The sequence below is a fragment of the Corvus cornix genome, chromosome 23 (assembly GCF_000738735.6).
Source record: "Corvus cornix cornix isolate S_Up_H32 chromosome 23, ASM73873v5, whole genome shotgun sequence".
In the NCBI taxonomy this organism is placed as follows: domain Eukaryota; kingdom Metazoa; phylum Chordata; class Aves; order Passeriformes; family Corvidae; genus Corvus; species Corvus cornix.
Genome location: NC_046352.1, coordinates 6,668,628 through 6,810,381, shown reverse-complemented (window position 1 = coordinate 6,810,381; position 141,754 = coordinate 6,668,628). Strand labels below are relative to the sequence as shown.

At 50.8% G+C, this 141,754-nt stretch overlaps 2 protein-coding genes across 9 annotated transcripts; one reads left to right on the top strand and one right to left on the bottom strand.

Annotated features, from left to right (window-relative positions):
* Positions 1–44,625: 44,625 nt before the first annotated feature.
* On the top strand, positions 44,626–62,375 carry CTPS1 (CTP synthase 1). 2 transcript variants are annotated; one of them, XM_039564493.1, is made up of 19 exons: positions 44,626–44,694; positions 45,004–45,180; positions 45,551–45,721; positions 46,348–46,448; positions 48,104–48,220; positions 48,868–48,951; positions 49,199–49,279; positions 50,896–51,047; positions 52,548–52,680; positions 54,084–54,172; positions 55,064–55,158; positions 55,698–55,760; positions 56,525–56,568; positions 57,309–57,405; positions 57,638–57,693; positions 57,778–57,874; positions 58,159–58,303; positions 59,305–59,395; positions 60,768–62,375. In XM_039564493.1, exons 2-18 carry the CDS (start codon positions 45,015–45,017, stop codon positions 59,387–59,389), a joined length of 1,776 nt encoding a protein of 591 aa, XP_039420427.1. In that variant the 5' UTR covers positions 44,626–44,694; positions 45,004–45,014; the 3' UTR covers positions 59,390–59,395; positions 60,768–62,375. The 2 variants fall into 2 exon arrangements, with proteins under 2 accessions (XP_039420427.1, XP_039420428.1); XM_039564494.1 differs by having other exon boundaries at positions 44,674–44,694; positions 44,965–45,180.
* A 2,088-nt stretch (positions 62,376–64,463) lies between these two features.
* On the bottom strand, positions 64,464–135,901 carry SCMH1 (Scm polycomb group protein homolog 1). Of its 7 annotated transcripts, XM_039564485.1 has the most exons (16): positions 135,797–135,901; positions 120,318–120,424; positions 116,400–116,484; positions 113,665–113,733; positions 108,218–108,288; positions 106,535–106,769; positions 103,809–103,897; positions 103,003–103,246; positions 84,312–84,544; positions 83,630–83,756; positions 82,407–82,607; positions 81,576–81,761; positions 75,530–75,661; positions 69,468–69,671; positions 68,307–68,449; positions 64,464–66,430 (listed from the first exon to the last, which is right to left on the bottom strand). In XM_039564485.1, exons 3-16 carry the CDS (start codon positions 116,422–116,424, stop codon positions 66,305–66,307), a joined length of 2,085 nt encoding a protein of 694 aa, XP_039420419.1. In that variant the 5' UTR covers positions 116,425–116,484; positions 120,318–120,424; positions 135,797–135,901; the 3' UTR covers positions 64,464–66,304. The 7 variants fall into 7 exon arrangements, with proteins under 7 accessions (XP_039420419.1, XP_039420423.1, XP_039420422.1 ...); XM_039564489.1 differs by lacking the exon at positions 69,468–69,671; XM_039564488.1 differs by lacking the exon at positions 75,530–75,661.
* Between the last annotated feature and the right edge of the window lie 5,853 nt (positions 135,902–141,754).

Here is a 141,754-nt window from a genome sequence, read left to right as displayed (position 1 = left end):
TGTTGATAGGTGAAGGAGAAAGGTGCAGCAGGCAGGGAGGTGGCTGTGACCCAGCTGGGTCTCTACCTGGGAGCCCTTGGCCATCTCTCCCCCTTAACACTTGGAAAAGTCACAAGGGTGGAATAGGACTCAGGCTCCCACCTCTCTGGGCAGACAAATACATTTCCTCAGCCATCTGGAGCTTATCCAGAGATACTGGACACACCTGAGGCTGCAAAGGAATGGTGTCATCAGCCAGGTCCTCAGGGAGCCAAGTGCCAAGGCAGAAAGATTTCGGAGATTTCATTGATCAAATACTGCCAGCAATGAGCACCTTCTGTCCTGCTCGTGCAGTGTCTGCCAGGCCAGGCACATGTAAGTCACAGAGGTGACACACCCTGCCAGGTCAGGTGAAGTGGCAGTGCCAAAGCAAGGCTTTGCAACTAAAACTTTGCAACAAGATGGCACAATAATCCTTCTGACTTCTGGCCCAATAATCAGAATCACAGAATAACGAGGTTGGAAGAGACCTCCAAGATCATCGAGTCCAACCCATGCTCTAACACCTCAACTAGACTATGGCACCAAGTGCCATGTCCAGTCTTTTTTTAAACACATCCAGAGATGGTGACTCTACCACCTCCCTGGGCAGACCATTCCAGTACTTTATTATTCTTTCTGTGAAAAACTTTTTCCTAATATCCAACCTATGCCTTCCTTGACGTAGCTTGAGACAGTGTCCTCTTGTTCTGTTATCCTTGTGGCTTCCAACACTCCTGGTTGTAGGGAAGTGGGTCAGGCAGAATAAGCCCAGAAGAACTGGTGAGGATCTGATCCACTTCTGCATCAAGGCAAGGATGAGCCACCTGAACACCCACCTGTGGCTATGGTCAGACCATTGGGACAAACCATCTTGGGGCTCCTGAGCCTGAGAGGGAGCAAATAGGTTTTGTTTAAAGGTGAAGTCTCCTGCTGGAATATGGCTCTGCTCAGTACCTGTGGCTTCTGTGCAGATCTGGAACACCCAGGTGAAATACTTTCTCCAATATATATTTAATTTCCTATATACTTGAAACAAATTAAATACTGTTTTTCAATGTCTTGCTAAAGTGTGTGCCACGTGCTCTGGGTGGACTCTGCTTGAGCAAAGGAAGTAGGACCAGATGACCCTCTGTGGTCCCTTCCAACCTGAACCAGACTGTGATTCTTTCTGCTGTTATCTACTGCTGGTTTCTGGCCATGAGGATGGAGGATTTCAGACCCCAGCTATATTTTTGGGTATGCTTGTGGTTTTTAGAGTAGGCAGCGGAAGGTGTGAGTGGAGCAAGGACATGTGTACAGGGATCCATGCATCCATGTTGGCCATCTCCAGGTGAAAGCCAAGCCCTAAGCTTTGTGGATTGTTTTTCTTTCAGCACTGGAGGAGAAAAGAAGGTCAGGACTTACATCTGCAGTCCTGCCAAGTCTTCAGAGCTGGATTTCAGTTACAGGCACATATTTAGACCTAAGATATTAAAAGTTTTTCCCTGAAATCAGATAATGCCCAGGTGAATCACAGATGGAGGCAGAGATGTGATGTGTAGTGATGATGTGATTAGGCTGTACAAGTATAATGTAGAAGCCAAGGGGGCAAATGAAGCTTGAACAACTTTTCAGTCGGCATCTCTGCACTTTATCTGCTTGACTTTGCAGCCTTGTTGTTCTCAGCACAAACTTAATTTCTTAATTTGGACTCCACAGTGTAGGCATAAGATGCATAGGTCCCAAGGAAGGATTCGGCATATGAAGGTGAGAATTTGTAAAGGTGCTCACAAGAACGATCCTGCCGTGGGAGGTGTTCCAGTTACTGCGTCCCCAGATTTCTCTTGGCAAGTGCTCCTTTGGAAATCCTACCATTGAAGTTACTCCTGACTTGCAAGGTGACTTATTAAAGGCATCGGCAAACTCCTCAGAGAGCCTTGGGGGAAATCACAAGCAGCAGTTCACTTCCTCACACCTGGAAATACCTCCAGAGCTCAGCAAACCTGCAGCTCAGCAGGACTGGATTTGATGTTGGTTTTGGGAGGGGCAGCCTGGGGGCACCTCTGCATGATGGAAGCTTGTAGCTCTCTCTTTAATTGGAGGTGAATTTAATTTCAGTAATGAGCCTGGCACATTCCAGTTCCTGATTAGATTTGCACAGTGATTAACCCAGCAGATATTCACTTGGCAAACTGCCCAGTCCATTCCAGTTGCAGTGGACTGAAACCACTTCTGCTGCTACTCTCACACTGGGAAGCAAGGTCACCTGAAGGTCACTGTAGCAAAAGAGATGGCAGGGCTCAAACCTATGGTTTTCTAACATTCTCCTTGGGAGGGGCCTGTCCAGCTCCTCCTGTTGGATCCCACTTAGACTGTGATCCACAGTGGGCAATTTCTGGTGCTCCCTGGGACAGAAGCAGCTTCTTGGAGAAGGTTCCCAAAGAGATAGTTGGGTTTGCCCAAGCTCCTGGGGATGCTGAGCATCTCTCAGAAAGTGCTGCCAAGCTCTTCCATCTCTGTGTCCTTCAGGTGTGCAGGAAGATTCCTGTTGTTTTCTTGCCTCAAGTAACTGTCCTTGCTTGAGAAGAGATGGAGCTATGGGTACCTCCAAGGACGTTCACACCTCTGTGCTGACCTGGGCTCCTGGCCTTGGAGCAGAGCTGTATGGAGAAAACAGGTGAGTTATCCAGCAAGTTTTGCATGCAAAGAATCTCATCACTAATTGACTCTCAGAAGAAGAATAAACCAGAAGCTACTTTAAATGTAAAAGTCATCTGTTAGTTGATCAGAGCTTCCAAGTGATTTCCACATTCTCCTGAAGAGCACTCACCACTGCCCCAGAGCAGCACAAGGTGGTGGTCAGTGCCCTCTCTGTGGTCACTGCCCTGTCCCTCTTGGACAGCAGGTCCAGCTCTGGGCAGGTGGGACCATGTCATAGAGCAAACTGAGAAGCACACACAAAACATCAAAGGATTTCCTCTGTTGTGATTCCATTTACTGGTTACTGGGTGTCTTCACTATGATTATTACCAGGACAGAGAGTGAAAATGGCCATAAACACTGAATGTATTGCAAAAATCCATAGTTGGCTCAGGAGAGACACTGGATGATGGTACCACCCTCCCTCCCACGTGGTTTATAATTTTATTATGCTGACAAAAGACATTTTTTTCCTTCTTCCATGGACTGTCTGAAAGGGAAATAAGCCAGAATCAAGAGATTAGCATGTGTGGTTCATGTTTATAATTTGGCATTGATGGGGTATTATAATACAGTCCAGATGCCTGGGAAGATGTTTAATGTAAGCCAGAATGATTGACATCTCTCCATACAGGATCTGAAGGCTGTCAGATCTCAGGTTATTGAGTGCCCCACTTACTGACAAATATACACACCAGCTAAGTAGGGCACAGATCTCCAGTTCACCCTGCTGAGCTCAGGCCATTCTCCTGGAGCTGTTTTCAGATGAACCATGAAGTGCTGATGGCATTAGCAGAGGATATTGGCAATTCCTAAAACCCTTAATAGCCCCAGACCTACAACTTCCTGTTGTGTAAAGGAGGTTTGCTTTGCAAAGGGCATCGAGTCAAGTAAACTTCAGGAACTCCCATTAATCCGTGACCTTGGGCTGCAGGAACAGCACAAGGACTTTGCCTTTCTGGCAGAGGTCTTGGCACAGAAGCCAAGCTCCTCGGGAAGGGGCAGCAGGGGTGACAGCAGGCACAGGTCACGCCAGGCTGCCTCCATCTCCCCTGGCCTTCAGGCGTGTCGTGTTGGCCAGGCTTTGCTCTCATTTGGGGAGGCCACTGGAGTGGATCGCCTGCGATTTCTGCCCTGGGGAGCTGCTCCAGGTGGCTCAGGAGAGCAGTGGAGCTGGCACAGAGGGAGGGGAGCTGCAGCACCCACTGACCCTTGAATGACAGGGGCAAGGGGGACCAGGAGGGAACAGTGACACCTCAGCTACCTGGGAGCTTCTCAGGTGCATCAAGACTGTGATGCTTTGGGAATATTTCTGCACCAGGACAATATACTGCACTCAGGCATAGAAACATCTGTTAGCATTCACTCACTTTACTTTGCGCTATTCAGGCCAAACTCTGGGAGTTACATTGCCATAGGGACACTTTTCCTGCATCAGCAAAGCTTTTCCAGGCCCATCTGAGCAGCTGCATAGCAGGAGCAGTGAATCCAAAGAGCCAGGATGGATTCTGCTCCCTTTGAATCCAACCAGATATTTGGGCAAGAGACACCAAAACAGATTTGAGAGCCATGTCCCGAAGTCGAGCTGAGACATGATTAATTGACCAGGGCTTGGTGGCTTTAACAATTATTTCCAGGTTGACTTTGCCTTGCTGCAGCTCCCACTCAGTGGGTCCTGTTATGATTCTACTACTGGTTAACAACCCAGCAGAAATCAATTTACAATTTATCCACCTACATTTGTTATGAGCGGTATCTCTCTCATTTCTTTATTAAAATGATTTGGTTGAGCAACTGAAGCCTCACTGTAAGTGAGCTTTGCTGGGCCTTGAATCACTTTAGAAAACCTTATTTGGACACTTTCCATTTGGAGCTGCTATCTGATAAGACTTCTGTGAATACCATCAGAGTCAAAAATGACAGATATTCCCCTTCTTGAAATGCCAGCATGGGGATGTCAGTTCCCCTACTGCTGCCAGTAGTAGTCCCACAGACCCCAGCTTTGATCTCTCCTTTGGAGCCTCTTCCTCAGCCCTATCCAAACCACTTGCTGAAACATCTCTGGACCAGATTAGTCCTCAGTTTGTCCTCAGGTCAGGGTCTCCCATTCCTTCTCAACTTCCAGTTGCAGGACCCATGCTGAACTTTCTTTGCATCCTCCAGGACCTCATATCACTGCTAAGAGCTCTTTATAATTGCTGGAGTAACCTGCTGTGGTTGTGCCCTTACTCAGCAGCTTCAGCTGAGGGTGGAGTTCCTCCTCTGCATGCTCAGGAGCTCCTGCAGTGGCTGGGAAGGCAGCAATGGGAGGTGGAGTGTGGCTCTTGAGGGGAAGACCAGGAGAAGTCAATGATGGAATCACACTGTCTTAAGAGGTCAAACCCACTGCACCAGTATTTGGTAATTCTGGCATTACTTTGGGTTTTTAAAGGCCCCAGAGAACTGAGGAACAGCTCCCACAGACACCTGGACAGTGTCAGCTTTGATCTGCTCTCAAAAGCCAACCTACATGACTCAGAAATCCACAGTGGTAGAGGGCTCGTGAGATTGTTAAATCCTGAACAAAGACCCTTTCATGCTTCTCCCGATCACATTGAAAGAGGAAAGAAATATATGTGGAAAGGACCTCTTGCATATGGAAGAGGGTGGAATCAGCACAGCAGAACCCAGCTGATTCCCTGACACTGCATTCGAGCCCTCAGAAGGGAAGGTGAGAGCGCGACCATGCTGGAACCAGCTCCACCAGCTCCTTCAGCACAGCGCTGTGCCATGAGCGTCAACCGTGCTCCCACAGGGAGTGGAGAAGCATGTCAAGAAGGTGTGGAATCAAGGCAGGCTCTTACGTGGAACAAAAGACTTGAGCAGCATCCTTGCTGTCAGTCTCCTGGGTTTGCCCTGTCCTTTGGATCCAACTTAATGGGCTCAGGCAGCATTAACTGGGAACGGCATCCTGGGGATAATGAACAGGTGTCAGCCCAGACTCAGGGTCTCGTGTTGAGCAAGGATTATTTTATTATATTTAATATTCTTATTCCTTATATTGTTAATTACTGGCAGAAGCTCAGTGCTTTGGGGAGCCTGCAGTAATGCCTCCATCCGTGCTCCAGATGATCCTGCAGACTTGGAGAGACCTTGTCAGAGCTCATCAGGTTTTGCAGATGACTGGCTACTACATAGCAACCAGAGGTGAGTGGAAATATTACAGACACACAGGGAAATCTTCTTTCAGACTAATCCCCATGAATAATTTTGTTTGCATTCATGACCTCCTTTATATATGAATATTTGGTAGAAAAACACTTCCTTCTAAATAAGCATTTGTGAAAAACAAACATGTCCTAATTACTCGTGCAAATATTCTCATTTGAGTATTTATGCAAATACACTTGCTCATGTGAGCTGGTATATCAAACTACTATGAATGTGTATTTTCTTGAAAAAACACAAGTTGAAAAAACCTTCTTGTCCAACTTCCCTAAAATTCACTTCAATATGACAACGCTTTTGTTGTTAGCATCCAACAATGAATTTAGTATTGATAAACCACAGAGTAAATTATGATTATGTGAGTATATATCTGTTTAAATGATTGTGCAACTGCAAAGGGCTAACAGGGACATGCCAGGGAAAGATCATAGTACCTTTTAGCCAGAGTTTGTCCAGATTGTGCAGTTAGAAACCTTTTTGGAAGAAAGAATTCCTTTTCTTGTACAGGCCTGCTGGCATAGCTGAAATGCACTGTACCATGCTGATCCCAGCCAAATGGCCCCGTCTGCCCCGGAAATGAGAGTTTCTGCCCTGGGTTGGCTGAATCAGTTTCCTGACCCACTTCTCATGAAACCTCTCCAGACCCAGTGGACTTCAGTGAATCATTTAGGTTGGAAAAGACTGTTAAGACCACCAAGTTCAACCCTAAACCTAAGACTGCCAAGTCCCACAAAACCACGTCCCTGGGTTACACATCTACACATCTTTTCAGTCCCTCTGGGGATGGTGGCTCCACCACTGCCCTGGGCAGTGTGTACCAGGGCTTGACCACCCTTTCCATGAATTTTCCTTAATATACAATCTAAACATCCCCTGCTGCAACTTCAGGTCATTTCTTCTTGTTCTATTGTTCTTCATCTGTGAGAAGAGACCAACCCCCACCTGGGTACAACCTCTTTTCAGGGAGTTCTAGGGAGAGAGAAGGTTCCTCCTTCCATCTCTTGCTGTAGATGGGCGCCACATTTGCAAACCTAAAGTCAACTGGGACCTGCACAATGAGTCAGGAGTGCTGCTACATGATGGAAAGTGGCTCAGTGAGCACCGCTGCCAGCTCCCTCAGCGGCCTTGCCTGGATCCCATCTGGCCCCAGAGAGTTCTGTGTGTCTAAGTGGTGTAGCAGGTCCCTGACACTTCCCCTTGGGTTATGGGATTTATTCTGCTCCCCATCCCTGGGTACCCTAAGAACAACTACTCTTACATGAAGCTAGGACATCCTTTCCTATTCTGTTTTGGGTTTGGGTGGAAGATCAATGATACCCATAATATTTCCTAACCTCAGAAGAATCTGCTGTCATTTTTTAACCTTCTCCTAGCTCTTTTCTCATCTCTTCTTAGTACTCAGAGGTATCCACTACACAACAGTTCCTCACAAAATGAACATGTTCCCATGAATAATAGCCATATTTCAACTTCTGGATGAATTTTGCTAGTGGAAAACAGTAGAAAATGATTAATTAACTGTTGTTTCAGAAATTTAAAGTGTTAATGAATGTTTGTTTGATATGTAGCCTTTACTGGAGGAAAACTGGTGGATACTCGCCTCCTGCAGATACAAATTTTCCTGTAGGAATTTCATATTTTGGACTTTGACTTCTCTGTGTAATGTGATCCATGTTAGCCAAAACTGCCAAATGTTATTATATGAAGAAAGACAAGAGGCAGACAGTTGGGAGGAAAAGGTTAGATCTGGAAGATTTGGTGAGGAGAAGGAGAAGGAGGAGAAGGTGAGCTCAAGCTGACCTTGCAGCTAAGAATGCTAAAAATGTGTGGGAGAACTCCATCTATTGTGCCTGGTGTTGTTCATTCTCTGCCTGTTTTGAGTAGAATTCCTGTGTAGAGATAACACACTCTCACAAGCACCTGTGTCCCGGTGTCTCTCGCTGCTGGAATGAGCTGAGCCTGATGGAGCAGTGTCCCTGTGTGTGCATTTTCCCCTGGGTGTGCAGTGTCCCTGTGCGTGTGCAGTGTCCCCTGTGTCTGCAGTGTCCCCTGTGTCTGCAGAGTCCCGGTGTCTGCAGAGTCCCTGCGTGTGCATTTTCCCCTGGGTGTGCAGTGTCCCTGGGTGTGTGCAGTGTCCCTGGGTGTGTGCAGTGTCCCCTGTGTGTGCAGTGTCCCCGTGTGTGCAGTGTCCCCTGGGTGTGTGCAGTGTCCCCGTGTGTGCAGTGTCCCTGTGTGTGCAGACTCCCCTGTGTGTGTAGTGTCCCCTGTGTGTGCAGTGTCGCTGTGTGTGTGCAGTGTCCCCTGTGTGTGCAGTGTCCCTGTGTGTGCAGTGTCCCCTGTGTGTGCAGTGTCGCTGTGTGTGTGCAGTGTCCCTGGGTGTGCAGTGTCCCTGTGTGTGCAGTGTCCCCTGTGTGTGCAGAGTCCCCTGTGTGTGTAGTGTCCCCTGTGTGTGCAGTGTCCCTGTGTGTGTGCAGTGTCCCCTGTGTGTGCAGTGTCCCTGTGTGTGCAGTGTCCCTGTGCGTGTGCAGTGTCCCCTGTGTGTGCAGTGTCCCCTGTGTGTGCAGTGTCCCTGTGTGTGCAGAGTCCCCTGTGTGTGTAGTGTCCCCTGTGTGTGCAGTGTCCCTGTGTGTGCAGTGTTCCTGTGCGTGTGCAGTGTCCCCTGTGTGTGCAGTGTCCCCTGTGTGTGTAGTGTCCCTGTGTGTGCAGTGTCCCTGGGTGTGTGCAGTGTCCCCTGTGTGTGTAGTGTCCCCTGTGTGTGCAGTGTCCCTGTGTGTGCAGTGTTCCTGTGCGTGTGCAGTGTCCCCTGTGTGTGCAGTGTCCCCTGGGTGTGTGCAGTGTCCCCTGTGTGTGCAGTGTCCCTGTGTGTGTGCAGTGTCCCTGGGTGTGTGCGGTGTCCCTGTGTGTGCGGTGTCCCTGTGTGTGCAGTGTCCCCTGGGTGTGCAGTGTCCCCTGGGTGTGTGCAGTGTCCCCTGTGTGTGTGCAGTGTCCCTGTGTGTGCGGTGTCCCTCTGTGTGCAGTGTCCCCTGGGTGTGCAGTGTCCCTGTGTGTGCAGTGTCCCTGTGTGTGTGCAGTGTCCCCGTGTGTGCAGTGTCCCCTGGGTGTGCAGTGTCCCCTGGGTGTGCAGTGTCCCTGTGTGTGCAGTGTCCCCTGTGTGTGCAGTGTCCCTGGGTGTGTGCAGTGTCCCCTGGGTGTGCAGTGTCCCCTGTGTGTGCAGTGTCCCTGGGTGTGTGCAGTGTCCCCTGTGTGTGCAGTGTCCCTGTGTGTGCTGTGTCCCCTGTGTGTGCAGTGTCCCTGTGTGTGCAGTGTCCCTGTATGTGCAGTGTCCCTGGGTGTGTGCAGTGTCCCTGTGTGTGCAGTGTCCCTGTGTGTGTGCAGTGTCCCTGGGTGTGTGCAGTGTCCCCTGTGTGTGTGCAGTGTCCCTGTGTGTGTGCAGTGTCCCCTGTGTGTGCAGTGTCCCTGTGTGTGTGCAGTGTCCCTGTGTGTGTGCAGTGTCCCTGTGTGTGCAGTGTCCCCTGTGTGTGCAGTGTCCCCTGGGTGTGTGCAGTGTCCCTGGGTGTGTGCAGTGTCCCTGGGTGTGCAGTGTCCCTGGGTGTGTGCAGTGTCCCCTGGGTGTGCAGTGTCCCCTGTGTGTGTGCAGTGTCCCCGTGTGTGTGCAGTGTCCCTGGGTGTGTGCAGTGTCCCTGGGTGTGCAGTGTCCCTGTGCGTGTGCAGTGTCCCTGTGTGTGCAGTGTCCCCTGTGTGTGCAGAGTCCCCTGTGTGTGTGCGGTGTCCCCTGTGTGTGCAGTGTCCCCTGTGTGTGTAGTGTCCCCTGTGTGTGCAGTGTCCCTGTGTGTGTGCAGTGTCCCCTGTGTGTGCAGTGTCCCTGTGTGTGCAGTGTCCCTGTGCGTGTGCAGTGTCCCCTGTGTGTGCAGTGTCCCCTGTGTGTGCAGTGTCCCTGTGTGTGCAGTGTCCCCTGTGTGTGTAGTGTCCCCTGTGTGTGCAGTGTCCCTGTGTGTGCAGTGTTCCTGTGCGTGTGCAGTGTCCCCTGTGTGTGTAGTGTCCCCTGGGTGTGTGCAGTGTCCCCTGTGTGTGCAGTGTCCCTGTGTGTGTGCAGTGTCCCTGGGTGTGTGCGGTGTCCCTGTGTGTGCGGTGTCCCTGTGTGTGCAGTGTCCCCTGGGTGTGCAGTGTCCCCTGGGTGTGTGCAGTGTCCCTGTGTGTGCGGTGTCCCTCTGTGTGCAGTGTCCCCTGGATGTGCAGTGTCCCTGTGTGTGCAGTGTCCCTGTGTGTGCAGTGTTCCTGTGCGTGTGCAGTGTCCCCTGTGTGTGTAGTGTCCCCTGGGTGTGTGCAGTGTCCCCTGTGTGTGCAGTGTCCCTGTGTGTGTGCAGTGTCCCCTGGGTGTGTGCAGTGTCCCTGTGTGTGCGGTGTCCCTCTGTGTGCAGTGTCCCCTGGATGTGCAGTGTCCCTGTGTGTGCAGTGTCCCTGGGTGTGTGCAGTGTCCCCTGTGTGTGCAGTGTCCCTGGGTGTGTGCAGTGTCCCCTGTGTGTGCAGTGTCCCCTGTGTGTGCAGTGTCCCTGTGTGTGTGCAGTGTCCCTGGGTGTGTGCAGTGTCCCCTGTGTGTGTGCAGTGTCCCTGTGTGTGTGCAGTGTCCCCTGTGTGTGCAGTGTCCCCGTGTGTGTGCAGTGTCCCTGTGTGTGTGCAGTGTCCCTGTGTGTGCAGTGTCCCCTGTGTGTGTGCAGTGTCCCCGTGTGTGTGCAGTGTCCCTGGGTGTGCAGTGTCCCCTGGGTGTGCAGTGTCCCCTGTGTGTGTGCAGTGTCCCTGTGTGTGTGCAGTGTCCCCTGTGTGTGCAGTGTCCCCGTGTGTGTGCAGTGTCCCTGTGCGTGTGCAGTGTCCCTGTGTGTGTGCAGTGTCCCTGTGTGTGCAGTGTCCCTGTGTGTGTGTAGTGTCCCCGTGTGTGTGCAGAGTCCCCGTGTGTGCAGTGTCCCTGTGTGCCTCTGCCACCCAGGGTTGTTAGCAAGGTAATGAAATAAATCTACTCTTTGCATTTCAGCCGTGGCTTGGTGGTTGCCGAGGTCGGTTCACATGCAGATGCAGAACACCCCTGCAGGAAATCATCTCCTTGGTACACTGGGCTTCAAATTTTTTAAATATGAACATGGCAAAAATAAGGCATATCCACAAATAATTTGTGTTGCCAAGTCTGTACTTTCTTTCTAAAAGTTCCAACACAACATTTTGCCAAGCTGAAGAACCAAGGAGGTGTTGACATCTCTGACCTGACCACAACTGCTATACCACAAAGTAATTCCCTCCGAGCTCCTGGGGGTCCTTGGGGTGCTGTCCCCACACTGCAGCCCACTCAGACCTTCCTGCTTACTTGAAGTTACTGGGTTTGGCACCAAAAGGAGGAAACAAGCTGGAGTGCTTTGATTTTCTCCTCTTGACTATGAATCACATTATGCACTGAGCCATTTTTCCAATATATCAGACTGGGGGGTATTTTCCAAGTCCTGTGACGAGAATGGCTTTAAAAAGCACACAAATGACGTCTCTGAAGATTGGCTGTGGATAAAGCATGAACAAGGAGTCATTCAGCACCCCTGAATGATAACACAGTAGTGATCAGAGCTCCTGAAGAGGCAGCAAATGGTGACTCTTTAATGACAAGCATAAATTCAATTTGATTGCTAGGAATAATTGACTGTTACAGCCCTCCACTCATTGCAGTGGATGTGAGCAAACCTAATTGAAAGGGACATGTGCTTTTCCCTGAGAACTCCCTCTGCAGTTGCTGATTAACCTCCCAGCTGCAGCATTTGAACGTGGTGCCAGCTCTGGGGGAGGACAGACACACTGATCCAGCGATGACAGAGCTCTTTGTCCCGGAGAGCTCACGGGATGCAGCACACCGGGCTCCGGGCACAGCAACGGAGGGAGGAGAGGCTGTGAGTTTGTGCTGAGCCTCACCTGCCCAGGAGAAAAGGTGTGGATTATTCCTGTCAGCCCGATGCATTATTTCATTCTGAAGATTTTTATCAGAGGTGTCACTGGCTGCTCCAGCTTCGTCTCCTCCCGTTGTTGCTGACAGAGGGGTTGCTGCTGACAGACCACGCAGTGCTGCTGAGTGCTGCTGCTGACCAGCAGCAATGGCAGCACCACCCCCACGCTGAGATGTCCCCATGTAACCCAGACATCCCAGTGGGAATGTGCATCCTGGAACAGTGTCTAAAGAATCACAGAATTGTTAAGTTGGAAAAGATCCTTAAGATCATGGAGTACAACCATCAAGCCAGCACCACCACCATGGTGACCACTAAACCATGTCCTTAAGTGCCACCCTCACACATTTTTTGAACAATTCCAGGGATGAGCACTCCACTCCTGCCCCGGGGAACCTGTTCTAATGGTTGAAAACCCTTTCCATGACGAAATTTTCCCTACCTTCCAACCTAAACCTTCACTGGTGCAACTTGCCATTTCCTCTCCTCCTGTCCCTGTTCCCTGCCAGCAGAGCCCGACCCCCCGGCTGCCCCCTCCTGTCAGGGACTTGTGCAGAGCCACAAGGGCCCCCCTGAGCCTCCTTTGCTCCAGGCTGAGCCCCTTCCCAGCTCCCTCAGCTGCTCCTGGGGCTCCAGGCCCTTCCCCAGCTCTGCTCCCTTTTCTGGACACGCTCTAGTGCCTCAATGTCTTTCTTGTAGTGAGGAAAATACAGAAAAAAAAATATAAAAAATCTATAGAAAAGCTATGGAATAAGGCTATAGAAAACCTCTAGGTTTTTAGAAGAGAGCCATGGGGACTAGAGATGGGCTGGGAGTTGAGGAGAGCAGGCTTGAGCCACATTAGGTTCTGTGCTGCTCTCCCTGGTCCTCTGCCCTATCCAGACACTTCTTCCTCCTCCTGATGTGCACAGCCAAAAGCTTTTTCTGTTCAGCTGATGGGCGGAATCGAGGCCCGCACCAGCAAGACAGTGCTTGTTGCCATCTGCACTAACTTTGGGAGAAGCATTCCCAAAGCCGCCTGAGGGACTGATGCTTGCCTGGCACCTGCAAAGGTGACTCAGGCACCTTGGAGCTTAAAACTGGGCAAAACTGTAACCATGGCCATGGCAAAGCCAGTGCCTTTAAATCACACCTGCACAGAGGGGGAGGAGAAGAAATCTCGCTCAAGGTCGGAGAAATCACACGAGGGATACTGGGGATGAGCGAGGGCCACCACCAGCACTGCTCTCTCCTCTTTCCCCCTCCCCTCTTCGGCAGATTGGAGAGGAGAATTGGAGGCGCAAACTTTAAAGATCACAAGTTGAGATTAGAACAATTTAATGTAAACAGCAATGAGCTAACAAAAGAACAGTGACAGCAACAACAATAATGACAGAGGGTACAAGGAAAGAAACAATTCACATGAAAATATTCCCCGGACAATAACAATACCCGTGTCTCCCCCGGCGTTTTCTTGCCTGGAAGGAGCCCATTCTCCTTGGAAGAGCCTCCCATCCCCCGCCCCCGGCAATGAGCTGAAGTGGTACAGCATAACCTCAGGTCCTGACGGTGCCTCCTCCCGGCTACCGCAGAAATTAATCCAGTCCTGGACGGAACTAGCCCAGTGCCGAAGGACCGAGATCCTCTGGAAGAGCTGGAAGTGTTTAATGAGTCATTGAGCATGATGAGCTTATTCAGCACGACCTCTTCTTAGGGTACACGGTTCTGCCATTTCTTTCATTGCTTCTGGCCCAGGAGAAAGATTCTGATCCATTAACAAAGGACCCTTTGATCCCTACAAAGACCATTAAAGGACGGGATCAGCTTTGCCAGCAGCATTTCACTGCTTTGACAGGAATTTCTGCAGGTGTTGTGCACAGAGACTCCCTCTGCCAGACACAACGGTCTTGTGGAAATAAAATCTAGTGTTTTCTTGGATAAACTCTGGTGCCAAGCAGGGCAGAAAGGAGTAACTATAAGCCAGGTATACCTCAATGTCTCTGTGCCCCTGCAAAGGGTGGCTGGGCAAGAAACCCCTTCTGGAGCAGTCCTGACATCTCCATGCCTGAAGCAGAGCTGGCATTTATAAACAAGCCTTGAGCTCCTCAGTTTCTCTGCTTGGTGAGGAACATACCAGAAGTAAAAGATTTGCTGAAAAATCAAGGTATCTTTCAGTAACCCTTGGAAATAAGTGACAATTTCAAAGAGGGTAAGTGCTGCCTCTTCTTCCACAAGATATTGCAGAAGAGCAAAAATCCCTCATGCAGCACATGGTTTTCTCTCAACTATGTATTGCCACTGGACTGGAATACAATTAAATTATGTCAAGCTTCGATGTATTCCTGTAAATGTATCCCAATGTCAGTTTGTTACATTTCCGAGAACTTATTTTTCAGCTAATTCATAAAACTCCAAGCTGCAGTGGGTTTGTGTCTGATTCCTATTTTGGTGTTAGTTGAATCACCCTGAGCAGGTTTGCATTCCTGACAAGGGAGTGTCATTTCCACCCTTCCTTGAGATGAGAATGAACACAAGAAGGTCCCTGTGTAAAAAGAAAGGGGAAGACCAGAGGTTTGAAGTGGAACATACACAAAGGAATCTAAATTGCTCCCTGTAAACCAAACTCCATCATTCTCATCTTTGTCACCCTTTAAATAAAACAGCAAAACCATGACTAGGCAAGACTCGGTGAATATAAAACAATGCTGTGATAGTGAGAAACTTATTTAAAAGCTTTTCAGTGTCATAGTCTGGAAAAAGCTAATGGCTGTGGTCATTTGGACAGTGTTGGACAAGCACTGGGCAACGCTCTCAGGCACGGGCACAGGGTGGGATTGTCGGGGTGTCCTGCACAGGGACAGGAGTGGGACTTGATGATCCCGATGGGGCCCTTCCAGCTCAGCCTATTTTATGATTCTATGATTTCCATGTGCTGAAGTCTGAAAAATTAAATCTGTAAAATTAAATGTAAGTCTGTAAAAATCTAAATCTGTAACAGTAAATTCTGGAAGTTTGAAGAACTTGGGAAAATAAGAAAAGCAGATGAAAAATTGGCATAACAAAACGTTGGAAATCAAATGGTAACTTTTTTGTGTGTTTTGCAGTGCCTATGCACAATGTGAAGCCAATATTCATTCCCGTTTTCCAGTAATTACTGGATAGAGCTTCTCCAATGGCAGTGATCACATCCCCAGTTGCAAATTTTATATTTTTTAAGCAGAAGACATTTTCCTGGAATTTTCATCCTGAATTTTCCAAGCATACACCCCTCCATTGCTATTTGGAAAATAAGCAGCAAATGATGGGTCACCTTTTCTTTTAACTGTGCAGTAACATTTTCAAATATTTTGATACTTCTGTGGTTTGGGGAATCATTGGCTACAAGTAAAATCATAGCCTTTATAATGAAATCATCATTTTGTCAATGGAAAAATAAGCAATACATTGCTGAGCACAAGGCTGTGCTGCCTCTGTGTCAGACACACAGACATTCAGCTCCATAAACCTGCTGAAAATCCCTGAGCTGTGGGAAGCCTTGTTGGGAGTGATGCCAGCACTTCCCCACCTCCATCTCCTCCTCCTTGGTGCCAAAACCTATGTGAGGAAAATAAGCTGCAGATGCTTCTTAATGAAACATCCAAGGTGTCTTCCTGACTGCCCTGGAGCCTCTCCAACAAAACCCAAGTCACAAATAATGTCCCCTGTGGTGGAACCTGCCTGGCTGGTGACTTACCAGGGATAGTGAAGCCACATTCCTTGGTACAACTTGTCCTGCAGTGATGGATCCGTGTGCCCATGGCATGGCAGTGCAGAGGACTCAAAGTGGAAAAAAAATTTCTTAAAGGGACATCACATCAAGGGGTGAGATGTCAAGTGGTCTGAAGGGCTGAGTTATGGGTCTGAGTCAATGCAGCTGAGACATCAGCCCCATCCAGTTACTCATGGAGCAACGCTGAGCTCTCAGGTCAGGGTTTGCCTCAGAGGGGCCCATGGCCAGGGTGGGCATGGCTGTGACTCAGCTGTGTCGTGATTCAGTCTGGGCACAAGGGTCAGACCCCAGTTTGAAGGCAGCTCCCGAGGAAAGGGGTTCAGCCATTGTTGAAGGCTCCAGCTTTCTTCCCAAGAGCTTTCTTCAAGGTCGTCATCCATGCTCTAGCCACGCTGGCCCAGGGAGCCAAACCTCCAAGGCACTGACAGTTGCTTCTCCATGGTTTGTGGCCCTTTGGCCACATGTGCCTCTCTTTTCCTGTGTCTCTTCCACTGCAGGACAACACAACTGGGACACAAATCCTGTGTGTCATGGGAGCCTGGCCCCAGTGAGATGGGGCAGCCAAGAGCCTGTGTGTGATCCAGCACGTCCCTGGGATTAACTGAAGAAATTGCATAGATTGCCCAGAGGAAAGCTGGTCATCAAACTGGCTTCTATGCCAGTGCTCCTGAACAGAAAGTCACTAACATTTGTAATCTTGAAGTGGCTAAAGTGTCCCAGCTTAACTTGTCTGGAAGCCAAACAGCAGCTAAGACAGTCCAAGGGGAGGGACACTCAGCTGTCCCATCTGGGCCTCACTGCAAAAGGGAACAGTGGCAAGAGACTTCCAGTTAACCAATTGCTCACTGCCAAATTCTTCCCCTGGATGCTCTGGTTATCACCACAGCTCCAGTCCTGACTCCAGCAGTGCTTTCACTTGTCCAAGGCTTTTTTTTTCTGCTCTTCCAGTGGTGGACATGTGGTGGCTTTGTGGTGGCAGAGAACATGAGTGTTAGAGACAGCAGTTATCCTGGGAATTAAGTCCCACTGAGCCTTGTGAAGCTAAGGGGGAATTATTCACCCCCTTGTGCTGGAGTATCTGGGTCTGAGTGTCTGAAGGTGACATGTTTCAGTTAAAGCATCTGTGTCTTTTAGGTGTTTTTCAAAATGTGAGGACACATTTTGAAAAATGAGGACCGTGCACACTTCAGTACCCATTGAGTTCCTTCACCAAAGGTTCATCCTCCTGCTTTTGACTGAAACCCGCTGTCCATTTACAAAAGGATCTGCTGTGAATTTCTCATTCAAGGATTTTTTTCAAGCCCAGGTATTTGGCAGAGAATCCAAGGAAATTTTACAATAGATGGGGAAACCCAGCATTATGATCTCCCCAGTTTCCAGCAGCACAGCTGTCACTCATTTCCCACCTTGCACACAGATCTGGGACAAATGACCAAAAGGCAATGACAGACTCTGTTTTGGGAGTGCTTGTCTCCAGCACCTCCACAGGGACCCCATGGAGCTTCTCATCCATGCCTTGAAACAGGTTGGCTGCAAAAGTAAAGGCAAATTAAGTGAATATTTGAAAGGAAAAACCTACAAGTGAGAGACAAGAAGAAAAAAATGTGTTTAAATGCAGCTGTGTGTTCATAAAAATCAGAGGGTATTGTCAGCACCCTGCAACCATCACGCAGAGACTCAGCATGTGCAGGGCATGGTCAAGGGAACAGAAATTCCATTCTGTGAAGGGTTGTCCCAGGGGCAGCTGGAGAAGAGAATCAGAAGGGTAAAGGGGTGAAAACTGATTGAGGTACAGTTTAACAGGTAAAGCAAAAGCTGCAGGTGCAGGCCAAGCCAGACAGTCACTGCTCCCCCCCGCAGGCGGGTGCTCAGCATCCCCAGGAGAGCCGGGTCCATCCCATGGGCTGGGGACTGGGAAGACAAACACCCTGGCTCCATCCTCCCTTCTCCCTCCTTCCCCAGCTCTACATGCAGGGCATGGAGCTGTAGGGTCTGGGGCATCCCTGGGGCAGTGGGGTCTCAGCTGTGCCCCCTCCCAGCTCCCTGTGCCCCCCAGCCCAATGCTGGCCATGGGAACAGAGCAGAGCTGGGCTCTGTGCAGGCCCAGCCCAGCCCAGCTGACCCGTGGGGTGCTGTCAGCCCTGCCTGGGGCACAAACCCCAGCACAGCAGCACCCGAGCTGCTACTGCAGAAGGAGAACTCCAGCCCAGCCAAACCCAGTGCACATACCTGGGGTGACTGATTTGGCCAGTGTGGGAGAGAGGACAACAAGTTTGTTTGTTTGTTTGTGTGTGCATTAACAGGAGTATGTTCACAAAGGTCAGGCTGATGGTGAAGCAAACACTTTCCTGTGTTTGCCCTACGGCTGGGAGAAGGGGTCTGGGCCAGATGAAAAAGCCATCAGCCCATCCCTTGAGGGATGTGCAGAGTGGTCAGTGCTGTGAAACACTCCACATGAATCCCATGGATGCTGATGTCTATGGGTGAGGTTTTCCAGTGGGTTTCTGTGTTGTCAGTGTGGCCAGATGTGTGACCACATCTGCCTGCAGCAGCTGCCTGAGAGGGGAGGCCACGACACCCGCAGAGCTCTGATGTTTTGTGATGGTGGCACCTTGCTCTGCAGTCAGGACATTTTGCAGACTCACAAAGACTCACACACCTCCTGCACCATGGCCTCACCTCTCTGTCTTGCAGTGATGTTCTGTGGACACTTTCTGAGCTCAAAGATGGGCTGGAGCTCTTCCTGAGGATCAACATCAGAGGTTTGCACACCTGAAGCCCCTAAAGCAGAAGAGTCCTACAGCAGCTGGAGGCTGCTGGCTCTGACACACCACCACGGGTGACTTTGCCCTTCCAAGGGGAAGGACGCACCTTAGAAATGCAGGATTTCATTGCTACACAGGTCTCCTCAGACAGGCCCACTGAGGGGCTGGCTTTCTGCAACGGGACCTGCTGGGTGACACGGGCATCTCCCTGTGCATGATTGCATCACAGAGTGTGCCAGCATCCCCCTGCAGGTATCTGCCACCCAGTCTTGATAGTTCACTTAGTCAGATGCCCATTCACAAGCCTCCTGCCCTCACTCTGACACATGAACATGCTCCAGAAGCATTTAGGAGCATCATGTCCTGCAGAGGCCTGGAGGGTTTATCATCAGCTTGCCAACGAAAGGATGCACCCTTTGCAAACAGCCTGGGGAGGAAGAGCTGAGTCACCTCCCATTCGTGTGCATCCAAATACCAAAATGGCTATGAAACAACAGCAACAGATAAACACTTTGATGGGAGCAAAGCTGGAGTGTTGGAGGCATTTATCCCACCTAACTTGTGGTCATGTTTGGAGTTTAGGTCCTTTCCAGAGCCTATGAGGAGAGAGACAGGCCCTATGCCTGCTGTGGGATGGACTGGTGATGGTGCAATTGCACCCTGTGCTGCTGCCTTCCAAGTGGGCAGCTCTCACACTCCCCTTCTTCTGCCAGGGCAGAAGACCCACAAAGCAACAGCACAGTGTGGACTTCAAAGCTGAGTCATTATGAGCTGGTAGGAAAGAAGATGAAAGCTATTCCATGCCAAAAATATCAGTGTTGCAGCAGCACCTCCTCCTCAAGCATCATGAGAAAGTGAGACACTTTTACATCTTCCAGCTAAGTGTGGTTTGCACCCAGTGCCCCCTCCAGAAGCTGATCTTACCTGGCTGTGCTTCAGGGGTTGAGGCTGCAGGAATGTCTCAGAGCTGGGGCCAGTGCTCCCTGCTCAGCTCTGTTCACCACTGGCCGTGGGTCTCTGTGCCCCTTCCAGCAGCTTTGGGTGGCAGAGCTACCATGGACAAGGGTAGCCACAGCCCCACAGAGGCTCACATCAGCGTGGTGGCCATGGAAAGCAGACCTGCAGGATCTCTGATCCTCTCTGATACTCTCAACCTGAAAGGGTCAATAGGGTTCTTCAACCCTCAGGGAAGCAGGGGGACTAAAACGAACATGGAGCCAGTGCTGCTGAGACCAGTTTCAAGTCAGCAGGCAGCCCTGGGGTGCCCGATGTGCCCACTGGGGGCCTGGGCTTGCCTGTGAGGCAGCTGAACACAAGCTGAACACAGGCTAACAGGGCCTTGGTGGCCTTCTCAGCATCTCCAACCTCTGGAGGAAGGACCAAAGGCTGCCAGAGGCGCTGACTGCTGGTCAGGCTCCTCAGGTGAGGAGCAAACCCACCTCCAACTGCAGTGGCAGGGGAGTCCCAGTGACTGGGAGGAGAGAAGATGCCCTGAGGTAAAGAGGACACAGCTCAGAGGTGAAGATGTGTCTGGCAAGGACACAGAGATGTCCTCCAAGGTGGGAATAGCCTGTGCATTTCCACTCCTGCATCTGCAGGTCTGTTCCCAGCTCACTTTGCCTATGCTCTGCTCTGTGGACACTGCTGCTGCCAGGCTTCTCAAACAGCCTGAACTTGTGTCCAGGAACAGCATCTGCTGTGTGGGCATGTCACAGGACACAGCCAGTGCCCAGCATCCTGGACACAACCCCTGGAAATGGTCTGTGGATTTACAGAGGGAAACCCTGACCCACTGAGTGCAGCAGCCCTGCCAGGACACTTCTGCCAGGGGCGCATTCAGGAGCACTGGAGCAATCCTGGCTGGATCAAAAGGCTTCATTACCTGCACCCTGGGCCAGGACTCAGCCTGGAAACAGCTTACATGGCCACAGAGGAGAGCACACCCACCTGAGCAAACAGGTGTGCTGGGGGATCCAAAGCCCCAGCGATGATTCCCCCACCCTGCAAGAGCATGAGGATGTTGTTACTGACTCAGGGAAGGCTTTTCCTTATGATAACCTGTCACCAGAGAGATGTGATGTATGATTTGGCCTCCTGCATTGCTTCTGCAGCCTGCAGGATTTCCTTGGTTGGTTGTGTACTGACAGAGGTAAGAACAGGCACAAAACACCACGAGAAAGAGACTCAGTGGCCTCAGTGACCTCTGAGCAAGTCACTGGGGGAAGATGTAGCTGAATGGCTTTTGGGATGAGCAAAAAGAGTCCAAGGTGTAAAAGTCCCTTGTGAATTCCTGTCAGGAGTGTGAGGCTCAGATCTCAGGCAAGCACCATGACACAAATCTTAGACTATTTTGCAGAATATAAAAGATGCAAGAAGAGCAAAGCTGAGAACCAGTACAGAGTGCCAGGCCTTCAGCAACTGTGCACCAGTGGGTCAGGCTTGGTTGTACCACTGCTGGATGTGGCCCTCAGTCCTGAAGCTACAGGAGAGAATATAAATGAACAGAAAGAAAACTAGATCTGAAATAAATGAGGTGAGAAGTGAATATGAGTACATGCAAGCAATTAGAGCAACCTTTGCTTTTCACGTTGCATGTGATACACAAAAATGTCTAAGAAGGGTAGAGGCTGGTGGGGGTTCCATTAACCAAGTAATTCAAGTAGAAGAAAAAGGGAAGAGAGAGAGCAATGGAAAGTTTTGAAAGACAAGGAAACTGAATAGCAGCAGAGAGCAAGAGCCCTTCCTTTAAAAGCTGGTTCAACCCTGAAAGCGAACACCCAGCAAAATGTACCCTGAGGTGAATTCAGAGAGGAACTGAGGCTGAATTTATCCAGGAACTTCTGCAGCTCAAAACCAAGGAGCACCAGGAAAACGTGAGACCCCATGTGCCAGTTTGGCCAAATTTAGAGATACATCCTCTGAGAGAAGGCAGGTCACAACCACCCCTCCCCCACCAGGTTCGGGAAAATTGAATTTTCCTCCAAGGAAAGTGAAAGAGATAAAAACTATTTATTTAACAAACACACAGGAAAAGGATAATGATGCTAAATAGTGAAACCTCTCGCTGTGGAGAGAAAAACCTGGGAAAATTTCAGAGTCCTTCCATAGATCTCTCTCCCCCTCCTTGGAGCTGGGATGAGGAGGTGGGCCCACCTCCAGGGCCAAGGCCTTGGTGGAAGGTCCTCCCAATGTATTCTGATGTTGAAACTGTCCAGCAGAGAGAAAGGGAAAAAATCGGAGTCCCAGGAAAACAAAAGTTCAACTCTCTGGAGAAAAAAGAGCTGAAAAACTGGCCTAAAGCTGGCTGGAAAGCAAGAAGGCTGCTTCCCCACCCTCGCTCTGCAGAAGCAGACAGGTTTTATCTCTGCGACCTCGGAACATGAAAACAAACTGCTTTGAAAAAGTACACTTTTCTCTCTCACCTCTCAGGCTCAGTTTAAAGGCATAGAAAGGCATATATAGTAATTTCTGGCCATAGTGCAGTGATAGGGAATACAACATCAAGTCACCCCAAGACACCCCAGCTGAGCTGTGTCGTTGCTCTTTGTGCATTTGATGCCTTGCTGATCTGGATCCTGACGATATCTGAAATCAGAAAAAAGAGAGAGGCATCAGCTGGGATCACACAAGTCATGCAATTGTGCAGGAGTGGTCAGACCCCACGGACACAATCTCAGTGACAGCATGGCCTTGCACTTGGGTAAAGTGGCACCTTATGGCTTCCCTCACTCCCAAACAGACTTCACAATGAAGATATCCTTCCTGAGAATCACCTACTGTCCCTCTCCCTCAATTCACTCCTTAGCCACACTCAGAGGGACTGGCTTTTCTCATCCTTTGTCTTGCTTTTAATTTACTGAAGCTGACATTAATTTCACTCACACCAGCTCAATATAAATACAGTTCCACCAGCTGTGATGGGTTTGCTTTAGATTTACAACAAGGCAAAAGGTATCAGGATCTGGTTGTTTGCTTAATTGCCATTTTTTTTTCTTTCTCCAGTTTGAATTGTCTCTCACTGATTAAGAAAGAAGAGGAAAATTTTGTCATTCCATCTGGCCAAAATTAACCCAAACTCCAGCCCCCTCCAGTTTCCTCATTATCAACCAGTGCTGGAGGAATGGACCTCTGCCCATGCTCTAACAACACACCAGCTCTGCTGTGGAGCACAGATCAGCTGAAAACTGGAAGCCCATTAAGTGCATTTTGTGGGTGTGCATTCCTGGAGTGAACACCTTGCCTTTTCCTGGCAGCACAATGTGGCAGCAGCGGTGCCCAGACCAGTGCCCTGTCCAGAGCGTGGGCCAAGGGACCTGGCACGAGGCCTGCCCAAGGACAGTGTGCAGCCCTGCCTTGTCACCTGCAGGAGTCGGTCCAAGGGAAATGTGGAGCTGAGGGAAGATGGTTAACTGGCGAATATCAGCCTTGGAAGTTCAGGTTATCCTGCACAGCACATCCATGCCTTGGATGCAGCTGAGGCACACCAAGCCCCTGCCCACACAAGCCCCAGCTGGCCCTTTGGGCAGGCAGCACAGCCCACTCTGCAGATCCCCACGTGGAGCACTTTGTCTCCTGCACACCCCTGTGCCACACCTGGCACTGACCTGCGCAGGGGGACAGCCTGGTACGAGCTCAAACATCAGCCTTGCTAAACTAAGCTCCTGCTCCCTCAGTTTGCTCCCCCCTCCACGAGTCTCTGAGAGCACCTCCCTCCTCTCCCCGCTCCGAGGAGCGCGTTCCTGCAGATTGCTTTGTGGTAATTAGCTCATCGGTGGGGCTGGGAGTGCAGAGCGGGGAAGTGGAACAGGAGGAGAAGCTAACGAGGTCAGAAGACAGCATGTGGCATCCCCGCGAGGAGAGGGAAGAGGATTCAAAACCTGCTGCAATCAAAGATGCACCTGCCTGGGATGAATCCCCGGGGCCAGGAGAGCAAAAGGAGAGGGAGAGGATTTCATTCTGTAACATACGGCAGCAAGTCTTTCTCTCCTGTTTGTTTCAGAGACTAATTAGGTCAACGTTGCCCTTGTAGATTCAGCCTGCAAACCTGAGGTCTGCCTGCACTGCAGATTGCAGGGCCTGGCAGGCAGGAAGGGACAGGCTGGACCGCAGGATGGGACAGCTGGTTCTGTATGGGGGCCCTGTGGTACTTGCTTAAGATGCTTTCCACCCCCAATAACATCCCTGCTTCCTCAGCCCCACACAGGCAGATTTACTGAGAGGCAAAACAGATCTGGCTTCAAACCCACATTGCAGCCATTCACAAGGGCACCTAACGCTGCTGTTCCCACCTCGCTGCCAGCCCTGTGGGAGCTCACAGCCTGCTTTAGCCACAGCTTCGCTCACCTGCTCCATTTTTCTTTCATATCACAGATATTCTGGCAGAGTTCTTAGGGATCATCTCTAGAAACCTGAATTTTGGAGCATTTTGCTTCTGTGTTAGCTCTCGGTGGAAGAATGATGAGCTGCACAGTACCACAGTGGGTCGAGGAATGCAGCAAAACCAGGACAGGTCAGAAATGATCAGCATGGAAGAGAGAGCCAAAAGATCCATCACCACCCACCACACTGATCCCAGGACTTTTGCAGAAAGAAGGTAAAATCAAGATGTTACATACTCTGAACATGTTTCACATTTTGTTTGACAGCAATATACAAAGATAAACCCTAAATCCCTGGGTATGAAGGTATGAAGCAGCTGCAGAGGGAGGAAAAGAGGAAATTCTTTCTTACGGAGGTTATTACTGCCCAGAGAAGTTGCTGATGCCCCATCCCAGGAAGTGTCCAAGGCCAGGTTGGACGGGGCTTGGAGCACCTTGGTCCAGTGGAAGGTGTCCCTGCCCATGGTGGGGAGTGGAACAGAATGAGCTTTAAGGTCCTTTCCAACCCAAAGCATTCTGTGATTCTATGAGTCCATTACCCACCACAATGAAATCCTTCCTGGCTCCTCCAGAGCGCAGTGGAGAGCAGAACTGGTCCTTCACTGGACACAGCTTTGATAAAACATGTTGGTTCCTAGGTCCATAATAGCATCATATCAACCTGTTGGGATGGCACCAGCTCCCAGATCTGTGTTGGTGAGGGTCAGGTTCAGCACAGACAGGCAGCTCCCAGCAGTCCCATTCAGAAGGGCATTCAACCAGGAGGTGACAACCCCTTGGGCAAGTGTAGCACAGCCACACCTCATGGGGAAAAAGGAACTGAATGCTGATACCCCCCAGCTAAACCACCACAGAGATTGAATCCTGGTCACCTCTCCTCCCTGTGCCTCTCTTGTACACACACGTGCATATGTGCACACACCCCCATCCTCTCCTCCCATTTCAGCAGGTGCTGGTAAAGCCTTGTGGCACCTGACATGCCCTGTGTGACACTTGTTCCTGTGTCCTTCAGCACCCCCCATGCTCCGCTTGGGCTGTGCTGTCATTCCCTCCTGCATTATCAGCTCAGCCTCTGTGGCCTCCCAGCTGGGCACTGAGGGAGGTTGGTTCCTGCAGGAGGCTCACCCTGGGCCTGCCCACAGCGACTCCATGCAAATGACTTCCTGGGAAGCTGGCAGCACCCCTTTGACTTTTCCAGACCAAAGGTGCCTGGTCTGGAAACCAGAAGCAAGTTTTCTTCCCAGCCAGCTTGGCTGGTTGGCTGTTGGTGAGAAACACAGCCCAGGTGCTAGAAAAACCTGCAGGGTCCAGGCAGGAGCCCTTTGGCTCCCTCCCAGCCAGGTTGGCTCAGCCCCTGGGCAGGTGATGGCTGCTTGGGCAGCAGTGCATGTCCCCTTGTCATCACTGTCACCCTGAAGTGATGGCAGGTGGCATCAGAATGCAAGGCCTTCTCTGCCATCCCTCTCCTCCAGGGCAATTTCCTGCACACTTCTGCTCCTCTCTTTCTGCCACGTTGCACATCACCCCAGGGCTGGTGGCAACAGCAACTCACTGCTTCCATGTAAGGGGAGTGAGGGAAGGCAGGACTTCCCCTTCAACAGAGAGCCCCTTCTTCATCGCGCTCTTAATTTTTACTCCCTTTCTCTCTGGACTTTTGAATCCTGAATCCTTCCTCTCTGGCTGACAGTGGGGACTGGTGAAGGGAAGGCAGATTCCTCCCTCGCCACCTTACTGCCCTGCCCCAACATGCAGGACAGCCCTGAGACTCAGCTCCTGGGTGAGGAGAGTGTCCCTGCTTGGAGCAGGATGCCTGTGGGAAAGGTCTTGCTCATATGGTTCTGGAGAACAGACTTTTCTGCTGTCTCACATTTCCAGGAGCTCTAATAAGAAATCTTACACACTCCTGGCCCAGGCTGTGCCCTCGATCTTGTGTTCCAGGTGCCAGTAACAGTCAGGTCACCCCATTCCAGGAGGTGTCACACTCCGCAGAGCTCAGTGACTTCTGTGCCAGACTCACTCCTGTATTTAGCTGTGCCATGGCTGAGGACAGGGATGGAAGGGAACAACACATCAAGAACTACAAACATCACCTTCTGCAGCTGCCAGCTGGGAGCCCAGGTCTCCTCTGTGCTGCTGTTGCGTGGAGTTCACTCCTCCATGACTGTTGCCCTCTGCCCGGGCAGCTGAGGCGGCATTTCCAGGGATAGTTTGTATCTCCAGGTAAACAGACACACATGGTGGGGGCAAAGCAGAGCAGCTGCTTTGAAGCTGCTATGACCAAGCTCCCTGGAGCACTGCCTGGCTCAGTGAGCCTGAGGGAGGGGGAGGCTCTTTGCCATCCCTGCTGGGTTCAAGCTCATGTGCTCACATGGGGCCCATCTCATGTGAACCCTCCTGCCCGCTCCAGCACTCGGGCTGAGATCCAACCCTCCCAGCTAACTACCTCTCCATTTCACAAGCCCTGAAACCCCTCCAGGGCACAGACTCAGGACTCCAATACAGTTTCAAATCCCATCCACTCAGCCATGCTGCTTTTCTTCTGGCGATGGTTTGTTTAGCCTGTCCCTAGCAAGTGACCCATGAGGAGCCTGGCAATGTTTATGCTACTGCTGATTAGCAAATAGCCGTGTGACCCGCTGGGAAAATCCCAGTCAAGTCCTTGTCTAGCTGCTGACCCATGTAAACACCAAGAATTACTCCTGCGGCTGCAGTGGTACAGGTCTGGGGTCAGGGGATTAAGCTACAGGGAGCGAGTGCTGCTTTGCTGCTCAGTGACAGCATCTGCACAGAGGTTTGGTGCCTCACACTGACAGGCACCACCTTCCCCACTCTGCCTAACTCAGCTCTCCCAATGCTTGGGAGACAAGCCCAGAGCACCCATCTGTTTGATCTGCTCTCCTCATGGGTCTGGGAAACCAGCAAGGGGTGCAAAGAAAACAAAAAGAGGTCAGAGAAGAAGCAGAGAGAGAAAACAAACACAAAGGAATGAGGGTCCCCAGATGCCAGGCATGGGACATCACTGCTTTTCATGGATGCCACTTTGAAAGCAATCCAAAGGGAAGAGGGCATTTCCCACCCCCAGTGCCTGTCCTGCAGCAGCTCTAGTCACCAGATCAGGAGTGAGCACGGTGGGGTCACTGGGGCAGAGAGACGGTGCAAAAGCAGCACGAGCTGGTGTGATGGACTCTGTGTGACAATCCTGCCACCCCTGCACAGCTGAGGCCACAAATGCTGACTCCACTCAGGGTTTCTGCTCAGATCTCTTGAACACTTACTTCCAACAAGTTTTGAGCCATGCCTCTGGCTGTGCCTTCCATCCTTTGCATGCTTGGAAGCAATTATTCCAGCCAAGTGGCATTTGTGGTTATTCACAGAGCCCAGGCAAATACTGGAGCTGCGCATGTGAACTGGCAGCTCTCAGAGGGGATGCTGCACCAGGGACACAAGAAGAAAGAGTCTCTGCTCCTCCTGTGCCTGCTCCAGTTATTCCACATGAGAGGCACAGAAGGAAGGAGAGCAGCTCCTCTGATGTTTGTCAGCAGAAGGGTGAATGGGGGCATGTGAAGGGCCAGGGTGACCCAAACTCCAGGGATACAGAACAGGAAGAAAGGGACAGCAGGCAAAGCCCTGGGCCATGTCTGGACTGATAGCAGGGGTACACTCTTGGATCCATTGGATCTTTGTTGGATCCAGTGAGGCTGTGGTGTCCCTGCTGGTCTCCATCCCTTTGTCCAGAGGGTGATGGTGTCTGGTGCCTCACACAGAGACAGTTTGGTAACACTGAACTTTAACCTACCCAGGAGAGGTGACAGTGTGGTTTAGGCTCATCTGTATTTCTGGGGCTACATAAAATGGGAGAAAGGAACACAAAACATGGGCTTATCAGCTGAAATTCATGATTGCTGGAGAAATTTCCTCACTTCCACTTGACTGTACCAGGATTTGCAGGGGAGCCAGCTGCTGTGACACGGCTGCTCCTGGCACAGTGCCTCAGACAAAGAGGATGGATTACTCCGACCTGGGTGACATTAATAAAAGATGGTTGTCCTGAAAAGGCAGTTTTGTCTCTATCTCCAGCATCCATACAAAGAGAATTCTCCCTTCCCAGGCAGTGTGTAACCACATGTGTCCATAACAGGGCTGGGAACAGCACACACTGTCCTGTGCACCAGCCCTGGGTCCCACTCGTGGTGGCTCTGCCACACACCAGTTGTGCTGTCCTGGGTCCTTTGCCTTCTCACTTGCAATTCCAACCTCTCCCCATATCCAGGGGAAAATTAGTAATACACGTTTTCCTTCATCTTCATTGTAAACTGATAACCCACCAGTGTCTCTTACAGTGGAAACCCATCCTTCCCCTGCCCCACGGGCTTATCTGATACCTGCTGCTCACCTTGGCTCAGCACAGGACCTCCAGCAGGACAATTCAAGGAGATGGTTTCCGGGTTTTTGCTGATCTGGGTCACTCATAAATTTAAATTTGAGTTAAAAGCTGTCAGCTGTTTTGCCTGATAAATGCACGCACATGGGATTTGTTTCAGTTCGAGAGAAAGTAGCAATTTCTTTGACTAAAAGTTGCTTGGAAAAACTGTGGTTTACAGAAATCAGTCTTGCAACACTCCCAGCCTGGAGACCTGCTTTCTGCCCTGGTATCGCATCGCTTTGTTATTCACCTCAGCACTCCGGAGTTAATTGCAGAGCTCACACTTTCTCTTGGCTCGTTCGCTTCCTGCTGTTTCATGATTCATTACTTGTAAATGAGTCCCTGCGGTTCCCACAAAGCTGATTCCCAGCCTCACAAAACCCTCAGATCTGTCCTTTGGCTGAGCTTTCGCTGTTCGAGCCTGTGCCTGCTACTGGGGAAACTGTCGCCGAGTTACAGGTACTAGCTGCCATTTGAAGAATTGTTTCATCTTGAAAAAAAGACCTTTTTTTTGGAGGTCCCAAAGTTTCTGTTGACTTTGGGGCTGTGAAGTGAGCTCCCTGCTGGGCAACAGCTCCAGGGCAGAGCCTCGAGTCAGCTCCAGACTGGGAGATGGGAATAAGAAATACAGACAGAGTGCAATTGCACTTCACCATTATCCCCGTATCAGTCCGCTCGTGTCCAGTGTGGATCCTGGCCCACAACTGTTCCCCCTAACTGAAACACCAAAACACCACCAGTGCTCAGGGACAACCCGATCTTGCCTCTGGGAAGAGGAATTTAAGCATCACCTCTGAACTAGAGCAGTGACTGCTGTCGCCTGAGATGGACAGACAACAGCCAACCCAGACCAGAAAAATGGATTTTGTTGCAGATAGCAACAAACCTCCAAATTTCAGGGTGTTTCTCCTGGAACAGATGAAGCACCTGCTCCAGTGCATATGGTGAGCTTCTGTCACCCAGGACAGAAGAGCAGGCTGGGACGGGAGGGCCACTAAGAGCTGGCTTCTTCTGACCAGTCACCATGCTCTGAGATGGAAAAGCCTCACCCGGATTTGTGTGACTTATCCACAGCAGGACATGCACACCCTCTTCCATGTGCCCCAAACTGAACTCCTGTCTTGGAGACTCCTGTGGGTGTGGGCAGGTCCCTGAACACTGCAGCTCCTGGTCTCTAGGGCTCAATCAATCCCAAGATCCAGTCAAGGACCTGACACCCCTTTTGCTGCTCCCTGGCAGCTCCCTTGCTATGGCAAGGGCTGCAATCAGGGAGAACCCTTCCATCTGTCACAGTGGCTGGTGCACTCTTCCCCTCAGAATACCAGAGTTTAAATTTCTGGAGAATCACAGAATCACAGACTGGTTTGGGTTGGAAGGGACCTTAAAGCTCATCTCATTCCAACCCACCTTCCACTATCCAGAGTGCTCCAAGCTCTGTCCTACCTGCCCTTGGACACTTCCAGGGATCCAGGGGCAGCCACAGCTTCTCTGGGCAACCTGTGCCAGGGCCTCACAGGGAAGAATTTCTCTCCAATATCCCTCTGCAATTGTGAAGACGTTCCCCTGTGTCCTGTCACTCTATGCCCGTGTTCCAAGTCCCTCTCTGTGAAGAATGAGACAGTCATGGTAAGGAGCATTCAATTTTTAACACTTCAGAGAGATGATACACAAGACACAAACCAGCCCAAAGCAGGACTCTATGGATTGCCTTCCCGGGCCCATCTCAGACTTCAGAGGTGACATTTGAGGCACAAATGCAGAGCAAATAACCTCGTGAAAGGTTCTCACAAGCAAATGGACTCCACAGAGAGCATGAGCACGAGGCATGTCCAGCACTGGGAGGGCACCAGCCAGGCCAGCCAGGCACTGGGATATGAAGACAGGATGGTACCTGCCCAGGGAATATGAGAATTGAGCCATAGAAGCATTTAGGAAACAGCCAAGTCCTTCCAGAAGAGTTTTTTCCATTTCAGGGCAGGTATTCAGCAAGAGTGTTTGGTGTCTGCAGCTCTCAGGACAGCCCTCATGGGTGTTAGTTCACCCATCAACTCCCAGCCTGGAGTCACTCAGCGTAATAGTTGTACATGTAGACACTCACATGTTCCAGGCCTGGTACCTACATTTTTGCTAGAACTTGTCCAATTTGACTGTTCTCTGACTCCAGCCAGAGGCTCTGAGCTGCACCAGCACAAGGGCCCTAAGTGCTGACCTGCAGGAGAGCACCCATCCTGCCAGGGTGCCAAAGCCTCTGGTGTGTGCCATCACGGCTGCCTGCCATGGATGTGACTTTAGGGATATCAGTGGGACCACAGCCCCCTCAGAGACCTCCTGGAAAGAAAAGGAGGAGGAATTTGTGTGTTCAACAGACAACAGTGGAAGGTAGGAGTGACCTTTCCCAGCTGAGGGATTAGGACTGCTCCCAAGTAATCACCAGTGACGGGTGAAGATTAAGGATCAGTCCGAAGCTTGCAAACCAACCTGGCAGTCATTTGGGGCATCTTCCTTCTTCCTGGGGGGACATTTTAAAACAACCTGCCTAACATGGGGAATGCACAGCTTTGATAGTGAGTACCATGGAACGATCATTGAAGCAATCCCTTCTCATGGACTGATGGTGGGAGACGCAGCCCTTTGCGCTCACAGCCATGTCCTGTTCCTGGACAAACTGTTTCTGGAATGAGTCCCAGGCAGTAGGCTGGCATGGCAGGAATCTTCACCTCTGGACCCCTTCTCTTTTGTAGTCAGACAATGACAATGATTTCATTTTTGTTTCACTTTCTTCCTTGTCACCAACATTTCTTTTGTCCCTTTCTTCCTTTACAAATGTTAATTTCCATCTTTGTCTCGGCTGTAGCTGTTTCAGTGCATTGTCTTTGGCCAACTGAAATGAAATCCTCCTCGATAGACAGATCTGAGAAAATTAACATCATGCTGCAATTTGGAACAAGCACAGCTGCAGCAGCTGCTCAGCTGAAGAGAAAGAGGCACAACAACAGGAGTGTTGGTTTGAAAAGCACCTCTGACCCAAAAGAGCTTTGGGGCCATACTCTGCCTGTGTTCATCAGAGTGGCGTTCCTTTATGATTTGAAGCCAGAAGAAATGCCTAGGGACAGAGTCGGGCAAGATTTTACATTCCTGCTGGATTTGCATCAGCTGGGGCAAGAAGAGGACTGGGAACTATGGGCCAGTCTCCTGTCTATGCCAAGATAGGTCATGGAGCACATCCTCTTGGAGTCCTTATCCAAATGTGTGCAGGATGGGGAAGTGACCATGAAGAGCTAGAACAGGTTTACTGAGGGGCAAATCATGCTCAGGCACCTTCATGGTCTTCACCTGCTACATTGCAGGCTGGGCAAACCTGCACGTGGGGGGTTGGAAAGCAGCCAGACCCCTGGGCTTAACAGCCCTCAGCACAGATGGACAGCTGGTGGCAGTGACAAGTGTGTGTCTCCAGGGGGACAGTGGGGTTCCCATCTTCAACACCCGAACTGTGACAGAGATCTCACCCCCAGCAAATGCATGATACAGAATCTGGGGTTGTGGCTGTTGTGTCAAACGAGATGGGATCAACCACTGGGACCTTGCAGTGAGTTGACAGAAACCTCACCTAGGGATAGGTGCAAACTTGTGGGGCAGGATAATCCCATCCCTTAGCCCCGTGCAGACCCAGCTGGTGGAGCAGCAGCCTGGGAAGGGTCTGGGTGTTGTGGTGGACATGAGGTTTGGTGTGACCCCCACATGCTGAACTCTCACTGCAGATAAGGGAACCATGGTGCCACCCTGGTGCAACACAGCCATTGCTCCAGAGCCCAGGAGCCAACCCCTGCCTCAGCATTGCTGAAGCCATGCCTGAAACGCTGCCCCTGGTGCAGGGCTGCTATGTGGAGAGGGGTGTGGGGAAACCAGAGAGGGGCCACAAAAGGAGACCAAGGTGGTCAGGGCCTGCAGCATGTGACCAACAAGGAGAGGCCAAGGAGGCCAGGCTGCATTAGTCCAGATGAAAGGATAAGGGACAACCTGATGGCAGTGTGAAGACACCTGAATTGCAGTTACAAAAACAACAGAGCCAAAATCTTTTTGCTGGTGGCAGATGAGTGTGGTGAGGTTGCCCAGAGAAGCTGTGGCTGCCTCTGGATCCCTGGAAGTGTCCAAGGCCAGGTCGGACAGGGCTTGGAGCAACCTGGGATAGTGGAAGGTGTGCCACAGGCGGGGTGGGGCTGGATGGGCTTTGAGGTCCCTACCAACCCAAACCAGCCTGAGATACCACAGTATTACAAAGGGCAACAGGAAAAACACCACGTGGTGTCCGGCTAAAATTGCTGAGGATCCATGGTTACCTGTGGAATGGACCCTGAGTAACTCACACTTTTGTAGGAGCACCTGGTTCCTGAAATAGTGTGGTTCACTGTGGATTCTCTGATGTCTCGGTAGGATTGTGAAACTGCTGCCATGGCTGGAGCATTCAGAGTGCTAGCCTGGATTCCCTGGCATGCCACCACTTTTCTCACTTCCTTTCAGAGAAAAAAAAATCCACTTAGTTTAACTTTTCAACTGAAGCAATGATAAGGTCACAGCTATGAGAGAAAGGCAATACTCCATTTAGGCAGAGAAGGGAAATGACACAGAACCATCTATCAAAATGGGACAGGCCTGGGTGCTCTGACCTCTGGACCAGCTGGGTCCTGGTATCCAGACCTGCCTGAGGAACAGCAGTCTAGACCCCTGCCTCTGCTTGGATCTGACCCTCCTAAAATTTCCTGGTACTTGCCGTTTTCTGGAGAGCATAGAAGTGTTGACTGTGCATGGAAAGTTAGCTCTGAGGAGTAGAGTCCCATTTGGCCATGTCTTGGCTCTCTTGACAACAAATAACAGAAACATGGAAGAGAACAACAGTCCAGAGGCTGGTGGAGGTTGTTGTGTTGGGACATTCTTGATAAGGATAATCTAATTGTTTATTATTTGGCAAGATAAAATATATTATGTCCATAATTGCCAGGTTAAGTGTCTGGGCTTGTGAACAAGGTCACAAATGTTTTTATTACTTTTGCTCTGCTTCTATAAAACTGTTAGTCTGGTTTTCTGGAGAGATCAGGCTTGAGAAAGAGTTACAACAGATCAGGCTGACAACCAGTTTCTCCAGTTTAAGTACAGAATTGAAAGGAAATACCACTTCTACTGGATCTGAACTTGCCATAGTTCAGTGGCATCTCTCTTAGTGTCCACCATCATTGAGACAAAGATACAGAACTTCATCTTGGAGATCTGGTGAGAAGTTTGGTCTCACCCTCAGTAGCTCCAAGCCAAGTCCTATGTCACCCCCTTAGAAATCATAAAGGTTGAGGCTGATAATTTCATCACTCGAGCTGAGATGCACAGCAAGAGCCCACAAACATCCTGTCAAGGTTTTAATTTCCATTTCCCACTTTCTGGAAGACAAAATGTTTTGGATCATTCAGATTCATGCAGCTGGGGATGGTGTCTCAATCTGTGGCAAAACCAGCAAGACCTTTATGTTGCTGGAAGGACAGCACAGCTTTAGGTATGAAAAGCCTGTTAGCACTTTGAATAATGTACTCTCTACAAGGACATGAGATTTTTGTTAATGCTGACAAAACACCCCTGGGGTCAGCTTCATCTTAAACAGATGAGTTGCCATGGCAGAGATCTGGTAAGTTCCAAGTGTCTGCTCCTTGTTTCCGGCTCTTTGGAGTACACTATTAATAATTAAGAGATGAGGGAAAAAAAGGGAAAGCAAAGATTTAAAAATTGTTTTGAACAAAATTCTGCAGTTGTCTACAAAAGTCTAATAAACGGAAAAAAGGGGGCTTACAAAAAGGTTGGAGAGAGACTTTGGACAAAGGCCTGGAAGAACAGGACACAAGGAATGGCTTCCCACTGCCAGAGGGCAGGGATGGATGGGATATTGGGAAGGAGTTGTTCCCTGAATTCCTGAATTCTTCCCAGTGCTGAGGCTCTGGCACAGGATGCCCAGAGAAGCTGTGGCTGCCCCACCCCTGGAGGCATCCACCACCAGGTTGGAGGGGGCTCAGAGCAAGCCGGGGTAGTGGAAGGTGTCCATGGAATGAGATAAGCTTTAAGGTCCCTTTCAACCCAAGCTGTTTTGGGATTCTGTGATTCTGTGAAAACACAGAGCTGCCTCTGCCTCCTTGTCCCATGACTATCCCATTACCTTACTCCCATTCACACCAATTTGAGTAAGGCCAGAATGGGCCCCAAAGGGTTAGAGATAATCACGTCAAGTTTTCAGTTTAAAATGTTATAGTTCAGGAACTCAGATTTAACAGAAGTGCTGTTATTACCTTCCAGCTGCATTACATCTTACATCTCCAGTGTGCACAAATGCACTCAACAGAGATGGCAATCTCTCTGGGTATTGTATGATTTTCAGAACAAAAGCTGAACATTCTCCTAGACCGCCAAGACAAATGCCAGAATCAGAGCTAATGAACAGCACAACCAGCTGCAGCTGCAGAACCAGGACACGAAGGAAAAAAGACTTTTCAGCACTTCTGCTTCCAAAGTGAACTTTCTCCCTGCAGCTGAGCAAAACAGCACTCAAAGAAAGGCTGGCAAAGAGGATACTGATCCCTCAAGTTTCCAGCAGCTACCACTCCAGGGATTTTGGAGGAGGTTGATGGTATTTAGTTATTTGCAGGACTGAGTCCAAACAGACTGGAAAGCTCCAACTCTGGGAAGCTGACTGATAATGTTGTGGTAACCAGCAGAATGCCTCAATTAATTCCTCAATTAAGTCCTCAATTAACTTATCAGATGCAGGACAGGCTGAGCTGGACAAGGCAGTTGATGCCTCAGCAGAATCCTTTGGCAGGCTGGAAGGAATGTGGAAATCATTCAGGATTAAAATTCCTCCGGCCCATCCAGTTGCCCCCGTGCAAGCACAGCAGGACTGCAGCCCCAGGGTGATGGCAGAGACAAAAGCTTCCCTGATCTGCCCTCATGGCACATCCCCTCCTCACTGCTGGACTCTTGATGCCATGCTCAGCCTTCTGCTAGAGAGATCAAGAGGCAGAGAACAAATAAAAATGGCAAGTGCTTCCCGGTGAGGTGGATATTGCTTTTTTTTACACTCCCAGTGCTCCCAGGGTTCCTGAAACACAGGCAGTGGATGGCACCCGTTTATACCTGCAAACAACCCATGTGTGCTTGTGCAGAGCTTCCCTCTCTTCCTGACCCAGCTCCTCCCACTCCTGACTGAAAGAAATAAATCCTCTTACCCCCCACACTCAGCTTTGTCAGGGTTGTGTAACTCGCACTGCCCCTGCCTGGTGTGGGAGCCCAGCGCGCAGGGACTGCCTCTCTCTTCACACCTTCAGCCCCTTTGAGCTCCTCCTTTCACAATGTTGGCCTCTTCTCGGCAAGGATTTGGGTTTACAACCTGCTCACACATCACAAGGTCCCGTCTGCATGTGCAGGAATGTTCAACAAAATGAGCTGGAAGCTTTAGTTTGGCTGTAGCACAGCAGGAGAGAGCACTCAAACCCTTTGACTGCACTTGAGGGTTTCTTCTGTAATGACTCACTTTGTGCAAGGAAATGTTATAAATTGAGGCAGGAATTTGTAGCACAAGTGTGTGAGTATTTCTTTATTGTCAGTTAAGCAAAAACTGTATAAAAATTAGCTGTGAAGTGGCCTCTAAGTGAAAAACTCATCACATCTCCATCAGCCCAGCAGAAGTAGAGTGCAAATGGGTTTGTGTCAAGAATACAGATGGTTTTATTTCAGGAGTTTTGATTGAATTAAGTAGAAGTTCAAATTATCCTGCAATTCAGTTAACTGAATGTCACTGTATTTCTCACACATTTCATAAAGATTTTAAAGAGCACTTACAGCAGGGTTTGGTGTCCTTAGGGCTGCATGAACTATGAGTGATTTGTCCTTTTCCATGAAGTGCCTTTTGAGACATCTCACACTGGTTGTGTGACACTCTCACTACCAACCAACAAAGCATGTATGCACTCAGAAAAGGATTGAAATCCCTCAAATTTTTGCCCCTTCAAAATTAGAAACTAAATGACGCAGCAGGAGGAAGAGGCCACCTGCAGAATCAGGTTCAAAGTGCAAGACTCCAAAAAAATCAGTGCAAGGGAGTAAACGACTTTTCGGACCGTTGTGGATCCCAGGGCACATCCCTGCACTGTGGAGCTGTTGTGTCCCTTCAGAGTGGATACAGGGATGTCTCTGGTGGTGACAGGCTGTTCTCAGGGGCTGTGCTGCTCAGTCATACCATGTATTGTACTGCACCTGCAGTGCACACACCCAAATGTTTTACTCAGGGTTTTATGTGTTTAATCTGGTGGCTCAAAGCCCATCCAGCTCCTGGAACAACCACCCCAGTTCTGCTGATACCCTGTTCCTGTTACCTGCTGCAGCCAGAGGCTGGCTGTTAGATGCAAAGCTTTTTGTTGGATTCCTTTGACTTTGGACGCTGACAGAAAACACCCCACTGGATGCTGACCCCATGGTGTGCCCATGGAACTGCCATCTCTCCTGCAGCACAGCAGACCTGCACGTGGTTTGGGCAGAGCATGAGCTCAGCTGCCCTACGAGGTTTCCTTGCCAGCTCAGCTTCGCCTCTGTAGAAGTCCATCCAGGGAACCCCCAGGGCATTCCTCCTCTCTCAGGGCTTTGTGTCAACCTGCATTTCCTTCATCCTCTCTCTGAAGCCTTTGTGTCTTTCCTCCTCTCACCCAGCTTGCCAGGAAGAGACTCACAGGAGTGACACTGTGGGACCTCACCTTTCTCAGCCAGCAACGCTGGCCTGGAAACTCTTCTGCCCGCATATTTGTTCCATACTTCTCCAACCCTCTGCTCATGCTGCCTTCCTCACACCAGTTCCTCTGTTTGCTTAGCACTTTGTCAGTGGGGCTCCTTCTGCCTGTGCTGAGCTGTGCTTTGCTGCTCTCAGGCCAAGGCCAGGTCCCACAGTTCCCACACACCACTGTGCTGGTGGCCACTCTCTTCTGCTGGTGATCACATATGCTCTGCTCCTAAAATGGAAGGATTCCACCTTTTTTACAGGCAAAAAAAAACCTGAGGGAAAGGGAAACTTGGGTGAGAGTCTGTGTCAGCTGTTCTGTGCATGAGAGTGATCTTGTCAGATTTGTGTTGCGGAGTGAAACATGGAGATCTGTTCTCACCCCTTAACTCTGGCAGAAATCCTATGGGACCTCCAGCAAAACACTGAGTGCCTTCATCCCTAGGTCATAGAACTATAGAACCATGGAATAGCTTGGATAGAAAGGGACCTTAAAGCTCATCCAGCTCCACCCTTTGCCAGGGCAGGGACACCTTTCACTAGCCCAGGTTGCTCCAAGCCCCTGGCCTTGGACACTTCCAGGGATCCAGGGGCAGCCACAGCTTCTCTGGGAAACCTGTGCCAGGGCCTCGCCACTCTCACAGGGAAGAATTAATTCTTGATATCTCATCTAACCCTTCCCTCGGCCAGTTTAAAACCATTTCCCCATCTCCTGTCACTATCTGCTTGTATAAAAGGTCCTCCTCCCTCTTTTTTCAAAGAGGCACCTGCAAATTTGTGGGAGAACCCAACATTCTCCCAGAGCTTCCTGGCTGATCCTAGTCCCTAAAATGTACTTCTTGCACCTTGGCACCTATTTGCAGCTCCAAACCTTCCCCTGTAGTGTTGGGAAAAAGCAGCTCCCTTATGCCTTGAATAGAGGTGAGACCATTCCCAAAGTAATGGGAAGACTCAGATGTTCTCTGGTTATGCAGAAATCACCTTTGCTACCAGGCAAATCTTGAGGTGAAAGCAGAGTTCAAACATTACAATGCAAATATTGTCAGTACAGGTTTAAAGATAGATAAATGAAGCATTTGAGCAGAGGTTTAAATGAACTCCAGCTGGGCTGTTTCCTGTGGTGAGTGAGCTGAATGTACACTCACAGTCGTGGCAGAGAAACAGTATTTAAAAAAAATTCCAGTCTTTGACACATCCACAAAAGCATCCTGGATTAGGGACGGGTATAATTTTACATCCTCAAAGCTCCTCTGGGACTCTGGAGCTCCCTCACAGTGGTTTGCTGTGACACACACGTCTCCTACGGATGGTCCCACCTGATTTTCTAGCTGTGGTGGCCTCCATGTGTGATAACCTGTACTTGAGCAGATGGTTCTCAACCCCTGTGTGGGGAGGGGGCTCAGCTCTGTCCTGGACTTTGTCATACAGTATCTGAAAACATCCCTCTTGGATCAAGGCTGAGTGAGATGTGTTGAGAGCCAAAAGGGTGCTGGGGGAACAGTGACCCTAGTGTGTATTTTAATTTAAGGAAAATTATTATGGAGAATCACATTTATTCTTTTCCCTGACTTTTCTGTTGAGGATATGAACTGTCTGGGAGAGACGAGACCCCTCCCCATGTGTCTGTGCAGTGCCTCACCTCCTGCCCTGGGCCTGGCACACCTGGCTGGTGTTAAAGTAAACCTTGGCCACACTCTGTTAATGTATTGTGCACAGCAAATAGTGAGGCCAAAACCTGTTTTGCCTCTTGGCACCTCAGTGCTTTGCTCAGTGTTCCTGCCCTGCAGAGCTCTTCAGGTTTGCGGAACCTGACCCTCCCTGGGTGACTGCATTATTTTTCAAAGCACTGAGACCCTGTTCTGTTCCTGGCAGTGACTTTCTTGTCCCCGTGCAGGTCCCACCACAGCAATTCTGCCCATTTACCAAATGCCCGGACAGGCAACCTGTCCTGCACTTCATCACAACAGCAAGACAAGTATGACTGACAAGGTCACAAGTAGCAGGGATGGCTTGGGTTTGTTTGTAGAACCTACAGGCACACCCTGACATCCCAGGGTGAAGTCATCTCAACAAATGTTCCTGCAGATCTCTGACCTTGTCCTTTCAGCTCTCTGGCCCAAGCCTCTTCTTGAACACTTGGTTTATTTCCACAACCATGACTGAAGAGCAGCTCTCTGAGATAATTTTATGATGGCTCCTTGTTGCTTGTTGCTTGCTAGAAAGAAAGGGAACAATTAATCTCCCTGGTCCATAAGAACAAAAGGCGTTACTTGGCAGCAGATAAAATTTAAGACTTGAAAATACAAACACAACAGTCAGTGAATGAAGATTTGGGCACCAGAGAAATCCCACAGACAGTCAAGCTCACAGCATCAAAGAGGCAGGTGAAAATGGACCTATGGAAATATGACAGGCTAAAAACATTAAAGGCAGATGACTGAATGCAAAACCCAACCAGCATGCTTCCTGTGGGTAGCATGTCTCTTTTTCCTACACCATTCTTTTTCTTGGATGACTCACTACAAAATCCTTGTCCCAGCTTTCCCTGGTCTCTAGCACTAGAGGCACTTTACAAGCTGGAGGGCTCACAGAGCTGGCAAATAGTTAGAAACCTAAATCGCATGGTTCATGTACCAGGGCCAGGCAGCTCTCCTGGGAGCAGAGGTAATTAAATTTTGCTCAGTCACGCAGGTAGAGAAGCAGCTCTTGATAATTCTGCCTCTTGTCCTTGCACATCTTCGTAACACACTGCGTGGCAGCTGGCCTGGCCTCTCCAGAATGCACGAGCTGGAAATGCACTCCCACAGAGTGCTGGAGGAGCTGAGGACACTCCTTAGGCTTCAGATGGTCTGTGTGGTTTCTCTCCTCAGAAAAAAGGGGTCATAGAATCATAGAATCACAGGATGGTTTGAGTTGGAAGGAACTTTAGAGGTCATCCCATTCCAACCCTCATGGGCAGGGACACTTCCCCCTAAACCAGGTTATCTCCTGGCAAAACCCCACCAGCACAGTCCCCTCAGAGAAGGAAACTTCATTTTTTAAAGGAAAACACCTATTTCTACAGCTTCTCGACTCACCAAATCTGCATGAGTCTTTCTGCAGACATGAAGGCCTGCACCCTCACCAGGCTGGTCAAAGAGTGACAGCAGCTCAACCAGCACCCGTCACCCCTTCAGCAGCAGCTGGCTCTGGCACATCTCCCTTTGCTGTGTGCAGGACATGCAGCTCTAACTGAAATGAGGGAACCAGGACAGTGCAGGCTCAGCCCCTCACCCTGGACAGTGTCATGAGTGGAGCTAAAGCCTCATCTCCCTGTGACTCCAGGTACAGAGGACACAATCCCACAAGTCACCAGCAGAGTCAGTAATGAAAACAGAGATCTCTGACGCCCATTTCATTGTAGATAACAAAAGACTGTCCCCAAAAGGTCAGAATCCTTGACTCCATCTTACACAGGAGAAACTGAGGCACAAAACTGTGACATGACCTCTCAGGGCTGAGGACTGAGAGCTGGTCTCAGTTCAGCACTCTGTCCAAGGCCAGCACTGGCTCCATCACACAGACTTGAGAGCTTTAATCCCCATCACACACGTCTTCTGCACCCGCAAAACTTTTTCTTCCCAGCCCCACCCCCTCCTTTGGTGACACGCTGTCCCATTCTCATTCACATTCTCTGGCCAGAAACGTTCCCTTCCTAGCATGGATGAGCCCTGCAGCACATCAGTGGGTTTGCTCCTTGCCTCCTAGGAAAAAGGCAGCTCTTCTCCATGGAGAAAAAGAAGTAGAGAGGAAGAGGCCTGAAGGTGAAACCCCCCTGCCTGAAAGAATCAAGAGCTATGAGGAAGGATCACAGCTCTTCAGTCCCAGGGGGTTTGGGATGGCACTGCAGAGGCTGATGCAGAGGGGTGCTGCCACATGCCCCCTAACCCACAGGGCACGTGTGGTGCTCCAGGATCTGGTCCTGAGAGCAGCTCTGAGGTCCCCACAGGCGTCACCACAGCCTGACCACGTCCCTTTGTTACCGCACAAACTCTTTTACTGGTCCATTCCACCATCTAGTGGAGATCTCTGAGAGGACACAGTGCAGCAAGGAGAGAAGGCAAGAGCTGCCACAGAACACAGAACCACAGAACAACTAAAGTTGGAAACGACCTCCAAGATCATCAAGTGCAACCTCTGCCTGAATCCCACCATGTTCACAAACCACATCATGAAGTGGCACAGTTACTCATTTTTTGAACACTTCCAGGGATGGTGTCTCCACCACTGCCCTGGGCATCCTGTGCCAATGCCTGACCACTCCTTCAGTGAAGAAATTTTCCCTAAAATCCAACCTGAACCTCCTGTGGCACAACTTGAGGCCATTTCCCCTTGTCCTGTCACTCGTTCCCTCAGCTGCTCCTCATTGGACTTGTGCTCCAGAGCACAATGTCTGTGATGTACATGCAGTAACAACTCTTGTTCCTACATTATTTTGTATCTTATTCAAGATCTGCCCAGACCCTTTGGGTGCTTAGCATAACACGTGTTTACTTTGCACTTAGATGAAAACTTGATCAAGTTCAGAGCACAAGTGTGGACTTGTAAAAGGATTTGAACATTTTACACAAACTCTGATTAATCCTGCAAATGGAGCCCTCGAGGAGCCATACAGAAGGCTCACAGGGAGCCTTCCTGCTGTGTGGAAATGGGACTGGACAGTGCCTGGCAGTTGCCAGTGACTGCACATCACCCCTGTGAAGTTTATATTAATCATGAAGTGAAACCCAGTGCTCAGCACACAGTGGAAACCAAATGTAGAACAGCTTCCCCAGTGTGTTCCAAGGCCTGGCTGGCACTGGATCCTGGCTTTGATCCGTGTGCTGATGGGAGTTGGTCAGGAGAACTTAAAAATGGGGATTTTTACAGTCACCTCCAGAGAAGGAAGTCCAGCATCCTACCTCAGATAGTACACCCCTGCATTGCTAAGAAAGAACTTCCACCCCAAACCACTGAAGAAACCTTTCAGAAGACATTTGGATCACAGCAGGAACTATTTCATCACCCCTTCAGCAGTCACAGAGTAAGAAGTGAGGGTGAATCTGGAGTAGGGCAGATGACAATTGCCCTCATGCCTTGATTTTTAGCTATCTGCAATATTTTGTGCTTAAAAATCAGCCAAGATGCTTTTCACAAGTACTCAGAGGCAGAAATGCCCAGGGCACTTTGGCAGCTCATGAGATGCTCTGCCTGGAGGTGTTCAAGGCCAGGTTGTACAGGGCTTGGAGCAACCTGGGACAGTGGAAGGTGTCCCTGCCCATGACAGTGGATGGAACAAGATGATCTTTAAGGTCCCTTCCCACCCAAAACATTCTGGGATTCTGTGATTGCAAGTGTCCAGTCTGTCCTTGGTGATACCAGATTTCTCCTGCAAAGCCCTCTGCTGCTAACAAGGGATGGGGTCAGGGTGGATGGGGATGGTGGCAGGGATGTCCTCACCCACACTGCTGCCATCTGGGGCATGTGCAGGGAGGGCATTTGGAGTAGGCATCAGTCAGAAGAGCATGAGCTGACACCCACCCAACATGATATGAGTGAGACAGGTGCTAAATGTAAATATCAGACACCTGTGACGTTTAAGCAACACTGGGAACAATAAAGACAAAGTGTTTTCTCTGCGGTGCTGCCCAGTGGTGTGGTGACAGCCAGCCTGTGCAGCTGCCAGACCCCACAGGGTCTGCAAGCTCCTGGATATCCTGTCACTGTCAGGAACATTCCAGTGCAGGGCCATCTTTAGCCACTTCTTTCACTGGTTATAAAGAGTCACTGCCTGAAACTGGTATCTCAGTCTCAAAGTCTTGTTGCAACAGGCCATACTGTCACCTTCAGGAGGGACCATGCTACGAGGAGGCTGTGAATGTCCTGACTGGAATAACTCCATATATACTATACATATTATATAATTTATTATTATCACTGTCATTAATATTATATACATGTAACATCACAATAAGCTTTTTCCTGTACAAATAAGCCCCTAAACTACAAGGAAGTTCAAGTCAGTGTTTGAGGATTCCAGTCTATTCATTCCTTTCATAATCCCAGTAACACATTAACATTTCCCAGAGCTATGCCAGTCCTCCCAGCAATGTCTTACAGTTAATTTGTTTTGTTGTGAATCAAATCCTGTTAAATAAACAGAGCAGATCCACTTCATCTCATTTCACATTTCTGAAAGGAAAATATTCAGTCTGTATTTTACTGAGAGCTGAGAACAAGGCACTGTGAGGGCAAAATTAAGGGTGAAACACACACTGACCCACACATACCTTCACCCACTTCTGCAAAAAGTTGATGTAATTTTGCGTAACTTGAGATATTTGTGATCTGACTTTTCTGGGTCACTGTTATTCCACACCATTTAATGGTCACAATAGCTCCCACTGAGTGCAGTTCTCTCCTGAGCACCATGGGATGTCTGACCCCTGAGGCCTTTAATGAGGCACTGAGAAAAGAATTTGTGTGTCCCAAAGTTAATGCTCACATCGAGGTTACACACATCTCCCCAAGAATGCACTTCCCTTCAGCCACAACATGCATGTCTTGTGCCCCACTCATGAAATGAGAAAAGCTGGGTTGTCTAAACCCAGTCCAGGGAGAGCTCAGCATCCCTGTGCCCCATAAGGCTGTGCCACCAGGCAGTGACAGTGACAGCCCTTGCCTGCTGTCACCCATCTCACTGCCACCACACCCATCACCACCATTCTGCAGAAAAGCTGGAAATGTTTTTTTTTTCCCCACTTAGGAGCTATTTGCAGAACAGAAGAAAGCAAGAAGAGCCCTTCATAAAGGAACAAATCAGCATGGCCAGGCAATTCTCAAAGCAGATGCTTCCTCCAAGGCAGCAGGCACTTCACTCCTGTGCACTCCTGTGGAGGGTCACCATGTGCCAGCAGCGAGGGGACAGCCCGAGCCCACAGGAAAACAAAGAGACATCTCTGCCCACAGAGCTATCAACATCCAGGGGACCATGTCCATGGGGAAATGTGCTGGCAGGACGCATGGACACTGGAAAAGGAGACCAACAGTGACAGAACCCATCTCAGGCACAGCCGAGGGAGCTGGAAAGGGGCTCAGCCTGGAGCAAAGGAGGCTCAGGGGGGCCCTTGTGGCTCTGCACAAGTCCCTGACAGGAGGGGGCAGCCGGGGGGGTCGGGCTCTGCTGGCAGGGAACAGGGACAGGAGGAGAGGGAACGGCCTCAGGCTGGGCCAGGGGAGGGGCAGGGTGGATATTTGGGAAATTTCTTCACTGAAAGGATTGTCCAGCCCTGGCACAGCTGCTCGGGGCAGTGGTGGAATCCCCATCCCTGGACGTGTTCAAGAAAGGTGTGGATGTGGCACTTGGGAACACGGCTTAGCGGTGGCGGTGCAGGCACCGCGCAGCGCCCGGACCGCACCGCTCCGCTCCCGCTCTCCGTGAGGCGCTGAGGCGGCGGGGGCGGGGCAGGGGGCGGGGCAGGGGGCGGGGCTATTTCGGGGTCCGGCCACGCCCCCGCCCTCCGGCGCTGGGGCCGCCCCCCGCCCCGCCCCGCGCAGGCGCAGAGGGGCAGCTGGGCCTCATGCGGTTCCCAGCCGAACCGGCCGGCAGCGGCGCCGCGCGCGCTCCGCATCTCCCGCCCGCTCCCCCCCCGCGCGCGCCGTCCGCGTGCCCGGCGGCCACAGGTGAGGGCGGCGGGCGGGACCATCGGGGCAGCCCGGGGGGGGGGGGCGGCAGAGCGGGACCACGCGGATCCCGCGGGCCTGGCGGGGGCACACGGGCGGCGCGCCGGAGGTTCCGCGCGGCGGTGGCGGGAATTTCTGGCGGGAGGAGCGGGGAGGGGAGCGGCCCTCGGCGGCGGGGGACAGCGGGCACCGGCCCTCGGCGGCGGGCGGGGGAACATCTTGGGGGTCGTTGTCAGGAATGTCAGGGCCCGGGGCGCGTCCTCCTCGCAGAGCCCGCGGTGAGGCGGAGCCGGTGTCTGTCGCGTCCAGGCGCGGGGCAGATGAAGTACATCCTAGTCACGGGCGGGGTGATCTCGGGCATCGGCAAGGGGATCATCGCCAGCAGCATCGGCACCATCCTCAAGTCCTGCGGGCTGCATGTCACCTCCATCAAGATCGACCCCTACATCAACATCGACGCCGGCACCTTCTCCCCGTACGAGCACGGTGAGTGCCCCGCGGGCTCAGCATCGGCGTCTGCCGGGTGGCCCCGGGGCTGCCTTGGGTTGCAGTGAATCATTTCCATTGTAGGAGCCTTTGTGCCTGGTCCTGCCTGCGGGCCCCGCAGGCTGAGCCTGCCAGCACTCCGGGCTGGCTGGTGGGGCTGCTGTGCCCCCAGCACAGATGTGCTCTGGACTGTTGTTGCTGCTGCCCTGAGGGGTTCAGTCTCCAGTGCACTGGTCCTCTCGGTTATATAAGGCTGTTAGTTTTATTCGCCACTCCTAAACTTGCTGTGGCAATCAGGGAAGGTGTTTCCTTAAACTGAATTCTTTCACATGCCTGCTATGTGTTCTTGTGCCTGTTTCTGTGTGTGCAGGGGAGGTGTTTGTTCTGGATGATGGAGGGGAGGTGGACCTGGACCTTGGGAACTACGAGCGCTTCCTCGATATCCGACTCACCAAAGACAACAACCTGACCACTGGGAAGATCTACCAGTATGTCATTAACAAGGAGAGGAAGGGAGATTATCTTGGCAAAACGGTCCAAGGTGATGCAAAACTTCTTTCCTGGTGCTTAGAAATGCATTCTGTCCTGGCTGGATGCTTTTGTCTTTCATCTTCACTTGAGGCTCTGCACCATCCTGCTTGTGTTTGGACTGTGCTGGACTTGGGTCCAGCTGTCTAATGTAGTCAGTGATGAAAGTGAACAGACTTCAGACCAATACACTTGGGGGTTGCTTGTTAGCTGGTTAAAATGGTTAATGCTTTTGTTAACTCATGTCATTAGAAAACCCAAAGGATTTGTGAGTAACAGATCAGTCCCTTCCCTTTTTAACCATTCTCCACAGTTGGTTGACATTAGGACTTTTATGGACGTTAAAAACAGAGTGACTCTCTGCTTAGAGAGAACAATTTGTGCTTGAATCTTTCAGCTTAAAGGAAATGTTGCTTACATGTGTTTAAATTGAGGCAGGGTTCCATTTCCTGCCAAGGCACTTGAAAATCACAGCCAAGAATAATCACTTCAAAAATGCATAGTTCTTTAAAGACACAAATTCCTGCTCAAGCCCTATGGGAAGCACTGGCTAGTGATTGTCAGTAATTTGCTCTGTAATGAGTTAAGGGGGAGAAACATGTGGGGGTGCTTTAACCCTTGCCTGGGTTTCCTTTCCAGTTGTTCCCCACATCACAGATGCCATACAGGAATGGGTAATGACACAGGCACGGATTCCTGTGGATGAAGATGGCATCGAACCCCAAGTTTGTGTGATTGAGGTTTGTAACTTTTAAAAAGTAGATAGTTTTGCTTCTTGTATGCAGTATGCTGATCTGTATGCATATTTTGCATATTTCTTTACAGAAATGTTCAACTTGCACGTTATTGAATGGGTTAAAAATTCCCCTTGTTAACTTCACTTACTCTATTCTTCTGAATTGCAAAGTACAGCTGCCTCATGAGGAGCAGCCCCACAGGACCCCAGGGAGCGGCTGGAGCTGGGCCGGGGCAGGCTCAGGCTGGAGAGCAGGGAAAGGTTCTTCCCCCAGAGGCTGCTGGGCACTGCCCAGGCTCCCCAGGGAATGGGCACGGCCCCGAGGCTGCCAGAGCTCCAGGAGCGTTTGGGCAGCGCTGCCAGGGATGCCCAGGGTGGGATTTGGGGTGTCTGTGCAGGGCCTGGGGCTGGACTGGATGATCCTGTGGGTCCCTTCCAGCTCAGGAAATTCTATGAATTAACCTACAGAATTAATTTTTTAGCTCTTGTAACTTAATATGCCAGTCTGAGTTAATCGTGCTGCGCCCTCTTCTTCCTTGGTGGCTGGAGGGAGGGCAGGTAAACCCCACTCTGGAAACAGTTGTCTTTCCTCCTCAGCAGTAAAAGGAGCCTTGAAGTGACCATTTCAAGCACAGACATGTGATAGGGGATGGCACAGTGGTGGCAGTTTTCCGTGTGTTTATGGAACATTTTGCTGCCAAAAGGAGATGGAGCAGGGTGAAGGCTCTGATGTTGCTGAGCTGGCTGCTGGGATATGCTAACACAGGAGAGGGAGCTTGTCAGGTCATGGTGACTTGGACTCTGCCTGCAGCTTGGGTGCCAATTTCTGTGCCAGCATCACAAGCCCAGATCTGAAGTACCGAGGGGGGACTGTCCGACAGGGCCTGGGAGGCTCCAAGTATTGTCTTGTCTCTGTTCCTTCATGTGTCCACTCTATATAATTCCTAAAACTTAACAGAAATTTTGCTTCTCAGTGCCACCTAAGGTTCATAAATCATAATTTTAACATTTAAGTCTTTCTCTGAAGAGAAAATAGAGGTAAAGCTGATGTTTCTGGAGAGGTGCTGCCCATATGTAAAGCTGTTTTTCTTGTGGCTTTTTGATTTATGGGGAAATTATGGAGGTAGAATAGTACTTGAAACAGATTGGAGGCTGTGGAAGGAGTGCATACAGCTGGCAAATGCTGGTGCTTTGCATAGAATAGAATCACAGAATACCCTGAGCTGGAAGGGACCTTCAAGGATCATAGAGTTCAACTCCAGGCCCTGCACAGACACCCCAAATCCCACCCCGGGCATCCCTGGCAGCGCTGCCCAAACGCTCCTGGAGCTCTGGCAGCCTCGGGGCCGTGCCCATTCCCTGGGGAGCCTGGGCAGTGCCCAGCAGCCTCTGGGGGAAGAACCTTTCCCTGCTCTCCAGCCTGAGCCTGCCCTGGCCCAGCTCCAGCTGCTCCCTGGGTGCTGTCCTGGGTCATAGCAGAGACTGGTGGTGCACCTCAGGAGGAAGCTCTGTTAGTGTTGATACTCCTTTAGGCAATCAGAGGCATGTGCTGGGGAGATGTTTGTGTGTTGTTCTGTGTATTTGTACATCTTTAGTGTACAGCTTCACCAGGTGCTGTTTTGGCAGTAACTTGAATTCCCTCTGTCTGTGTGTTCCCAGCTCGGGGGCACGGTGGGTGACATCGAGAGCATGCCTTTCATCGAGGCCTTCCGCCAGTTCCAGTTCAAAGCCAAAAGAGAGAATTTCTGTAACATTCATGTCAGTCTGGTTCCCCAGGTAAGGACCCAAAACGTGGTGGTCAGAGGCTTCCTCAATCCAAAATTTGCTTCCTAAGCAGGTGCTTCTGAAGTGTTGTATCTCTAAGTGTTTCTACTTCTGTATTTCTGTGGATATAAACTTCTGGCAGAAATGCAGAGATTATATCATTTTGTATTTGAAAAGTCTCACAGGAATTGAACAGGAGCTTTTCAAAGTGTATAAATGTGTAATAAAGGCTTGGGAGTTGCAGGAATGCAGCATGAGCATTCCCTGTGCCAGGCTGAACTGAATTTGACAGAGCAAATTGATAATTACAGAGTGCAGATCAATCTTTGTTCTCTTCTCCCTTTTCCCCCTTCTGTTCAGGCCAGGTGATTTACAGAGGAGAGTTAGAAATATAAAATATTAGGTATTTGGAGGGAGCAGTGGATAAACCTTAGGCTCTCTGTCCCTCTCCTTCCTGCACTCTGGTGGGCAGATTGGAATTTGGGTTCCTGCTGGTTGCTTGCAGTCCTGGGGATTAAAATGGGGTACACGAGGTTCATGTGAATTGTCCAAGAACTGAGTCAAAGTTTTCACAAGATGGGTGAGAGTCCTGATTAACCTGCTGAATCATTGCTGCTGATCATAATCTGATACACCAACTGCTGCTCTTCTCTGACCAGCCAAGCTCGACAGGGGAGCAGAAGACCAAACCCACCCAGAACAGTGTTCGTGAGCTCAGGGGTCTCGGGCTCTCACCAGATCTGGTAAGGTTTGTGTTGCACGGTTTTGAGTGTAAAAATCTGGCATGTTGCAACAGCAGTCTTGTCTAAGTAATGCTTCAGTTGAGAGCTCTTGTACAGTGGTGATAAAAAAGAAAAAGAAACTGAGTTGTGGGGTTTTTTTCTCAAATCACAGAGCCTGCACAAAGACAGCTCTTTTTTAGAGGTCTGTTTTGTGAATGCCTGAGTATTTCTGTTTTGCATCACAACCCTGATGTTGCTGCTCTGTTAGATTGTTTGCAGGTGCTCCACTCCACTGGATACCTCAGTAAAAGAAAAGATTTCCATGTTCTGTCATGTTGAACCAGAACAGGTAAGGATTGCTGTCTGTGCTTCCTTGCAGTAAATACTGGAGCTCTTTGTCAGATGCTGAGGGGAATTTTGTCTGAGCGCAGCAGTTCCAGCTCTGTGTTTTGGTAGCTGCATAAATCATTTGCTGCTTTGTCTTACCTACCTTCCAGACACATGGACCTGTTGCTAAACCAATTCTTTTTGTGTCAGCACCCAGGCTTTCTTATAAGGTAGTTGGTGTAAGCTTAGAGAATCCTATGGAATCTAAGGTGATTTCTGAATCACTGTTTTGACCTTAATTGTACTTCCACATTCCTTCTGTGAACATAGAAGAATGAGATTTTCCAGTATTTAGAGGTGAAAGAATTGCCCCAAGCTAGGTTTAACGGATATATGACTGTATTTCATGCACTGCTCTTTTCACAGTATTATTTTTCTGCCCAAGCTTTGGGAGAAGCATTGCTTCACTTGAAAGTTGTGATATGCACAAATTCCATGTTAGCACGATTCTTTCTGTACTGAGACTCATAACACAGTCAAAGGGGGACCTTGGAAAATAGTCAAAAGTATGTAGGCTGAATGTTAGCGCTTTCTGATCCAGCTGGAGCTTGAAAAATGTTGTCTTTTTGTGAAAGACTGAGTATCACTCCACAATCCCAGGTTCTGTCAAGCAATTTTTATTAATTTGCTCTACAACAAGACCAAACTTGAGTCCTGCAATTTCAAGCACTGCACTGCTGGCAATAATGTTGATGTGTCATCAGTAAAATATCTACCTCTTGTTGGCCAGGAATTCAAAATAAGTTGGCTCTTGTCCCTTTCCAGGAAGTTTAATGCAGTTCTATGTAGTTGTTGCTCTGACTGCATTTGCACTTGGATTGAGAAGTAAACAGCACTGAGGGTAAAAGGAAAATGTGCAGCCAAGGAGGTTTGACTAGTGCAGTGTTGAACTCTGCTTTCAGTTGAGTCAGTAGAAATGAGGATTTTAAAAAGTTGTGCCAGTGTGTTTTAGATCCTTAAAGTACAGCTTCATTACTAATGGGCAAGTGACAGTTGTCCTGAGCCATCTTTTCCTGTTTCAGTGAACTAGAACTGTTGATGTAAATTTTCCTCATTGACCTAAGAATTCTTTCCTCGTAGTTGTTTAATCCTAAATTTGATGAGGGGCACCCTGTAAAGTGATCACAGATTTCCCTGGGTTTCAATCAGACTGGGAGCCCTGATTAGGAAGGACGGTGGTGGGCAGGGGGAGCTGTGCCTGTGGCAGTTTGACTGTAGCTTCATGTGGGATTCTGTATCACAGGAGTCTCCCTGGAGTGTTCTTTGAACTTTGCTGTGTGTTGCTCATGTAATGTGCAGGGCAGCTGACTTTCCTGCTGCTGGGTTACTGTGTTATAGCCCTTCCCAAGGGCTTCAGGGAGCAGTAATGCCTTGGAAGTACTGAAGAATGGCCTTTTCAAGCATAAGGAAAGCAGTGTTAAGCTGTTGATATGTTATGTTATTCAACATGTTACTGCCTGGAAGTTTAGGTGGTCGTGTGCTTTTCTGATAGAGACAGGAACACTGAATGTCTGAGTAGAAATGGTTGTACGGGCACTGGATGCCTGTGTTTTAATGACATCCTTCTTTTATGAACAGGTCATTTGTGTTCATGATGTCTCCTCTATCTACCGGGTTCCTCTGTTGTTAGAGGAGCAGGGAGTCGTGGACTACTTCAGGCACAGGCTGGACCTTCCCATCGAGAGGCAGCCCAGGAGGATGCTCATGAAGTGGAAGGAGATGGCTGACAGGTGAGCTGCACTGCTGGGCACACTGCAACACACTTCCAAGACTGGTTCATCTTCTTGGTTGCTGGTTGTGTGAGATGATGGGTGTTATTTCCTGTTCTCAGGTGTTCTTACATGCTCACATTGTTTTTTCCTTTTGCTCAGAGCCCCATCCCCAAACCTTGAATGTTTCCAGGGCTGAGGAATCCCCAGCTGCTGTAGACAGCCTGTGTCAGTGCCTCACCGCTCTCATTGTACAAAATTTCATCCTTATATCTAGCCTAAATCTCCCCTCTTTCAGATTAAAAGCATCACCCCTTGTCCTGGCACAACAGACCCTGCTAAAAAGTCTGTCCCCCTGTTTCTCATAAATCCTCTTACTGGAAGGCTGCCATAAAGTCTCCCTGGAGCTTTTTCTTCTTCAGGCTGAACCACCCCAATTCCCTCAGCCTTCTTCCATAAAATCCTGTGAGATAAACTTAGTGAGATCCTTATCTTGTGTTCGAAGTGTACTGTCTGTGTCAAACCCAGCTTGAAGTAATTAAAAGCCCTGCCCTCCTTTTCTATAAGAAAACCTCTCAGTAACATTACAAAGTGTTAAAATCCTTTTGTAGCTGTATGGAGATGTCAGGAGTGTCAATAAAAGGCACTTTTGCATGTGCTTTCAGGCAAGTGAGACAAATGTTTGGTACCTGTTCTGAGACTCCTTGGACACTGGGGTTTTTTCTTGTGAGGAATAGACTCAATGTTCATGGGGAAATAGTGAATAGAGTCTTTTCAGAAAGGACTTGAGTGTCAATATGTTTGACTTGAGTTAAATATGTTTGTTCTTATAAGAAATTAAGAGATGTCAAGATGTGGATGCTTTCATGCTTTCCTTTATTTGTGTGCCTGACACAAGCCAGCCCTGTCAGTAAGGTTTCCTTTTGATGGGGAAAGCCCTTGGTCCCCAGCTGGGCTGAAGGTATTTAGCAGTTCTGAGAGAAACTTTAAACAAACTCTTGGCTGTAGCCAGGAATGCTGTGTGAATCCCGTGCTGCCAGGTGCTGGGGATTGAAAATGTAGGCAGCACATCCTTAGGACTCGAGAAATGCGCTCTGTGTTTGTAGCTGCTGAAATGAACTCAGTCAGCAGCAGCGTGGGAAGATGCTGTGCAGTACAAACATACGCCAAGCTGTGCTTTGATCCTCTCCTAGGAGTTCACTGCAGTCTGTGAATCTAATACAGCTTCCTGAAACGGCGGTTTGGATCTGCTCAGAATGGCTTTTCATCATCAGGAGAGATGAGTTAATTTATATGTGGCTTTCTGCAACTGTTTTCCTTGGTCTTTGTTTTGGTTTTGATCTTGCTTTGATGTTTCTAAATCATAATTATTATGAAAGGTCACTCTTTCCAAAGATGTCAGCTCTGTTGGACAGACTTAGAAGAGCACAGCTGATTGTTCCTTGAAAAGCTGAACAGAATGTGATTCCCATCCCTCTCCTGTTACTGCTGGAATAACCTGTGTGTTCTGGTGTTCTGTAGGTACGACCGTCTACTTGAAACATGTTCCATTGCACTTGTGGGCAAGTACACCAAGTTTTCTGACTCCTATGCATCTGTCATCAAAGCCCTGGAGCACTCTGCCCTGGCCATCAACCACAAACTTGACATTAAGGTAGGGATGGGTCTGTGTGTGTGTGTGGAAAAAACTCCCTCCATGCTCCTTCCACCTACAGTGCTGCCCATCCTAATTCAGATTTTCACAAACCCATAGGCAGATTCAGCTGGTGAACATCCAAATTGTCCTTGCATCCAAACAGCTGCTTTGATCATAACAGCATCAAAACAGCTGCTACCAGGCCTAAACCAGCTTCAGAGCAAACCAGCCTCTCATGCTGTGATCTGTATGAGGTGTCTGCAATGGATGGACACTCCTCAGTGCTCAGCATTGTGTGCTGTGACAGTGGTAGATGGATTGGAGGAGGGCACTCTGCTTTAATTCCTCTGACAGTTGTTGCAAGTGATCCTTTTTTGGGGTTGTTGCTGTGTATCATAAAACTCAGGTTTTATGATGATCCTGCCTCAGGCTTTATTAAAGTTTTCATGCTGGTTTGGCTGTACAGGTGCTTTTTGGGGTCTTGGTGGTAGCTGGATGCTCTGAAGAGGTGAAATAGATACCTGTTGCCAGAAATTTTATATTCATTTCAATAGACTTTTAAATGTCTAGCAGTTTCATTATGTCAGGGAGTCATGGAAATAGGTGGTTGCTTTTTAACAGTACTGATCTAGGTCTGGGTTACCTTTCAACTTCCAAAATCAGTAGAAGAAAAGACAGGTGAAGTGCAAACCCTGCACATGCATCTGTGGGTAGCCCCTGGCACAGCTGTGTCTGAGTGGCTCAGAAGTGAAGTGAGCTCTGTGAGCCTTGTGCATGGAGATCTTATGCTCAGGAACTAACAGTAGTTAGTTAAAGAACTGATGGGTAGTTTTGCAACCTCCAAAAAACAACCAAAAAAAAGACAAAATGGTTATTTTAAAGGTTTAGCAGCCTGCCAGAACATCCCGAAGTTCAGAGGTACTGGAATACTGGAGATGAGAAAATGGAAAAATTGCAGGGTTTTTTTTCCATTGTCATAACGCCCTTTAATTACAGCAGCCTCATCATATCCTATTTCTTCTTCAGTGCCTCTTGAAGAAGATGTTTATTTGATGAGAGAGTGGTAGGTTTTTTTCTCTCTGTGTGGTGGTTTGTGCCTGCACAGCCCCATGTTCCCACCTTGCTGTGCTACAGGCTGGGGCTCTTGGACTTGGTGTGTGTTACAGCTGAGCTGCAGAGAGGGGAGGATGGAGGAATCATGGGTTCTGTTTGTGCACCAGTAGTAGGGTGGTGAGGAAAGTAGTTTTGTTGGCTAACAGATGGGAAATCAGCCCAGAAATAAACTTAAGTATCCATTAGGAAAAAAATGCAGAGCTATCCAGGAAGAATGATGCTATCCTAATTTAATGAGAATTCGAGATCCTGTACACTCTTGTGGCAATATCTCATCTCATCTCATCCTTTTTTGGATTTCTTCCCAGTACATTGACTCTGCCGACTTGGAGCCAGACACTCTGCAGGAGGAGCCTGTGCGGTACCACGAGGCATGGCAGAAGCTCTGTGGTGCTGAGTAAGTTCTGCTCTGGCCCTTTCCTTGGAGAATGTCTGATAAACCTGCTGCTGCTGCTGGCTTTGGAGTTACGGGCCTCACTGGAGACTGTTTTCTTAGCCACTGTACCAGCACACTCTGACAAGGCCCCCAAACACCTCTCAGGGGGATTTAGGATAAGATGTTAAATGGAGAATTGTTAAAGAAGTGCGGGAGTTGGTGAAAGGGAGCAGAAAGGGGGAAATGATCATGCTGGTGAGGATATGCACACCTGCATGATCAGGTGGAAACAGTGAGAGGAAATCAGAAGAAAGGAAAGGTACTGGTAGAGGCTGTTAAAGCCAGAGTGAGAATGGAAGGTGTGTATGGGGTAACAAGTTCTTTAGAAATAAAATGTGAGAAGGGGAAAAGTGTTAGTATGCAGAGGAGGGCCAAGAGTTAGCACAAAAACAAGAACGAGGGCCTGTTACCCCTCAGGGTGGCAGGATTTGGGTGGGATCAGAAGAAAGAAGCTCCTGCAGAGTTTGGTGTTAGGGCAACCTGAGACTGTAGCCAGAGGCTTCCTCAGCGTGGGCCTGGCTGGGTGATGTGTTTGCAAACGTGTTTGGTGCAGGGCATGTGAGTCCCACAGCATGAACCATTTCAATATGGTAACCTGCATTGTATTTGGGATCTTTCTTTGGGAAGGTAAAATTGGCATTTATAAAATATTTCCCTGTAAATTCTGCTTTGTGTGACAGCTCATGTGAAGTCATGTGGAAACTGCTGCAGCCAGGCCTTGCCACGTGGCTACTTGAGAGCCCTTTTCAGGAGAGAGGTCTTGCAAGCCCAAGATTTTATGGCTGGGAGGTGATATGTGGGTATGTGGTTTGGGGGAGCCATGCTGAATGGAATCCTTTCATCCTCATGCAGCGGAGTTCTGGTTCCTGGTGGATTTGGTGTTCGAGGGACAGAAGGCAAAATTCAAGCTATTTCCTGGGCAAGAAAACAGAAAAAACCCTTCTTAGGTGAGAAACATGTTTCATCCATAAGAAGAAAGAAAGCAAAGGAAAGGAGGTTGAGTAACAGCCTAACTGGTCTGCAGCAAGAGCTGCCCTGGTTTTCACTGGTGCCTGGGATGAGCAGTTTTGCAGGCAGTTGGCTGAGGAAGGCAGTGATCTGTGCTCAGCTGAGCTGGGAATGCAGCCTCATCCCTGGTTAGCTCTGAAGTGGTCAGAGTTGGATGGGATGTGCTGACAATGAATCTGTAATGAGGGGATAGCAGTCTGGGAATGTTTCAGAGCAGGCTGTGGTGGTCTTGGCACCAAGAAATATGTGAGTATGAAATGCCTGTGGTGAGTGACTGAACTGGTGTGTGAGCAGAGGGATGGGAAAGGGAGGGAAGTAAAGCTTGTCAGGACTGCAGATCCCTAAATCCCAGTCAAAGATCTGCCTCATCCAGGTTTTCCTCTGACTCAGGATACTCTCTGAAGGTGTGTGTGCTTTGCACCATGGGCTCAGAGGTCCTTGTCCTGACCTGATCCGTGTCCTGCCTTTCCTCCCACAGGAGTCTGTTTGGGAATGCAGTTGGCAGTGGTGGAGTTTGCACGCAGTGTCCTTGGTTGGCAAGGTAATTGCACAAAACCCTTCCTGCCTTTTGGTCATTTCTTGGGTTGCTTGAGTAATACCTGTGATTTTACATTTTTTATAGGTAGGTTTAATTTTTCCCCTAGACCTGTAAAAATCCTCATCTCTTTTGCTAATTCAAAGTAAAAATTTCCTTACCATATTTAAATAAAAATCAATGGAGTAAGTCATGCTTATAATGACAGAAAGCTTCCTCTTGCTTAACATGAGGTTCAGCTCCTGAATGAAACACTTTGGTGGCCTACATGTGCTGGGCATCCCAAATTCCCACTGCAGCCAGGGGGAATGAAGCCCAAAAACCACTTCAGCCAGCCAGCAGTTGCAGCTCCTTCAGTGAGTGGAGTTACCTTCTGAGCCCCACTGCTTGAATTGAGCAGGTCCCTGTTAACAGAACTCCCTTCAGAGATTGCTAAATGGAATTCTCAGCCTGACTCTGACTTTCAGCAGTAGTGAGGGTGAGAAAAAAGGAGTTTCTCAGACCACTCTGCTCCCTTCCCCCTCTGTGCCTTTACTTCTGTATTTGAAGCTGTTGAATGTGGGCTTTTCCTGAACGAGAGTGGGTTGTCCTTTGAAATTGATACCAAACAGTGCTGACAGCCCTGTTCCTGCTGCCTGGGGTGTTCTGTGCCTGGGGGGGTTCAGCACAGCTGGGGATGAGAAGCAGCTGTACCTGGGGCAGGTCCTGTAGGTGATGATGTCATGGTCTGAGAGACTTGATGTTTCTGATTGCTGAACGTTACATTGCAGATGCCAACTCAACAGAGTTTGACCCCAAAACTTCTCATCCAGTGGTGAGTTTATGGTGACTTTCTTGTGATATTCTTACCAGACTTATCTGCACGTCCCTGGGCACAGTTGCCAGGAGAAGCTGCGGCTGCCCCTGAATCCCTGGCAGTGTCCAAGGCCAGGTTGGATGGGGCTTGGAGCAGCCTGGCACAGTGGGAGGTGTCCCTGCCCATGGCAGGGGGTGGAACCGGATGGGCTTTAAAAGGTCCCTTCCAACTCGAACTGTTGTATGATAGCCACAGACAGTCCTGAATTCCTGGGAATGGTTGTGGAAATCTCTGTGTTCCTTGTCCAGGAACATAATGATTGGCTTCTGCTGTAATTTGAAATGCTACTCAAAGTGAGGAGGTTAACAAAAAGCAGCTTATGATGTTGTTTATCTGAGAGTAAGCAATTCTGCTTTGGGGATTTTGTTTCCATAAATTTGCTTGTTTCACATGCAGTTCAGTAAACAGCACAGTATTGGTGGGTGTGATCTGTGTAGACTCTGACTGAGGCCGTTTCCTATGTGAAAGCTTCCTGAATATCCACAAACCTCCCGTATGTTCTGTGCAGGCTGTACCAGAACAGCTTGGCCAGCTAACCTGGTTCTGTTGCTCTGCCTTGTCAAGACAGTGTTCCTTGGGCTGGTTTCCTTGGTTTTTTGCACGAATGTTGGTGGGATTTTTTTCTTTTAACATGTCAGAGTCTGCCTGGAACTATTATTCCTCCCTGATTCCCACTTCCCTCTGAATTCTTTCCACAGGTCATAGACATGCCAGAACATAATCCTGGGCAAATGGGCGGGACAATGAGGCTTGGCAAGAGAAGAACACTCTTCCAAACCAAGAATTCAATCATGAGTAAGGCCCTTCTTCCCTCTTCTGGAAATCTTTCCTGGGAATGGCTTGCATGTATGGTCGGTATGGGGAAGTGAGACCTGGGATTGTTGAAGCATCCTTGAATGGCAGGTGGGGAATGGGGGTTAGGAAATTTGATCCTCTCCAGAAGTGGCAGATTCTGAAGGATGCTGTTCAAATGAATGTGTTAAAAGCTGTGATCACTGCTCTAAGGAACATCTTCCTTCTGGTGCAGGGAAGCTGTATGGAGATCATGATTTCTTGGAAGAGAGACACAGACACAGATTTGAGGTAAAAATGCTCCTGTGGGTATCGAGCTTTCCTGTGTAATCCAGACTCAAGAGATCATGGCTTGTCTTGCTTCTGGTTTTCTAGGTCAATCCAGAGTTGAAAAAGTGTTTTGAAGAGCAAGGTCTGAAGTTTGTGGGGCAGGATGAGGAGGGAGAGCGGATGGAAGTGGTTGAGCTGGAAGGTGAGTCCTTAAGCAGTTGGTTTGTGGGTGTGGGATGGACAAGGGAAAGTGTTTGGAGGGTAATGGAGCAAGTTTTTGTGTGGGACCCATTCAGACTGTCTCAGAATGATTCCATCCATAAACTGATGGTAAAAATAGAATCCCATGTCCCTGTCCATTTATGGACAAAAGGCATGGAAATGATACTTCCCTGTCATCACGGCTTCAGCAGAATCGGGATTTCACCTGCAGCTCAGCCACAAGCTTGAGAGACTTGACGTGAATGTTTTGTTTGTTCCTCTCAGAGCATCCTTTCTTCGTTGGTGTTCAGTATCACCCCGAGTTCCTCTCCAGGCCCATCAAGCCATCACCCCCATACTTCGGGCTCCTCCTGGCATCTGCAGGGAGACTCACCCACTACCTACAGAAGGGCTGCAGGCTCTCACCCAGGTGGGTTTAAGACAGACCCCAGTCAGAGCTGCCACAGGCAGTGCTGCTTCCTGCAGGATAACCTGGAGCATCCTCTTGGCACAGAGTTCCTGGGGATAACTTGGTATTGCAGCACCTCTTCTTTCCACTCTTTTTTTGAAAGCTCATGTCTGGTGTGTTGAGGCTGATTGTGGGGCCACAGAGCTGTCCTGCAGAGAGGCCCTGGCTTCAGGGAGAGGAGATCTGCAGCCTTGTGCTGTCAGTCAGGATGTTTGGGGAAACAGGTTGGGCCTGCTCTTTGACATGGCTGGAGACCTCATGGGCTTTTCCCCACATTCCTCACACAAGTCCCACGTACAGGCACGTCCATAAGAAGCTTGTTCCTGCTGCTGGTTTAAAGAACAGGGCCTGGTTGTTGCAGCCTCATATTTTTTTCTGCTGACTTCAGCTTTCTTTGTTTCAGTTTGCAAAGCAAGTGGTGTTTTGGGTGGATTTAATGATGCAGTTACTTGGTGCTGCTGTTCCCCAGTGCCTGCAGTTCTGTTTGGCACTTGGGACTGTGCAGCCAATTACAACAATTTGGTACTGACCTGTTCTCCTCACAGGGAACCTGGAGGGGTTGCTGAGTCCTGGTAGGCACTAAATGAAAACCAGACCAAGTGCAGGGGAGAATTAGCAGTGCCTGTATCAAACCCAGGCAAATGCAATGCCAAAAGGAACGTGTTGGCTTTGTGGGTTGAGCTGCAGTGCAGCTGCACCACAGGATTCCTGTGTCAGTGTTAACATCACAGTGGTCAGGTGGGGTCCAGAAGAGTTTCATGTGTGAGGGACCCTCATTTCAATGCCTCCAAGGGTTGAGGGATATTTTAATTTTCTGCTTTTGCACATTTGAGTTTGAAATGGCTCCTCACAGCAGAGGAGCTGAAGTTTTCCCTGTGCTGCAGCATCCCACATCAGAATTATCAGTCCTTAAAGGACTTGTGCTCCCTAACCCCAAATCTCCAAATCTCTTCCTCCTGCAGGGACACCTACAGCGACCGGAGCGGCAGCAGCTCCCCTGACCTGGAGATAACAGAGCTGAAGTTCCCTTCAGCAAATCACGACTGATTCCTGGTAATGTTTAATGATCTCAACCTCTTCCTTTTGGAAAAAATTCCTTGCCCAGTCTTTGCTCCTGGCATCTGACTTCCACAGTATTTGGTAGGAAGCTGGCACACCATGAGATGTGCTGGTGCTCATGTGTTCCAGCTGTGCTGAGGGCTGGGTAGTGCCTCTGTCTATGTTACAGCTGGGGGTGGGTGTCCTCTTAGCAAACTGACCCACAATAAAATACAAATACACACCGGTTTGGGGTTAAATTCACATAAAAGCACCAGTGGAGCACAAACTCCTGGAAATGAGGACAGAGCTGAGCAAGGGGTTCCTGGGTTTAGGAAATGCAGTGTTTTGTAGTCCCTCACTACTGTAAAATAATACTTTGGAAGTATCCATTTGTGTCCATCTCCTGGGACAGCAATTCCTGTCAGACCTGGGGCTCGAGCTCTGGTCTGTTAAGGGCTGCAGGTGTTACAGGGATGTGAAAAGTGGATGTACACAGTTCAGGGAAGGAGACACTAAAACCTGGCACTCAGACTGCACCAGGAGAACAGGCAGACTTTAAATCTGAGTTATCCCCCTGTGCAGTAGGTGATCATGGATGTGACTTTCCCTGCTCTGGCTGGTTTGTGTGGGGGTTTTGCAGGAGCTGAGCAGCATCTGTGCACACAGCTCTGGGGTGAGAGCAGGGCTCTGCTGCTGAGTGCCAGGGCACTCAAGAGGTCCAGCCCTTCCCTCCTCCCCCTTCCCTTTGTGTAACAGACACTTCCAGAGTGAACTGCAGAGGGAAAGCAGGGCCAGCCCCAGTGTGTCACAGGAGTGCTCCCCATCCCTGGGCACAGGACTGGGACCAGATGCAGGGATTGCTGGGTGTTGGGCTGTTCCACAGCTGGTGCAACACCAAGAGCTGAAGAATTCTCTCTGTAAATTTTTATCCTAAAGATACTCTGAACCTTGGTCTCACTGACAGTATCCCATGTGCTCCCTAATGTGGCACATCTGGTGGCTTTGAGGCTGTCCCCACATGAGAGAGCTGTGGGGAGGGTGGCAGTGTCCCTGGGGCTTGTCTCAGCCCAGCTCTCCTAGGGCTGCAGCACAGTGTCCCTTTGGCACAGCCATGGCAGTGCTGGGCAGAGCAGGGGCTCGGTCCTGGCTGAGCGCTGCTCGCTCCCCGTGCTCTGGGTGGACGTGGGTGTGTGTGTAAGGAGCACGTGTCCAGGGGAGCCTTTGGTGGTGCCACAGTGCCCTGGAAAGCTGGCAGACACCCCTGAGCTGGGCACAGGCTCTTGCCAGGGCCCACGTGTCAGACTCTGCCTCCAGGGCTGTGCAGTTCCAGCCTCTGGCTCTTCCCTGTGAGTAATTCCTGCTCCTTTTCTCTCTCCCTCTCCAGGTGTGTCCTTGCTGCAGAGAGGAGTCACTGTTAGGTTTTCCAGGTGTTCTTACAGCAATAGCTTCAACACCCTCAGCTTTGGGCTTTCCTAATTTATGGGTTTATAATTTTTGTTCTGAGATCCTGTCCCTTATTTCCTCAGCTGTTCTGTCCTTCCTTTATTTTCTATGTAGATCTTGGTTATTTGTGGAGGAAAGTTCACAGAGGCCCCTCCACACTTCCTTCAGTTCCTTCAGTTGCTTGGAGGTCAAAGCAAACTGGGGTGTGGGATTTGATGTGTTGAGGGGAATCCCATGGCACATGTCCTACCCAGTGCAGGGAGTGCTTGGCATCAGGGTGCCTTGGACACTGACAGTGGAGTTCTTTCTCCAGTCTTCCTGCTCCCTCCTCAGTCTTCGCTTACTGGTGAAATTATGGATGGCATGAGATTTTGGGGGCTGGCTCAGCGTCTGAGCTGGGCTGTGCTGCAGAGGAGGCTCTGGGCAGCTTCATGCAGCCTTTTTGGTTTGTTTTTTCTTTTTTTCAGGCAAAAGGGGGAGGGGATGATTTCTGTTTGTTTGGGGTTTTTTTTCAGTAGTATTTACAAATCTTTGGCACTGGTGCTCTTGGTGCATTCATTGTCACAATGAACTTGTAACCAGGAAAATCTTCCTGGAATTGTGTTACTCTGGAACACGCTCAGCTCTGGCTGACGTGTCACTGCAGGGATGTGATTAACTGGGATCAGGCTGGGGGGGCAGGAGAGCAAAGCTGCCAGGGAAGCCCTGACCCGAGGGGTCGGTGCGAGCCCTCCCTGTGCCAGCACTCCTGGAGCTGGGAAACTCCGACCCCTTGCATCAAGGGGGAGGTGAGAACAGAGTGAACCACTGAGCCACTTCCACTGCTGCCTTGAACCGTGTCCCTGCCCTGGGACACAGCAGTTCCTGGTGCTTTTTCATGGATTTGAAGTGGAGCCTTTCGTTGCCTTTTTGTCCACGTTGGAGCTGTGTGTCCTGTGCTCCCGCAATTCCCAAGGGCTGTTCCTGAGGGAGGGGCTCGCCCTCCCCTCGGCGTTACCCGGGTTGGGTGGTGGGTGTTGCTGTCCAGCTGTGCAGTGCTGAGGGGGCTGAACTCCTTTGGTTCCCTGCCTGCTGCTGCCATGGAATGCCCTGCGTGGCCCTTGGTGTTTGAGAGGAAAGGAAGAAAAGTGTCTCCGCTGTCTGAGATGTCGCACACTCAGAATCCAGCAGCTCGGTGGAGTTTGGGGAGAGCTGCACGGTCAGACCTGGCTGAGCCATGAAACCAAACCCTGTCCTGTCCCTCCTCAGTGACCTCCTCCCCACCCCCCATGCTTTAGTCCTCAGTTGTTTTAAATATTCCCTGTAAAGCTGCTGTGAGCCTGGAGAGCTTCGAGGATTCCTCGTGTGCCAGTTCCAGCTGTTGTGCAGGAATGATCAAGTTGCAGTGCTCTGCTACTGCCCAGTCCTGCCCTGGCCTGGCTACTCCTGGGGGCAGGGTGAGATCTTCCCTCAGCTGCAGCACAACTGTGTTTTTTTCTCCTGAAATGTTTGTTTTGGCCAAAACTGTGCAACTGACTCGGTCATTAAATGCTCATTTGTAACAAACTGAGTAAGAGCTCTGAGCTCACTCTGTTCTGCCTGCTCGGAGGGAGGGAAAGGACTGGAGCACAAAAGTGCCTGACCTTGAATTAATCCCCTCTAAGCTAGCAAAAACTTGTGAGCTGTATTCACAGTGGGTTTAGATGTGGATCTCCAAAGTCTGAAATTATGGAGCTTCCCTCCAGCAGTGGAGAAACCTGGGCTCAGCCTGAGGAATTAGGCTTCAAGCTACCCCTGGAGGGTTTGTCCCCGACTCTGCCACAGCCTTTCTTGCCCGCTGCAGGCCCAGGCCCATGGCCAGAGCTGTGTCCCTGGGCCATGGGGTGATGTGGGGCTGTCACTCCCACCAATTCTGCTCTCCCCAGAGCAGCCTCAGCCCTGGCTCTGGGTTCAGTAACCAACTCCCTTGGGACAAGTCCTGGGAGAACTGTCACCCAAGGGCACCCTGTGGTTCCTGTCCCCACTCCCCATGAGGAGGGGGAAATGCTGTTCCCCTTTGACTCCTCATCCTCAGCACTGGGGCCAGGCTGTCTCCCCGCTTCTGCTGGGCCCTGGCTGCTCCCAGGGCTCTGCCTTTGCCTCAGCATCTCCCGGTTACAGGGTCCTCAGGGGCGAGCTGGGGTGATGGCACAGCCTCCCCCGACCAGGACTTGGCACCCCCAGGTGCCCAGCCCAGGCAGGACTGGGCTGTTCCCACTGTCCAGCTCCTGGGTTTGTTGGTCCCACGGCAGCCCTGAGCCCACTGGGGCTGGGGCACTCCACCCCAGTGGCATGGGGAGCTCTGTTTTGGTGCCCACCCTGAGTTGCTGCACTTCAGCTCCTGAGCTGGAACAGCAACAGAAATGAGCAGTTAAAGAAGATGCAGCAAAATTTTACAAATAAATTGGGCATCCATGGGGCTTGGTGCAGAGGTTTGGGCATTTGGTGGCTTTGGGACCTCACCAAAGCGCTGCTGTGCCCCAACAGCACAGTCCCAGCCCAAACCATGGGTCCAGCTGCCCCCAGGCTCTGCTGCCAGGGGCCGTGGGCACAGACGCTTCTGCTGCAGTCCCCGAGGAGATGGCGCTGTGGGGGGACGGTGCTGGCACGGTGGAGCCCAAGGACCCTGTGAGCCTGGGCTGGGTCCCTGTGCTGTGACAAGTGGCCCCAGGGGTGAGTCACCTGGGCAGGAGCCCCGGGGCAGCAGAGCTGGGCCTGCAGGAGAGACCTGGGGGCTTCTGCCCCCTCACCTGGGGCTGGACCTCGAGGACCAGCCAAGACTTTCCAGTGCCCACCTCACTGCCCTCCCTGGGGCTGGGTGCCCCTTACCTGCCTTCTCCTGCCACCAGCCCCTGCAGGATGTCACCAGGTGCTCCAGGTGCAGCTCAAGCTGGGACACAAACCCGCGGCTCAGAGCACATGGCGGTGAGACCCATCGCCCCTCACTCATCAGCCCTGTCACGGAGGACCAGCCCTGCTGAGCCCCAGGTGTGGGGCCTGGCCAGGCCCCCTCGGCCTCAGGCCCCTCTGGGTTGCCCATCCCGTGCCAGGAACCCTCTCCCTGTGGGACAGAGCAGCCCCTGGCAGCCCTCAGGGGCTCATGTGGGTTTGGGCTCATGGGGGTTTGGGCTCATGGCAGTGGTCTGTGTTGGGGAGCAGTGTGGGGGACTCAGCTCCCACCCCTGTCTGGCTGCAGGGGCTCTTTTCCCACCTCCCTTACCGGCACCAGGGCCCCAGGAAGGGCTCTGAAGGGTGTGGGCAGCGATGGGTTCAGGGGCTCAGCCAGGGGCTGCCCCTGCCCCAACACCCCCCTCAAGCTCCAGACTGGAGCAAGGAATTGCCAAAGCCTCTGTCAGCACCAGGCAGCACTCGAAGGGCAGGCGGGGGTGTCAGCCTGGGGGTGCCACAGGGGCTGGTGGACAGAGGGAGGACACGCTGTGCCTCGCCGGCCTCACGAACCAGTCCCGGGCCATTCCGTGCTGCCACCCTGCGAGTGCCGCTTCGCTTCCCTCAGCCCCGCCCGGGCCCCGCTCTCCCACCCCACTCTCCCACTGCCTGTCCCTGTGCTGCCCCACGGCCGGGGCTCAGCCCGGTGCTGCCATCAGTGCACAAACCGCGGTGAGGAACTTGGTATCCTTTTATTTATAAACAAATCAACGTAAAATAAGTACAGAGGAAAGCACTGGCTGACCCCGCCGGGGCCTGGCTGCAGCGGGACCGACGCTGGGTCACACCGAGGGGTCCCTGGTCGTGCTGTGAGCGAGGGGCTCCGAGAGCAGCCAGAGCCCCCAGCCCCGGGCCAGCAGCCAGGCTGCGCTATAGGACAAAAAGCCATTTTGCCTTTTTATTACTTTGGAGTTTGGGGTATTTTTTTTTTTGAAACTTTGCCCCTTAGGGGTAAACTTGACTCAGTGCAAGAGCCTGGAGGGTTGGTCACCACAGGGGCCCATCCTGCTGCTGGCCAGGCCCTCGAGGCTGCTGGGGAGGGGGTGAGCTGTGGCTCCGGATGCAGAGGGTGAGCTAAGGACAGGAGAAGGAAGTGCTTGCAGTGGAGATTCCGTCCCAGCCCTTTGGTCACTGCAGAGGGAGTGTGTGTGTGGGGGGGTCCGTGCTGAGGTGCATGTGTGGGCACACACCAGGGGCAGCCCGTGCTGGCCCCATCAGCCCTGTCCTGTCAGCCCTGTCCTGTCAGCCAGGCCCCATCAGCCCTGTCCCAGCTCAGGCCAGGCTGGTGCCAGCCATGCTCCAGGGTCCGGGCAGCCCCTGCCCCGAGGTGGCAGCTGCTGCCCAGGGGACACCGTGGTGGCACAGCTGGTGGCTCCACTCCGACACTCCTCGTGCAGCTGCAGAAACATGTCTGGGACCACTGGAACCACTCAAGTGCCATCAAAAATAAATACATTAAACTGCCTGAGACCAACAGGTGCCTCGGGCAGGGCAAAGCCCTCACAGGAATAGCGATGGCGGGACAGGTCACCACCCTGGGATGCTCTGGCCAGACCCAAAACCCTCTCACACACGCTGAGCTGGACAGACCGAAACTCTAGAGGAGCAGGAGGGCCCCTGGGAAGACAAACCTTAGCAGCTCTGGCTAAAAATCACCAAGAGTTGCGAGTTCAACACAGGTAGAAAAATCATCTCATCGTTTGAAACAGACAACTCCTTAGTAAAAAAAAAATTCCAAAATAAAAAAAAGTAAAAAGAAAAAAAGGAGAGAAAGATCAGCCAAGTCCTGCAGCATCCAGGCAGCCTCCGACACCAGCCCAGGGCCATCAGTGCCAGGGGGCACGCCAGGCCCAGCCCTGCTCCTCAGCTCTCCCAGCTCGCTCCACGCTCCCACACGGCCTCCCCAGTCTGGAATAAATATGGAGGCCTCCAACCCCGGCCCGGTGTGCCCAGCTGGAGCCAGCTCAGGAGCTGGGGGCAGGCAGAGACAGGTGGATGGGCTCCCCCAGTGCGGAAGACGGGGCGGGGTGGTCCATGCTCTGAGCTCGCTGCAGTGCCACAGAGCTGAAAGCAGGCTGGGGGCACTGAGCCCCTTGAGGCTGGGCAGACTCGTCTGGCCCCCAGCCCAGAGCCACCCCCATGGGCTGTCCCGAGCAGGCATGGCCAGGAGCGCTGAGCCACGGAGAGTGTGAGAGGAGTGGCTGCATGTGCCCAGTCCCCACGGGCACTGCCCGGAGCGCTGCTCCATCCCAGGAAAGCAGGACCGTGAGCCCACGGAGAAGTGTTGGCTGGGCAGCAGGGAGAGACCCTCCACTTCCAACACCCACAGCTCAAGTCTGGTGCAAAGCCCAGCTGCGCCGGGCTCCTCCTGAGCTCCCGTCGGGGCCTGGCCGGGCGTCGGGAGTGTCCGTCTGTGGCGGAAGGGGGTGTGTGCATGCGAACCTGTCGGCAGGTGAGCGCGGGTGGGGACGGCCGGGAGCGGAGCTTCCAGGATCCATCCTGCCAGGAGTCCTCTCAGAACTTGCCTTGCTTTAGCTTGTCGATGTGGTAAGTGAGCTTCAGGGCTGGCCCCAGCTTCAGCCCCATGTACTTCATCATCATGTCACTCCGCAGCAAGAGCAGGGCTTTCCCGTCGATCTCCTGCAGGGAGGGGAATGACAGTGCTTGTGATGGCACCTGGGAGCCCCAGCTCTGCCCGAGCCAGGCCGTGCCCAAAATGCAACAGCAGGGCTGGGTGTGAGAGCCCTGCTCAGCAGCATCCCAGTATGGACACCCCAGTATGGACAGCACAGGCAGCCCTACATCCACCCTGCTGCAGCGCTGGACCCATGTGCGCAATGGGAATTCTGCTGGGTGATCAACCCCCAGGAGCCATTTCCAGAGGGCCAGCACATCCTGAAGGGAGGTGGGGAGGAAGGAAAAGGGAGGTTTCACTGACAGGGGAATGACAGAGGCAGTGGCAATGCAGGGGAGCAATCGCTCACTCCAGGGCATTGTCATCCCAGCACAGGAGAAATCTGGCAGAGGATGCGTCAATGGTGACAGCCCTGCTGAGACACACAGAGCCCTGAAGTCATAGCTGAAAACGGAGGTGAGGGAACAGATCCTGAAACCCAAAGAGCCTGTGCTCTGTGACTGGGTATTAGGAAAAATTTCTTCCTTGAAGGGGTGGTCAGGCACTGGCACAGGCTGAAATCATCATCCTCTAAGTGTTCAAAAAATGTATGGATGTGGCACTTGGGAAAACGGTTTAGTGGTGGCCTTGGCAGTACTGGGGGAATGTTGGACTGTATGACCTCAGAGGGCTTTCCCAACCTGAATGATTCTGTGGTTCTATTTCTGGAGCTTCACAGCACAGTCCTAGCCACTGGCAGAGAGTGGTGGAGCTCCTCATCCCCACTGGGGCTGATTCCAACACAGCAGCTTTCAAAGCATCTGATGCTTTACAGCAGAGCCAGATGTGTCCCTCCTGAGACTAAGGAGAGGATGGATCATGAAGCTTAAAATAACCAGGGAACAGCTTTGTACTTGGCATTTGCAAGTCGAAGTCTTGCGGTCCCTTGCAGCACTCCTGCCCATGACCCAGTCCAGGCCGGGTCCAGAGCTTTGCACTGGGCAGTTTTCCATGAAGAAAATGTTAATGGGCTTAAAAGTGAAAAATAAAAATCGTGACTTTGAACAACAGAAAATCCTGTCCTATGTCAATGCTCAGTTACTTTCAGGTTGGTGAGATCTCCAGGGGTCTCCAGTACCAGGTTTGATCTGTTTTCCCCTTCCACAGATGAAAGCAAGATTCTCATCAAGATTGCCAATCCAGGGCACTTCCATCCCTTGGCAGCTTTTGCATAATTAAAACAAACATTTCTTAATTACTGGCGTTTCTAAAATAGAACTAATTAAAACCAGAAGTGTTGTGTCAGCCCAGCCCAGAGCAGGACACAGCACTGGGTGTTTGCTCCCACTGCTCTTCATGAGCAGCACCAGAACATGGACTTAATCAAATAGGGCAGAGGGAAGACGGTTCTTGCAGGGGGCAGGATGTGCAGCTGCCAAACCTCTCTTGTAGCTGTAATGGTACAAACTCCATGCTGTGTCTGCAGCTGTTTTACACTTACAGATGTGCACAAGGACCAGAGCCTTAAGAGACTCCCTGTTACAGGAGTTGAGCAGCAACACACTCCATGAATCCCATTAGGAATGTGTTTCTTGCCAGAAGAAATTTGCCACGAGGTGAGTATTAGCCTCCAGGAGGAGGAGAGTTTGTGTTTTCAGCACTGGGATTCACTGCAGAGGCTCCATGTGCACCCAGGCTGCCCCTGAGGGGTTCTGATGAGGATCCAAGCCCTGACAGGGCATGACCAGGATTTATGAGGATCTTTTTATTAACCACAAAACTCCAGCTGTTCCGAAGTGCTGCCGTGTTCTGACACTCCTGGATTTTCTTTGTGTGATTTGCCCCCTCCCAGATGTGTACACACACACACACACACATTTGTACATGAACCGTGGCACTCACGTGTTTTCGGAAGAGGTCAGCGTGGGGGCCCAGCTGTGGGTCTGACTCGCGGATGAACTGCATCACCTCCTCCACCGTCCAGGACGAGGGGTCGCGGCTGCTGAGCCGGGAGACGTCCCGGGAGCCGAGGTACCTGTCCGACCCTGGGGACGGCAGACACAGCTCTTACTGGGGGTCCCTGGCAGCGCCCCGCAGTCATTCCCCCTCAGTCCACCACTCAGCTCCTCTCCCACAGCAGGGCAGAGACACGGCAAGGGGCACGTCCCAGTCGTGCCCCAGATTCCTGCGGCGCAGGTCTGGCACTGAAGCCTTATTCCCTCTCCTTAGCCTGACTTTTCTGGGCAGCCTTCTATACTGAGCCCTTGTCGCCTCTCTCAACCCCCACTCCCCTTGTTTGTCCCCAGCTCTCACTCCTCCTTGTCCATCGGCTGACACTTCCCACCTCAGCAGAACATCCCCCTGCCATTCCCACATCTCTCCCCACGCATGGTTCCTCCTCCCCTCCCAACACCTTTAGCACATTTAACACAGCAAAGCTGGTTTATGTTTTCACTGGCTGCATCTTCTGACGGACTGAACCCACAGGTGACATCCCGTTGTCCAAAAGCACGGCCTGAGCTGGCACTGGTCCTGCTCCCAACGTGCACAGCCCCTTGTCTCAGCTGCCTGCAAATGTGTGGGGGAGGCACCAGCAGCCTGAGCTTTTCAGAGGCTTTTACTAATGCCATGCACCTAAAATGACACTATTTGCAACCCCACATGCTGCAATGAGCAGTTCAGCTCTTCTGCCCCTCTTCCTCCATACAGACAAATGCCATTCATGCATCTGCCCATCCTCCCAGCCCCACCAGGCAACTTTTGACTGCCCAACCATTCCCAATCCGTCCTTGTGGACTCAGACACCCATTTGTCACTTGGACACAGTTCAGCTCCTGCCTATTCCTTTCTCCCCACCGACCTCCAGGTCCCCTGAGTCACCAGCCAAAGGAGCAACGTCACTTGTCCACACTGCCACCTGCCAGGTGCCATCATACCTAACAGACTTGGTTGGCTGTGCAGAGCCCAGCCTCTGGTACTTGCTGAAGTCACAAAGGTGTAACTGGAGTTAGAATAGCCCTTTATTGCCCAATTTACAGCTGCAGGGCTGTTCTGAGCTCTTACCCCCAGAGCTAAGCCTGCGCAGGGCAGAGGTGCTGCCCTGGCTGAGGCTAGAGGGCTGGTGCAGGTGCCTGTATCCTGGCAGGCGATAGTCTCTGGAACTCCTGCTGTGGCTGGATGAATTGACAGAGTTCAAGGCAGAGTCCATGGGGTCCAGGCGAGGCTCCAAGGGCCCTGGGAGGCCATCTCCCAGGACAAAGGTTTCACCTGGAATGCACCAAGCTGCAGTCAGTGCACCCGAACGCCATGGCCCCACGCTCCCACGCGAGGCAGAGCCACAGCAGCGGCAGTGCTCGCTGGGTGCGACCCCTTGCTGGTCTCTCCCCAGCACAGGGATCAAAGCAGGCACTGCTGGAGCCCTGGTGTTCACCAGTTTGCCAATCTGCAAACGGTGTCACCATCTGCCGATGCCAGTCCAACCAGCATAGTGACAATGGTCCCAGACTGGAGCAGCAGCTCCGCTGTTCAGCTACTCTGTCCGTGCCACCACCAGCTGTGGCCCAGCCCTGTGGCCTGACTGCCCTGAGCCCCTCCCTGGCCAAGGGGCACTGCAGGGTAGGGCAGGGCTGTCCGATCTGGATGCCAATGGACACAGGACTCACAGACAGTCCTGAGCAGGGAAGGGAGGGGACGCTGCCCGAGGAGTCACACACTGCACATCCTCAGGAAATGGTCCTGGTGTTTGGGACTGGGGTGTCAGACACACATGCAGAGCAGGAGGGAGCTGTAGGCCAGGCAACGCTCCCACACCATGCTGGTCCTCTGGCCCCAAAAGCAACAGGCTGCTCATCCCTCCTGACCTCCTGCTGGGACATGCACAGGAGGGCCTGGGCTGAGGGCTCTCCCCAGGCAGGGTATTAGAGCAATACCGGCTTCCTCACCTGCTCCAGAAATGCACTGAATTTGCAGCTGTCTGTGGCACTATTGGGATGGAAGGGCTGAGCAGACTGTCCAGGGTGACAGGTTGTGCTGGCTGAGCCAGCAAGGTCTGCCTCTGCTGTAACACTGTGACAGCTTCATGGCACGTTTGTAGGTTTTACTATGGCACAACTGAGTCTCAGCCCAGGTGGTCCTTGTGCCTCATGAGTCACCCTCAAATACCTGAGTTCTTTATTATGAAACACCTGCCAAGGAGGGAAGCAGCTCCACGGTGAGGGGGTGAGGGGCGTTGCCTGTGTACTCCAGACCTGCCAGCACACGTGGCTGGGAGCTGCAGCTCCTCCACCAGCGTCCATAGGGACCCTGAGGGCAGCTCACAGCCCTGAGCTGCTGCCACTCGAACACCACGGCAGGTGACAAGGGTGAAGAAGCCTGAGCCACTGCACTGGCCAGGCCCTGGGCTCCTTCCCTGGGACTTCAGACTACAGGAGCAGCAGGTGAGAAGCCAGCACAGCCCTGCTGTGCTGAACTGGGACCATGTTGAGCGTGCAGGATCTGCGGCCTGGGAGACCCAAAAGCTGTTGAGATTTTCCCAAATTCGCTCCTGAGCTGATGCTGCCACGCTCCACTGAAGGGAAGTGCAGCTTGCCAGAGCCTGAAGCGGTTCCCAAGTGCTGTGGATGTTGGGTACCATTGACTGGGGCAGCCTCTCCTGGCTACACCTTATTTGTTCTGGTTTCTATGAACCGTGGCACTATTGTGAAAGCTGGGATCTCTGGTGTCACATGTCCTGCTGTCTGTGTTTGAGCAGAGACCCCAGAGGCCAGTTCAGCTGGTCCAGCCCCAACCTTCCAGGGCTTCACATCATAAGGATACGAAATGGGAACATGAACACCCTCGTCTGGCTGTTGGCCAGCCCAGTGTGGCTGGTGTGGGGTTATCACCTGGGTAATTGCTGCTCCCATCCGGGGCTTTGCCACTCTGCACTTGAGGCACTGCTGCCTTTCTTTGCTTTTAGGTCTCTGGGATGTGCCCAGAAACAGCAGCACAGCCTTAAAATCTCATGTACAAACTGCTGGTGTGAAGACTGTCACTCCTGGTGACCTGTCCTGTGCTGGCCCACACGTCACTTGCTTCCTGCATGGACAGCTGTGTTCTCACCTGCTCTGGATGCACAAAGAATGGTTTGCTGACTCAGGGCTATTCCTGAATAACTTCAAACTCCTCCTGCACTCCCACCATTGCATTTCAGCCCCAGACTGGGTGCAAATCAGAGCTAGCTGCCCTGGCCTGGGCTGGGTGGACATCCCCTGCCCAGCCAGACCCACCTGTGGGTGTCACTCACACCAATGGGTTTCCACTGTAGCTGCTTCCAAGCAACTACATTTGGTCTCCTGTTGGACAGGACAGTTCTGTTTAAACCCCAAAACACTTCCCATTGAACATCTGGGGAAGGGTGCTGACTGCCAGGGAAGGGCAGAGGCAGGAGAGGGGTCAGTGGGCGCAGCCCTTTGAGCTGTCACAGGACAGTGGCTGTGGGCATGGGAACAGGTCCAAGCTGTGCATCTCAGCCCTCCAAGGAAACCCAGCACCTTTGGAGGTGACAGAGAGCTTCAGCTTGCCAGGAAGTCCTGGGACACTCACCCAGATGTGCTGGGTCAGGCAAACACACGTGTCTGTGCTCCCAAAAAGCCCAGAGCTCTCACAGCGCGGGCTGGCATCAGCAGAAGGAATTTCAGGGCCCAGTTTGGGAGAGCACATGCACAGGTTCCTGTCAGTGCAAGGCTGAGGATCCAAAACTCACCCTCAGAAATGACTTCACTCAACAATTAACACACTGTCATGACAGGAGTGCACTGTGATGCATTCTGCAAACGTGTGATCCTGTTCTCACATGCTGGTGATCACACACCCAAGGGCACGGGTGAGGCCCTAAGGGCACGATGTTTTTTTGCCCAGGAGGTAAAAACGAAGGCACACATTGATCCCCAGGTTCCCTATCCCTGCACAGGTGAGTGCCTGGTTGGGCTGTAACACTGCAGCAGAGCTGGGGGCTTCGTGGCAGGGTCAGTGGAAGAGAGATTGAGGGTTTTCCTAAAAATACAAGTACACAGGGAACTGCTCAATGAATGATACCCCCAGGGAAGGGAGATGGAGATGAGACAAGAGGGGAACGATTACTGCCCTTGAGAATCACCTGTAGCAGAAGACAAGATGCTCCTGCAAGTGGCAGGGCATAACTGCACTCAGGCACGATCCAGGATCCTTCACCCTTGATAACCGGTGTTGGAGGAGGAGGTGGCTGATCCTCAGGCAGATTTCCTTACACAAACTGTTGGATTTAACTGAAGGCTGGCAGTTGGCACGTTGTAGGGAAACACACCACAATTAGTGGTGGAGAGGCAGGGAGCAGATAATTAAAGTTTAATTAAACAAATAGTGCTATAGACTCAACGGTGTCATTTTGCTGCTAAAACACGGGAGTTTGGCCACAAGCACAAATGTGATTTGCACTACTCCTGAACACCCACTGCTTCCAGCCAGTGATGGGCTGTGAAGGCAGGTCCCCACTGTGCTGGGACTGCAGTGTTTCAGCAAAAAGCCACACGAATGCCACTGGATGCAAGAGGAAAAACAATACAAGATGTGAGACCCCCTCCTCGTGTCTCTGCTTCTTGCCAAATGCAGGGTGAATGGAGATGTCCCACTGCTGCTCACAGCCTTCCATACAGCAAACTGGGAAGTGTTCAGGAGCTGCTGCCTGAGACAGAGTTCACCCCCATGGGAAGATGTACCTTGCTCAAGAAATACTCAATATCTGAGTATTTCAGGTGCATATTCTTAAAATATATCCTGTGAAATGCAAATATTCCTGCCTGCACCTCAATTTCACAGTGGAGGAGGATGTATTCGTTACAGCTTTTAGCTGTGGGGTAAGAATGAATTTCTAGATGGAATTTGAAACTGCACCTCATTGCTCCCTGCTTGGACTGAGAACAGAACCAGACCAAGCTGCTGCAGGAAGGATCAGCCCCCTCACAGGCAGACACACTTCCTGCCCACTTGTCTGTGTTTTTCTGGAAGAGGCTGGAGAATTCTGGCATCCAGATGGCACAACCCATTCGAAGGCCAAGGGATAACTGAATAGACTTTGAAGCAGACTAAGAATCAATCTTGTAGAAACCTAATGAAGGCTCCTCCTTGGAATTAGCCATTATGGAAGCCTTCTCTCTTCACTGACAATACAGAGTGTGAAATATTCACCACCCAAACAAGGCATTTGAACCTTTGGAGCAATCCAGTGCTTCAAGAACAGGCTGAACACTGCGTGTCCCACCTGCTGGGGGAGGAGGAGGGGCTGGGCTGTGCCAACAGTTACCCAAATGCAGTGGCTGATGGATCAGAGAGGAATCAAGGAGAACAGCACCCATTTGGAGGTGAGAAACAAGAAGGGGCCTCAGGGAACAGTTTTTAACTTGTCAATATGCTGGAGTAGATGAGGCAGTGCCACACACCAGCTCTGTCTTCGCTTCAGCTCTGTGACAAACCTACAGTTTTAATCACTGCAGATAATGAGGTCACTAGAAACTGTCCATCACAGAGTCATGGAAAGGTTTGGGTTGTAAGGGACCTTAAAGCCCATCCAGTCCTGTGGACACAAAAATGCTGCTAGCAAGAATTTTTCTTGCTATTTTCTACGTCCGTGAGAGACTTTTCTCTCTCACAGAAGATATTAGCAGAGTTCTATAAACTATGAACACCTGCGACCTTGCAGAGCTTTGTTTATGGTACAGTAGAAAATATTTTGACAATGGATGTTTTAGGATTTTAGCCAATCGCCCCAGGGGGTGGCTGATCCTTTGTCCAATTAGACTATGAAGAAAAAGTCTATAAAAGAGTTTGTAAAAGAATTAAATAAATCAATCTTGCTGCACAATTCCTGCCTGCTGGATTTCTCTCCTCCTCCCTACGGCTGCGGGATACAGTGATATTTACTGCAGTAATTACAGTCCCACCCCCTGCCATGGGCAGGGACACCTTCCACTACTCCAGCGTGCTCCAAGCCCCATCCACCTGGCCTTGGACACTTCCAGGGATCCAGGGGCAGCTACAGCTTCTCTGGGCAAGTTCAGACCAGCTGTGCTTAGAGGCAGGGTCAGTGATCCTGCAGAGCACAGGACACAGTGATGGATGCAGACCAAGATCACCCACAGGTGCCAGGCTTGGCACTCACATTTGGGATCAGCAACCCCAGCAAAACCAGGCAAACGGGGATTCTAAAGGGACAGCAACAGAGCATGAAGCCACTGAACTGCGAGCCCACCCAGGAGTCTCCAGCAATTTTTCAGGGATTTCAGTCACAAAGAATCGTGACTAACACCTTGGCAGATTTCACCATCCATTAATTAAAAGGCCTCAGTAAGATTAAATCTTCAATCTGCATTATGAAGGGTTTGCAGTTCAGAACAAAAGTGGGAGTGTATTAATTGAAGATTACTCAGTTCAGGGAGTCCTCCGGCTACCTAGACCTTCTGGAAATCCCCCACTTGTGCATGCAAGGGACACCTGTGGATCACACACCAAAGAGGACATTCCTGCAGCTGCTGTTGGGAACATGGCCTGGCACATCTGCACCAATGGTATCCCAAGGGACTCTGGGAAGCAGCAGCAGTGTGGGATGGGAATGATATGGCTGTGCTGGTGGAGCCAGTGAGACCCCACGGGGGTTTTAGGGAGGACTCTGAGGAACAAGATGAGATCCTGGGAAAGGGCAGCAGGCTCCTGGCCATAGAGCTGCACATCAGCATCTGGACAACAGGCTGCAGCAAACCCTCAGGGAAAAACCCGGGGGCAGATTGACTGAGGCAGCTGGGCAGTTTGAGCACTGTTAATCCCATGTGCAGTGATGGAATCTAAACCAGATTATACGGTGTGAGATGATGACTGTCAGGGTTAGAAGGAATTCCTGCTGCATTCCACATGCCTGACACATCTGTGCGGGAAACTTGCCTCAGCACAGAGCAGCTCATCCACTCCCCTCTGGAACACCAAGCACAACCCATGCCAGGGCCAAGCAAAGCAGCTCCCTGAAGCCACAGCTCGGTTTGGCACAGCAGATCTGACCCTGCTGCAGCCGGGACAGGGCACTGGGAACAGCCAGCTTTGGGAAGAGACGCTGTGCTCACCTTCCAAAGGGTGATGGTCATTCTTTGGTAACTTGGGGGAGAGAGGAGCACTGTATGGAGGGGAATCTTGGGAATAGCGCTTTGTACCCCGGCCTGGTCCCTGCAGAGAGCCGTCTAACGAACTGCTTCTGTCTAGGAAAAGAGAACAAGCCCTCTTTAGGAGTGGAGACGTCCTGGGAAATGCAGTCTTGACAGAGTCCCCTGAGCCCTGTGTGCATTGCCAGCCTGGGCACCCACCACCTGTTCGAGCTGCAATCCAGCACATCTGGCAGGGCTCAACAGAGCAGAGTTTGCAGGTTTTGTCACAGAAAAAGTGTGGTGAGAAAACTAACAAAGAATCTTTGCCGTGTTTTGCCATATTTCACCCAAATATCACCTCTAATTGACTTAATTCCGTTTCTCCACCTTCTATGCCTTGGCTCAATCCACACAATTCCTGCTCACCCCACTCATCACCTTTCAGACACACGTAACCCTTGGATGACTGGCAAACAACCCTTGGATGATCTGCAAACCCTCTGTGCCATGTACAGTTCTGGATTAAACCCTACTCCAATTTTCAACTTCCCCGCTCTGTGAACCCCCCAGGCGCTGTCACTGCTGCTCCTCCCCAAACACAGCCCAAGGACGGGACTCTCCCTATCCTACCCAGCAGACGGGACGCTGGGATGGGCTGGGACGTCTCTGCACACACGGCGTCAGTGGGTGGGTGAACAAGGAATGGAAGCACTGACACTGATGGGGACAGCAGCCAGGCAAGTGACACAGGGGTGACAGACCCTGTCCCAGCTGAGGTGACCCTCCAGCTGCCCCCTGCCCACACAGGCCACCAGCTCCCAGCTGGGCCCTTCCAGCCACCCTGAGCATGGGTGACACGTGAGAGCTCACAGCATTCCTGGGTGCGGGCACAGAGGGGTCCAATGCTCCTACACAAATGCCAGGAGCCACCACCAGCCCGGAGCAGCCCCAACAGCTGGCACAGGGCAGGAACATGTGCAGGAGGGGCAACAGGTACGGGGGGGACCGACGGGACCGACACCAAGGGAGATGCAAAATGCCCAACAAACAGAGGTACAGGTGGGGGGAAGCACCAGACGGGCACAGCTGAGTTGATTAAGGGGAAACACAAAGGTAGAGAAGGTACCTGTTCAATTAACATCCTTCAGGGAAATGAAAGAGCTGCTTGCACTGAGGCCCTGGGACTCCATAGGAGTATGACCAAAAATCACTGTAACATTGTCAGAAAAACAAATTCCATCCTCAGGACGAGTCCCTGTAAGAAACACTCAGCCCAGAGAGGGGAACACATGCTCTTGGTAATGTCACTGGATAGCCCCGTGTCAAACTGCACGACCTTCTTCACCCAACAGCCACAGAACCACAACACAAGGCGATGCTCTACAAAGGTTTCATCAGGGTTTGGTTTGGGTTATATTTTTTTAAGTGGTTGACATTAAAAGTAATGCAAACACAGCAGGTCAGGTTATAGACGTTAATCCCGGGAATCAGAAGTGAGGTCGGTGTAAATTAATGGGAGGATAAACCAGAAATAGAATTCTGGTTTTAAAGGACAAGTTTTAAGAAAATAAAGAAATGGAGTAACAGACAGAACTGCACTCAGGTCATCAGGAATACAAAGAAAATGCCTTGAGTTCAAAGATTCCAGAAACCTCATGAATATGTATCATCAAAGAGGAAATAATCTGAGAGGGAAGGACCCCAAACCTCAGTGGATAGATGCTCACATTGAGAAGGATGCTGACAACAAGGAGATCATTTACTTGGATAAAAAGGCCCTGCTCAGCATGGAGCCATGCACCTCAGAGGATGGGGAGCGCAGGGATGAAGGGAGGTTTTTAACTCATTCTGTGTTTTGAGACAATGCAAAGGCAAAGACAGGCCTGGGTTTCAGCTACAGAAGGAACAAGCACAGGGGAACAGAGAGAGGGGATGCTGTGCAGAAAAGTAAGGATTGAGAGAAAAGGAAAAAGGATTCTCCTTGCCTCCAAATGACAGGACAGTTGGAAGGGATATCTCACCTCCCCTGCCTTGGGAGGCTGGTGGGAGGAAGAGCAGCTCACCTGCCTTGCCTGGATGGTGCTGTGGGCCATCCCAAGGCCATGGCGATGGATGCCTTTTCGAGCAGTGACAGTCACTCACCTCATCTTGTCAGGCCACTCAGGGCTTCTACTTTAGGACAATGTACCTTGCACTGACTGCACTGGCACCTCCTCCCTGGCTGCAGAGCACACCTACACACCTGGCTCAGGTGTTGATGCATCTGTGACATCTCCCTGCACTCAGTGCACTTGTAAGGTGAAAGATGGTAGATTTACACTGGATATATGGAAAAAAATCTTCCCTGTGAGGGTAGGGAGGCCCTGGCACAGGTTGCCCAGAGAAGCTGCGGCTGCCCCTGGATCCCTGGAAGTGTCCAAGGCCAGGTTGGACAGGGCTTGGAGCAGCCTGGGACAGTGAAAGGTGTCCCTGCCCATAGCAGGGGGTGGAATGAGATGAGTTTTAAGGGTCTCTTCCAACCCAAACCATTCTGGGATTCACTTCCAGCTGCAGCCATGCTGAGCACTGGGGGCAAGGCTCTAAGGATAAAAAAAAGGACAGGAATGAAAAAATCCACCATTGACTAAGTCAAACAATTGAATGTCCTCAAAATGGAGACTTGAGGGTGCAGAGGAAGCCAGGAATGACAGTGCACCTGAAGCTCTGGGTCTGCCGCAGTCAATTCTAACAGAACTCATCACCACATTACTGAGAGCAACTCGAAATGTGGTGCCAACATTGGAAAAAGAGGGTGGAAAAAAAATTTTTACAATAAAATGCCTATGTCTGACCTCAGCAGCACCACAAGGCTTGTGGCAGGCTCTGAAGGAAAGGGCAGGAAATACACATGGCACATTCTATGGCAGGTGTTCATCAGAGGAAACCGACCCAATGGCCTCCCTGCAATGGGGAAATGCTGATCTATCACATGAGGGAGGAGAAATCAACCTCACATACCTGGAATTCAGCAAGATGTTAGGTACAGAGAGCCACCAGCTGAGACAGAACATGAATTACAGGAGCCTTGTTCTATGCACAGAAATCTGATTGGAGAGGAAAAGCTGTCGGCAGCACACTGAGAGGGAACATGAGACTGGGGAGCAACCAATGAATCTGCTTGAGGATCATCCTTGAGCCCAGTGTCATTTAATAACTGTATTAGCAGCTGTGGCAGAAATTTTAGAGATTCACTGATGAAATCTGCTGATGTTTTCCCATGTCAGGCCTGACAAAGCAGCATTTAAAATCAGGCAGGAGGGATATCTATAGAACCAAGAACCACCAAGGAGGAAAATCCAGCAGCTAAATCCAGATGTGCACTTGAAGCACTGTCCCATGAGCTGGGGATCTGCAGGTGACAACAGTGGATGAGAAGAACGGGGTATGTGACCAGGACAGGCTGATCATCACCTGTTACAAGGACACAGTGACTAAAAGTGACTGCAGAGACATTTCCTGTGACCACGGTGGTGCCAGTGCTGTGGCACCAGATCCCCGTGAGCTCCTCCCCAGAGTGCTGGGTGGCACTCTGGCCACCCCATAAAGTTTAAGTCAAACCAACATTGGCTGAGGAGAGCGAAGTGCAGCCAAAAGATGAACTCCTCTGAGGGCTACAACAGCTCTGCAACTACTTCCAGAAGAAAGAGAACCAAGTTAAGCTTAAAGACAATATTAAGACCAGGAGACATAGATACCAAGTTGCCCAAGAATAAATTACAACTGGAAATTACAACATAGTTTCTAAAATCTCAGCAAAAAACCTTGGGGCAGTCTCCAGTGGAAAAGCAAAACTGGCAACTCCAGATTTAATCCAAGAAACACCGTGTGCTGTGGTGCTGTAACAGCAGGAGCCAGGGCTCAGTGGTCCAGAAGGTCTCTCCAGTCCTGTGTTTTCAGATGGCTCCAGGTTACATCCTGTTCGTGTTGCTGTGAACAGCAATCAGCTGCCCAGTTCCCTGCCGTTCCTGATGTACAACTTGGTCTGTTTCCCCTTATTTCCATCTACTCAGTAAGGCAGAATGGCAGGACACTGCTGACCTAAGGGCTGCTGCAGACCTTCCCTCTGCCCCAAGCACACACACCAGTTCTCCATGGCACCCACAGGGGTGCTCCTGCAAAGCCAGTTTACTCTGGGAACTCAGACCAGCTCCCAGTCCTAACCAGTGGCCATTTACAGGAAGAACCAGCCCCATACAGTACATTCCTGTACTGGAAAGGAAACAAGGCAGGACATGTAGAGCTGAAGGTGAGACCACAGCAGCCTTGACATCTGTTGTGATTTAAGGATGTACAACTGCACCCTCATTCCTCCACGACCAGCCCATACCACCCAGAATCACTGGCATTCTTTCCCTGCCCTCACCAGAAGCCACTGTAATGTGTAGATAACAATGTTCACCACCTTCTTTCAGGTGCCTGAGAAAGGTGTTGCCCAACAAGCTCTGAGACATCAGGATGAAGTGCAGGACTAGGTGCTGTCACTTCTTTGGACTGTGGTCAGTTTTTCTTTAAGTGCTGCAAACACTCTGAATCAGAGTTCAGGATGGGCAGGTCTCAGCATCGTGTCAGATCCGGTGCTCTGCCTGAGTTTCCCTGAATTCTGATTTATACTTTTCCATCTTGCCCAGCAGCCCAACTCTTGGCACAGCCACCACTGACCTCTCATGGAGGCTGGAAACTCCGTGTGTGAGCTACAGGGTCCTCTCATCCATGCCCAGACCTGGGTGCTTTCCCTCCCACTCTGTATTTGCTCCGTCTCATGATGACAGGGTACCCCCACACTGAAACATGGGGATTTCTTCTGTTTGAGGGTTCCTCAGGGGACAGCCTCCAGTCCCAGTAACTAGTCATGCTGCTCCTGTCCTTGCATTTCCTACAGCTCCTCTTCTCACAGCACAGTTTTTGCTCCTGGCCCTGCTGGCTCCAGCAAGGCTCTGCTCAGCCTTGGAGGAAGCAGAGGATGGGAAGATCCTCTCGCTCTCTAGACTCTGCCTAAGGTGCTTTGTGAGGTGCAATGAATGGAAGCACTGTGGCATTTGGTTGTTGTCCCCACACCTCATGCTTAACAACTTCTCCTTATACAGTTCTTCCTAAGTTCCCATCCTTTTACATTCATACAACTTTCGCTTTTCTTGCCAGAGCCATAATTATGGAAAGGATTAACTTTGGAAAGACCTCAAACAACACCACAGCTATTTGCTGACTAGAGGGAGAAGAAAGCAAGACAGGAAAGGAGATCAGCACTTGTCAACCACCTAAGAGGGTGCAGACAGCTTTGATCCTCTCCACAATTGACATTCCTGGAGCAGGAGCTCCCCCAGAGCCCCCAGACAGCCTGTGGGGCAGCCATCACCCCAGGCTTGCTGCCACTGCTTCTCCTTCAGAGCAGTTCTGCAGCCTGACAATCCGCACTGTGGCATGAACTGTCTTGCTGGGGTGAGCTGCTTCTATGCCACGCCAAGGGAAACAAAACCACCTCTGCCTCGGATTGCTGCATGAGCATCACCCCTGAACAGGCCATGTTGTCACCGAGGGCTGAATGCACTGGCTGCTGGCAGCAGATCCACGGCCAGCATGGAAACCACTCTGCTTTAATTAATTTCTAATTCCAGTTTACCTGCTGCACGTTATCACTCTCCCTTCTCATGCAGCCTTTCACCTGAATTCCTAGCTCTGTGAAGTCACCATAATCAGATTACAGGAAGCCGGACGGACTGCAGGATGAGGAGAGGAGGGAAGACAAGGAGACAGCACGGATGAGCGGAAACCTACAGCCGAGATGGAAACCAAACCAACAGGCAGGAAATGCAACTGGAATCCTGCACAACAAGAGCCCTGTGGGCATGTGCACAACACTGGGTGTGACGTAATGAACCCTGTGAGAGGGCTCTGGAACACAGGCCTGCCTCCTCCGGAGATAGAGATAAAATCTGGGTTAAGACACGGAGCACCTGGGTCCCTACAGCGCCGCCCCCGCCCCAGCTCCTACCTGGTAGATACCTGTCGTGGTCGTACTCGTGTGAGCGCTGCATGTGGCTGTTCTGAGTGAAAGGCTGGTTCCCAAAGAGGTTGTCACTGCGCAGATTGTGGCAGAGCTTCTCCAGGAAGCGGAGGACGTAGGTGATACTGTTTACTGCTGGCAGGTTCAGAGTGTGCTGTTCCCGATCAAACACAGCTGGAGACAGAAACAAACAGAGCCCAACACGTGAACCCCCCGCGAAGGCGGGAGGCTACGCCCAGGGCCGCACAGCCAGCTCCTGGATCTCGGCATCGCTGGGCTGTCTAGAGCCAACAAAGCCACTGCCTTCCGCTGCCGGGGCAGGCCAGGACCGGCCTGCTGCACCCAGCACGGGGCCGGGGCAGCAGCGCCAGGGGCGCCACGTCCGAGGGAACGGAACGGATTCGAGGAGGGGCCTGCGCTCGCAGATCCGGCTACGCACGGGCTTAAAGGAAAATTAAAACCCGGGGTATTTCTTGTCTTTCCGTGAGGAGGTGAGGAATCCCCCCTGTTGTGGCTCCTCCCAGGGCTGGGGCAGCGCGGGGGGCCGGGAAGTGCCGCAGGATTGCTGCCCAGGCTGATGCCAGGACTGAGCACTGCCTGCTCCAGCAGCTGTGCCCGCAGGCCATGGGAACTGCTCCGCTCTGAGTCAGCCGCCAGCTGTTGCTTCACTGACACAGATGTGTGGCAAGAAAGAGAAGACAGAACTCTTCTGTCTGCCCCTGGCCTGTGGCTGCAGCGAGCTTCAGGACAGACATCTTCCAAAGAGAGAATTCTTGCAACAACCTCTCTGGAGGCAAAGTGCTGCGGGCCCGTTCTCACCTGAGATGACCTCTCCCCCGTGGCCTTGTTTTAAGAAGGAGAAGACTGTTTTCTGATGATAAGCGCAATCAATGCAGGCCTGTACTGCTTGCTGCAGGACAACAGAAGCTCGAGCTGGTCCAAAATGGTCTGGCAGCTGCTGAACTTTCTTCTTGTCTAGGTGGGGCCCAGTGCTGCCGTTCTTGTTCAAGTAAATGCAAACTGCCAAGATGAGAAATGTGTTTGCCATTAACCCACTCAAGAAAGCGAGAAACAGATGCCTAAAATCCAACCTGAGAGATGCTGAGATTTTAAGACTGTCCAACCGCTCACAAAGTGAATCCACCACGACTGCCTAACTTGCATCCTCACAGTGGAGCCGCTTCTAGAGGGGAATCACCTCCAAAATCTTCCTGCCTCATGCTCACCTTCCAAACTGCTGCTGTTTCTCCCATGCTCTCCCCTGCAGTCAGACCATAAAGTGGTTTCCATGCCAGCCAGGTAAGGTGGCTGTGATGTTCAGAGGGGAAGAAGGAATGCAGCCCCCACTTTCGAGGGGTTCCCACAGCCTTTCCTTTTTAGGGAAACTGGCTTCTTTAGGTTCCTCTGAAAACCGGCAAATTACATTCTGGGGAAACAGAGGGTTCAGCCCATGTCCAGTGCTTGACTCAACATGTCAAAAGCAGCTTTGCATTCGACTTTCCTGGCCAGATTCATCCTCAGCTGTAGCAGTGCATACACTCTTCACTGCTGTTCCTCCTCCTCCCCAATTCCCTCCTGTATCTCTGTGCCTTGATATCCTGGCTGGAGCTGGGCAGATCACAGTCCTTCAGCACCTCATCTGCCCCCTGCACAGCTCCAGCAGCTGTGCCTGGCAGTGTGTGGGAGAGCTCACGCTCGGGGCTCACAAGGGGTGCTGTACACCCGACTGCCCCTGGGCACAAAGGGCCACAAGTGTCCCTGGAGAGCTGTGGAGTCACCAGCATGCAGGGGAAAGGGGTCCTTGCACTCAACAGGTGGGCCTGCAATCTTCCTACTTCATTATTTCCACATAGACAGAGAGAGATAAATGAGCAGCTGATCTGGACTCATGTGCCTGTCTCAGGCCAGCCTTTCTCGAGTGGTAAGGATTGCTGGTTTACCAGCTTAGGAAGAAATGGGATTCTCTTGGGGTGTTGCTGTCTGCCTGCTGCAGTTCCTAACTGTGCAATCCTGTCAAGATTGTGGTCCAAGACCCTCCTTACCTGTGGGAGCCTGCATGGCAGAGCTGGGGATTGTAGCAGCGTCCTGGGGCACAGTGCTTGTGTCTGGCTCTGGGGTACTGGTTGTTGGAGAGGTGGGTGCTGGGTTCAGCAATGTCCTAGGTTTCCTCTGCAGAAAAAGAGGAGATATTTCTCCTTTTACCCCTGCTCTCCTTTACCACCCATGATCACTACACTCTCCTCTGCATCCAACAGACAAGGCACTGTGGAACATGACACATTTCTGATGGTGATGATGGGGTGTCTCAAGAACCTAGTAAGCAATAAGTGTGTATTTTACAAACCACAATCCTGAAAAATAACAAGCCTGGGATCTGCCACCTCTGTTAGACTCAGACTAGCCACACACAATGGACGGGAGAGCTTATTCTAGCCTTTGGCCATCCTGTTGTGCTCCCAGCATCTGCCATGCTACTCCACAGCCAATGTGCTTCCAAAGACATGGGTTCTTGATGGAAATGATTTTTAGGACACAGACATTCTCTACAGCTCTGGGGCTGGACTCTGAGGATACTCCCAGCCCACGTACCCCTCTGGTCTCCTACTTGCTGCAGTCACACAGCCAGAGGCTGAGACAAACGTGCACAAACACACGCATGCACCATCCCATGGCAGGACCTGCAGCACCTGCTGTTCACCCGCCTGCATCAGCATCAGCTTTTACCTTACTGCCAGGCTTGGGGCCTCTCTTTCTGGGGAATTTCAAAGGCTCCACTGACTTGGAGGGTGTAGGCATGGGGTGGTGGATTAGCGCTTTGGTCGTTCGACCACGCTTCTTCCCTGTTTTGCGACGCCTTTGCCCTTGTTGATGCCCCAAAACAGTCTTTGTGCTACTGTGCATGCTAGGTTTCTCCGAGTTTACTTCGGAGGCAGGTAAAGGGCTCTTTGGAATCACAACTGAAATAAAAAGAGAAAAAGCAAATGTAATTAAATCAGGCGAGAATCAAAACAAGAGCAGCCTCCATCTTTATACAGTGTCACATGGAAAAACCTGGAGTACTCCCAGCCCCCTGGGCAGGGGGACTGCTCTCCATGCCAGAGTGAAAACCCAACACATGGACCCCGGGTCAGCACTCGAGCTGGGGGACACTGGGGCTTAACCTGGATGGGCTGAGCTCCAGAAGGATCATGCTTGCAGCCATACCTTCCTTCCTGAAAATAACTGGCACCTACAGATCTTCCTTCTGCGAGTGGTGACCTGCCAACAACCACGGAAAAGGCTCCGAGAGCATTCCTAGGGAGCGATCAGTCAAGACCTGTCTGACAGTCACAGAGCAGCGCTGCAAACACTGGAAATCCCCTCTCTCAAGGCTGACATCAAATTTGTTCCATCCCTAAATTTCCAGCAAACTGCAGTGGAAGGGACCAGCTCGAGCCTCACTGCCTGCAAGGATTACTGCTCCTGGCCCTGAGCAACAGCTCATCTCAGCTGGACCAGCTGCCCTGCTCCTCCCTCATACTGCCAGAGGCAAGTCTGCTCCTTCTTATCTTCTCACTCTTTCCATGACAAAACCAGGTTTCTGGTATACTTGCCCACAAATCCCCTGAATTTGGTCAATCATCTTTCCCAAGCCTGCTAAAGGCTAGAGATGTGCTGGCTTCAGTTTTAAATTTCTCCTAAAAAGAAACAAAATCCTGCTGCATTTTGAAAACTGCAGAGTGATCTTTAGGATGTCTTGTTTCTCATATCTGGAAACCTCAATGTGTATTCAACATAGGGGCAAGGAATTAGGAAAAAACCCAAGCAAACACTTTTGAAGTCAGGGGCTTTGTAGTTAAGGAAAAAAAGTCTTAGCCAGGGAAAGAGAGTGCAATAAAAGATTGATACCAGGATGGCACAACTGTGGGTATATACAGAGATTATTAAGATTTCTTTAATGAGGATTTTATGAGCAGTTACTGTGAGCAAGGACTCATTCCCCTGGCACAAGGAAGCTGTGGCTGCCCCATCCCTGGAAGTGTCCAAGGCCAAACCGGACGAGGCTTGGAGCAACCTGGTCTAGTGGAAGATGTCCCTGCCCATAGCAGAGGGTTGGAATGAGATGACTTTTAAGGTCCCTTCCAACCCAAATAACATGGTGCATCCAGGATCCAGCCCCATTCTGCTTGTCACATGGGCAGGGAAAGGTTTAGTTTTAATTTTATTTCCTTGTTTTTTTGCATTAGCATTCTGTATCAGAAGCTGGGAAGAAGCACATAGCCATCAGGACCTACCTGACTTCCCAAATAAGGACTTTTTTTGTGTCAGGCAGACACAGGAAATGTGGGAGAAATAGGGTTTTACTACTCCTTGTCTGAGCTGTTAATATTAACAGCAAGATTATTTTGCTGGTAAGAAAATGAATATGATAGCTCAGGCACTTCTTACAACTGATGGTACTTCAGGAGTGTCACCTGCTCCAGGTGACATCTGACACTGAGCTGCAGGGAAGCATGGCTTATGTAAGGCCGGTGCTGATCATGGAATCGTGGGGCCTCTGGCCTCAGGTGTGCAACGACTGATCTCAGCAGAGAAATGTTTGTATTAAACCCGTTCTTACAATCCCATGAGTTGACAGAACAAGAATAAACACAGATAAAATGAACAGGTTGCCCAGAGAAGCTGTGGCTGCCCCTGGATCCCTGGAAGTGCCCAAGGCCAGGCTGGATAGGGCTTAGAGCAGCCTGGGACAGTGGAAGGTGTCCCTGCTCATGGCAGGGGGTGGAATGGGATGGGCTTTATGGCCCCTTCCAACCCAAACCATTCCATGATTCCATGATTCTAAAACTCTCCATACTTCAAAGAAACTGGTAAACATCCAAGGGATGTGGAAGCCAGGGCAGGGAAGCATTTCATCTGAGATCTGCTCAACGCTCAGTGTCTAAACCAAGCTGAGGTTTCTCCAACCTGGAGGAGAAATTGAGAATTCTACAGACAAGCTGTGAAGCAAACCCATGCTGTCAGTTTTACTAGTAACAAACCCACAGAATGGTGCATTTGGGAAGTTGGCATGCAGTAGGCAGAGCAGCTGGACTGCACCCTTTGCTCCCAGGCTGGGACCACATCACTGGGAACCCAGTGCCAGGAAAAAGGAGACTGCTCTCAGATGAAGTCCTGGGGTGCAAGCTTTCACTGTATAATTTTATGTTAAAAAATTATTTCATCTTTTGGTGAAATAAATGCAAGAAAATCTGTTGCCCACTTCAGCTGTAAAGACAGTACAGGTAATAGTAATTTGACAGGCTTGAAGAATTGGTTTTGGGATTTGAGGAATAAAAGCCCATAACTGGGTGCATGCAGATCCCTTGATGGGACTTCTCGTGTCATTCAGCCACCCCAAGGAATTCCCACCCTGTGCCCCTGGCAGCACAGCTCCAGCTCTGCTGCAGCTTCTGCAGGGGTGGAGGAGCTGCCACAGCAAGGGACGCTGTTCACCAAACAGGCTAAATTACATCTAAATGTGCAGCCAGCTCAGGACAGAGAGACACAGACTGTGACCTGGATTGGTGCTGTGTGCCCAGCAGTACTGCTGAGCACAGCCCTGAGCACAGCCCTGCGCACAGCCCTGGACAGGCACTGATGTTTTCCCTGGGGCTGATTCCATCAGACTGATGCAATGCAATTTTTCTGACCCGGAGTGATTTAATGAAATGAGGTCTTATCCTCCCATGATCCAGCAGACTTGCCTGGCTTTTTGTTGGATTTGAACCAGAATCTGACCAAACACCAGCCTGTGTTAGTACATTTCTCTTGCCCTGCCAGCCAGATGCACTGAGCTGTGTGAGAAGGAGACACCAAGAGCTCCAGAGCAGAGTCCTCCCACCAGCTGCACCCACACATCAATGGTGCAGCCCCCAAAACACAGCTGGCCACACTCTGCCTCAGCCCCCCAGCACCACTCCAGTGACTGGATGCTTCCTAAAGGAGCCTGAAGTTTCTTTTCAGGTGCCTGTTATTTTTCTACAGCATTTCAGCCCCTGCTGTCATGCAGATGTGGTCCAGAAACATGGGACTGCTGTGGAGGGATCAGTGCCCAGCACTCAACCCTGCCTGCATTCACCCCAGCACCCACAGAGCTCCAGAGGTGAAAATAGCTGTGCCCAGCAAGCAGTATTATCTCACAGCTCCAACCACTGTCTGCACCCAAGTCTCCTTTACCTGCCAAAAGCTTCCATTTATTGCATCTTATTATTGCTATTATTACATCTTAATTATTAAGGATCTAAAGCTATCAAAGAGTGTCCAAAGAAGGACCAAAAAGATGTTGGAAGGTCAGGAGGGGCCACAGGAGGAGCAGCTGAGGGCTCTTGGTGTGTCCAGCTGGAGCAGAGGACACTGAGGGCAGAGCTCAGCGGGGGCTGCGGCTCCTCCCGAGGGGCAGCTCCGATCTCTGCTCCTGGGACAGGGACAGCACCCAGGGAGCGGCTGGAGCTGGGCCAGGGCAGGCTCAGGCTGGAGAGCAGGGAAAGGTTCTTCCCCCAGAGGGTGCTGGGCACTGCCCAGGCTCCCCAGGGAATGGGCACGGCCCCGAGGCTGCCAGAGCTCCAGGAGCGTTTGGGCAGCGCTGCCAGGGATGCCCAGGGTGGGGCTGTTGGGGTGTCTGGGCATGGCCTGGGGCTGGAATCCGTGATCCCTGTGGGTCCCTTCAGCTCACGATGTTCTGTGATTCAGCTGGTGACAGTGCCAGCTCAACAGTGAGCAGCTGCCAGAGACATTCTCACTTTCTTCTTCCTTGTACAAGCTACTGAGAGGAACCACGTTTTCAGAAAATCAAGTGGGGCCTCTCTTATTTAAAAAATCAACAATTTGCTGTTGCTGAGTAAAGCAGCATCTCTCTGTGCCACAGCTTTGGTGCTCACCTAAGCTCTGAGCAATCTAACCAGAGCTGGCCTTGCTTTGGAGGAGTTGAGCCATGCAACCCTGAGATCCCTTCTGACCTGAATTATTCAGGGATCTGAACTCATGGTTACTTCAGCTCATTAAGGGGACAGAAAACTAATCATTGGAAATTTTCTGCTGGCTGAACTGTCTTGTTTTGGATCACACAGGCATCCAGGACAATGGCAGACACAGAGGGGGAGGCTGGCTCCTTGCTGGGCTGGCTGGCATCGGATCCATTTGCCAAAGTGAGAAACATCACCCTGAAGATGCAGGATCAAACACGGCTGAACTCAGAGCCGAAGAGAAGTTGAGCACCACTGATGATGTCATTCATCCCTGAAGGATTAGTTTAAACAATAGTTCTGAGCTTTCTGCAGAAACAGAGACTTGACAGAGGATTCCTGATTTCAGGCTCTACTTCCTAATGCCAAAATATCCCCTGTCAGCTGATACATGGCACCTGCAGCTGCCCGCCACACTGTGACTGAAACTGTTACTTACAGGACACTCTGCCATCCACACTCTGAGGATTAGTCAATGCTAGGAAGCAGCATTTGTCACCCTTCAGCTTATCTCAGGCTTGTCACAGCTTGAAGAAGACAAAATTATGTCCTTGGGACAAGAATTACAAAGTCAAAACATGTAGAAAAATATGGAACAAAGAAAAGTTGAAGTTGCAGAAGGGTTTCCTGCCTTTCTCTCTTATTTACCAGGGTCATTTACCAAGAGCTGCAGGAGCACAAATCCCAAATTCCCATTTTCCGTGCCAAGGGCTCTGTACTCTCGGATGCAGCCACAGATCATGTTCTTCTCCCTGGAGATCTCCGTAGTGGCCCTGCAGTGTCCTGAAGTGCAGGGGGAGGTTTCTGAGCACACCACTCATGCCCACTCCAAAGCCCCTCTGATGGATGTCCTGCAGGCCACCCCTCCAGTGGTCCTTTGGTGCTCACTGCCCCTTGTCCCATCTTCAGCACTTCATGGGCAGAAGCAGCACTCAGAGGTGGGTTAAAGAGACCCATTTAAGATAAGCAAATTTGTCAGAGACCAGAAATCTTGTTGAGATCTGGCTGAATCCCTCCTTGCATGAGGCATTTCAGTCCTAGACATCCTGAAGGCTGGAGCTGGACAGGAACCAGAGTAAAAGGTGAAAGCTTCAAATCCTTGTGATTCTTCCCAAAGCAGAGACCGTCATCACTGACCACCATGAGCACAACTGGGACAGAAATACAAGCCCTGGGAAGGCTCCAGACATGGACTGTCCTGAGCTCTGAGCAGATGTGGCAGACACAACGCAGGAGAAAGGGTTGGAGCATGGGTGGGAGACATGGGCTCCTTGCAAAGACAGGGATTAAGAACACGACTCCAAATCCTGGAATTTAAAGGTGAGAAGGCAATTATTCTAATAATTCAGTATTTCTTGCAGGGATTCGTGCTCTCCAGTTGGAAATGCCTGCTTGAGCAGAGACTAGAGGAGATATCCCACACAGCGCAGGGATCCAAGTGCTGCAGGATTTGGTGTGTTCTACCTGTTCTCATGATCAGCTCTCTAAGATACACTTTCTTTTTACACAAGGTTTGTCTACTTGCAGGTTTTGACTACTGAAATAAGGTTCTTTTATCCACTAATCCCCTGGCCAGTGGTGACACAGTAGCACACAAAGAAACCCAAACCCACAGTCCCCAAAACTCTCCATCCTGCTCATCCTGACCACGGGGGTGCATTATGATGTCTTTTTTGGGCAGGACATCCACATGTACATGAAGACCTGTTACTTCAAACTAAAGCAATGCCTTGCACATTTATTGAACCTGAGACAGTCTCTGAACATTCATCATCAGTGTCCCATTTCTAAAAGGCTTAGAAATCTGCATGGTCTGGAGCAGCACTTCTCCTAGTTGTTGGCATGCACTCGGATGAGCTCTGTCACTGCAGATGCCACTGTTACATCCCTCAGCACAAGCTGTGCCATTTTTTAGGGTTGTTTTATTTGTTTTTCCAGTTGTTTTATTTATCAAAATAAAACAACTGGGGGAAAAAAGTCTCAAGAGTCACAGTGATACCAGCGACTGCTGTTTGCTATTTGCACAAGTGTCACATTTTCAGTCTCACAGCAGCATTCCCGTGTGCCCTAAACCGTACTGGCAACTACACCCAGTGCTCCCTGAAGCAGCACAGCAGGGATCCTGCAAACCTTGGCAGGTGTTCCCAGCACCTTGCACCACGTCTCGGAGGTGTTGGGCAGCACATGACAACCCGAGCTTCAATGACTTGCCTCAAGTGCCAGAGCAGTCACCGAACTGCAAAGCAGCCCAAATGTCCCACCTCTGATTGTAACCACACACAGAGACGTGGAAAAGAGCTGGAGACTGTGGTTGGTGCTACTGGAGCTGAAGACAAAAACCCTATTCTGGACCTACAGGGTCTGCTTGCACAACTAAACAACAGAACTTGGGACCCTAGAGACCTCTCCATCTCCAAGGCTGCCCTTGGTGCATCTCCGTCTGCCCCATTCACCCAGACACTTGCTAAACCCAAGCAGATAATTCTACCCAAGCACAAGGTACATCTGCTAAAACATTTTCCAAAACAAAACAGAAGCTTTAACTCAATAACACAGCCCCCAAGAGGAATCTGAGCCACTTGGGCAGCATCAGTCCAGCTACTGCAACAGAAACCTGGAGGGGTCTGGACTGGCCAGAGACCATGTGGAAGGATGTGACACAGCCCATCTACCTCCAAGATCCTCACCAAAGGCTTTGACAACACCTCCAGAGCCATGGGATAAGAAGAAAGGTTTCTAAAGGCATAAATCAAGGATTACAAGAGGTAGGGGTAAAGACTCATTCTTGAAGAGAAGAGATATCTATGCGGGGAATACAGGGAGGTGCACCGGGATCCACACTGCTCATCCATGAGCGACCTGATCAGGGGATGAGAGCTCAGAAAGTCTAAGGATTCACCCTTCCAGGGCAGGCAGGACTGTGGCAGCCCATGAGCAGAGACTGAGTTTAAGGGAGAGAACACAGCAGGTGATAGAAAGCAGTGAGTGTGGAGAAACCCCCTCCTGCCTTCATCTGCACAACCCTGGGCTCTGAGCTGCCTCGTGCTCCTTCAGGACAGAGAACTTGGGCTGCAATGCTCACTGAACAAGAACAGCAGAGCAGCGGCCGGAAAGAGCCACAGACAAAGCTTCCACTTTGGAAAAATGAGAGACCAGAACCCTGGATGTCACCAACTGAATAGAAATCCTCGTTTTACTGATTCAAATCAAACAAAAAAGTCCCCAAACATGCAGCTGATGCCTGGATTCTCATTTCCACAGAGTTCCAGACTTTCTGGGGATATTTCATCCAGGGCTCAGCTCTGCCTTGCCTGCTGCACACAAGGACCCCCCAGACTGCCCTTCACTGGTCCTATCAAAACTCATTGGTCACACTGAGCATTTTGAGAGTTCCTTCACACTGCTTTGGCTCTTCTGCACACAACATCCAACAGCTTGTAATGGTTTTAATCAGTTTCCAGCATCCTTTCAGAGGCAGTAACTCTTATTGTTACTTGGCAGTTATTGATGCATTTTAGGGTATAAACATCCATGTGCAGATATTCCTCAGTGAGGGGAAGTGCTCTGAGACACAGCACAGTGTCAGGATGTGCCACACAACAGACGTATCCCCCAAACTGCCCTGGGGTCAGCACCATCCCTGCTCTGCTGAGGGCAAAATAAACATAGAGAAGTGGCTGGCTCGTGATCAGAGACACACAGTGACAGCCTGTGCAGAGCAAGGATACCCAAACTGTTGTCCTCAGCAAAAGTCGTGTTCAGTTTTGTGCTGAGCACACACATTTCCTTAGTCCCAAACCCAAGTCTTCATTGCTCCCCCACACAGGAAAGAAATTAAGTGCACTGTACCCACTGAGTAGCATTAGGAAATGAATGGGGAAACCGAGTCACACATCTTTCCTATAAAACCCTGCAAAGTCTGGCACTTGGACAGGGAAAATGGCCTCCTGTCCCACCACTGGAGCTGCCAAGCAAGTTCTCTCTCAACAGCAGCTCAAAGCACCTCATGCCTCAGCACATTTACTGTGGAACATCTGCACAACCAGCCACAAACCTCTCAGGCTGCCAATTACACATCTGAGGCCTGGAGGAGCAGTAACACATTCCTGCTTCTTCAGCCCTTCTTTTCCCTGCCATCCTCCATTCCAGCTCCCCGAAGGCAAAGCAAAGGAGAAGAAGGATCCTGCTGGGAACAGACCTGGCACAGGCATTTACACCCTGGAGAAGAATGGCAGTTCTGGACGGCAGGGCTGGCTCGAGGGACTCAGTGTGCACATGCGGATTGCACAGGCAGCCCTCAGCAGAATTACAGCCCAGACTGCAGCACGGCTGCCATTTATTCTCTGCACAGTGTCCTCATCACCCTCAGAGAAACACTCACCTGTAGGAGCCAGTGTGCAGCAACCACTGCAGCCCAGTTATACAAAGCTGGTGGCCTTAGCTCACACACTTTTGTGCACTGGTTTTTACCTCTCCAGTGCTCAGATACTTATCTCTGGGTCCAGTTCTCAAGGCCAGCCAGATGTTCCTTGACACAGGGGCCGCCAGTTCCCCCAGCCTGTCTGGAACACGGCTCTTCCTCCCACACAGCTCCCAGGTGGGACAACAAGGAGCTGCAGTGAGCCTCCTGCAGCTTATGGTTCAAATGCAGAGGGCAAGGAAATGCCAGATTTGTCTACAATCACCCTCTTCTCATCCCAAATCAGCAGTTTTTCTCCTGTCTCATCCCACCATTTCTTATTCCAAATAAATTGGCTGCAACACAACCTGGGTTCTTGCTTGCTGTGATCCCCCTATCACAGCCTCATCTTCTGCTCTTCAGTGAAAAAACAAAGCTGTTGAAGCAGTGTGTTGTTTTAATCACCTGTGAAGCAGCTTTGGAATTAAAACAGAGATTCTGAACTACAGAAAGGACATGAGAACTGAGCTGGGCAGCTCCAGCCTGAGAAACACATCAGCAGATTTGAAACTCAAGCTCCTGACCAAGGGGATGCACCAGTGGGTGAAAGGAGAGATTGAGGGGCAACCAGGAAGCTCCAAGAGAAACAGCATTGCCCAAGCGAGAAGAGAATCAAGTAGAAATCTGAACTTCAAACTTGATTTGATTACCCCAAAGCCAGGCTTTGTCTCCTGCATGGCAGTGCCCATGGGCACATAGTGGGTACCCAGCAGCAACAGAAGAGCCCACCTGTGACCCCTGGAGCTGTTTGGCAGAGTGAGCATGAGCAGAACTGGCACCTTTGTTCCTGACACAGACAGTGACAACAAAAACCAACTGATTTCCACACCTGAGGAAAGCCATCACTGCAGCTCCTCCAGACTCAGTGCTTCAAGAGAGGCCACAGCAGAGCCTGTCCCTGCAGGGCACTGTCAAAAGCACCAGCGATGGCTGCCATGTCTGGTCCTCGCCAAGACCCCAGAGCCAAATCTTAGTGAGCAACCAGCCCACTGCCTGTCGAGCTCTCAGCTTGGGCACCATGCCCAAGCCCACCTGAGCCACACCTGCAGCAGGACAGAGCTTTGGCTTCTCCAGAGATTTGCAGCCCCTGGGAAGTTTGCGTGGCTCTGCTGCTATTTATACACAGCTGTATCAAGGATGCTCATCAGTAAAAGCATGTGCCATGAGAGACCACTACAGCCACACTGGCTGATCACATCTTCTGCCCCTGGGAGGCAACTGCTGGGGGTTTCCAAAACCCCACTGAGAATGGCTCTGTATTCCTGCCCTACTCAGGTTATTCAGGGCAGTTCCTGGGGTTTCTGCTTGTTCTGATCTTCTCTGAAGCTCTTTTTTTAGCTTTGGCTTCCGGGTTAAATATTAGTAGAACACCTTCAACTTATCAGTGCTCAAAGAATGAGGAGAGTACTCAGTGGGTGTGGTTTGTTCCAACTTCTGTTCTTTTTTAAAGTTCAGAAGTTATAAAAATACCAAAGATCAAGAGAAGAACAATGACAAGCTGCAAAAGATCTGTTCTCTGTAACAAGTGGGGCTTTGTGTTCAGGATGAAGCTCCTGGATTCCATAAAAATGCACACTGGCAACTTAGGCCTGTTCCCCAAAGCCAGGGTTTGGAGCCAGCTGGGCTCAAAAGCATTTACTTCCCCTCTCCAAAAAATGAGGAGGAAACAAAAAAATGAAGAAACTCCCCAGCAGGTCATGAAAAGATGATGTAATGTTCTTGCTTCCATAGAATCACTGTCAAAAATCCCACCAAAATGGGGCTGTTTCTCCCATTTACACCCACCTTGCTCCAATCACACCCAGCCCATTAACCACCACAACCATGTGGCTGCCCCATCCCTGGAAGTGCCCAAGGCCAGGCTGGATGGGGCCTGGAGCAGCCTGGGCTAGTGGAAGGCGTCACTGCCCATGGCAGGGGGTGGGGCTGGATGGGCTTTAAGGTTCCTTCCAACTTGAAGAGATTAAGGACTCACTGTGTGCAGCCTTTACAGACCTGTGTGAGAGGAGACTGATCGATCGTTCTGGCTTCTCCAGCACGTGCCCACATGAGAAGCAGGACCCTTACAAGGGACCAAGATCCTGTCATCAAGGCTGGAATATGGTGACAGGCAGAAACAAGGTGTGGAGCCCGAAATCCTTGAAGTGAAGCTTCGTAGTACTGAGCGTTTAAACCCTTTCATCCTGATGGGAAATTCTGCTCTTCCTGTGGTTGTCCTACACAAACTGTCACCCTGGCCATACTTTAAGCTCACTTCACTCTGCTTCCGAACCTCACAGCAGAGGATGGTTGGGCAGAGCCACCAGCCCTGCCTGCAACCAGCAGCTCAGGACCTCCTGAGTCAGGCACTTTTAGACCCCCATAAATAACAGCCCTGGAATACTCTTCTTCCTTGTGGCTGTCCAACTCCATCCTGAAAGCACTCAGACTTCCAGCCTGCACAGGCACAGCCCTGCACCATGTCCCAGTTAACAGGAGTGTTGTTACTGGTCAGAGACCCTGCAGAAATAAAGTGATGACCAGTGCTGTTAAACCAAAGAGAGGGAGCTTCCAACAGCAGGGTCCTGCTGAAACCTCCTGCCAAGACTCAGTAACACCCTGAGATATTGAAACCCCATTTTGGGCCAGGAAGCATGGTGGAAAAGGGAAGGCAACATCCTGAACAAAACCCAGATTCTCTGGGATATGAAGTATTTCAAAATAAAACAAGGAAAAGTCAAGTTGAGAGGAAGGTCTAGACACTGAGACTAAGGACAGGCAGGGGACCAGAGGAAGCTGCTTTTCCCAGATCAGTTCCTCTTCTCAGAGGCTCCTGCCAGCCCCAAGACATCACACAGCAATCTCAGGTCTCTGACAAGCCATGGTTCCCACTGAGCCACAGATTCGGTGTTTGCTGAGCCACAGGCACTGTTGGCATCCCACAGCCTCCCGCAGTGCTGGGCTCCCTTATCCGAGGCCCCGAACCTCCCAACCCCACACATCTTCCATGACACACATCCAAGCCGAGGCAGCGTCACTACAAAGAGCCTTGGCTCTGTGCTCCAAACAGCTCAAGAGATTTTTCTTGGGATCTTCCAACAGCAGTCTGAGAAGCAGCACCACCCAGGTACCAGGGCTGCTTGTGAGTTACACTCATGGATAAAAACCTGAGCTCCTCTGTGGACCCTCCTTCCTGCTGCTGTTGGTGCATAAGCCCCACCTGTGTGGACCCCAAACCGGCCATGTCAATGCAAAGCAACATCATCCAGCTTGATGTGGGAGCTCCAAATCCCAGCTCAGTCCTGAACAGACAGTAATTAGTATTTTCCCATGTCCTTCAAGCAGGAAAGCACAGGCGCTCACCTGAGTGTTACCCTGCCAACTACTCCTGATGAGGCTCCTCTTCCCACCACTATGTTCTCACCCTGAAGAAGGAAGAGAAACCAGGCAATATCCAAAATAAAATAAAAAAATACACATTACCTTTGCCCCTGGGCAGGAAACCTAGCAGCTGATCATCATCTTCCTTTGAGGAGACGAAGCAGTTAAACAATAAATCACATGGCAGCAATGGTGATGAGAAATGAAGAACTTAATGAACTTTCTATCCAGGGCCAGAATCTTGTAACCCCCTGGAGTCACTGCAGCAGCTGCTGCAGGCAGCTCCAGTCCCGAGGTAACACAGAGCTGTGAGCCCGGCCTGGATGGAGCTCCTTTTCAGCCTATCCCCACGGTAACTATCTGCAGCTATTCACATCTGCTTGCTCTGCCAGCAGAGGAGGCAGCAGCCGAGCCCAGGCAGAGCGAGGAGGGTCTGACAGCCCACACAGACCTGTGCAGGCACTGACCAGTGTCCCCAGAGCCCTCGCCCAGCTCCCACCAGCACTGGCACGGTGGCAGAGGACGAGCTCTGTGTTAGCTCTGCCCTGCCTGCCTGGGCTTGGGGCTCTCTGCCAGCTGGGCTCGTGCCAAGGCAGCAATTCCAGTCCTCCAAATTCCAGAGCTGAAGCAGCTTCCAGCTCTGCCCGCCCAATCTTAACGCTTTCACTGCTGCCCCTCTCCCACAGCACGGAGTCACCCCTCTTCTGTCACAGAGCATCCAGAAGGGTGGAGTAGGGAGTAGCAAACCCAGCAGGAACTCCAGAGCAACTCAGCATCAGCCAAGGGCACAGCCCAAATGGAGGAACAGCACAGGGACCTTCTGAGCTACAGACACTGAGAGCTTTACCCGTGTCCCCGGGCAGGTGTGTCCCTGCATCCTTGTGTTCAAGGTGACAGTATTTCCTTGCCCTCCAGCACTAACACGTGAAACGTGGGAGCAGGTTTAAAGGACGCTGTTACAGAGAAAGAGGTGTCCATATGTGTGTGTGTGGGGAAGGTCCTTCCACAGGTATGGATTAAATCTAGACTTCTGAGGACGGAGAAAATGAGCTGATTTCAAAGGCCAGGAAGACTGTCACTGCCACAGCATCCCCCAGCAGCAGCACTGTTGGGATTGTGCACACAGCCACTGGCACTCAGCTGTAAGAGGGTCCTGTAAAGGTCTCACAGTTTTTGGACCAAATCCCAGCTAAAGACCTTGATACTGTGGCACAAACCCTAGAAAAATGCCCACACTTCTTCAAAACTTAAAGCTGGTGTTTAAGTAAGAGCCCTTTCTTGAGCAAAGACAGATCCTGTGGGAATTCTCAGATGCCTGAGCCCACAATCACACGTCCAGGCAGAAAGCCCTGATCCCACCTGCCCAGGCCCTTTTCCCAGCCCACGTGCCTTTACCTGGCAGAAAGGGACCCTTCAGTCACCAGCTCCTCAGGTGAAGAGCTCAGAGCACGAAGCTTCCATGCAGAAGTACCTGAGAAGATGCTGCTTTAGTTGCTCTTCCCCCAGGGCCTCACAGTTCTCCATCCCACAAACCACTTCAGAAAGGAAAGTAACTTTCCATGGATCCTGTACCAATGTGTGCTTGCTTCCCTGACTGCAAAGAACTGAGCTTTCTTCCAGTCTGTGATCAGCTGTGAACTCCCACATTTCCCATGAATTACAGAGGCAGACACACTCATCTCTACAGAACCATGCCTTGGCTGAGGGGGATTTCCCTCATCCCACCTCCCTGCTAAGAGCAGGTGGCCTCAGAAACTACAATCATTAACCAGCCTCTTATCTCTTTCTCTTTTTTCTCATCGATTTTTATCACAATTATTTTCCTCTTTGTTTCCCTGAAGCTCAGCAGCAGCACCTCCATTTCTGTGTGCATCTCCTTCTCTCTTTCTCCCCAGCCATGATTTAAAGTAACTAAACAACCACCCTTATTCTTTAGGTCGATCCTAAATATCGATTTTCTGCACTGCTTATAATGGGGAGGGACTCTCCAAAGCAGCTTCCCACATCCACTCTCCACTTATGGCAGTGACCTGTCCTAAGAGCCCACAGGCTTCCCAAGCAGAAGGATGGTTAGAAGAAGTAAAATGCATGCAAAAGTTTTTCCAAAGCACTGGGTTTGGCTGGGCTGGAGTTCTCCTTCTGCAGTAGCAGCTCGGGTGCTGCTGTGCTGGGGTTTGTGCCCCAGGCAGGGCTGACAGCACCCCACGGGTCAGCTGGGCTGGGCTGGGCCTGCACAGAGCCCAGCTCTGCTCTGTTCCCATGGCCAGCATTGGGCTGGGGGGCACAGGGAGCTGGGAGGGGGCACAGCTGAGACCCCACTGCCCCAGGGATGCCCCAGACCCTACAGCTCCATGCCCTGCATGTAGAGCTGGGGAAGGAGGGAGAAGGGAGGATGGAGCCAGGGTGTTTGTCTTCCCAGTCCCCAGCCCATGGGATGGACCCGGCTCTCCTGGGGATGCTGAGCACCCGCCTGCGGGGGGGAGCAGTGACTGTCTGGCTTGGCCTGCACCTGCAGCTTTTGCTTTACCTGTTAAACTGTACCTCAATCAGTTTTCACCCCTTTACCCTTCTGATTCTCTCTCCCATCCCACTGTGGCAGTGAGTGGCCGGGGGTGCTCAGCTGCTCCCAGGACAACCCACCACACCTGACATACACATTTTCCTCCTTCAATCTCTGCTTCCCTCCCAAATTACACTTCCAACCATTCCACCAACTATTGCTACAGTGCACAGACTCGTGCACTCCTTATGTGCATCAAACACCTAAACCTTGAATTTCTTGGCCTGAGGAACATCAGCCACCTACTCTGTACCTGCTGTGCTGCCAGCTGGATCACTATCTAACTCCAGTGGGAAAGCACACACACCTGGAAGATGTGGGTAACTTCCCCACCCAACACACCTTCAGGGTCTTCTGTTGACAAAAATCCATGTTGTTAGCAATGTGCACACAATGTATTCCGGCCTCGCTTGTGTGTGCTGCAGTATCTAAAGATGGGGAGACATCTCTCTCTCCTCTGCTTTGCCCTCATTCTGAAACTGACCCCACTGTGTACCAGAACGTTGTAAGAAGCCCCATGTAACCTTAATTCAGCTGGTTTATGTCTGTGTGCTGTGACAGATAAATATTTCTCAGTCAGTACTTCTCTAGGATGAGTGCTTGACTCAGTAAGAGCAATCATGCAAGCAGCTCTTCCAGGAACAGTTAAAATCCCCTAATTTCTGAAACTCTGAAGTGACCCCACAAGTCCTGAGCAAGGGAAGTGCAGCAGCTGTCACTGAACCAGCCTACCCATTGTTCTGACTTCTGAGAGATGGTCCTGGGAGGTACCTGGAGAAAACATGTGAGAAAGAACAGCAGAGGATGTTCAGCTTTGATTGTGGTTGTGCTGTGCTGGGCCAGGAGTTGGACTGGATGATCCTTGTGGGTCCCTTCCAGCTCAGGATGTTCTCTGACTCTACACCCTCTGAGCAGAGCTCCAGGCTCCCAGCCAGAGCTCAGCTGAACAGAAAGTCCACTTCACTTTACATTCCTAAAAGCCCAGATATGTATTTAAGGGTAAAAAAGCACATGTAGAAGAGGCATGAAAAGACATGTAAGATGCTGTACACCATGTATGAGGAGTGGAGTAGGGATTCCCAGCCAATGAACAACCCTGGGAGCACCCCACTGGTGTGGGAGGGATGCTGAGGGAAGTTTGCTGCACACGCACAGAACTCCCCACCCTTTGGGACAGCCACTGGGACCTGCCCCCCCCAATGGCTGCCAGGCTGAGGTGGAGAAGCTGAGGATGCACAGGATGAACTCTTCCACATTCCACCCTGCTCTGTAGTCCAGCAGAGCCAACATCTATCCCCAGCCTATAGCCGACGTGGAGAGAGGACCAGGACCCACCATGGGCGAAGGCACTCCCAGAACTACATTTCCCCTGTGTGGTGTGTGTTGGTTTGGATCCCCCAGCTCCAAGGTGTGCTGCATCTGGACAGGAGCTCCAGGAGGCGCCTGGGAGCCCACAGCCATCTGGCCACTGAGCTCTCCCAGCAGGCTGCTGCACAGCCAGCAGGCAGCAATGGAATTACCAAGTGGGTGTGCAGGCTGCTCCTCGGCGCTGTTTGACCTCCCTTTCCTTCCTTAACACACACACGTGCCCTCATGAAAGCTCCCCGGAGTGGCTGGCTGGGCCCCAGCTCCACCAGCTCCCTGCCCAGCCACTCCAGCTAAGCAAACACTGCCGGGAGTGGGAGGGCTCGGAGATGGAGAAGGACCATGCCTGGGAGAAGCCCTGCACTCCTCCACCTCTGCTGGCAGCCAGCAGCAGAGTCAGATTAGAGCTGAATGGAGTTACCAGTGTTAAATAAACATGCCTGCCCTCTTTGAAGTTCTGCTTCCCTTGAACGTGAGCTCATTCCACGAGGCTTTTTTTTGCTCAGCCCCAGGAAGCCGTCATTCCCCATGGAGTTGGCTCTCCACAGGATTCCTCACCTTCCATGGAGTTAGCTCTTCACAAGATTCCACAAGGACCTCACATGGTCAGTCCAGTATATGAGCACAGACCAGTACTAGCACAGCAGCACTTGATCCCCTGCATGTCTCTCCAGTGCTCTTTAGGAGGAATTCCCACCAGGAAAGGGAAACTGCCCGACTCCACCACACAGTCCTGCAGGCTCTAGGCTGGCACATGGAGAAGGTTTATTGGAGCTCAAGGAAAGGGCGATTCCTCTGTGGTGATGTGTCCTCCAACCCTGCCAAGAGCAGCACGCTCAGGTCTGGGAGGACTGTGATCAACCCTCCACCACAGCAGGGCTGAGGAGTGAGGAAACACAGGAGGAATTTCATTAAAAAAGAGAAACTTCCCAGTACTCTCCTCTTTTGGTTTAAACCCACAAAGTGGAAGTCAGAAATTCTTGGGCAGGAAAGGGAGCAGACAGTCACAGAGGGAGAAGTAAAGCCACAAAGACAAGGCTGATCTCAACTCCCTGGCATTTTTACCATGGCTCATGCAACCCCTGGCAACCCCTACTCTTGTCCCACAAGTTGAAAACAAAGGACAAAGAGAGCAGAAATCTGCCTGAGAGTGAGGGCTGCCTCTGCCTGTGAGTGGGGAGATGTGACTTTTGGGGGTCACTGTTTTTGTACATGAGCAGGAAGTGCAGAGTCACTGCACATGGAGCCAATGTGAAAGGGAGAAGCTGTCAGTGCCACCTGCCAAGGGGGAAAGCACAAGCTTCCCAGGATGGCACAATGGGGTGCTGTTTCTGGATAACTGACTGGGCTCTGCTCACTCACAGCTTCAGCCCCTGGCAAGGGGAGGCCAGGGAGGAGCAGAGCTGCCTGTGCTGGGGCCGTGGGTCAGACAGAGGTTCCCACTTCTCCTGAGAAGGCGGCTTCCACCGTGCTCCTGAAACATTCCACCCCCAGGTTACTGCCAGGAAAGCTCCCACACAACACAAACATGTCTTTAGCCACTCATGCAGCACCTGAGAGGCACCCTGGAGAGAGCGTGGTGAGAGCCCCTGACTGCAGGGCACCACTGGAGGGGTCAGGCACTGGCCGAGAGGGCCCCAGTGCTCTGCAGAGCCTGCAGGGCAGCAGCAGGTGGGACACAAACAACCAGCAAGAAGAGAGGGAGATGCTGGGAACATCAAGGCAAAATGAAGAAATCCAAGATAAAGAGGAATCATCCCCACCCAAGGGGAGCCCACAGCTCTGCCTGCACACAGGTCATGAGAGATCATCTCAGGCAGCCCACTGACACCAGCCCTGCAGCCCCGAGCACAGACCTGGCCCGCAGACCTGGCCCACGTCAGGGACACAGGGCAGCGCCAGCCTGACAGGGCAGCATGAGCTGACCCAAGATTTCTAAGAGGAACAGTCTCATCAGAGAAATGCCTTTCCTAAGCAATCCTTCAGCTCTGGCAGAGAGGTTGCTCTCCCGCCCCTCATTTCATTGACAAGCACGTGCAGGGCTTGCCAGCCAACAAATGCCAGAGGGATGTGCTTGGGGACAGTGACAGCCCCCCCGGGCCCACACACAACTGTGACGTGAGAAAGCTTGAGACACATCTGAGAATCAAACCAGCCATGGCTCAGACCTTTGCAAGGCAGCAAGCTCCCCAGTGCTGCTCCTACTCAGCAATCACAGTCCTGGGAATGCGGCAGGTACCACCTGCTCCACACCTGCTTCGTCCATGTTCACAGCATAAGGCAGAGCAAGAAAACTGCCCAAAGTACAAAGAGGCGCAGTCCTGCAATTCACAGTTCTCATTATTCCAGTCCCTCTGAGAAAAACTCCACAGGAAAATGTGGTTCAAAGGCGCAGGAAAAACTGCAAGGAAATTCCTGGGGAGGAGCAGACCTCAGCAATGTTGTACAGCACCATCCCTCCCCAGAGCCATCATCCCGCCCATCTTTATGGATAGCTGCTCCTCAGCACCTTGGTGCCAGGCTGTTCCAGTGCTATAGGTCTGATCACCTGTACCTTTACCATGCATGAAGCAGCACAAAAACCAGACAGGGCACCCAGATGTCCTTGCTGCCAGTCTCTGCCTGCTTTGCTGCTCTTTGAGAGCTGAGTGGAGGAGAAAGACAGCTAAGAAACAGCGTGGGCCTTACCTTTTGTACCAGGGGGCTGCAGATTATCTCCAGTCAGCGAACACCAGCCTACGGGAAAGATGTCCCGGGAATCATATCGGCACCAGTAATCGAAGGCACCTCTCCAGCCATCAAATGTTATGAGGACCTCAGAACCTCTCACCTCCCCAATGGTGGCCGGGCAGATGAAGTGAGGGTTCTTCCTGTCCACTGCCTCCAGCTTCATACCTGTCTTGAAGAAGTTTTGGGAAGGAGATGGTGGTTCCTACAAGAAGAAGTGGAATATATGCTCAAAGGGGATATGCCACTGCCTCCCCACACCAGGGCTGTGCCCTCACCAGCAAACTCACCTCCATGAACAGCTGAAGGGTGCTAGTGGGCTGCATTTGAACCCAAATAGGTGTGCACACACTGGCTGGGCTACACAGCCACTGCCCTTTAATCAACAGGCAGCAAAGTCCACTACCCACTGCTCTGCCCTAGGCTGGACCAAACGCAGGGAGTGGGACATTCAGAGCAGTGCTGATGTTCCCACCTTGCATTCCCCACTTTGAGCAGCACCTGCAGCTCCAGTGAAAAACCAGCTCCTGCCTCAAGCCCGAGCACTGAAGCCAAGGCACTTCCTTGGCAGATCTCTGGCTGCATCTTGACATTGCTACAATACAGCTGGAGAGGACACAGGTCTCTCCTAGAGCAGCACCGAGGCAGAGCTGTGCAATGTCACCTCCTCTGGGACCAGCACATCTCTCATGAGACACCAGCTCTGAGTTTGGTGCTCTGCAGCGAAGGGGTCATTGCCAGAAGGATCTGCACGAACAGTGAAATACCTTGTGAAAAATCCGGACTGGAGCCATCTCTGCTCCATTCAGAGTCTTCAGAAGGAACATGGGCCAGGAGGAGGCATTCAGCCGGAAGCCTGAGGAGAGGGAAGCAGAGATGGAGACTTTTAGACTGTGGAGGTCAATGGATCTGGCAGCACATGTCTGCTCTGATGGGAACTCACACAGCTGTGATGCCACAGCACCCTCCTCCCATGCTGGAGTCAGGTGGGACTTTTTCCAGGTATTCTGAATGCAAAGCATTGTGTTATTGAAAATAAACATCTGGAAACAGCTGTCTGACTGCAATATTCACTTATCATAACAATCCCATTGACCCATTGACAATTCAGGCAGAGCACTTTGTGCAGCGTCAGTGCTGGCAGCTCCAGTGATCCTGCTGCAGGGGAGACATGAATCAGCAAGTGCACACTCAGGCTATGGAATTTCTTCCTCAACAGGGAATCACAGCTTCTGGGTGGCCTCCTCCACCTCTAGTGTGAGCTGCAGGCAAGTTATTTTGAAGAAATAGAGCCTGTGACTTGGCTGGGAAACAGATTTAAGCATTACAGAGAAGGATATCAGGTTTTGGCTTGACACCTGCTGTGAAAAAAGTGGAGAAATAACAAGAGGGGGCTTATGGGAAGGAAAAAAAAATCAGTTTCACATGCTCTGAAGTATGTATGGCGCTGACTATGACTACACAACCAACAGAAGGCTATCACAGAACATCTTCTTTGCTAAATGTGTATCTTCCTGCACAGGCAATTTCTGCTGCTCAGCTGTGTTTGGTCTATGTTTGTGGGGTTTTGAAGGTAATCCTGGCACCAGACCTGGACCAAGAACATGGCAAAACTTTGCCAAGGTTGCAATGCTCAGCACAGGTCGCACTGCCAGCCCTGAACTCTGTCAGATCAGCTTGGAAACCAACCCAAGTAGCCACAACTGCAGGGGATGGGAGAGCTCAGCTCCCAGAGTGGCAAAGACTTTACGTAAATCATAAAAGATCCTGAGCTGGAAGGGACCCTCAAGGTTCATCCAGCCCAGCCCCAGGCCCTGCACAGACACCCCAACAGCCCCACCCTGGGCATCCCTGGCAGCGCTGCCCAAACGCTCCTGGAGCTCTGGCAGCCTCGGGGCCGTGCCCATTCCCTGGGGAGCCTGGGCAGTGCCCAGCAGCCTCTGGGGGGAGAACCTTTCCCTGCTCTCCAGCCTGAGCCTGCCCTGGCCCAGCTCCAGCCGCTCCCTGGGTGCTGTCACTGGAATGATCTATGTAAAGAAAGAGCAGCAGCAGATGTGTGCACATGGAAAATACTACAGGAAACAGAAAAACCTTGCTGGGTTTTCTCAGCCCTTGCACTCTGCAGGCAGCAAGGACAACTGCAGCACTAGCTCTGTTACCTGTCTTTATGCTGGGTGCAAAATCATCCAGTTCCACTCCCCTGCCATGGGCAGGGACACCTTCCACTATCCCAGGCTGCTCCAAGCCTTGTCCAACCTGGCCTGGGACACTTCCAAGGATCCAGGGGCAGCCACAGCTTCTCCGGGCACCCTGTGCCAGGGCCTCAGCACCCTCACAGGGAAAAAACTTTTCCCAGTATCTCACCCAACCCTGCCCTCCTGTCTGGCGTAGGGTTAAGCAGGCGACACAGGCCAGGGCCGGGCACACGGAGTAGCCCGAGCCGTCCCCGAGCTCGCCCCGGTGCCCCGGCACAGGCAGGGCTGCTTTGGCCGCGCTTCGCGCCCTCTGCTGGCCACACCCGGCACGGCACAGGAGCGAGCCACGGCCCCGCGGGCTGGGCCCGGCACCGCAGCCGGGACAGGGCTCGGGAAGCGATGGGCAGCACAACCACGGAATGGTTGCCGTTGGAAGGGACCTTAAAGCTCATCTCATCCCACCCTCTGCCGTGTGCAGGGACACCTTCCACTACACCAGGTTGCTCCAAGCCCTGTCCAACCTGGCCTTGAAAATATTATTTGGGGATATGCTAATGGAGAGAAAGATTTATGAAGACACTCAAACTATTGGGCAGCGGAATGCAGGAGGTTAATCTTGCTGATTATCAGGAAGGAACCAGCAAATCAGCTTGTCACTTGGCTAGCATCAAAGAAAATGGAAAGTGGTGTGTGTTTAACTGAAGACAAGACTGGAAGAAGTGTTAGACTGTCCAGGCTATTTATAAAGTTGTAGCCAAGCAAAATGAAATAAATAAGTATGAATTCTTGCAAGTGTCCCTTCACATGAGACAGGACTTTAATCACTGTGAGCCTTTTCAGACATTATGTTTCCTGTCCAGGTAAGCTGGTATTGAATCCTAGAATCACAGGGTAGGTTGGGTTGGAAGGGACCTTAAAGATCAACCAGTTTCACTCCTCTGCCATGGGCTGGGACTATCTTCCACTATCCCAGGTTACTCCAAGCCCTGTCCAACCTAGCCTTGGACACTTCCAGAGATGGGGCAGCCACAGCTTCTCTGGGCCACAATCCTGAGCTTGAGCTGCAACCAGGGCAAGCAGCTCACCTTGCTGCAGAGACCTCTTTCATCTACACCCTAAAGGACCTCTCTGTCCATGTCACAGTGTCTGTGTGGAAATACAGACCTGGTGTGGTTTATGTATCCCGGAGTAGGCAGGGGCAGGCCATGGGCCTGTGTCCCAAGCACAGATCTATAAAAACCCCCAAGCTTTCCCCACCATCGATTTCACCCCTGCTGGACAGCTGAACTCCAGCTCACCCAGTGGAGGCTGCAGCATCCCTCCATTCTTCTCACAGTTCCCAATGGGCTGGATCTCAGCAGAGTCCACCAGCCTCCAGAAGTCGTTCTTGTTGTCGCTGCCATCGAGGCGCAGGCGCAGGCGGGCGCCCGTCAGCCCCACCACGGTGGCGATGCACGTGGACGTGGTGTTCCGGGGGTCCTGGGCCTCCAGTTTCATACTGATCTTGAACTCGTTTGCAGGTGGAGTGTAGGACTGCAAAGAGCGGAACAGAGGGCCAGTCAGAGCCAGGATTGCCAGTACATGGCACCAGCTCAGGGCTGACAGTACTGCACCAGCTCAGGATTGCCAGTACATGGCACCAGCTCAGGACTGACAGTACTGCACCAGCTCAGGATTGCCAGTACATGGCACCAGCTCAGGACTGACAGTACTGCACCAGCTCAGGATTGCCAGTACATGGCACCAGCTCAGGATTGCCAGTACATGGCACCAGCTCAGGACTGACAGTACTGCACCAGCTCAGGGCTGACAGTACTGCACCAGCTCAGGCACAAAGCTTCAGCACTAAGAGCAGCCAAATGGAGTCTACTGAAGGCTGACAGCCCCTCCAGGCACAGCACAGAACAGGCACCACAGACAGCTCAGCAAGCCCTGGTGGGTCTGTAACAAACCCCCATCCTTCCATCCTGCATCATCTGGGCAATTAAAGCCTGTTCCCTTGGAATCACAGAATCATTAATGCTGGAAAACACCTCTAACATCATTGATTCCAGCTGTTCCTACAGCACTGCCAAGCCCACCACTGACCCATGTCCCCAAGCACTCTATCTACAATTTTTTGAACGCTTCCAGGGATGGGGACTCCACCAGGCCTGATCAGCCTTTCAGTGAAGAAATTTTCCTGATATACAACCTGACCCTCTCCTGGCACAAGCTAAAGCTGTTCCCTCTCCTCCTGTCCCTGTTCCCTGCCAGCAGAGCCCGACCCCCCCGGCTGCCCCCTCCTGTCAGGGACTTGTGCAGAGCCACAAGGGCCCCCCTGAGCCTCCTTTGCTCCAGGCTGAGCCCCTTTCCCAGCTCCCTCAGCTGCTCCTGGGGCTCCAGCCCCTTCCCAGCTCCATTCCCTTCTCGCTCCAGCCCCCTTGTGAGGGGCCCAAAACTGATCCCAGGATTTGAGGTGCAGCCCCATCAGTGCCCAGTACAGGGGATTAACGCTCTCCTGGGAAGACTCACCCAGCCAATCCCAGACCCACACAACAGACACTCATGCTCCCCGCTCCCCTCTGCCCGGACCCAGGTGCCCCACACTGATTCACTCCTGCACCCCCTGTACTCAGCACAACCACCTCTGGGCTCAGTACCTGCTGCCCAGGGGCTGCTATTCTGTCACAAAAATTGGCTGAATTCTGACAAAAATCTCCTTATTGGGCAGGATCCACCAAAAGCTGGATCCTATCCTACTCAGGACACTTTCTCCAAGGGCCTCTGCTTGACAGAGTAACAGCATACTCATATTCCCAACATGCACATTTGAGAGGAAAATCTTCTGTGCTACTCTAAATGTATCTTTTAAATTTGCTGTTGAGTCTCCAATATCCTTAAGTGTTGCCCTTGCCAAACCAGAGGCCTATCCCAGGCACAGAACTCTGGGGTCCCCAGTGGACCATAGACCTTGACCTTTCTTGTTGTCACCCTCTTACCTGCTTGAAACAATGGGCAGGAGCTGGGATGGCACATGTCTCTTTCAGGTATTTCTCCCAGGTGAAGTGACCTGAGAAGTAAAAACAAAAGGATTCAAATAGGAACTGGATGAGCAAAATTCTCAGCAAAAGAGCTGGCCAGACTCCTGAGCCAGCAGTTCTGCACTTCTCACAGAGGAGGTGCTCACAGGCAACATGTTTTCATCAAGAACCTCTGATGTTTGTGAGCACAGAAGATTTACAACTGCAACTGACAGGCAGAACAAAGCACAGTGCTGCCTTCGGCATCCTCCTGCCTCCATGCTGCCGAGAAGGGGCTGCACAGAGTCAGGATAACAACCTACAACTTAATGGGAAACATCCAGCACAGATGGGAATCTGCGGAGTCTTCCAGACAACTGTCCCTTAAAAACCATTCATTAAACACATCACTCAGTCTGGGGATTACGAACAGTCACTGTGGGCTACGAGCAGCCCAGCTTGGGGGCTGGAACAAGATTATCTCTAAGGTCATTTCCAACCCAAGCCATTCTGTGATCCCATGATTCTAAATCATGGATTTAGAACAGGAACCTGCTTTGTGGTGACTGTACAGTCCCCCTGGTCCAGCACACACAGAGCCCACCCCATGGGCCAGGGATCAGCCCAACCCCAGCAATCAGTGGACAGGTCAGCAATTAACTTCCTGAAGTGCCATGGAGTCCATAGGATGGGCAGGATGGGAGGAGGGATCCTCCAAACAGGAATTTACTGAGCTCAACACCTCACATCCGACACCAAGCCTCCTTCCACTGAGTGCTGCTGCCACGGGAAGCACATTTCATCCTTGCCTGCACCTTCCTCATGGACAGCAGGAAGGGTAAAAACAATATGCCACCCAGGGAAACCTGTTATTAAATGAGGAATTAAAAGCTCCTGTGATCCGAGCAAATCATGACTTTTGCCATTTAAACTGAGCAGCTGGGAGAGGAACCTTCCAGCATGACATTCGCTTGCATTCATCGAAACAGCTCCCGGGAGACCACTGTTTTCAAGGCATTTCAAGAGCATTGGTGGCAGCACAATTAAAGTCAGCCACTGCTTCCCCGAGTCAAGGCAAGTTCTTAATCAGTCTATTTTCAAAATAAAAGCTACAATAAGAGCCATTTTAGCTACTGCAGCACACACCACACCTCTGAAAATTGAGGCAGTAAGGTCAGCACACATTGCTTCAGTGCTGCCTCGTGCACAGAGGAGCCTTCATAATCTACAAGCTTCAAATAAATACAAGGAATGCTGCTTTCTCACCAGCTCCCATGCAGATGACTAGTACACTGTCAAAAATAGGGAAAATGAACAGAAAAAATACAGTTCCACTGCCACACTGGCTGAATATTGCTGTTTACAGAGTGACAGCACTCTCCATGTCCCAGAGCACTCAGCTCCATCCACTGGCACATATTTTCCTTTCAGCCACAGTCTCACACTGGGTGAATGAAGAAATTCAGTGAGTTACTGCAATGATGCTCTCACAAAACCAAAATCCTTTTGCTTTAATTGAAGATACGATTTTATACTTGGTTCTGTCAATGAAACTCTTTGTATGAATAACGTGGAGTAAACACCCAGGTACGGCAAGCTGGGCACTCCTGGCCTGGAAATGCCTTATGCATCCCACCCCTTAACTCTGGTTGCTGATCTGGGCTCATCTCAGACTGGGGTAGCCCTTCAGAGGCCATTGTCCCTGGAGCACAGAGGATGCCCAGGTGACAGTACCAGGTGAGCAGTACCAGTCTCAGCCCCAGGCCCTGAGCCAGCAGCTTGAACAGGATCAGCTGTGCTTGGCAATTTTATTTAAAAAAACCCAACCCTCCCCTCAGATGGTTTCAATCCATCGCTATTAAAAGTTGTCATGGTTTTAATCTTTCCACTTTTCACTCCCTCCACACCAAGCCAGGCTGTTCTGCTGCCTGCAGCAGCTCACCCCCACAGCCGAGATCCACGCTGCACAACCCCAGCAGGAGCAGGGAATTTCTGAGACAGCTGCAGGCATCTAAAAATAGTGTTTGGACATGGAACTTATTTGAGATTAATTCTAGAGCCTGCTGGGATTCAACCACTGTATGAAGACACACACAGCACTAAAACTGCAGCTTCTCTAGGACCTGAGAGAACAGCATGAAGCTGGGCCAGGGCAGGCTCAGGCTGGAGAGCAGGGAAAGGTTCTTCCCCCAGAGGCTGCTGGGCACTGCCCAGGCTCCCCAGGGAATGGGCACGGCCCCGAGGCTGCCAGAGCTCCAGGAGCGTTTGGGCAGCGCTGCCAGGGATGCCCAGGGTGGGGTTTGGGGTGTCTGGGCAGGGCCTGGGGCTGGAATCCGTGATCCCTGTGGGTCCTTCAGCTCACGATGTTCTGTGATTCTCTGATTCCTATGACTAACTGTTCTGGTGATTTATTTTGCAAAGAAAAGCAGGAGCAGTGGAAAGACTTCTAAGAAAAGAGAGCTGATACAGCAGTGTTCAGCCTTCCCTCCCTCCCTCTCTGTTCACTACCAGCCACCCCCTTACACACAGATGGCAGGGCAAGCACAGGTAAAACCTGGACTTCTTTTTCAGGATTACTCTGAAACCAAGGTAAAAACTGCAGACTGCAGCTGGAAGCTGCCACCACACACTTAGCATGAGAGGAAATCCCACACAGAATGGAAGGAATGGGTTTAAATTAATTCAGTAATAGTATCTAGCTCATGATGCAATATTTTTCAAGCAGGAATTTCAAAGTACGCTTAAACTTTACCAAATACAATCAGCCTCAACCTAAGAACTGCAGACAGAATCAGAAAAAAAAGGCACAACACAAAAGCTGAGGTTGTTCTTTTTACAACAGAGGGATAGCTGCCAATGAATAGAGAAAAGCAGGATACATTGGGGCTTTTTTAATGGGGGAGCAGAGCACAAGCCCCGAGCTCTGTGCTTGAGAAAGAGCCAGGACACCAAAGTGCCGGGTGCTGCTCATGCCATTCTACAGCCACTGGGCCTGGAGGGTGTAAGGCCAGAGGGAAAAACTGAGAGTATCTTACCTGGCTTTCTTCTAAGCACTGACCAATGGCCTTGTATTTTATATTTTCTCAATATTCTTATCCATATTAATAAATTGGATGCCTTACCCTAGAGTGACAGGACATTTTAGGGTGCAAGATGCTTGTTTCTTATCTGGCCTGGGAAGGTAACCCTGTTTCCAGAGTGTTGGTCAAAAAACACTGATGGCTTTTCTCCACTTGTCAGTGCATCACTTTGCTTCGTGAAAAAACTTCAGCCAGTCCTGAGCTGTCCCTTTTACTGGTGAGGGAGCAGGAGCTGACTGTAGGGAATGGAACCCTCTCTTGCCCCATAAAGCAATACCACTGCTTCTGGTTTCCAGAACAATATGCAAATTGTCCTACCAGCCCTAAAATCAGCTGGTCTCTGCCTGCTCTTTCATGTTCCCTCCCTTGCCTTGCAGAGGACACCACTGGAAGGATCTCCACTGGAGAGGACTGTGTTCCTCCAGGTAACATAAACAGAACCAAACAATAAAATAGTTTGGGTTGGAAGGGGCCATAAAGCTCATCCAGTGCCACCTTCTGCCATGGGCAGGGACACCTCCCACTATCCCAGGTTGCTCCAAGCCCCATCCAGCCTGGCCTTGGACACTTCCAGGGATCCAGGGGCAGCCACAGCTTCTCTGGGCACCCTGTGCCAGGGCCTCCCCACCCTCCCAGGGAAGAATTTTTTCCCACTATCCCATCCAGCCCTGCCCTCTGGCAGTGGGAAGATCCTGGCTCTTCAGGCCCTTGTCCCAAGTCCCTCTCCAGCTCTCTCCAGCACACTGGATCTTCTTCACAGGAAGAAATGAGAGAAAGACACTTTAATGAGAAACACCCTATTTTTGCAACTACATCTGTGAGCCAAACAAAAGCCAAGGATTGGGAACCCGTGTGACTCCCTGTGACTTGGCTGTGGAAATGCCACTGGGGTGACTGTCTGTCACTTGTGCTTGCCTTGGGAAAGCTGCTTGTCGTGTGCTCACGCCAAAGGCAGATATTACTTCCAGGCAAAGAGTCAGATTTGGGCTCTGATGTCTTAACCTTCAAAAATATTTACTCCAAACAAAACACTCCACACACCCAAGGGGTCAAACTGCAGTAGTTGTGAACAATGCAGCTCTGCACCCTCATGTTTTGATTCTCTTCATGTTGCATTTAACATTGATCCTTTGCCCAGAATTTAAATGAAGATGGAGTTTCTGTTTATATCTTTAACTGAAGTCTGGTTTGGGCTCCATTAGCATTTTGGCTCCCTAGGGGTCATCAATCCAACTGAAACAATACATGCGCGTTTCAGGTCACATCTGTGAAGGAGAACGTGCCCTACCCAGATCAAGGCTTCCCCACTAAAGTCTGCAGCCCATATGTGTGGCTGCTAAGGAGCACCAAGGCAGCACATGAAAGCAGCACAGTCCGAGCCAGCTCGGTATGAAAATGAGCAGAGCATCGTCTGGGCTCGCAGATCCAAGGTGACACTGGCTGTCCCTGATGTCTGAGCATGGCCTCCCGAGGGGTCAGCCCTCCCATGGGCATGGCACAGCTCCTGCCTGTCCCACCCTTCCCAGTCCCAGGCACTTTGCTCAGCCATCAATCCAGCTGTATGTGCTCCATCGGTAACAGCTGCAGTCGGTAACGTGAGCCCCACTGCTCCCTGTCCTGCTCAGTAAAAGGTGACAATGTGTGAGTCAAAACTAACAACTCTGAAACACCAGGGTGCTGTCTGGTCTGTCCTGCTCTCCTCAGAGGTGTCCCAACGCAGCTTTGACCAGAAATCCTTCCAGCCTGGATTACAGAGTGCTCCGTGCCAGAAAGACGCTGCAGTTTCACCCCCTCACTGTGTAGAATCACAGAATGGTTTGAGTTGGAAAGGACCTTAAAGCCCATCCAGTCCCACCCCCTGCCATGGGCAGGGACACCTTCCACCATCCCAAGTTGTTCCAAACCTGGTCCAACCCAGTCTTGGACACTTCCAGGGATCCAGGGGCAGCCACAGCTTCTCTGGGCAGCCTGTGCCAGGGCCTGCCCACCCTCACAGGGAAGAATTTCTTCTCCATATTCCATCTAACCCTGCCCTCTGACAGTGTGATGCCATTCCCCTTGTCCTGTCACTTCAGGCCCTTGTCCGAAGTCCCCCTTCAGCTCTCCTGGAGTCCCTTGAGGCACTGGAAGCAGCTCTATGGTCTCCTCAGACCTTTCTCTTCTCCAGGCCCAAACTCTACAAGGATGTGCCCAAGCTTTGGGCAGTGATGAGCTGCTCAGAGTTTCTTGCAGGTGATGGCCAATCCTGATGCTGCACCATGCACTTGTCAAAAAAAAAATCTTAGGAAATCAAAAAGGGGAGAAGTGGGGGAAAAAAAGCAGGGAGGAAGAAGGGAGCTCTCTTACCTTGGTACTGGGAGGGAGACTCTGACGGGCGGCTGTACTTGTGCTTTTTACCATCTTTCCAGTCTATGGCTGAGACAAGAAACAGAGCGCTTGTGTCAGGGAAAGGAGCCAGACAATGCACCCTTCAACACTGTCTGCTTTACAGGCACTCACAGGAGAGGAGTGACCTCCCTATCATGACCCCATAACACGGATGATTTGCCTCTATCTCTGGGGCGTGCTCCCTTCCTCCCCACAGCTCATGCACGTACCTGACAGGAGGTATCTACATTTGCACCTCAATCCCTGCTTAGTGTCCACCAGCCACTGTTTTCCCTCAGTGACAAGCAATAACAAAGAACAGCAAACTGCTAGAGCTCCATCATTTCAGCTATGAGAAAAAGGGCTTGAGAGGAACAAACGTAACTGCCACTAAATTGGCTCATGTGAATCTTTGGTGCAGAATGGCTCCTTGTGTATCAACTCCAGGTTATTCCACACAAACAGCCTCAACCCTTTGTGGTGACTGGGAAAGGACTTCTCTGAAAATCTGCACAAGTGCTCTGTCCATGCACAACACCAGGTTTCCATGGGTCCCTTGCAGCTCAGAAGAGTGCACAGCAAAGCAGCACCAGCTCTGCAAAGCAGCTCACCTGAGCTGTCTTTGCCCATGACAGCTTTGGGTCTCAGAGCTCAAAAAAAATTAAGTTCTCAAGACAGCTCTGGAAAGTGACAGAGCAAGAAGTGGGGAATGCTCATCCCTGCCTCCAGCAGCCTCCAGACCAAAGGAGGGATGGAAGATTGCTGTGCCACAGCAGAGCTCACCCTGAGCCAGCTCCTTGACCTGCTGGGCACCCTGGGAGTGCTGCTGCACTCCAGCTCCTTTATTTTACAGAGCATTTTTAGGGCTGTTGTAGACAACAGCTTGGTAGTGCCCTACAAAATGTGCCTTGCCCCCACAAAAAGCAATTCCTTGTGAAAGGAAAAGTTTTGAAATCTCCTGACAAGTAGCTGGAAGAGGCAGGCTAAGAGCTGCTTCTAAAGTGGCCTGGGGTGTTTTAACATGTCTGGAATTGCTTTTGGACAATTATTTTTGCAATCTTCTCTTCTTGACGTGTTCTTTTCAGCACAATAGGCAGGATGGTATGTAGGTTTTATTGCTCTGGAGAGTGACAGAGCAAGAAGTGGGGGATGCCCACCCTGCCTCCAACAGCCTCCAGTCCAACAGAGGGATGCCAGATCAGCATCCCTTAGATGAACACAAGGGACATATGGAGTGTGGCCACGGAGTCACTAGACATGGACCAGACAAAGAGCCTCCTTGGAGAGACATAAAGGAATGAAAAGGATTGAAGGACACCCTTCCTAATAAATGCATTACCATGAAGCACAGTATTGTGCCATCTCCCTAAGAAAGCAAGAATAAAGGACGTAAAGTATTTAAGTCAGAAGCAAAAGAGCCCCGTGGGTGGGTAAGGCTCCCCTCGGTGCTGCAGGACAGCTCTAACAGCATCCATGCACTCAAAGGAGCCTCTCGCCATACTCTGCAGGTGAAGGTACATTTTGTTCTTAACCTGTAACATGCAAAAATCCTCATTAAGGAGGATACAAAAGCAGCAGAGAGAGAGAAACAAGAATTTCTGCAGACAAATAAAGAAAGAGTGAAAGTTCAATGCATTATTAAAAAAGCAGGTAAGTAGGACAGAAACCCACATGTGCACAGTGCAGATGTTGCCTCTGCAACCCATGGCACGGCATTCCGAGCACAGGTCACAGAGGCAGGCTGGCTGGAGGCTCCAGGAGCACAGAGAACAAGCTGTGAGTGAGGCTGAATCCAGCCAGCCCGGGCCTCAGCCACGCTGCTGACTAATCAACCGGCCTCCTTTATTGCCAAGCCCTCCAGCTGCCTCGCAGCAGGGTCTCCCCATTCCCTGCTTTCCTTCATTTATTTTCACTTCATTAAAGGACAAGCAGTGTTAGGAAGAGGATAATGCTGCTGTAAGATGAACCACGACAGAAGCAAAGGAGACATTTAAAAAAAATAAAAGGAGGAGAGAAATCGAGCATAGAAATCTCCTGCAATAAACTTTGGGAGTGTGGAGCAGATGTGAACAAAGAGCTGCAGAGGATGCTCCATCCTCTCGCTTCTCCCTTCCCCCCTCCTCCGGAGCGCATGTGATGAGATCACTCCAGTCCAACGCACATGCATGGCACAGCACCAAAGGAAATCAATATTTTTGTCAAGCACAAGAAGCCAGAGCAGCTCAGCTGCAGGCAGCCTGCTCGGCTTCACCCTTTTGGCTGGGGATGCAGGACCCAGGAAGCACGTGCTGTGTGAGGGGCCGAGGGACTCGGTGGCAGTGGTAACCTCCTGACAGATTTCCTCTCCACAAGGTAGGCTGGTCTCTGCTTTCATGCCTCATTAGAGGGGGGAGGCCTGTGCCAGCACAGCCAGTTTGCCCCATGCTGGGAGCTCTGCCAGATGGTGCCGTGGGTTCTGCAGGGCACCCTCGCTGCTGACACTGCGCCCCACGAGCTGCAGGGATGCCACAAAAAGGGACTCTCCTCTTCCCGTCACAGGGGTGGATTGATGAACTGCTCTGTGCACGCTGATGGAGAAACACACAACTCTGTTTTGGCCTTCCAACCACACCCCCTCAGCTCCCACCCCACTGTCAGTCCCCTGAGGCACTTGGCCCTCCAGGCCACGCCAGCTCACTGCAGGGCCCTTGGCTGTGCCAAGCATCACTGCTCACCTTTCTGAGGGCCTGGTTTCCGCATTCTACCACCTGCTGCTGTCCTTATCCTGGGACTGGGTTGCTCTTACAGAACTGAAGATGTCTAGGACAAAAGAAATAACGATGAGAAAATTCCCCATTCTGGAGCACACAGTCATCTGCACCATTAACTCATCACACAGTGGGGGGAAACACATGTTCCATCACCCGGGGTTGCACAGAACACAGAACACACACAGCTCATTTCACCCCCTGAAACTACAAGACTTTCTCCAATTTGTGGACAACGTCAAATTCATGGCAGCAGGAGCAGCATAAATAAGCACAAGGAGCACATGCCTGTCTCCCTGCTAACCCTACAGTGGGTCTGGAGCGTGTGTGGAAGGAGGGGCTGCTCCCACTCACTAACAAAGGGAGGCAGAGCTGGAATTTATGAAAGAAAACACATGGAAACATAACATTAACTCTGGCAAAGCAGCACAGCAATCCCCAGCTTGCCACTTACAATTCAAATTGCTCACAGCAGTTCTGGGGAATAAGGATGAGAAATTGGACAATGACCCAGGAAATACTTTTGCTGTTATTACTGCCATGAGTGTCCAAGTTAAGCCGCATTTTTTTTTCCTGGTTGGAGGAAAACTGGCTGGACTGCTCCCAACAAGCAAAGGCATTTGCATTCTTGTTATAAAGAAATATTCCTGAAAAATCAGAGCTCTTGGGAGATGTATGCTGGACATGCATAGGGACCCAGCACTCCAGGACAACCACTCTCACACGGCAGGGCCTGCTGCACCCACCAAGCCTTGCCAAGCCCTGCCAGAAAACATCCAAATGAATGGCTGAGCCACAAACAGGCCCTTGGGAAAGCCAGGAATAGCATGTTTTGACACTCCACTAACTAATGAAAGATTAATTGTATCAATATAATTCCATTTTGTTCACAGTGGGGTAGTCAGGAGGAGGATGGAAGAGGAAGCTGTCTCAGGATGCAGCACTGAGTCGCTGCTTAAAGGGTTATTTACAGACCCAACTTGGCAAGAAGTTGGGGTTTTAAAAACCAGGCTTTTTCTAAATGTGAGAGAAATAGAGTTTAATTTTCTATAAAAGCTCTACAAACTACAGCCCTTTTACATGCAACACTGAGCAATACTCTGAGAAGAAAAATACTGAAGGAGTATTAAATACTAAAGGAAAAGAAATTCCTGGTTGTTTTTTTAATCCAAATCAAAAGGTGCACAGTAGTCACTTATTGCCTCTCTCCTAAATAGCGTGTGTGTCTGTACACACTTGTGAAAGGAGTAAAGTTGGTTTCCCTTTCAATAGCAGAAGGTAACCTACATGTGAAAGGTTATTTACAACTTTTAAAGCTTCTTTTCATAATTTTCTTCTGTCATTTTTATTAAAGTCTAGCAGTCCTGGCAGGAAAAGTGCCCTAGACACTAAAACCCAGGCTGAAAGGCGTTTATATATAACCAGACAAGCATTCGCCATCTCTGGCTCTGCCCCTCTGCTGTGAGTGGGACTTTCTCAAGTACCCCCACACGTAAATCTCATGTGTTTGGCACAGGAGTTCCTGTGCCCCTCTGAGGGCTTCTGAAAAGCTGCTTGAGCCTCAGCACCTCAGTCCTGCTGGCAGGGATGTGTGACTGCTTCCCTGCAGAAGTATTGGGAGAAAAAAAATTACAACAGTGTTTGAGCTGCTCAGACAGGGTTTGTGGATGGTTGTGGCCCAGGACAAGGGTGCACTTCTGCACCCTCCATCCTCACAGTGGCAATAACCCTAATGTGGCTTGGGGGACCTTCTCACCCTCTACAGCTCCCTGACAGGAGGGTGCGGACAGGTGGGGATCAGTCTCTTCTTTGAGGTAACAAGGACAGTTCAAGAGGAAATGGCCTCAAGATGTGCCAGGGGAAGTTCAGGTTGGACATTAGGAAGAATCTCTTCATGGAGAGCGTTGTCAGCATGGGCTGCCCAAGGAGGTGGTGGTGTATTGAAGAAATGGCTGGATGTGGCACTGGTGCTCTGTAGTGGACACGGTGGTTGTTTGGTCTTGATGATCTTGGAGGTCTTTTCCAACCTTAATGATTCTATAATTCTGTGATACTGATAAAGCACAGAGCTCACTGCTGGTATTCCTCAGCCAACACTGCAGCAGGCTCTCAGCAAGATCTCATGTCATGGAAAAGAACCAGATGTTGTAAATGTCCTATTTAAATTAATAAATGAATGGTGACTCTTCCTCAAAGGAGGAAGACTTAAGCGGCATGGGGAGTCCCACTTTGCTGAGAGCCACATGAGTGCCAGCTCAAGGACATTGCACTCCAAAACACGCTTCCAAGAAACTGCCCAAATGCAACAGCCCCTGCTGGACTCCTGCCAGCCTTCACGAGCCTCCACCACAGCTCTGCACCACCCAGATCTCCCGTACGTCTCACACCACAGGACAGCAACACGTGGGTAAATCCCGCAAAATCATAAGAAAAGAAAAGAAAAGAAAAAAAAGCAAAACAATTAGTGTGCTCAGAGTCATGTAATGCCTAGAGAAGAGGCAGAACCAAACCCCATGATGCACGGCTTCAGCCTGCCTGCTGCAGGGGCAGCTGGACCTACACAGCCCGATGGGAGCCACCAGCCTCACTGCACCCCAGGAACCAGTTCCTGCCCTGGGATGCAGGGATGCCCTTCTTCAGCCATGGAGACAGACACTGTGTACCCCAGCCCTCCTGAAACTGGTACAATCACAATTGGGAGGGACCCACAAGGATCACCAAATCCAACTCCAGGCCCTTCACAGACACCCCAACAATCCCACCTGGGGGGTGCCTGACAGCATTATCCAAACGGAGTTCTGGCAGGCTTGGGACCGTGCCCATTCCCTGGGGGAAGAACCTTTCCCTGATGTCCAGCCTGACCCTCTCCTGACACAGCTCCAGCCATTCCCTTGGGTCCTGTCCCTGGTCACAGAGAACAGAAATAGGAGCTGCCCCTCTGCTGCCCCTGGGCTTTACTAACACAGGGCTTGGGAATTGATGAATTCCACTGACTGTAATTTACAGTTGCCCAGAGGAGCTATAAAATCTCCACCCTTGGAGATACTCCAAACATCACCAGCTCCCTCCCCTGCCAGCCTGATCTAACCTTGTAGCTGAGTCTGACTTCAGAGCCCATCTCTGTCTGCGTGTGGCACTGGACCAGACAACCTCCAAAAGCTCCTTCCAACCTGAAACACCCAGGGACTTTATCTCACTGACAACGGATTGGATGGCAAGGGGAATCACTCTATAGGTTTTGACAAGGCTGAAATGCCTTGTAAGGAGACTTCAGTGCAGAGAGAAGAAAGCCAACAGCAGAACAGACAAGCTCACAGGCACTGCAGGACACGAGCACTGCAGTACCAATGGATGTGGCCTTTACCCCGTTCAGGGACTGAAGATTGAAAAAATGTGAAAGTAATAAATAGCTACAGTCCGGAATCCAAGGGGGAAAAATGGGCTATCCACAGACACAGATCTTCCAGAATCACCTCAGACACAAACATGCCCCTGCTGAGGACCTGTTGGCTGATCCATGGCACAAAGGACATAATCTTACTGTTGCATCACATAAAGCCTTTGGGATTTCCACAGCCCAGCACCTGCTGCAATGTTCCATCTCCAGAGCCTGACACTTGCACGGAGCTGCACATCACAGTTAAAACTCCCCTTGTTTTCAAAAGCTGTGTTTCTCCTGCTTGTGGAGATCAAGATAATCTCCCAAGCATGAACTACAGCATTATGGAGTGTTGGTTTCCAGAATTTATAACCTGAAAGGGCAGATCAATGTGCAAATTCATTTCAGCAGGATCCTACCTTAAAAATGTAAAAAGACCAACTGATTTGCTGCCTTTAGTAGCAGATGAAGTGCCTCTCCTAGAGTTTCAAACAACTTTCACTCACCGAGATATCAAAAGTGCCAAGGGCTCCACTGAACTGTCATGGGCTCTAGTTCCCCATCACTCCTACAAGACAGCAGAGTCAGTACAAACACTGCGGCATAGCAAAACCTGAAAGCAGAGAGACAAAATGAAAAAGTTTGCATTTAATTGCAGAAAGCCTATGTTACCAGCTGCATTATTCATGTTCATATTTAATTCATTTAAAACATCCAAATTTAAATTTAAAGACAGCTGTAACAAACGTTCCCACTTGCACTTGCAAAGCAGCACAGAACTTGACACAATTTAAGTTCAGCTTGCAGTGAGTACACGGGACTGCGGCTGTTAAACACCTTTGATATGAGTAAGATCACATCAACTGAGCTGATAGAAACTAGTTCAGCTTTTGTAAAATGAAACTATCACACAAAGGAGGATTGAAAAGACTAGACCTGATTAGTAATGAAAAGGAGAGAGACCACAGGAGAGGCATATAAAATAATGAGTAGCATGAAGAGAGAGAACTGGGGACTCCAAATTATCCCTTCCCAGTGCAGCAGAACAAACCTACAAAACTAAAAACCTGCCAAGTATATACCAGGGAGAAGGAAATGTTCATTGGAAACTAACAGACGTGCAACTTCCTTATGGAGGAAGTTGTCAAGGGAAGTAAACAAGTAACCTTAGAAATGAGAAAGGCATTGAAAAGCAAACCAGCATTTGTACGGGTATCAAAGTATGAGACCCACGGGCCATCGGTACCCAGGCCTCAAGCAAGAGCTGAATGAAGGTTGGGTGCCCAGCCAGACCGTGCCCAGCACATCACTGCCTCAGCTGCTGTGCTGTGGCAAGGAGAAGCTGAGCCCTTGCCCTCCTGCCAGGCTGCTGACACCGGCTCAGGACAGGGTTTGTTCACACCCTGGCAAGCCCTGTGCTGGGTAACATTGTGATTTACACCTCCGATGCATTTTCCTTTTTCTCAGGCAGCAGAGAGGCAGCTGGAAGAGCATCCCAGGGCATCCCCAGCTCCGAGCGCTGCTCTCTCCAGCACCGCACAGCCCGCAGCACAAACACTGCAGAAATGCATCTTAATCTAATTAAGTTCTCCCCCCACTGCTCTTGCCAACAGGCTCTTCCAAAAGCTCATCCCTAAGGGCAGACGGATTCAATTTACCTGAGCCAGATTGGAAGGGAACTGCAGGGTTAGAGGGGAGCCTGCTCTGCAATATTCTTCCACCAAATGTGGCAACTGCAATATCAGTAAAACAAAAAAGAGAAAATGTGGATGGAAGATGCTGTCCCATCTTTCCAGACCTCATGAGATGCATGTAATCCCTTGATCTCCAAAGCCTCCGCTCCTTCAGAGCGCATAATTATGAAAAGAGTTAGAGCTGACGCTCTTAATGTCTCTTCTAGGCACTTCTTTATTCCACTCAGGGCACCAGTCACATCTGAATTATTTCCTGGGGTTGTTTGGACTTCCTATTATACAAGGATGATTATGGTGAACCTTGGGATGGAATCCAAGTCGGATCTCAGCACTACCATGTTTGATTGAAAGGGAATGTGAAGGTTTGTTGACAGCATGCCAGGCTTCAAACCTTGCTGGACAATGCCGTTGCCAGCAGGCCAGAGGATTTCAGAGAGAAGAGGAAGAAAACCACCAACAGCGAAGCTGAAAAATGGTTTTATTAGGTTGGATACATACTCCACAGATTAGGATTGGGGGAAAAAAAAGGAAACTCCGCATATTGACAGAGGACTGCGAGAACGTCGCTTCTTGGAAATCCCATGGGGCTGCCACAAGAGAATCCTGACAGTTTCTCACGATGCAAAGTGCCTGCAGTCTTTGATTTGTTCCCCACAAAAGCATGGGTCTGGAGCACCATGACCACTGCAGCCACTAAAAATCCCTTCCATGTAACCCCTGCTTCAGTTGAGGTTTTCTTCACAGTTATCTTTCCATCAAACACTATCAATGTTTCCAGCAGTAAAGAGCTGTCCCTTACAAATTCCCTCGGGAAATGGGAGGGCAGCACTCTAAGCTCCTTCCTATTGTGGGTGATGGTGGTGCTGCCATTCCATCCTCTCTGCTGGCGTGTTTCAGCTCCATTCTGGAAGCCCCTATGTGACCATGGGAGCATCCAGTGGCATCTCAACGCTATCAGAAAACCAGGCACATGATGAGCACGTTATGTGAATTACAGAATATCCTGAGTTGGGAGGGATCCATAAGGATCATCGAGTCCAGCTCCTGGCCCTGCAGACACCCCAACAATCTCACCCTGTCCCTGAGAGCATTTTCCAAATGTTCCTGGAGTTCCAGCAGCCTTGGAGCTGTGACCATTCCCTGGAAGCCTGTTCAGTGCCCAACCATCCTCTAGGGGAAGAACCTTTTCTGAACTCAGCCTGGTTTCTCATTTAATGTATTTTTTGCCATTTTTAGTTTCTATGGTGGAGAAAGAAAAGCACTTTCAGCCTATCTTGAGAAATCAAAAGGCTGTCAGTGCATGATCTGACACCTCTTACTGCTTTTGGTTTTCACACCAGATTGGCTCCTCAGATTTCTGCCTGACCTGTGGACACCAGAACTTTTGCTGGTCTAAAGCACAGTTCCTGCTCTCAAGGCATGCTCTGATGAGCTGGCTGACTGACCTCTTTCCTGGGCAGAAGCCAAAGACCAGCTCCCAGGACTGAGCACCAGCCTTCTCAGAGCCAGACATGCAGGCAAGGAGTCCTAGACCAAAATGCCAAATGAATGCTTACGTGGGACCTGAAGGAAACTCTTGGGAGTGAGCAGCTTCCACGTTTGAAAAGGTGAGTCAGAATTTATCTTAACCAATGATTTTATTTCCTTCCACCTCCCTGTTACCATCCTCCTGAGCAAGACTGGAGTTTTATTCTCCCTGTCTGTGCAAAGTCACGTTTTTGGCAGCTCCAAACGAAGGCTGATGAAGAAACAGCACCTCTGGAAGCATCTCCCCTCATCAGGTCTAGAGAGTCCTTACATTCATAGCAGGGAATATTTCTAAGTAACACTGTACAATGAATGCTGGTATTTCCATCTGCAGTACTGATCCCCTTGTGTGATCTGAAATACCTGACGGCTGCAAACCAGTACTCCTCTTTCTACCAGAAGGATTTTCTGTCATTTCCAACATCTCTCATTCTCTGGAATTAATTTTATCTTTCTACAGTGTAAGAAGTGGACTGATAAACTCCAGACTTTGTGACAGGCTCCTCACAAACACATTCTTGTGTTAACACACTGAGGTGTCTCAAAGATGTGATCACAAGTAACACATTTCCTCAGTCCCTGAGCCAAGTCTCACGGGAGTACATATTTTAAAAGACAAAAACACGTGAAAAACTTGGATAGACCATGTTTCTACAATGAAAATATTGACTTCATGACTTCCTTTTGAACACCTTCAGGTTGCTGGGGAGAGGAGTTAGGTCATCCTCCCAGGAAATGGCAGCTGGACCATCAGATACTGCTGAGTCAAGCTCAAGAGATCACCCTCAGGGTGAGTATGAAAACCAGGGACCATCGTGAGCAAAGCTACAACAGTTACCACTGCTCATGATCATGGAGGAAATGAAATAAAACCTTGCAGGATTTCAATAAAGGTTCCTTCCCTATCCAAAAAAATACACCCCAAAAACAACCCAACAAAACCAGCATGGGCCTTGGATCAAACCAAAAACATCCTGACATGTATCACTGTGAGCAGATCTTGCTCTCCATGAAGACTGAAGAGGTTGCAATAAAGACAACATATTTGGCACACTCCAGGAACAGGATACCCAGGCTGAGAGAAATGGAGAGATGAAAGGGCTTAAAATAAAAGCCAAATAAAATAATCTGCTAAATCTGCTGAGTCTGCTAAAGGAAGACCCTTAACAGACTGAGTTTTCTCAGTACAGACATGTTTACTGATGAGCTGGGACTTACAGCTCCGTGGCTGCCATTTCTGTAGTGAGGGGGGTGAGCACTCCAGCCCTGCAAATCCTCCTTGGGAAGATGGGGCTCGGCTGCTGCTCGACTGTAAGTCCACACACTGTTGAAAAATCAGAGCTGCTTTTAAGACTGGTATTGATTAGTTTCTTAGAAACCCCTGCCCACTCAAATAGGAAGGTAACAGTGCCAAACCTAAAGCCTTTCCATGCAGGGCAACACGGAATCGTCGAATGGTTTGGGTCAGACGGGATCTTGTTCCAACCCCCTTGACACAGGCAGGGATTCACAGCACACAGAGGATCCTGTGCTGCTCCTCCCCAGACAGTACCATGTTCAAGGCTTGGAGCCAAGGCCTGGGCTGCCTCCCATTGCCAGGGACAGCGAGTGGCCCACCATGAACACAGGATGATATGGCACAGATTTAGCTAATCATACAAATCCCCTGTGATAACAGCTGGGGTTAAGGAAGCTTCACTGTGCTCCAGAATTATTTCAGCAAATCCTTCATGGCTGGTCCTACTGCTGAAGTCACTTTGAGGTTCTGCCTCTGAGGTGAGCAATGCCCGTGTCCCACATCCCAGTGTGAAAGATGCCACCAACACCATTGCTCTTCACAAGTGTTCTGAAGGAGTTTTGGGAAAAGCTGCAGCTCTCTGTTCCTGGGTGTTAAGCAGAGACATTTCTGACCTGTACCAGCACTGTACCTCCATGGAGCTCTCCCAAACTCACTGTAACAAAACTTAACACAGAGACTGGCTTTTTGGGCAGGTAAGGTGCCTGTTACATATAGAAAAGCAAAGGACTGATGGACTTCAGTGCCATATGGGAAGAACATGCCAAAGCAAGGAATTGAATCTTTGTGCTTAAGGCTGCTGTTTCTAACACTTAACCAGCTGTGTTACAGCTACTTTGTGTCAGCAGGACTCCCATAGCTAAAAGTTAAAGTCTCCTGACTTTAGAAGAGGAATGGCCTGGGTTGCAGATTGGCACAGCAGTGTACCCAATCCACTGAGGACATCTGCAAGTACAGAAGGTTTATCACAAATGGGGGGCTCTGTAGCCTGATCCCAGCATGTTCTGATCATACCCTGACACCCTGGTGACTGGGAACCAGGCCATAGGCCAGTTTTGGAATCACCTGAGTTTCCTTACATGGCAATCCCAGAACACGGACAGGTGCAGGACTGTGCACCCCACACTCCTGCGCTGGGTCATGGACCCCCTCACCTGGGGACAAGCTGGAGGGTGCACCCCAAGGGCAGGCTCGATGCAGAACACCCCGCGGCCGCACTCAGCCTGCGAAGGCACAGTGGGAAGCCCAAACCGATGCAGGCAGTAAAGACAGTTTTGCAGCAATGTGGCTATTTCAGCCTGCACTGAGACACATGCCAAAGCTAAGAGCTGTTACTGAAAGCAGATGGCTTACAGGAGACCTTGAAATGGGATTCTGCCCAAGGCAATTACAAAGTCACCCATCACAAAAGCACACAATAGGATGCTTCAAAGCCTTTAAATAAGAATTTAAACAGGGCTACATTAAAAACCAGTACATGGTTTCCATATCACACCTAGACAGGCAAGTACAGCCCCCCTTGCAGAGTCAGCCACGGCTGCTCTCCCAGACAGCAGTTACATATGTGATGTATGTGGCCCCAGAATGGGCTCCAGTGCGTACACTCTTCATGGGTCTCTGGTTGACACCCAGTAGGTACATGTATATATAAAATGTTTAATCAACCTTATACTTAATTCTCTACTGGACTCTATTAAAAAATAAACTCTTTATGGGATGAAAGATATGGGAGGACAATGTATTCCTATGTCCCTATGCAAGGGGAAACAGGAGGCAATCCAGAAGGAAAGGACGACTTCCAGTTGTGTCTCTATTGGAAATCTCACGACAGACTGTGCAGTGATGCTGCAAGCAGGATGCGAGAATTCCTCAAAGAAAATTTTGCATTAACTATTTCTAGTAATGTAAGTTTGATAAAGTTTCAGCAGAACATCCTCAGGAGACCACAAACAGGGAAAGGCAGCTTGAGGGGGAATAAAAAACCAGAGGGATGGTAATTAGGGGACACAACAGAAATGTAAATGAGGAAAACCTTGGAAAGAGAGGGGAAGGAGATGACCCAATCCCTTAAAGTACCCTGTATCTCACAAAGGAGGAGGGTGATTTCCAGGGAGAGACACACGGGCAAGGGTTTCCACTGAAATGGCAGGGAGGGAGATGAGAGCTCAGGGAGCCGAGGAGAACAAACCAGTCCAGAAGAAAAGGCGAGGGACAAAATCACCACTCTCTAATGAGCTAAATACTGAGGCGTGGGGGATGATAATGGTTACATACACCTAGAATTGCATTTTCCTTCTGCTTTCCTTCTGTAACCAATCCTAACAATTAAATGGAATGCTTAGCAATATCCCTTGGGAAAACACACTGGATGAAAACTCACCCTCAAGCCTCACATGGCATCAAAGCAATCGCTGAGCATGTTCCTGGGGTGCCTAAAGTGCTCTCTTTCCTCATCCAGCGCAAAAGAATGACCTTCCATGGAGTTAAATATTTCTTACTTTCCTGGGGTCCAGCACCAACACAGACATGTCCCTACTGACAGAGGGTGGACATGACTCCAGTCACACTCAAGGCTGAATCCTTCATAGATCCCTGTCCCTGGCATCCACACAGCCAATCTTCCCAAACCTTCCAAACAGAACTCTCTCCGCCCTCCTGAACCTGCCCTCTCAGAGAAGGCAAGGTGAAACGATCTCTTTAATGTGTATACATATATATATGAAAATAAAAATCTACCCTTAGACTGACAAAACTCAGGGTCTCTCTGCCATGCAGCACAGCCAGACTCCCCTCCAACACTTCCAGCAGCTGATTGTTTTTGTGGAAACAAAGGACAGATGAGAAACAGTTCCTACTGATCTGCCCCATCTGCTAAAAAAATGAGAAAGATAAAATCTCCAAACCCTCAGGGTATGGAGCAGAGCCACAAAACCTGGATTTACCCCTGTTAGAGCGGAAGAGGAGTCGGTCTCTGCTGCTTGGAGCACTGAGACAGAGATAATCCAGCCCTGATAGAAGGAAAGAGGGATGTCTGGAAGAGTGAAGGGAGAGGCTGTGCCATTCCTCCTGGTGCCTGGCCCTGGCGTGCTCCAGCCCAATCAATGCAAAGGGCTGCCCCGGAAAAGAGCTCCCACAAACTCACTGTACCCCAAGGGAATGCTCTGCTAAGGCAGGAAACAAGCATCTTTGTTTTATTTTCTCACTCCTGTAGAAAGATATTAATTGGTCTATTTCTTAGGAAAAAGAAAGGAAATTGCTACAGAGCAACATGTCAAGAGAAACCAGAAGAGCCAGGCTCACCGAGGATGGGTATTAATTACTGCTTGCTATTTTTATCCTGCGTATAACTCTGGTCTCGTCTGTGACTTAAGAAGCTAAAATCCCAGGATTCAAAACCATGTATCTACTCAAATAGGAGAAATATCCTCTACTGGGTACAAAGTCTGGATACAGAAAAATTCTAACATGTTCATCAAGATTATACTCAATTTTAATAACAAAAGAAAGAGCAGTCTAGACGTGGATAGAAATATTAGCTCAGGAGAATTACTCCCAGAGAGGAAAAATCACTATCCAGTTCCTGCAGGAAACCCTGAACAGATTGCTGTTAATTATGTAAAGCAAAAGTTGTTAGGCTGCTTTACATTCCTGAAGGGCCAAAAGTTTGGACAACTAAAAAATATACTGTGAGGCCCTTCACTGTTTTCTGTACAACACACGGTAGATGCCAATAAAAAAACCCCAAACCATGACCACAGGCAACCAAAAGTCCATCCTGCAGCTTTGCAAGTATGTTCAGTGTCTGCCAAGGAGCTAATGAAAACAAGGCACTCTTACAGACTGTATCTGCTTGACATTCAAGTACCTGATGGACATTTTGTACAGCTTATAAAGTCATAAAATACCACAGGGCATTTACAGATTTTCCAGCAGACAACAATATGAAATAACTGAGCAGCTCCAGAACACACCAAGTCCTCTGGTCAGGCACAACGTAACGCTGAACAGATACTACCACACACACACACACACACACACAAACACAACTAACGCAACTGGAGACTGCCAGCAGTGCACAAGACGAGACCAAAGCTCACGGTGATGGAAAAGGAGCTGAGATTCAAAAGCCATCCCTCAGCCCCACATAATGCTGGAACAACAGTGGGACTGCCCAGATCTACAGTGCAGGGCTTGGATAATGCCCAATGGAAACAAGTTCTGCCTGCCCTCTCCAGGCACAGCAATTCGCCATCAAGTGAGCTGCTACCTCCTGCCATGCTGGGGACACGTGGCATTGTGCAGCCACCCAAAGCCCTCCAGTCTGGGGCTGTGGAAATGACAACATGGACTTCACCTCTGGAGTCACATGGCAAACCAGGAGGTCGGCCAGCTGTCATGGTTTACTCCACTCGTGGTAGGAGTTAAGGGCTACAGGTGAGGAGCAAGGTGGTAGCTTTGCTGGCTAGAACTTATACCTGCTGCCCATTAGTGGCCAATATCTGCTAGATAATGTCAACTGTACATAACAAGAGGTACAGCAGGTATTCAGCTACAGGAAAAAAATTGGCATTTTACATTCTGCACACAAGGACAGAAATATGGCTAGGACCAAAACCTGAAAGATCTAAACTTCTATCACCTAGGGAGCTACATAGGAACCATGTATTACACACTGTTACTGAACTAGGAACCACTCCTGACACAGATATAAAGGAACAACAATCACAACACTTGGTGGCTGATGGCCCTTTACCACATCAGCAGGTTACAGTACTTCACTTGCAGCTGATACTCTAACAGACACCACACCTGAAAACATTCTTCAATGATGCTGTACTACCTCAAGAGTTATTTTCTGTAAGAGTCTGACTAAAAACTTAGGACACCAGCTGATGATAAGAATGTCTCCCTGGTCTTTTTGAAGGCAGGTACAGAAACTTTGAGCTGAAATCATACAACTGCAATCAGCACTGCTCAGCCCAAAGGCAGCAGCACACAGCTCCTGGGTCAGCGCTGCCTCACACTGACCTGCTACCAACAAAAAACAGGGAGTTGGGCACCTGCCAGGTACTTCTCACCAATCTCACAGGTCTGGAGAGCTGGCGTATGCACACACAGAATCACTGAATGGCCTGGGTTGGGATGGACCTTAAAGTTCATCCGGTTCCACCCCCTGCCATGGGCAGGGACACCTCCCACTATCCCAGCTTGCTCCAAGCCCTGTCCAACCTGGCCTTGGACACTTCCAGGGATCCAGGGGCAGCCACAGCTTCTCTGGGCAACAAAGCATGTTTTGAAATATGTAACTTTTAATGTAATCTTGTTGCTTTTTATAAAATATACCACTAACCAAAAACTCTTTAAAAATGTTCAAGACAATAGATTTTGCTACCGAAGTGTAAGACAACTCAGGAATTCATGATTTACAATTTTAATAAAACCCATGCCACCTCAAGCACCCTATTTTCAGTGACATCAGCACAGATCAAGAACTGTTAGTCATGGCCAACACAACAGGGGGAGGTGGGACTGGGGCTGCCCAGCTGCCACACATGTGTCATTAAATCCACAGCACTGCCCAAGAGCCAGCAGATGCTCTCTGAGCACAGAAGGGAAAGGCAGAAAAGAAGATTGAACACTACATAATGATTACTTTTACATTTACAGAATTTTTCTTCTCTTTGGTAGCTTGCCAGTAGAGAAGGTGAGATGTCAAAATGATGGGGTTAAAGTGCAGCAATACCAGGCTGAAATCAGTCAAAGCTCCTTAATCTCAGAATAGTCAGGCACCGGAGTGGATTGCTGAGGAAAGTCAGAATCACCATCACTGGAAATCTTAGAACACCTTAGAGAAACCGCTAGGAAACATTATGTATAGGTGATCCTTCAAGGTCACTTCTAGAAACACTGAAACCACAAGACTTTCTCCATAGGCACTTCTCTGATCACACAGCCACTGCACAATTTTAACGGACTGTGCATCTAAGATTTGCTGTAACAAGACAAAGAAAAAATAAAAGCAACCACAGCGTACAGTCAGCGTACAGAGAGCAGCAGTCTCTCGGCTGCATGAATAAGTCACTCAACTTATTTTTAGAAAGTGGAATTGGTACAACTTCCTCCTCGGTCCACATCAGACTCCATCAGCTCTTCTGCCTGCTCACTACGCCTTCACTTAACTAACGAGTATAGAGCAGAGATTTCTCCTACCTTATGTGTGCCAGCTGGGCAGGAAAGGCAAACATGGGGAGGGAGGGGCCCTGCGGCAGTGACCGCAGGGAGAGAGCACTGCTGGGAGATGCCCAACATGCTGCAGAGTCCCCCCAGTGCGTTCAGCCCGAGCTCGGGTAGCCACCCTCACCCTGAGCCATCACCTCTCAGAGCAGCTGGTTTCAGGGACATTCAGCTGCACTGTGGGGGTGTTTTGTGCCACCAGGAGCCAGAGCTAAGCCCGGGTTCCTGCCCCGAAGTGCTGCTCGTCTGTGTCCCCCACGGTGTGTGCAGCCCAGCCCGGCCCCCTGGCCTGGCCTGGCCTCCCCACAGCTGCAGGGACACAGGGAGGGCAGGCAGGCCCTGGCAGCGGCCCAGGGAGGCTCCCACAGACAGGAGGGAGCGAGGGGGAACAGGGAACACAGGCTGCCCTCCCGCTCACTGCGGACACAGCTGGATGCGCATCCCACTGCTGAGGGCTCAGCGTTGGGGGAGAAGGCAGGGGCTGCTCCAAACGGGAAGGGAGGGAGGCCCAGGAGCAGGGATACCGTGCAGCAGTGGCACGGGGAGGGCAGAGTGGATGAAAGCTGGTCAGGCGCGGGTGGCAGGAGTTCCAGCACTGCCTTGTCCAGGCGGGCAACAGGGAGGTGACTGCAAGCGGCAGCCAATGGGACCATGGCTCACTCAGTGGAGCACAGCTGGGCTTCACCCTGTGCAGCCTCTGCCAACACTGAACTCGAACATCGTTAAGTGTCCTCCAGCTACCCCCAGGCACGAATCCCATTTTTCATGGCAGGACCTTTTCCTGGAGTCAAACATCAGCAGCACCTTGGGGAATCAGAAGGGTGCACCTACTTCCCCCCATCCCCAAGCAAACTGCAGCAGATGTCACTCCAGCAATGGGAGAACCAAACTTGTTCCCTTGCCATGATACCCAGGAGAAAGGACCCGGCCCAGCGTCCAGTGAAACTGGAATTGCACGAAACTTAGTGGGCAAAGATTGAGCATCACAAATTTCCACTGGCATCTATTCCTACAGTTTCTGTTGCTGAAAACAAACCCGAGCCATGGGGAGGTTTCTGGGCTGTTCCCGCTGTGGCAGTCTGGAAAACGTACAAGCTAATTGGAGCTGGGTAACTCCGAGCACATCGGCTGGGAACAGGCACCTCCAGCAGGAGTTTAGTTTCTGACTGGTGATAACACCAGTCAATTTATAACACAAACAGAAAAACTTCTGAGCAAGAAATAGAGAGGGGCAGAAGCACAAGCTGGTCCCAGGGAAAAAACAGTCCTGCCCTGAACTCCCATGTCAGCTCCCTTGTGTTGGCAATGGCCACATCGATTCTGCTCTGTTTCCTTATCTCCAGTGACCTGTTACCAACCAGACAGTGGAGCTGCAGGGGTGACTTCCCTCCTCTGATCAAGTCAGCTCTCAGGAAGCCAAGTGCTTTAGACTCCTCTACAGCAGCTCAGACATCACCCGTCCATCTGGCCTGTTGGACGAGGCTGCCACGCAAACAGCAGAGGCAGCGAAACGGACGTTCATCTTTTCCTTCAGTTCTCAGCCAAATTCTTGATTTTTTTGTTCAGGATGAGTCTGCATAAAAGTGTGAGACTCAGCCCAGAAAGAGCAGAGGCACAGACACAAACTCTGCTTAAATCCCTGCCGGAGCGGCAGAAACATTTGGTAGATGCCTGAATGAACCCTGCAGACTACAAACAGTGTATCACAGTGTCTAAATGTGCTAGAGGTGGTGCATGTCAGAAACCTCGGTAAAAGAGCTCAATATTACACTGTTTTTTAAAGGGAATTGAATGAAGATAGAGATCTCTGGGAATTAAGTGTTTTCAGCACCAACCAGGCTGCAGTGATGTCCCTGTACTGATCCATCCTTCTGCTCACAATTGAAACCACCTCTGAAATGTTCTGCTAAGGGAGAGTGCCACCCAGGACAGAGCACAACTTTGCCAAGAGGAGGAGGTGCTGATCTCCAGGGCTCAGGTGTCCCCAGCAGATAGCATTCTGATACCACCAGTCCAGGTCACTGTATTTGTTCACTCCAAGCCCAGTGAGACCTGGTGATACACAGGGAAGTTTTCTTGTGCTTCCTGCTGCTCTCAGATTTGCACTATCAGTTTAAACGTTGTGCAAATGTTTTATAACAGCTTCAATTGGTAGATATTTAAGCTGGGTAAGAAAGCAGTTCTTTACAACTGCCTTAAACCCAGAAAAAACATTTCCTTTAGGATTAGGCTCTGTTATTCTGCAGATGAAGTGGGATGAAACGTTCATGTCCCAGCTTGGAGTGCAGGTGCTACTCCAGGATGTAGTGCTGGGGTGAAGGAAGGGTCAGAGTTACAGTTCTGCTACACTGAGAGTTCAGTTGTGGAGATGATTTTTACCTTGGCATGTCTCTGAATTACAGATATGCAGGAGATTAACCACCTCACAAGAGAAGCTGACAGCCAGAGTTGCTGCTCTGTCCTCAATACAACTTCCTGCATGTCTCAGGGACCCCTCCTTGTTAGGAAACTTTTCAAACATAAATGGATGTATAAACGACTCAGAATCTGCTTGTCTCATTGCAAAAACTGAGTTTCAGTTGCAGGCAAGGAAAAGAAAAGGAGAAAAGACAGGGTGCTAGATGCAAACATTACAGCTCAGACATGAGCCCCAAACACGCCAAGGTTTAACTCAGCCTGTTGCTAGTACACTACTCCAGACTTGCAAACAGGAGCTCACCGAGCATGCCAAGACCTCTGTCACAAACACACAGTTAAAAGCACAAATATGCAAACATGTGATCTGCACTCCTTGTCACATAACAGTGCTGAGACATACCCAAAATGGGGTCATTTGGGCCCACTTATTACAACTGCTCTGCAGAAGCCCCACTAACACAGTCCTACCCTGACTGACCACAGCGCTTTAGGTGAAGTATGAATGAAAGCAGAACCCAAGTGAGAGGCAGAGGTCAGCTAGGCTGACATGCCCATGTGAGAAGAACAGAGAAACTGATCTTGGTCAGCTCGGGGAGAGGAAAAAAAGTCTTCAAATGCTTCAAACTGAGCTGCAGACATGTAAGAAGTGGAGCAATGTGGGGAGTAGGGTGTTCTCCATGTGCTCTGGAGATCAGAAAAAGAACAGGTTTAAAGTGCAAGACAAAGATTTAGATTAAACATCCTGAGAAGTCTCTCCAATGATGAGGAGGCCTAAGTGCTGGCATACATCAGCTACACAGGATGTGGAATGCCAGCAGGAAGAGCCTTAAAAGAAGAACTGTTACTCAGGAAGGGTTTAGAAGTCTATTCGACCTTAACTAGAGATGGGATACAAGGAGGACATCTCTGGAGGTCCTCAATGCATAAGGCTATGAAACAAAGTTTCAGAGTTTTCTTTAAATTAGACATAGGGCAGGGATACAGATCCCAGAGCACTCACCTCTAGACTGAAGCACAGCTACTCCATGAATAAGATCATCATTTAATACCCTAACAGCATCTTTCACTTAAAGACTCCATATTGTCCTGCAAAATTCAGCAGGTTTCCACAGAAGTGCCTCAAGAAAAGCAGATTATCAAGATGCAGAATTGTCACTTGCTAAGATGCAAATAACCAAACCAGGAGGACCAAAGCTCAGCACAACTCTCTCAAATAAAACGCACTCACACTTTAAATTAAATAAATACTTTAAATAGCTTAGAAATATCTGCATTTCCCTCATGCCCATTGCAAGGGACTCCCTGATTTCCATCTGCATTTTCATACCATCTACTGGGCAGATCCTGAACTACCCACCAGCACATGAGGGCAGTATCCCATGGCAGCTTGTCCCAAGCTGAGCCCCCCATGAGCCGAGTTTTGTTCCCTATATTAACACCAAGCCACAGGCCAGTGCCTGAGATGAAGCACAAGGAATGAAACCACCATCCCATACTCCAAATATTCCCAGCAAACACATATGGACAACACAGTCTGGCCAGCAGAAGCTGAGAGTAAGAGGAGAGGAAGGCGAGAGGAGGAGGCCCAGCCTGCCGCAGCCATCGCTCAGGCATTGAACCGAAGTGGGAGAACATTTTCCCCCAATATTACTGGCTGCAAACTGCAGCGACCACATGGCTGTTCCCAGCCACTCAGTGCACGCTGTTTACTATAAACAACAACAGTAAACAGAAACTCAGCCAAAAAATCAAAGCCAGGGACCCCAGAGCTGGGTCTCCACATCCCAACTTTCCCCACCGAAATAATCAGTTTCATGTTCAGCTGCTGAACCTAAACAATCCGAGGCCCAAGGGAGCCAAGCTGCTCAGTGCATCCCAAACTCAAGCCACCTGTTCGGATTTGCCAGCTCTACCTTCAGTCATCCAGACTCCAAAGTGCTGCCACAGTTTTACACGGGAGCTTCAAAGAGCTTGCGGATTAAACCTGCGCGGCAGGAGCCAGCCGTCACCAGGGTTATTTTTAAACACCTCACTGTGCACGAAACGCTCAAATCTTGCCTCACTCCCAGCTCTATCCCAGCACTCGACTCGGGGCGGCTGCGAAGGAGGCGCAGCTTTTCCCCAGGCATGGTGGTTATGGGATTTCTCCGGCTGGTCCCCGAGGTCACCCCTGACACCTCCAGCAGCAGGATCTCATGGGGGTCCTGCTCGGAGCACCAGGGACCAGCTCCACGCACTGGAGTGACAACGGGGTGTCACCGAGCCCCGAAGGGCTCGTGAGGGAGAAGGGGCACAAAACCCCCCCGGGCACAGCCCGCAGCCGAGGGCCACCTCCTGCAAACCTCCGGCAGCTCGGTCCCGCTTCCCCTTTCCTGCCAGGAGCGTCCGGCTGATACCGAACGGCGCCGGGGAGGGGGGCGGCTCCGGCCGGTTCAAGAACCGCTCCGAGGCCTCGGGGCGAGGCGGTACCGCGGCTGCCCGAGGCCCTGCCCGGGGACACCGGCAGAACAACAAAAGCCCTGGAAGAGGCTTCCCCGGGAGGCACAGCCCGGCCGAGCAGCCGTAGGGCCGGGGAGCCCCTGGGGCGCTGCCCCGCCGCCGGGAGGGCCGGTCCGGACGGGCACCAGCAGGTGCGGGCGGTGACAGCCGCCCCCGGCCCGGGCACCGCGCTGAGGCGGCGGCCGGGCCGCGCTAACAGGAGGGATGAGATCCGGGCTGGGCTGCGAGCCCGACCCCCGCTCGACCCCCGCCGCGCCTCCCCGCGCCGGGCCGGACCGGGCCCGGCCGAGCCGCCCGCCCCGGGCCGCCCCCTCACCTGCGCGGCCGCCGAGCGCTGGCGCTGCTCAGTCCCTCGCCGCCGCCGCCGCCGCCATGTTCGCGCTGCGCAGGGAGGCGGGGAGGGAACGGGGGGGAGCGAAGGGGGAGCGGCGGGGGATCGGGGAGGAGGGACCGGCGGCCCGGTCCGGCCCCGGCGCCGCCCCCGCCACCGGCACGGCTCCGGCCAGCGGCGGGGCCCGGCAGCTGATCGCCGAGGCTCGGCGAGGTTCGGCTGGCTCCGTGCAGGTCCGCTCGGCTCGGCTCCGCTCGGCTCCTCTCGGCTTGTCTCGGCACGGCTCCGCTCGGGGCTCGGGCTCGGGCTCGGGCTCGGGCTCGGGCTCGGCCCGGCTCCGGCTCGGCTCGGCCCTCACAATCCCCCGCACCGTCGCTGCGTCCCGCGGGCCGCCCCCGGCCATGCCCGCTCGGGCCCGTCCTCACGCAGGGACAGACCCCTGTCCTCACCCCGCACTCTGGGCACTGGGCAGACCCTCAGTGTCCTGTGCCCTCAAGAGACCCTCCAGGCTCAGGGCAGACCCCCAGCCATGATCTTCAGCCTGGGAACAGCCCTCCCCATGCCGTCTCAGGACCCTCTGGGCACGGGGCAGACCCTAACTGTGAGCCCCAACCTGGGGGCAGACTCCCCTGTGCTCGGACCCTTGGCACAGGACAGACTTGCTCCCTGTCACGAGCCCCAGCCTTGGGATAGACCCCCCCATGCCCACCCGGGACACATGGGCATGGGGCAGACCCCCACCATGATCTCCACACTTGGGAGTGGGTGCCCCAGTTCCCAACCAGGACGCTCTGGGCATAGGGCAGAGCCCCACTGTGACCTGAGGGACCCCCTGTTCCCACCAGAGACCCCCTCGGGTAGTGCAGAGCCATGTCCATCCTTGCCTGGCTCCCCACTGGGGCTGGCCAGGATTGGCGTGGACTCCATGCAGCGCAGCCAAATGCTGGGACAGGCAACCCCCAGATACACTCTTTCCTCCCAGACTGGGCAGGACCTCTCCCTGCCGTGCCATCCCAGCCAGAGACACCATAGATGTACACATGTATTTGGGGACTCAGTGTCCCCAAATTCCCCCCCCCCCCCCAACAGAGTAAGACCCCTGTGACTCCCTAAAGGAGTCCCAAAGCTAAAATGATCCCTCATACCACTGTTGTACCTCATTACCTGCACACACCATCTCCAGGTTCCATCTGGAGAGAACCCTGTGCAAGCTGGCCCCATGAGCATCCATGAGCATCCTGACCAGACTTGGACCTTGCTGGGGTCCTTCTCTGTCCTGTAGAACAATCAGAGCCTACTCATGGTACCCCAAAATCATGCCCTGTCGCCCCTTATCTTGGGAACTCCCAGGTAACAAGCAACAGAACAAGAGCAAACAGCTTCAGGTTGTGCCAGGGGAGGTTTAGATTGGATATTGAGAAAAATATCGCCATGGAAAGTGTTGTCCAGCCCTGGCACAGGATGCCCAGGGCAGTGGTGGAGTTACCATCCCTGGAGGGATTTAAGACATGTAGATGTGGCACTTGGGGACATGGGTTAGTGGTGGCCTTGGCAGTGCCAGGGTAACTGTTGGATTTGATCTTAGAGGCTTTTCTGACCCAAAAAATTGGTGATTCTGTGTGACATGGGCTACTGCAACAGCCACTTTTGTCCCCACAGCCCCCCACCAGTGTCGTCCCCCCACCATCCCTTTAGCCCTTGCACCAACACCCCCACAGCCGCCTCACCAACACATCTGTCTGTAGCAGAGCCCACCCTCTGTTCCCCCCAAGCCCTGCACCCTACTCCTGGTGCAGCCATCTCCCACCCTTGCAGTCGGGACACAGTGTTCCAGGTTCCCAGCTGAGGATGCCATTTCCCATTTGCTCTGTGCAGTATCCTGGCTGCTGGGTTTGCTGTGCTGAGGACCCTGCTTCCACTGTAGGGATCACAGCTGAAGGAAGCTGTTCATCTTAAATAGCAACCAGGTCACACTGCAGCTGGACACAGAGCAGGAGATCCTGTCCTTGCTCTGCTTGCTGGATCGCCCAGAAAAAATATCCCAACAAAATTCTTGTGTTTTGGAGATTCAGTTGACATCTTTTAAGCTACTCAAGTGAGCGGTCAGTAAATCTAAAAGACCTCTGGGGGTAGCAGTGATTTCTCATGACCCAGGTATTTCACTGGGACAGGGGAGACACCATAGAATCACAGAATGGTTTGGGTTGGAGGAGGCAAACATAATCCAGTTCCACCTCTCTGCCATGGGCAGGGACACCTACTAATGTCCCAGGTTGCTCCAAGCCCTGTCCAGTCTGGTCTTGGACACTGCCAGGGATGGGGCAGCCACAGCTTCTCTGGGCACCCTGTGCCACGGCCTCCCCACCCTCCTAGGGAATAGCTTTCTCCTAATATATTTTCTTACGTATTTTTGGAGTGACATAGACAAGTGCGACAAGTCCTCTCAGGGAAAAAGCACCTGAACAATTTCCAAAGTACTTGTAGTGACATGGCTAATGTAGGAGTCTCCCCCTGATGATTTCTTGTTCTGGGGGATTACATGGAAACTTGAGTGGCTTAGGTCAAAAGTGAGGCAGAAGATCAGAAGGAAACACCCGTGGTGTGGACAGGGCTCGCTGGAGTCTGGAAAGGTTGTTCTGGAAAGCCCTGCAATATGTGTGGCTTCCTGCAGTAAATGGCTTTGTTGTCAGTGACAGAGAGAAGGCCAAGCCGTGAGTCATCTGCTCACTGCCCACTGCCAAATCTGATGCCAGCCAGGGGAGCACAGGGTGGGCAAGGGCTCCAGGGTGGGACCTTCCCACCACTGCCCAGCCTTTCAGGAAGGGCTGGAAGCACCTCAGCCCATTCCTGTGTTCCTCCCTTTTCCTCTGGGAAAAGAATGGCATCACTGTGATGGGCCGAAGGCTGCAGTGCTCCCAAGGGACTGAAACTGATGGCTGGACTGAAGTCAAGAGACACCCTGTAGGTGCTCACTCTGTCCTAGTTCAGATGCTGGACTTGGTTCAGCAGGTGCAAGGCTGAAAGTCCAGCCCAAGGCTTCTGCCTGAGTGACAGCTAGCTTCTGAGGTCCAGCAATTAGTCCACAGCTCTTTGACCCCCTTCTCAAAGAGAGAAAAAAGGGATCAGTACTCTCAGAGCAAAATAAACCTGTGTTTGCCTGCCTCTCACCACAAAAAAAAATTATAAATAAAGACATATACTTCATCGAACAGGGTGGGATTTTTAATAGTGGGAGAGAAAACTCTTTGAAACTGTTGCAGAGCTGCTGTTTGGAGGTTTTTCATGTCTTCTTCTGAATGGTGGCACTGGCCACTACTGAGGCCCAGCATTGGCCTGGAAAGCCTCTTGCTCTGAAAAACTCACACTGAGGGATGGACAGTTTGAAATGCTGGTGAGGGCTTCTGTTTTAAGATGACGAGTACTTGGTTGAGGTAGGACATGGAAGAATGTTTGCTTCAACCTTGCACCTGAGCACCTTCTCTATAAATTCACAAGCATTACCAATGCTTCTCATGGGTGTCATCAACTCTGGTATTCCCTCCTGTCCACAGTAGTCAGGATTTCATGAACGGAATAAATGTGCAAGAGCTCAGAGATGCAAGATGGAAACAGGAGCGAAATTTCCCCATTGGCTTTAATGTGGAATGAGCAGCAGCCAAGTTCAGTGGGATTTACATATGATATCCATATGAGCACCACAGGAATTCAGTTTGATTAATACTACAATGGAAACGAGCTGCAGAAATGGTTTGCAATTTATTCTGAAGTGTTGCCAGAAAAGCTCAGCACATTTGCAGCCCGGTTTGGGCCAGCTCCTGGAGATGAACGGCTGGGAGGGAATCCCCTCACAGGGGCACCGGTACCCTGATGCATGGGGTGTTGGACACACTGGAGCAGGACCTGCAGAAGGAGAGGGTGGAGCGGGATATAAGGAAATGTGACTGGGAAGAAAATCTCCTGCTGTCTTCCCTTCTCCCCTCCCTCTTCCTTCCCCATTAGTGCCTTGCAGCGATCTGGCATCAAATATCCTCCTAGGCTGGTTCCCACTCTTTGCAGTGTCCCCATTAATGAACTTTGTTTTCTGTCACAAATTGATCCTCAGTCTGGCATGGATGAAAATATAGAGCATGTTCTGCTTGAAAGAAAAAGCCTAATGTCCCCTAGTCCATGACCTTTTTATCCTGAATATGATACTTAATAAAAAGGTGAAGAAGAGGGCACAGGCATGGATGTAGAGGAGGAAGATCTAAAGGAACATGTGCACCCAGTATTCCTGCTTCTCTCATAGATATGTTCTTTGACCTGACATCTTTCTTGGGGAGAGGAGATGGGAAGCTCCTCCCCATGCCTCAAAAAGGCAGAGGAAAAGGTTATTTACAGAGATAATAAACAATCAGCACATCATTTTGCAGGGCCTGCCATAAGTTTCCTTTCCCAAAGCAATCTCATATTGAGACCAGCTGTTGAATTTTTGGGTCTGTCTGCCCCAAAGAGCCCATTTTTGTTCTGAAGACTTCATGGCCTAGAAAATCACCTTTGTGAATACCAGAGCGCTCTCTTGGTAGTGGGAAATCTCATGGCCTCATGTGCCAGACATTTACAGGCAGTTCTGCCTCTCCCTGTCCAATTGCACAGTGACCCTCTGACAAAGCTGCCCGCTGCAGACCCCTGTGAGCCCCCAATATCCTTGTGAGGCAAAAGAACATATTTTCTCATCATAACACATCTGTTTCTCCTGTTTCTCATGGCTCTTTGCAATTATTTCTCTTCTCCACATCCCAGGTGGATGCCAAGACTGGGTCCAAAGTGCCAGGGTGTCACTGTGCCACGTCCAGGGCTCGCACCCCCTCTCCTGGTTAAATATACCTGTTCCTGTCAGTATATACACCCAAATTTAAGCTAAGCCCCCTCTGTTACAGAGTCACTCCTTGCCATTCAGGTCTGCTTTGCTCATCCTGAACTTCTTCCCAGAGTTGCTGCTTTCTTGATCCCACCCCACCTTTGCTGCTTAGCACCTCACCAAGCTTGGGTACATATTTGTAATCCTTGTGTTATTCTAATATGAAATTATTATCTTATTATTATTTAATATCAATATACAACCCATAATTATCTGATTTCAGACTGTCACAATAGCTCAGTCCTAACTCAGCAGTTGTCTGGTATTTCCAAAGCCTGCTATATGCCTCTGTCAACACTTTAAGGATGATTGTGTTTGGGTTATCCAGGTATTGGTGTAAAATATCAGTTTATTTTGAGATATGTTGTTTAAATTTCTTGGCTAATAGCAGTCTTGCAAGTCCTTCATCAGCTTTATGAAAAAAGATCTGGTTTCTCTGCAAAAGCAGAATTTAGGAAGTTATTGAACACTTGATTTGTTGCTGCTGTTAATAAATTTCCTGTGTCTATTAATAGACTCATATGGGTTTGAATTCCCTTTGTTCCCAGCGCCTTCTAAACATTTCCTACTGGTGCTCTTTGATCCTGCCAGCCACGAATCCTTCCCCTAATAGCTCATTTCTTCTGTTCGTACCCTTCACAAATTACTGCACGTCTTAATCCGAGCCGACCTCTCATCCTCCAGGAGGGATTCACGGCTCCAGAGTCCTCTTTGATCCACATATCAGAAGGAGATGCCGTTCCCCGGGACACGACAAGCTGCTGTGATAGGTCATTAGCGTGGTGGCTGCTGGTGGGCTCCCAGCCAGCAGCACTGGGGTGCAGGGAAGGGGTGGGGGCAGAGGGGATGGAGCAGCGGGGACGTGGGAGAGCTGGGCACTCACTGCTCAGTATCCGGTGTCTGTGCCTTGTTCGTGCCAGGAGAGTGGAGGGAACCTTCCCAAGGCATGTGGGAGAGTGTAAATCACATCCCTAAGTCCTGTCCCGTGACACACAGCAGGTCAGAGCTGGGAGAAAATTCTCATCACTTTTTGACCTTTCCAC

Excerpts from the sequence above, each read along its gene's own strand:
- CTPS1 (XM_039564493.1), top strand. The coding sequence starts at position 45,015 with ATGAAGTACATCCTAGTCACGGGCGGGGTGATCTCGGGCATCGGCAAG. Across the intron at positions 48,952-49,198 it reads TCGGGCTCTCACCAGATCTG|ATTGTTTGCAGGTGCTCCAC; the intron begins GTAAGGTTTGTG and ends CTGCTCTGTTAG. Across the intron at positions 51,048-52,547 it reads TGGAAGGAGATGGCTGACAG|GTACGACCGTCTACTTGAAA; the intron begins GTGAGCTGCACT and ends GGTGTTCTGTAG.
- SCMH1 (XM_039564485.1), bottom strand. The coding sequence starts at position 116,424 with ATGCGGAAACCAGGCCCTCAGAAAG. Across the intron at positions 103,898-106,534 it reads GATGCTGCAGCCTCCACTGG|GCTTCCGGCTGAATGCCTCC; the intron begins GTGAGCTGGAGT and ends CCCTCTCCTCAG. Across the intron at positions 84,545-103,002 it reads GCAGCCCCCTGGTACAAAAG|TTGTGATTCCAAAGAGCCCT; the intron begins GTAAGGCCCACG and ends TTTTTATTTCAG.